We start from the raw sequence: 144,179 nt of genomic DNA, 5'->3' as shown, positions 1-144,179 counted from the left end.
TAGTATCCCATGCTTGACTACCGAAAGTCTGCAACTCAACAACAAATACTCGCCATTTTCAGTAACGATTGTTTGCATCACTTCAAAATAGGAAAAGGGGGCTAGACTTTTTATTTTACGAACACGTGTTAAATGTAAAAGAAATCCTACTTCTTAACTCATTGTGGTTTGTGAAATAGTATGATTTCCTTGTTTACAAAAAATAATTCATAGCTACCAACCTGCATTTTCATTCCATCTTTAGCTAACCACAAATAATCTGGAATTCGAGCAAGATGTTTCTGGAAATAACTGCCACTGGGATCCTCAAATCAACAAGCAAGCATACACAATACCTACACCATCCACATGTTACATAAGTGCCAAACGATTGAAGTCGTTAAGAAAATGTAGGTATTTTTTAATCTGTCCAAAATGAATAAGTTGCCATACTTTAACAACACATCCAATAGTGATGTATCGGCTATTCTCGTCTTCATAATGTATATGTTTCATGGTAACTTCAAGAGCTTTATTTCTGAGTTTGTTGAAAGGCCAACGAGTCAATAGAGGCTCGGTACACATGTAGAGACTCTCCCACATCAAATCTTGAACTAATGGATGAGGGTTATAGAGATCCTCCTGCAGCAATAAGTTTGTGTTTGAGTATTTGTAGAAAAAAGTATGATATCTCTACTGAACTTCAACACTAAGGACTCATTTCGTCCTTAGACAAAGTTATAGAGGGATAAATAATGTAGAATTTTATGTCGAGACTATTTTTCTAATCTCGGTAATCAAACGATCCTTGATAGTCATACCTTTGCACATAAATGGGGTACTCTTCTCCAGTTAATTTTATCGTATGGTTTATCATATAACTCTTCCCTCAATTGCAAAATAAGAGGTGTGATTGGACCAACAAATCTCTTCCCATAGAGATAGGACATTGGCAAGTACACCATTCGACTGTAACACCACATTTTTGCTGCATTTAAATTAAGAGTCAAAATACTTGGTAGATCAATATATCGACACTAACAGAGAACGGCGTCAACCTGAAAACATTGCATAACAAATCCTGAAAATTAGTATCTACCATAAAATGAACTGAAAATTTTAGGATGTGTACTAATGCATGTGCAATAAGAAAACACTGACAAACCTGGATGCACGGGAAGAAAAGATGGAAGAATCCAAAACTCAGGTGGCATTGGATTGGTGCCTAACCACTCAAAAACTCCAAGAATCTGAAAGAAAGAAGGAAGACTTCTAAGCAACAGGAAGGAATTATTATGACACTACAAGGTGTAATTGACAATGGAGAATGATATAATTTACCGAATTTAACTTTTATACACTAACCATAAAAAAGAATTTTCATAGAATCAGGTCACCTAAATGATAACTACAATTAATTGTCTGCAATAAGCGCAGTGGAGTATGGAGCATATAACCAATAAGTTCAACTGAGCCTAGCATTTTCGACACACACACGAGACATTACAAGGTTTACTTGACAATGGAGAATGATATAATTTATCGAGTTTAACTTTTATACACTAACCATAAAAAAGAAATTTATAGAATTAGGTGAAGTAAATGATAATGACAGTTAACCATCCACAATGAGTACAGAGGCATATGTAGCATATAACCAATAAGTTCGACCGACCCTAGCATTTGCGACACACATGTTTATGTATATATAATATGTATATGTATGTATGTTTGTATGTAAAAAATCACTAGAATTTAAGAAAACTTATAAACTTTGAACCTATAAATTCAAAATTGTTATGGGTTCAGTGATAAGAACCTAAATGTTGAACCCATAAGATTTAAATCGTGTATCTGCCTCTGAATAAGTGGGTTTAATAACCTAGAAAATAGACACGGTACCTACTCCAATAGGTTAATACACACTTATCATAATAATCTATATATAATATAAAGCTAGGCATAGACAAGGTGATGTGGCACCTCTCTATGACTAGCATTCTCATTTATCTTTTTTCTCAATTTTTTGACATTTTCCTCTCATTTCTCTATTTTACTAAATAAATTGTTAAAGGTTTCATCCCTCTACCCATAATAATGACTCACTCACCATATTTAATAACATTTGCAATCAGATATTTCATATTCCATAACATTTTTTTCTAATGAATCGTGTAGCAGTTTTTTCATTTTTGTAACCTCTACTTACAATTGTATTTAATGTGCATTCATTCCTCACAATTAAGCTGATTATTAATTCTTATATATGCCTCTTAATATTTCTTATGCACTATATAGGATTGCAGTGAATCTTGTGCGTATATACTCTAATTTGTGTTCGTATGCTCTAATTTACTATTCGTTTATTTTTAGCAATATATGTTATTGAAAAACGAGAGGAAGTTGTGGAAAGGGAGGTTAGTCTACAGAGACTTCAAATAAACACACAAGGTATGTGGGGTGTGGTATTATCTTCAATCTGCTTTGCAGCTTTTATGCTTAATTGTACCACCTATTTGCAGAAGTGATATTGCCATTTGACAACACACAATTAAATTACACTTTTTTTTTTGCATCACGACAGGAGAAAACATTTTATGATATGCCTGCTCTCTATGTAATAGTGATTGCGTTCTAAGTTATATGATTACATGCTCCTATGAATTAACCTCCACAGATAGTACTGGAAAAGAAACAATTCAGTAATTCATTAAAAGTTGGGTTGTGCCGAATGAGGTAATTTTCAAGGTTACACCTCAAATATATCTATTAAACAGGAATTCTTTAATTAATGAACCTTGAAATTTATAAGCGGTACAAATTTTTTCCTGTAAATGAGGTGTTATATATATATAATTTCGCATTATAATCTATATTATTAAATGTAAAGCTTATATTATCATCTACAATAATGATTGATAATGCCAAAATTTATAACTCAAACATAAATTTATATATTACATCCTATTAGTTTCACTTTTAAATGGAAATAAATTTTCATCTTATCCTAATGTCTTACCATTTGGTGTCACGGTCCTATTGTTTAATTCACATTGAAATATTCTTAATATCTATTTACATGAATCTACCTTTTTATTATTTTTAATATTCAATATTAGGAAAAGACTATTGAAAATTCAATTATCATCGTGTCTTTTTTTACTGCGCGAAGCGCGGACATATTTACTAGTATTATACTAAAAGTAGGAAGCTACAACCCTCAAAGTTAGTTTACCATTTTACCCATTCACTAAATAGATATCTAATTAAATATCTAATGAAATAGTAATATTTTAATTACATAAATGTGGGATTAGAAGTTCCTATCATTAATTCAAATCAATTTTTGTTTAGTCTAATAAATTAGCTGAAATGTCACTGATTTATCAATTTTTATTCTATAGAATATGTGGAAAATTTGAGGAGTTACATTGGAGAATTAAATGTAGACTTGATTAATTCCATCAATAACCATGTGAATGGAAAGCTCAAGGAACACCAACGGAAAACAACCATACTCTGTATATCCCTTCAATCTTAATGTACAAAAACGTAAAAGCATTTCATAATAAATACTGTAAAAAGTAATAACCATGATAATGTTTTAGCAAATGAAGAGCCTGCTGTTACAATTTTGTCATTTATATTTTAGAATCAGTAGAAATTTGTTGAATCAGTAGCAATTATGAGTCTGAACAAACATTTTTTTTTTTACCACGCACATATTTCATCAAGAAACAGCACCCCTTTGATTCCTATGAGAAATGAGAAACGAGATACTTATTTGCAAGTACCCATATTCTTGATATCAAATTCCACGTAATCTCTCACCAAATCATATGTAGAATCCCAATTTTTGAGGTAAAACAATGGCTTCTTTCTATTCTTGATGATAGTTATCTGTAAGTTCGATATTCTTTTTTGTAATCTTGTAATTACGTACTAGTGCAGACGGTATTTTGGATTAAACAAAGGGAAGGATGGGGGTGGGGTGAGAGAAGGGAACAGATTTGTCCATGGAATTAAGTGGCGTACCCCATCTAAATATTCATCTTATAGCATTTGATTCTAACTGTTATTAAATTCTAAGCATAAATATCTGTTCCTTGATCAGTATATTGTTATCTAACCTATTTTGCTTTCTAATTTTTCTATTTGAAGATGCAATTTATGCACTAAAGGTTGATGGGATTCATGACATAATTGACGCTTACAGTTAGAGTGGTGCTCACATAATTCTGAGAACTGGTTAACATTGGCGGAGGAAGATCAAAAGATTCAAGAGGAGCAAAATGAATTGAGATTAATAGAGCTTGACTCCTTATTCGGGTAAGTATCTTTTTGATATTTGTAAATTATCTTTCCTAAATTGTTCATGGTTTTCAATTCCTACTTAGATTTGGAATTTTAATTATATATCCATCATGAATTCGACGATCTTGATTTATTGTCATCAAAGTCACTATTTTTTCTTGTAGGTTCAAATTTATGTGCATTCACAACATATGCAACAACCATGATAATTGTTCTTCCTATAACTATAACAAACTCTCTCCGACAAAAGAAGCTGGCCTATGACTTCAGTATCTTCTCACAGAAAGGCCAGGAGAATTATATATCCCTCAAAATGTAATGCAAAATTAGCATCAAGGACTTCTATGGGATAACACACTCATTTATTAAGTAAGCTAAATAGGATCAACATTCTGAACTCACACTTCTTTCTTTAATTTTTGTTTATAATTCAAACACATTGTGCTCATTAATACGGGGGACACGCGCAACGCGCGTTCCCAGACACTAGTAGTGTAAAAATATGTAGGTTGTCTATGTACATAACTTAAATCTTACTATAATCAAGGGAGGCTCAATAAGATTAGTGGCTTAAAGCCAGTTTTTACGGGTGGCTTTATTTTTTCTGCCTAATATTTTTTTAAATAAGAATTAACCTATAAATTTATTATTGGTAAAATTTTGGTCTCGTCCTCCCTTAACTAGAGGTCTTGGATTCGAGCCTCTAAATAAAAAAAATCTTGTTAGGAAGCGCTTCCGGCCTCTTTAATCGGCCTTGCGTATCTCGAAATCGAATTACATAATCGGGAAATTCAATACAGGTACCGAACACCAAATGAAAAAAAATATTGGAGCCCTCAAAATATTGGGGCCTAAAGCCCCGGCTTTAGTGGCTTGAGCCTCTGGCCGGCCCTGACTATAATATACAGTCTTCTAGAGAGTCGTTACGTAATAAAACATACAGAGAGCCATGTTTTTCCCCAAGAAGGAATTGCAGTGACACTACCATGATCAAGTATCCATTTCCTTGCTCTAGCACATGCATTGTTTTCACCACCATCTGGTCCTTCTCCAAGGATCCTCATGCATATGTAATTCAGAGCTGTACAAAACATAGTACTGTGACCTTCTATGTGCAAACCCCGTCTGCCATCTTCATTCTGAATAATGCAAAATGCCGTCAGTAATCTAGAAATAAGTTTACTGACAGTGTATTCTGTCTACGATAATCTTAATTTAGTAACATAAAAATGCATCAATTTTTACAAAAATATACAACCCAACATAATATATTACACCTACATAGCCATATTTTCATTTTACATTCGTATAACCAACTTTTTTTCGCAACATTGCTTATACACACGGTATACAACATTATACGACATTATACGAACATTATACAACATGATACACTTACGGTAAACAATGTGTCCACCTTGTATAAAAGTGTATAATAGTGTATACCAGGTGTTTAAGGAATGACTGGACTAAACCAGGTAAATATTCTTTCCCGGTAGACATAGAGCGTAATTTTCCTTAGATTCTTTGTACTGTATGTAAGTTAAATCCTTTTGAAATCTGCAAAGCAAACTTTGGTAGAATAATATACTCACTGTGACATTAAAAGTCATATACCTGGTGACAGTATATATACCGGAGAATTTCCTTACGATGTTCAGCTGGGAAAACAGTATTAAGATGACCGGTGATATACATACACATAACCTGAAACACAAAATTAGCTTTAGCATATCCAAGCTTCAATTTTTGAAAGAAAATGAAGTAGAAAAATTGATTGCATAATTTAAAAAAAGATATTTCAAAACCTTACAGCTTTTGAAAATATTTACGCCACGTAGCCCAATATACATATATAATATTATACAGCATTATACCTCGGGGGAAAGCATTATACATAATGTATCAACCATGTATAAAGTGCATAAATATGTTGAATATCGAAAGCTTATACACAAAATATAGATTACGTGGCATAAATATTTTTAAAAAAAGACATAGAGCGTATTTTCCCTAACACAAGAAAAAAGACTTACCAAAGGTGGAAGGAAGAACAAAGGACCAGCATTTTCTGCAGGCCAATGACCATCATTAGCCTGTAAGGCTGAATAAAAATGAACAGCTCTACGCAATGCAATTGTGGCAACTTCATGGGTTATATCTTCCCCTTCTTCTACTTTTATTGCTGGAATACTCTGTTTGAAATTCTTCTCTCCAAGAAACTGCATTCATAAACGAAAATCCGGTATGGGTTAAGATCACAAACTCCGCTTCAGAAAATTCGCTAGGCAAAACTTCTATTGCCCTTTAGGCACAAGTTGTGGAAATAAATTAGTTTTGCCTATAAGGCTATAGGCAGACTTCATGATATTTCAAGAACGTATGCCTGATAAGTTGACCACAAATTCTGCCTTATAGTCAAAAGTTAAAACTTATGCTTGATGGACAATAGAGACAAAGCTTTTGTTGCTCATAAGGCAAAAAATCTAGCTTTTTCCTATAAGACAGAAGTTCAGGATATGATAGCAGAATCACAGAAATCATTCAATGGAAGAATTCGAGTGAATAGCTCAATTTAATGGAAAAGATAGAAATGATAGAGAAAGTAGAGTTCTCGTATTAAGAATCAAAGTTATATGAAAGTGAATGAATACAATAGTGGAATCTACAACCACTTATAGCTAAATCTGAACAAGCAACTCATAACCACCTCTAACTAACTTTCCCGCCACTGACTAATTCAAAATATCCCTCAACTAACTCAACTAACTGATTGTTGATCTGGACTAAATAATTGCTAACATGTACATTACTAAGTGAGCTAATATTGAATTAATTCTTTAGCTGGTAATATCTTGTATCAGGATATTTCAAGATAATTAACATGCTTAATTGGTCACAAGTTTTGCCATGTAAGCAAAAGCTAGAACTTATGCCTCGTGGGCAACAGAAGTTCTTCCCAATAAATTTTTCAAGTTAAGGTCATTTTTTAAAGATTTTATTAAGAGGGAAAAGAATTTAAGTGTAGACACTTTTCGGGACATCACGCGTCATTTCCTGAATTCTCAAGGCTTAAAGCCCATCAAGGGACAGTCTCGTACCATAGATATTTCTAGTGAATAGGTTAAAATCTCCTTACATTATCACCCTTTTGCGAGTTCGTACTTAAATTGGGTGTTCCTGTTACTTCTTGTATTATTATTCCTTCTAGATTAAAAATCTCATGATTAAATAAGGGGCAAAATATTTAGGATTACTTGATGAGAGTCACGTGAGAGATCAAAAAAATTTTAAAAATCCACTTGGCACAATGAGTTATGGTAGTTATGTAAACACCCAATAGTTCAGGTATGACTTGCAAAACTGTGCTAGTTTATGGGAGGGTTTTAACTTATTCACTAAAAAAAAGCTCCATGCGTACTGTCACTTGGAACTCTTTGAAAGAGCTTTTGAAGTGTAATATTCATGTAGCATGTCATATCCCTCCAGAGTTTATTTTAATATGAGCTCATGGTAGCTTGGAATTTTTTTTTTTATAATGCCAAATAATTTAGGTATGAAACTCGCAAAAACGGTAATAGTTTAGCGGAGTTTTAACCTATTAGCTCTAAAATTTTCATACCTAAAGACTCGAATTCGAGAAATCTGTTAAGGGTAAAGATAGGTAAATATTTATCCAATTCAAAGGACATTGTGATACATTAAACACAACTTTAATTTAGCACCACAAGATTTAAAAATCATTTTTTAAGCATCGTGTCTAGTCAAACTAAGATATATAAAGTAAAACGGAGGAAGTATCATTAATTCTAATATTTCGTATTGTCACGCCCCGAACCATGGCCTGGACGTAACACGGCACTCGGTGCCTGACTGCATGTGACCGAGCGAACCACATGGCCTGCTGAACTATCATGAGGCATACATGAGCGGAAATATAACGTGAATGCATGATGAGCCTTTATAAAATGTAGTAAGTCATAATACTTAATAAAAACACTTGTGTAAACATGAGTGCGGAAATAACACGAATGAGCCAAAAATGGCTATACGATTCCGAATGTCTGACATAGCATAACTGACTTGTCTAGTCTATGAAACCTCTATCATGAGTCTGACTGGAAAACATACTTACTGGGACAAGGCCCCCAGCATACCTTTAGATGCATAATTAATCATAAAGTAAAAGTTGACTAAACCCCGAATGAGATGGGGCTCACCAATAAGCTGATACGAGCAAATCCTAATGATCAGAAGCGTCATCCTGTAAATCCATACCTGCATCGTGAAATACAGGCCCCCGGGCAATAAAAAGGGGACGTCAGCACATTGAATGTACTGGTATGTAAAGCAACCGGAAGAAGCAACATGGGACATGGAATAACATGATAAGAACTGAAACTGAATACTTGGACATGAACATGAGCATGAGCATGAGTACATATATATATATATATATATAACATGAGTAAAACATGATAAGTAGGGAAAGCATTTCATAAACCGACACATGATATCACCACGTGGATACGTGGAGTCTGGTACCTCGCCGGACCAGCAGAGCCCCTATACCTTGCCAGGGTATAAGGTAATAACGTACCTGATGGAACCATTCAGTGTGAAATTAAGGTATCGTCCTAACTGGGCGGAGCGATCCTTGTCCTATGGTGGCTACATAGTTTCAGGCTATCTGAGCCTTCTCGGTAATTCGTGCAACTCCCAAAAACATGAACATAATATAATTGACTAAGAAGCCCATGATTTTCGTGAATTAACTTGTAATCATGATTCCACGAAATAACTTGTAACATGGTTTCGTGAATTAACTTGTACTTGTCTTGTAATCATGATTTCACGAAATAACTTGTAAACATGGTTTCATGCAATAATTTTGTAAACATGGTTTCATGAAATAATCTTGTAAACATGGTTTCATGAAATAACTTGTAAAATAGTTTCATAAGATAACTTGTCATAATCTTGCAAACATGTTCTTGATTCATGAGTAATAAGAATATTTCGAAATCATATATATAATTGACTTGAAAACATGCTTGTAACTCGCTAGATAAAATCATAAAGTTTCATATGAACATAATGAGAACACATGAGGAGGAATTCATGATTCATGGATTAAGCTAGGATTCCTAATATCAATAATGGAAGATTAGGAATACAATAACGAACATAGATACGAAATTCGTGTACATACATACATAATTACGGGCTACCAATATGTTGGATTTAATGCCCTAGGATTTGAACTTCATAGATTTTTACGAAACGGATCATGGGGAAGAACGTAGAGATTCCCACATGTGGATGGAAGTTCTACATACCTTAACTTCCCGCTTTTGAGCGTATCACAATGTCCTTCAATCCCTTCAACTTCAATCTATAGCAATACAAGCCATAGGGATTCTATATTAGCAACAATATTCATGTTTTGTTCATCTAAGCATTTTATCAAACACTTAGTGGGCATGAAGCTCTATAACCCTCATTAATGGTGTTTTCTTCACCCAATCCCCATTCTATTACTCCTAGCTAATTCTACAATCTCAATTAGATATAATTAACATCATTCTTCATCAACCATATGAATACAACAATCCCAAGTCAACAATCCAACAACTCTAACATAGTTCATATAATTCTCTTCATCAAACCCAATTATTATTCTCCCAAGAATTCATCAATTCACAACCATAAATGATTAGGGAGTAGAAACATTACCTTTCAAGAGTAGTAATCACGAAATCAACACCCCCAAGTCCGATCTTTAGCTCAAAATGACGACCACCACTTGTACTACAATTTATCCTTCACGAGCTTTGGGATTCGGGGCCTTAAACTTGGTTGATTTTCTACTTTCTCTCTCTAATTTCCCCTCTCTCTCACTTCCTCTCTCTAAAATCTGAATTTGGAGAAAAAAATGGGCTGCTAGGGTTATATTTCCCTTATATACCAAGGGGAAATGGGTTTGACCCAACTTGAAAATGGGTTGGGACCTTTCTGTCTTAAAACATCCATATCTCCCTATCCCGACATCTCCTGTGAATCCACAACCTATGGTTGGAAAGGTATTTCAATTATCTACAACTTTCGTTCTTTGAGTTTTCCCAAATTCCCAAGTCATGATAGGGTTATGGCCTCCCGAAGTCAGGTGACCCGAAACGTACATACGGACCAAGATACGGTCACTGTTACGGTCCCGTAACACAAAGGACGGACTGTAACTTGGTACCGTACCTTGGTGAAAATTTCCAGTGAGGTTCTGGAAATTTTCGGGACGTTACGGTCCACTGTTACGGCCCGTAACACGTGTTACGGTCCGTAACGTCACCGTTACGCTGGCAGAAATTTCCAGCGAACATGCTTCAGTAAAATGGGCATAACTCTTTGCACCGATGTCCGTTTGACGCCCGTAAGATACCGTTGGAAAGCTATTTCAAAGGGCTACAACTTTCATCAAGGAATTTTTCTCAAATTCCCAACGGAATTTCATGAAATATGACTGGAAGGCAGACGTATCGAAAATTTAGCCGATTCTATAGGATTTCAAGTGCCTTACTATTAGCCATATTGAGACGATCATATCTCCTTGCTCCGATCTCTGATTGGCTTGATCCTTATATCGTTAGAAAGGTATTTCTACATACTACAACCTCATTGGGGTTACTTTCCCAAATTCCAAACCGATCAAGGAGTTATCACTGCCCGAAATAGGCCTATCAACCATTTTCGCAAAACGTTCAAACCTTCCATGTTTCCACTAGAACTCTAATGATATGAGCTTAAACTCAGTCCCAAAATGCGGGGTGTTACACGTATGGAATTTTTACCACAATCAAATCCAAAAATCTTACTTTCTTAAAGTTCGTGTTAGCCATGTTAAGATGCATAAATGAAGCGGAGGGAGTAGCTGTTAACTTCTAATATACTCATATGAAATGTTTAAGATTATTATATCAAAAATTCTTCTTTAGTTTCTTAAACTTCGTGCTCACTCACAATAAAACATTAATTTGAAATAGAGAGAGTACTTAATAAATATAATTCAAAAGAAAAAAAAAAGGCAAGTGCACGAATACCCAATCTTGATGCCATCATTTAAATTGTGCCAACTTTTAAAAAAAATTGCACGTGTGTAAAGTTACATACAGTTGAAGTTCATGCACATATGATTGAAGTTCAGCAAAAACATGCACATAGGACTGAAGTTCAACCAGTTTTTGCTGAACTTCAATCATATGTAGTTGAAGTTCATTCATTTTGGCCTCACTTCAGCCGTCATTTTTGCCCTTACTTCAAATACATATGGCTGAAGTTTAGCCATTTTTTGCCTGACTTCAACTGTTTTTCACATATATAACTGAAGTTCAGTCATTTTTGCCTGACTTCAATCATTTCTATAAAGTTAATGCACGTATGGTTGAAGTTTAAGCAAAAATGGATGAAGTTCAGGAAAAAATGACTAAAGTTCTACTCCCTTAGTTCCAATTTATATGATACATTTTCCTTTTTAGTCTATTCCAATAGGAATGATATATTTCTATAATTAGAAATACTTTAACTTAAAACTCCCCCTTTTACCCTTGAAATAATTTACAGCAACACCAATATCTATAACTTTTTTTGGACCACTGGTTTCAAAAGTCTTCATTTCATTCTTAAACTCTGTGCCTAGTCAAACTATATCACATAAATTGGGACTGAGGGAGTACTATTTTTGCCTGAACTTCAGGTAGAAATGCATGAACTTCACCATTTGTAACTTCATACAACGCATCTCTGAAGTAGGTATATGTAAAAAAAATTAAAAAGATGGTATAGGTTAAATGATGGCGTCAAAAAAGACCTCCTTGTGAAATTTTTACTAAAAAAAAAGAATAAGTTAGTTATAGACCTGCATTCGCCAAAGAAGATCGCTATTGGGCTTGACTTTATATAGGTAGTGTATACTTCAGCCATGTTTATAAACTAATTGGCCGAAGGGTACATTTATGTAAGTTTTCCTAATTAGTATGATTTGGTGTAAACACCGAATACAGGTAAATTTTACCATACTAACATACCTGCATTCGCCAAAGAAGATCGCTACTGGGCTTGACTTTATAAAGATTGTTCCAAAATTGTTGACGGGCCTCTTCAATCTTGGCCCATTCTTCTCTTGTTCCAGCATTTGGGTCGAACTCCCACGTTTGTCGTCCAACATAGCTGTTTGTGCTATACAAATATGGTTCATCTTGTCCTTTTGCAATCTTCAACTTCCACATTGTTAATTTCTTCAAATACAAGGCATATAATTTAGTGGTATATATCAATGAGAACCTGACGCATTTTTCTTGAGCCGATGGTCTATCGAAAACAACATTTCTACCTTCACAAGGTTGTGATAAGGTCTGCGTACAACTTACCCTCCCTAGATCCCACCTGATAAATTATACTTGGTTTGTGTTGTTGTAATGAGAATCTCACGCATAATATAGGTGTGCAAGTTCGATTCTCATTACATAGGAACGAGGTTATAGTCGGCAAAAATTCTCAACTGTCCAATTTCCCCTTCTTTTTCCATGATCTTCTATGTAATATAAAAAAAAAATCTCAAGAGCAAAAAAAAAAAAAAAAAAAAAAAAAATGCTTACTACCCCATGCACCATCCTTTTTCATCAAAACATTAACAGGAGATCATGAAAAAGTTTCTAAAGGTCTCAATAATATTTCATGCAAAGTGAAGATGAAGTGAAAATGGAAAAGAAATTATGAATGTGGGGGGAAAAATGAGAATCTATGCTAGTGATGCTACTATTTATACAGATTGAGGATTGTTAGTCTTTTTTCTTTTTTGGCTTAATCCGTAACAGACCCTTAAAGTTGTTTTGTTTTTTCATTAAGACACTTTAACTGAGTTGGTGATGAATAATGCATTATTCTGGTGAGGTTCCTTGGAAATATGAAAAAAGAAATAACAAAAAAAAAGTTTTTAAAAAATAGTATCACAAATTAAAGGAGTATCTCTCTCACCTGTGGCTTCAAAATGGATGTTCTTGAGATTCTTGTTGTTAATAATTATACTTTTCTTGTGGAAGAATGGAGGAGGAGATAAGCTGCCATTGAAGATTGCTTAGAGTATAGAGAATAAAAGAAGGGGAAAGAAGAACACAAAAACTAAACTAGTTTCTTTTGGTTAAAAAATTGAAATAAATATACTTCTTCTCTTTTTATACTCTCTCCGTGTCAAATTATCTGTTGTTTTTTTTGTTTTACACGTCTCTTAGAAAATATTAATTAGGAGGGGTATTTTACTAACTTTACCCTTATTTATTTCTAAGTTATAATCTCTTTCTATTAAATATTTACGTGTCATCTCCATTAATGACAAAATTCTACTAAGGATGGAAAAAAATTTAATTGTGTCTTCAACTTCTAAAATGACAAATAATTCAAGACAGCTATTTTTAATAACCACGACAGATAATTTAAGACGGCAGAGTACTACTTATTATAAATACACATCTCTTTGTTTCTGACTTATACCTGTTATAAAATGTTTAAAATTATGAAATCTATAGCATATTAGGTGCTGAAAAGAGGTGAAAAGCGCACTCTTGTCTATGTCAGCGGAGACATATAAGTATTAGGAGACAATTGCAATTGAGGTGTGATAGACTATGTAATAAGTCTACGTAAATATTGTAAATATTCTCTTCCTTATGTATAGTAATTACGTCCTATAATTTAGCCTAGCATTATGCTCCTAGTGAGATACCTACTTTGTATATAATGACTTTCATACATCAATACAGATCACGGATTGATTTCCTACATGGTATCAGAATAGGTTTCTCCTAAAAACCCTAGCATCCAAAACCCTAGCCGTCCACCTCCCTCTCTCCTAACCCTAGCCGTAGCCGCCCCCCCCCCCCCCCCCCCCCTCCTTTCTCCTCCCTCTTCTCTCTTCAATGGCTGACAACAAAAAATTTCATTCTGTTTTAACCGTCACGAATGTGAAATCTTTAATCCCAATCACTCTAGACATGGAAACCGGCCATTATCACGAATGGGCGACACTATTCAAAGTTCTAGCCCGTGTCCACTCCGTACTTGAGCACATCATACCACCAACTTACACCACTGAACTCACCGCGTACAACGCAACGAAGGCGACTAATCTTCCGCTCTGGAAACGGCTAGATGCGGTGGTCCTTCAATTGATATACGCCACCGTATCCCATGATATTCTTACCTCTATTCTCGTGGCGGATGATGTTGCGGAGAAGTCTTGGAATCGAGTTGCTCAACTTTTCCAAGACAACAAGCACTCAAGGGCAGCGTACCTTGAAACCGAGTTCACCACCACAAAAATGGCCGACTTTGGCTCAGTTATGGCCTATTATAATAGGCTCAAGTCTCTCGCGGATCAGCTTGCCAACGTGGGGTCGCCGGTGTCCGACCAACGTCTGGTCTTGCGCCTCCTTGCAAGCTTACCGGAGACATATGCACACTTTGTCACCACCATCCAGCAGAAGGATGTGCTGCCCTCTTTCTCTGAAGTGTGCTCCAGACTCAAGCTCGAAAACGCCGCAGCAAAGGAACGTGCCCGCGATTCTAGTCCCGCGGCTCTGCTTGTTGATAATGATACTCCCTCCCCGCCACCTGGCGGCAACACTAATTCAACTAACTGTCGTGATAATAATCGTGACTGGAATTCCAACAGGAACAAGGGAAAGGGAAACAACAACAACACCAACCGCGGGAAAAACGGTCGCGGCGGCGGCGGACAGACCAGTCACGGTCAGTGGCCGACGGGACAGCCACCGGCAGGGGGCTACTATTGGCCAGCCTGGCCGCCCCAGCGGTGGCCACTGCCCCCCTGCCCGTATCCGACCAGACCGTGGCAACAACGTCCCACCACACCGCGGCCTGGCAGCGGCATTCTCGGTGCGGGTCCACGGCCTCAGCAGGCCTATTCTATGCATGGTCCGACGTATTCTGGGTACACTCCAACAGACGTGGAGGCAGCCATGCACACTCTGTCCATGCATCAACCGGATGATAATTGGTACATGGACACCGGAGCGACTTCCCACATGACTGCCAACTCAGGTACTCTCACGTCTTATTTTAATTTGAGCAATAATTCTGGAATCATTGTTGGTAATGGTAGCACTATTCCAATTCGTGGCTATGGTCATACATCTCTACCCCCACCTAATCCCAAATTACGTCTCCAACATGTCTTGCATGCTCCAAAACTCATTAAAAACCTTATTTTCGTACGTAAATTCACTAAGGACAATAATGTTTCTGTTGAGTTTGATCCTCTTGGGTTTTCTGTGAAGGATTTACCGACGGGGAGCTGCCTAATGAGATGTGAGAGCACCGGGGAATTATATCCTATCACTGCCACAAAATGGACCACTCCACCATCCACCTTCATTGCCGTATCACCTAGTTTGTGGCATTCCCGACTCGGCCATCCGGGAAATGTTATCCTTAGTTCTCTTCATAGTAATGCCTTAATTGAATGTAATAGGGCCCGAACTTCTTTTTGTACCTCTTGTCCTTTGTGAAAACATGTTAAATTGCCATTTTATGATTCATTATCATCTACTACTATGCCATTTGATATCATTCATAGTGATTTATGGACATCTCCTGTTTTAAGTTCTAATGGGCACCGCTATTATGTTTTCTTTCTTGATGATTATAGTAATTTTCTTTGGACTTTTCCAATTTCTAACAAGTCCCAAGTCTATTCCACTTTTCTATCTTTTAAGGCATTAATACGGACTCAATTCGAAAGAGACATTAAAAACATTAGATGTGACAATGGGCGGGAGTTCGCCAATGGGCATTTTCAATCTTTTTGCGCCTCCAATGGTTTAAATTTCCTATTTTCTTGCCCCCATACCTCTCCTCAAAACGGCAAAGCGGAAAGAAAAATTAAATCCATTAACAACATAGTGCGCACTCTTCTTGTCCACTCCTCCATGCCCCCCTCATTTTGGCATCATGCTCTCCAAATGGCCACATACCTCCTTAATGTCCTTCCCACCAAAGTCCTTGGGTATAAATCACCAACGCAAGTTCTCTATCAACGAACCCCCTCCTATTCTCATCTCCGGATTTTTGGGTGTCTATGCTATCCACTTTTCCCATCTACAACTATTCATAAGTTGCAAGCAAGATCCACCCCGTGTGTATTTTTGGGTTATCCGTTGATTCATAGAGGATATAAATGTTATGATTTATCCACCAACAAAATCATCATATAAGGCATGTCATCTTTGAGGAAACTCAATTTCCGTTCTCAAAGTTGCACTCCCCAACCCAAACTTCTTATGATTTTTTGGACCATGGGATTTCTCCATACACCCTGCATTTTCTGTCGCAGCCTACTCCACCCATCGTTCCCTCGGTACAACCCGACCCCCCCCCCCCCCCACTGCCCAGCAGCTCCTCCCCCCTCCTGCTCCACCCGTGACTGCTCAGCAGCCCGCCCCCCCCCCCCCCCCCCCCCCCACTGCCCAACAGTCTGCCCCCCCCCCCCCCACTGCCCAACAGTCCACCCGCACGGCCACTGCCCAGCAGCCTCTCCCTACTGCCCCACTCGTGCCTGCCCAGAAGCCCACCCGCATGGTCACTAGAAGCCAACATGGGATTTTCAAGCCCAAACAACCATTTAACTTAAACACTGTCACCATCTCGCCTATCCCACGAAATCCTATAAGTGCTTTAAATGACCACAATTGGAAAGCTTTCATGGTTGATGAATATAATTATCTAATTAAAAATAAGACGTGGGAGTTGGTTCCACGTCCCATTGATGTGAATTTGATTCGTTCTATGTGGATTTTTCGTCATAAAAAGAAATCTGATGGTTCTTTTGAGAGGCACAAAGCCTGTCTTGTCTATGATGGCAGGTCTCAACAGGTTGGAGTTGACTGCGACGAGACTTTCAGTCCGGTTGTCAAATCGACTACTATTCGCGCTGTCTTGAGCATTGCACTCGCACACTCTTGGCCCATTCATCAGTTGGACGTCAAGAATGTCTTCTTACATGGTAATCTTAATGAGACTTTTTATATGCATCAGCCTATTGGGTTTAAGGATCCAAAGCATCCCCATCATGTCTGTCTTTTGAAGAAATCGCTGTACGGACTTAAGCAAGCTCCCCGTGCATGGTTCCAACACTTTGCAGACTATGTCTCTACTATTGGTTTTTCACATAGCCGATCTGATCACTCTCTCTTTATTTATTGTCGAGGTTCTGACACTGCTTACCTTCTGCTATATGTTGATGATATTATTCTCACAACTTCTTCAGATGCCCTCAGAAAATCCATCATGTCTCTGCTTAGTGCCGAATTTGCTATGAAGGATTTGGGTCCTTTAAGCTATTTTCTGGGTATTGCTGTTACCCGGACTTCACACGGCATGTTTCTCTCTCAGAAAAATTATACAGCAGATATTATAGAGCGTGCGGGCATGACTGCCTGTAAGCCGAGTCAGACACCGGTCGACACTAAAGCCAAACTTGGTGCCACGGCCGGACCTTCTTGTGATGATCCCACACAATATCGCAAGTTGGCCGGCGCGTTGCAATACCTTACATTCACAAGACCAGATATCTCCTATGCAGTTCAGCAAGTATGCCTTCACATGCATAATCCAAAGGTTGCATATATGCATGCTCTTAAACGCATAATCCGATACATTCAAGGTACTATTAAGTTTGGTCTCCATCTGTACAAATCCTCCATTGCCTCTCTAGTTTCTTATACATATGCAGATTAGGGTGGTTGTCCGGACACTCGCCGATCCACATCCGGTTACTGTGTTTTCCTTGGCGATAATCTCCTCTCATGGTCATCGAAATGGCAACCTACTATGTCTAAGTCCAGTGCCGAGGCCGAATACCGTGGCGTCGCTAATGTCGTCTCTGAGTCCTGTTGGCTTCGCAACCTTCTGTTGGAGCTCCGTTGTCCCATCCGGACAGCTATATCGGTTTATTGTGATAATGTTAGTGCCATTTACCTATCAGGTAACCCAGTTCAACACCAACGCACTAAACATATTGAGATGGACATACATTTCGTACGTGAGAAAGTTGCCCGTGGAGAAGTCTGTGTTCTTCACGTCCCGTCCCGTTACCAGATCGCAGACATCTTCACTAAAGGTCTTCCGCGCATGCTCTTTGATGATTTCAGGGACAGTCTAAGCGTACGACAACCTCCCGCTTCGACTGCGGGGGTGTGATAGACTATGTAATAAGTCTACGTAAATATTGTAAATATTCTCTTCCTTATGTATAGTAATTAGGTCCTATAATTTAGCCTAGTATTATGCTCCTAATGAGATACCTACTTTGTATATAATGACTTTCATACATCAATACAGATCACAGATTGATTTCCTACAAGGTGAAATGAAAATTCCACCTACTAACATCCATAAGGGTAAATATGTATTTGCAGCTTAATGGTATAATTGATAAGTTTTATAATTAGTAAAGTTTCTTCGTCACACAATTAGATGATTTAAACGAAAAAATTATTTACGAGGAAGAAAGTTGATATCCTACACTACCAGTAGTCTATCTTACTTTATACCAAATTTTCGCCTAAGGATAGACCACGTTACTTTACCTGTTCAAAGCTAATGTTGCGGAATAATAAAAAACAGAAAAGTAAAGACACAGTGATTTTTAAGTGGAAACCACCCAGCTCACAAATGGTGAAAAACACACGGCCTACACCTCTATAGGATTTTTTCCAAATCTCCACTACAACTGTGAGCCTTTGCAAATTCAAGTTACCTAGAAACTAAACTCCACTTCCTATCTCACTAATCTCCCCAGACTAATGAGCCCACTCCAAGTTATCCCAACTTGAAGTTGAATTTGACTAACGTTTATACGTATTAAATTTGCTTCTAAGAAAGATGATAAAGGTACAATCTCGATAAACAATCCTAATACACAAATCTAGACTATAGAACTGTGAAACATAAACTCTGTAGAACATGTTCTTTAATCTTTTTCTTTTTATCGCACTTCTGTAATCATAACTCTCTCAAGTATTGCATTAACCAAGGTTTGCTTAGTTTCTGATTTTCTCTCTATTTGAGTGCATGGACTTCTTCATGGCAGGACTTGGATAAATATAGCGCTAGGTTTGCATCAAGTCAGTTGACCTCAATCCCTACATGGTGAGGCCCATTATTAGAGTTAGGGTTTGAGTTGACTTGGGATTCTTGCTTACACGCGGCTTCAGTATCTGTGTAAGAGTCTAAAGTATCTTGATAATTATGGCAAGAAATCCAGCAACTTGTCCGCCAAGTCTTTAACATACACAAATCCTACTCGTAGTAGGCCTCTGAGCTGAAACACGTTCTTGGACCTGGTTCAAGCACCTGGTTCGTCCATCTCTGAATCGTATCAGTGTCTGAGATGGAACATATATCCATAAACCTGTTTCATTTATCCTTGTCTTGCAACTGTCTCTGGTTTACTTGCTTGTTCATTCGCTTTATTAATCATCAAAACACACACACATGCTTATGCCAACAAAAAGTTAAGTAGAAAAAATAGAAAATCTCAAAAGGACACAGGTGATTTGATATCCTATACTAATATGATAAAGTATGATAATTACAACTTGCGAATATCATAAATAAAATTATTTTCGTATTTGTAAATTTGTGAGCGTGTGATTTTTATTTATAGATAAAACTAGATTTATTTTGATATTTATTAATTTTTCACTCAGTTTTTGTGTCAAATGTTTATGCTAGTTAAGTGTGATTTTTAACCTTTGTTTTAGATGAAATTCAAGAAATAAACAACATTTATTAAAATGAATCTCAAGGATCAATAAAATTTAATTCTTCATATATACTTTATACTTAATAAGATTAATTTTAGTTAACCGAACAAGAGATTTTAAAAATAACTCGATCTTGACTGATAACACTGTCTTCATTTTCAACACTATATGTCATACTTTAATAAATTTTACTTTCTGTATTTATAATAAATCATAGATATTTCAAAGGCGACGTATAAAATTGTCCATAATTTTCTTTATTCAATTAAAATTGCATTCTTGAAATTTTAACTAAAAGGATAATATAACTAAATTACCTATATATTTTTTAATCTCAATTAATATTAATACATTAATCTCTCTCCATATTTATCAGAGTAAGGGTAAAGGTGAAAAAAATAATTAATTATATCTTGATTTTCTAAAATAACAAATAGTTAGATAAAATAGACTGGAAATACTAAATAATTTTTAAAGCTCACACTTAAACTCATTAAAGTATAAATATAAAGTAAAAGAAATGCTATGTAAGTAAAAGAACTTTTAGAAACTCTCAAATTCCATATTACAACTATAAAATAAAAGAAATGCCTACATGTAAGAATCTATAGCAAACAAGTCAATAACAGGAGAAGAAAAAAAGTTGAAGAATAATAAGGAACAAATGAAAAGGGAGAAAATTGAGAGAGCAACAAGAAGCAAGAATATCTAACGAAAAAATGGTTGTTTTTTAGGTTAATAGATAAGATCAATAGAAGAAAGTATCACCTCACCCACCTACCCCTTACCTCCAACCCCCCCCCCCCAAAAAAACACACACACACCACCCTAAGTTGCACTCTCCTTATTCTAGATTAAGTGATAAACTTATGTATAAAAATCGTGTTTCTTATATTCATCGATTTTGTGTAAATATCGAATGCGGAATAGTATACTATTTTATTTTATTTTGTGAAGAAAAAAATTTTTATTAATCTCCACGCAGAACTTACAATATTTAACCCCTCGCCTGTATAGACAGCCTATATCTCTGTAAAATTGAAATTACATGTTTAACTACTAGCTAAGTAAAGTTTCTATCCATGACTTCTCCCTAACACGTTGTTTTCAATAGTATACTAGTTTTGATCTTGATGGATCGCAAAGTGCACTAGAGTAAAATTCTAAAATGGTCACTCAAGGTAAGAAAATTAAGGAAAAACTTCATTTTATTTTATTTTGCATTAATAGTCACTCAACTTAGGTGTTATAACTTATAAAGTCTCTATTGCCGGATATGAATTAGATTCGCTGAAAATCTTTGTTGGTATTTTAGGTTCTAATTTATATTTCATGTAGGACCAACCTAATAACCTAAGTAAAATAATTTACCGAAAACATTTACTTGGAATCATTTGCAATCTTACAAAATTAGAAGTTGCTTGTCCAAGATACTAATTATCAGAAAATGACAACTCAAAACAATGTTGTATTGAAAAACGTAATTGATTTTTACTTTTTTCTCTATTTAACAATGATGTAAAAAGAGGAAGCCACTTAGTTTTTTTTTTTTTCTTTTTTTTTTTAAAAGTAAAATTAGAGGTGTGTGTTGTTAGATTTTAACAAATAATTTACAAAATTGACTTTGTAGATCCATTAAAGTTTATACTGACGGTAGGAAAATCTAGGTTGTCTTTCCTTTCTTTTTTTAGTCCTCTCATGGAAGAATTTCCTTTATAAGAAAATATTGCATCAATGTTAATTCTTAGATATTATTTTAAGTATGATGGGCATTCAATTGTTATTTTGTGCTATTTTTTAGTTGTAATTTTCCTTTTCGATTACCAATTTTGTAAACTTAGTTGAAACATAATAATACAAAAATTCATCCATATCCCACAACACATTCCAACTTCCTAGTAAATTTACACGCTCTTTGGTGGTTTATTTGTTACAATCGAACAACACACGCCTTAAATTCTACGTCTTCTTTTCTTTTTCTTTTTTCTTTTTTCTTTTTTTTTTTTTTTTTTTTTTTGACAAAAAACATGAGTTTTGTCTTTTTACGTCCTTGTCAAATAGAAAAAGAGGAAACTTAGTTACGTTTTCAAATAAAATACTATGTTTTGAATTGTGATTTTCTGATTAGTAGCTTGACCCATGAACAAGCACTTTCTAATTTTTTGATGAGATAAATAAAGATCTCAAAAAAATGTTTTCGGTAAATTTTGTTACTAGGTTACTCGTTGGGTCCCACATGAAATATAAACTATAATTTACAATTTACTAAAAACCTAAAGTTTCTCGCTTTGTAAATGATTTTTCCAAATATCTTGCCAAAGTAACCATTTTTACATCGAACCATTAAATTGCCAACCCCTAAGTAAGTCATACAACTTTCAAGCTAGATTTCCTTAAAAAGGAGGAAAAGAGAGAGAGAGAACAAACAACATGGAACGCACAGCATCATTTAATCCATGGTTCCATGATTCATCTGATCTATGTTAAAAAAACGCAAATAAAGGTAAGGTGAACTCAAGGAACACAAGGGAGCTAAAAAAGCAACTCATTGCACGAAGCATCTTGTGTTCATGAATGTGTTCATGAAGGGTCCGAAGAAGAGCTACACCCCAGGGATGTGATGTAGGCAACTTATCCTGAAACAAGCATCAATGGGATGATTATGCGGTTCCAATACGTGACGTACAGGTCACACGATGACAACTTTACCATTGCTCCAAAGGTGCCCTTGGCAAGGGAGCTAAGAAAGGAAAACATTTGAACATACGATCACATGTCCAAATAAACACAAAATGCTGGCAAGTTTTTGAAGCAAAAACTTCAGATCAACTTTGATCACCAAGTAAAGGAAGATTCAACACTAAATGCAGTGCGGTGCACAAAGCATCCTACGTTAGCTGGGTCCACCTCGTCCTGAGCCATTTGCACGGAAAACTTTAACCAAATCCGAGTGCGTTTGCCAAGGATGAATCCATGCTCTCTCAATACTCACTCCATATGAACCAAAAGATCCAGATGAAAACAATAAACCAACCTAAGAGATCCCAAGTGACCAATCATAAACTAATATAATCTAACTTTTGAGAACTGCGCGACTACCAGAAAGTACTTCCAAAAGTTTTAAGCCAAAGACGCCATCTCAAGCTAGATCATAATTTACACTACCATAACATTCCATTAGAGGAAATATAATGTAAAAGACTGCTTAATGCCTCTCTTTTTTCTTTTAATTAGTACACATTGTGTTTCACACTATATTTTCTCTTCAAATGATGACTTCTATACTGATATTTGTTACAAAAAGCTGTCCAACATGATAAACTTTCAAACATCAAAGGCATTTCAAATGTTCTTAATAAGCTTATCTCCACGACATTACAACTCCCGGTATTTAGGAAATTTCACAACTCCCATTTCACTTTTTACACTAAATCAAGGGCTACAAATTAAGAATCAGTGGTAGTTTACAATGAGTTTTTAGTTGCTCTAATTCCTTTCTGTCCCATCCTCAATCGATCTTCTACTCAGTAACTTTGCTCAACACCAACAACATGAGTAGGGGCTTGTATAGCCATGGGGTTATCAAATTCAAAATGCTAAATACATGATCTAGCATTACCCTTTAAATTGCAGGCATTGAAAATGGATGTGTAATTTGATCCAGAAACTTAGATAGTGCCTGCTAGTGTCACTTTAGAAGCACTGAGAATGGACATGTAATTTGAGCCAGAAACTCATATATTGTGACACTGGCTAAATCCATAGCACGTATTGTCCGCTTTGGCCAAACAGATCTCACGAATTTGTACCTTAAACTACGTCATCATCAAGCCCAAAAGTGTGTGTACCATGTGAATTCAAATTTGTGTTATGCCTTATAAATTTCTTCACTTTCATCTCTCGTTCCAATGTGGGATTCGCCTAAGTTATCATGTGCACCCTTCTTCATAAGCTTGCCAGTCTAAAAGTCTATAAATCTTTCTCTGTGACCTATCCTCGTCGGTCGCCCTCCTTCATGGGTGTCACAGATTGCCTCTTCTTTCTAGTTTCTCAACATATTTCATCTCTGAGCTAATCAATCTGCCATCCTATAGATCTCTTCAAATTGGAGGTATAAGACCCATGATAATTTTCTGAGAAATGTTACTATGTAGAAGATCAGGTTAAGGATCGGACAGAAATGAGTTAGAGCAACTAATAACTCATTATAAACTATCACTGATTCTGAATTTGTGTAAAAAGTGAAAAGGTTGATGACCACGATGAAAGTTGTGAAATTTCTAAATACTGGGAATTGTAATGTCGTGGTGATATGCTTATTAGCAACATTTGAAATGCCTTTGATGTTTGAAAGTCTATCATGTTGGACGGTTTTTTTGTTACAAATACAATATAGAAGTTGTCAGTATGTTGAAGAGAAAATATAGTGTGAAACATGGATTCTGTGTACTAATGAAAAAACAGAAGCATTAAGCAGTCTTCTACATTATATTTCCTCTAATGGAATGTTATAGTAGCGTAAATGACGACCTAGTTGATGGTGTCTTTGGCTTTTTACTTTCTGGTAGTCGCGCAATTCCCAAAAGTTAGATTATATTAGTTTATGATTGGTCACTTGGTATCTCTTAGACTGTGTATTGTCTTCATCTGTGATTTTTTGGTTATATGGGTGAGTGTTGAGAGAGCATGGAGTCAGCCTTGGCAAAAGCACTCGGATTTTGGTTAAATTTTCATGCAAATGGCCCATGACGAGGTAGTACTTGTGATATTTCTGGGTTAGTATTACTTGCCAGCATTTTCTGCTTACTTCACATATTTTGCTTTCTTAGCTCCCTTGTGTTACTTTAGGTTGCGTTACCTTTCGTTGCATTTTTTCCCCCATAGATCAGCTTGAAAGGTGTATGGCTATGTTCTGGGGTTGGTAATTTAACGGTTCGATGTGAAAATCGTCAGTTTTGCTAGGTATTTGGGAAATCATTTACCAATGCAGGTTATGGTACACTCAAGCTTACCACCCAATACTTAGATCAAGTATGTCAGGATAGATATTTCAAAAGGATAGAAATATCCCTGTTGAGTTTAAATGTATCCCTGTGTAGTTGTAATACTTGATAGGATAGCCTAGTCAATAGTTAAGAGTCCATTTAGAACTCTAAAACAGAGATCTAAAGGGGTATGAATGAGAAAATCCAACTTCAATTCTTATCTTTACTCCTTTCAAAGTAGTATGGTCTTAAGTGTAGGTAAATGGTATAGACATTTAATTCTATGCTTAGAGATTATTTAGTTGAACCATCTTCAGAGCACCATGTGGTAGATTTTTGGCCCGGGCAGGCTGGCTATAGGAGGATGAAGATTTCATGGTTTGGATAGGGGGGTAATGAGGCAAAGCTTAGTGGTGCTGGTGCTTTTAGGATATTAAATATTAGACTGAGATGAGCTTAAATATGGAGCGACATGATCAGGGAGGATTTCTATAGTCCAATCACCAACTTGTTGGGATTGAGGTGTAGTTGTTGTAGAGATGCCTTTGAGGGTAGCCAAACTATTAATAGAAACCGACCGATCAGATTCACATAACTTGTCTCAAATACTTTGCAGAGAAGGGCCACTGGGAAAGTTAACAAACGCTAGGAAAAGGTATTAGGAACAGGTGATTGAGAACAGAGATGGAAGAATGCTGGATAGATGTAGGTAGATATTGATAATTCTTTTTTGCATTCATGCCATTTCTCATCACTTCATTACTAGAACTAACTTTCCTAAAATAGTTGGTGCTAAGTCCAGGAATTCAAGCCTATTCTATCACCAACCAAGGAGGCAGACTTTTAGGTGAAAATTTTGAATATTTCAGATGATAAAAGGTAGGTTGAGAAGTTTACTTGCCTTACGGATCGAAATTGGATAAACTGGCAGTCTTAACTTGCATTTACCATCTTTAAGACCACCTTATTTTCTTTCTTCAAGCTAAAATAAACTGACCAAAAGAGTAACCTGGCATCTTTCTAAAGGATTCATTTGAAATGAATAAGAGATGCTGAGAAAGAATTCAATAAAGAAGGAACGTAGGCCCGGTTATCTTGGACTAATATGAAGTATGTCATCTACCAGACAATCGTATATCTTCTACGACTCAAAGAAAACACCACAGAAAACTACATCATCTATCTCCCAACAATCTGGTTTATGCAATAGAGTACAGCAACCAAAACTGGATTTTCCAAATTTCAGGTCAACTATTTGAACATGATCAAGATAACTAACAACATCAGTCATTATATGTCTATCTATATTTTAACATGTTAAGCACTTCAAAGGCAAAGCGTTAAATAACAGCTGCATTTGATCAACTCCTAAAGCCATGTTGTTAAAGATAGGTAAAGGCAAATAAACTATTCCAAGAAAAGCGAAACGAAGATATATAGCGGAGCATGGAGATATGAATCGGTTACTTTCATCGGAAAAAAGCTCTTCTGGTATTACTATTCTGTCAAAATAAACATAATAGTGCCTCGAGTCATGCTCAAGTACATGAACGATCTGGCAATACAAGCAATAAAACTAATTTAAGATCCTCAAAACAGATAATGTAAAACATTTTATACCCAAAACAGAACCTAAAATCATCCGCACAAGGACGCCAATAGTCTGATCTTCAGGTTTACCTCTATTGTCCGAATGTTATCCTACTTACTGATAATATGAAGTAAATCAATAACCAACTTAATTCTGAGATTCATTCTTCTTAGCACCATTATTCTCCCCTTCTCTTTCCTCCAACAATCTTCCAGCCTCCTCATCAGCAGCCTGTGCAGCTTTCTTCTGTGCTTCGTTCGCCTTAAGAGCCTGCAATTTGGCATGGTTGTAATACGCCACGCCTAAGAAAGCCAATCCATATCCAACCAAATTCACAGCGGTAACAGTATCCTTAATCACGGACCAAGAAAATGCGATCAACAACCAATCCTTAACCACACCAGCAACATTCATAGTCAAAGCAGACGTCTTCCCAACGAGCAAAAACACAGCAAGATTCAACGCGAACGCGCAGAACGAATTAGTACCAAAGATCAACCAATCCAAATGGAAACTAGAAGTATCCTTCAACAAAGGGTATTCCACGAAAATCCACGGAATGAACAAGAAAACCAAACAACAAGGCGCGACATAATAGAGCGAAGTAATCGGATTAAACGTTATACCCTTTGATGTTAAAAGAATCTGAATCATAACCAATCTAGTAGCCTCAAAAGCTACAGCACCAAGCTGTAACATAACACCCCATGTATCAAATTTAGCTTCACCATAAGCAGCAATAGCAACACCAATCGAAATCGACACCATATTAGCCATAGTATCAGATTTAAAATTCTCTTTCTTGAACATAACACCAATGGAATAAACAGCAACAGGCATCAAAGCTTTAAGCATTTGAATAAAAGACACAGATAAATAAATATATGCAGAATTTGATAACCATAGTGAAAATGCATATAAAAGACCAATAGGTACAACAGATTTGCAGTAAAGATCCATTGTCATAGTAACAGGTTCAACAACTTTGAACACACGTACAAGAAGATAAGCCAATGATGAACAAAAAGCCATGTGAATTATTGTTAGTGATATTGGATAAGGCCAATTATACAACTTACGATCCAAGATGTACTTGTTGTACACAATCACAGTGAATGAAAGGAAAATCCAAATAGCAACATAAGTATATGAAAGCAAGATTTTTTTCACAACCCCTTCACTCAAGTTACCACCTTTCCCCATATTTTTTGTCTCAAAACTGAGAAAAACAAGAAAATTTTCAAGATTTTGTTGGATCAAAATAATCAAGAAAGAGGTAGTATTTTTTTTTTGGATGAATAACAAGGGAATTTTTGGTGTGAGAAAAAGAGAGAAATTAAGGAGGAAAAAGTGGAGGCGTTACAGGACAAAGAAGAGTGGAGAAATGTGGACACAGTTTATAAGGATATATGTGTGAGATAGTTAGAGGATGTGAAACTGAATCTGATGTTGTTTCTTTGACTTGGTAATTAGTTCATTGTTGGTTTAATAGTATTGGTAAGAAAACAAATTTTTTTGTTGGGCAAATTCATTAATTGGCAAGGGCAGGGAGTCGGCAATTGGGCCGGTCGAAAACGGGTTAAACAAAAATGGATATAATAGTAATCCATCTATATTTAACATCGATAATAAATGGGTTAACCGACTGATAATATGAATATCCACGTTATCAATGGCTTCACGAATAATTAGGTGAGAACACAAGGTAAAAGTCAAAATTAGGATAAACTCTCAGAAAAAAATTATAAAAAAAAAATTAAAATTAAAAATTGACAAAAAAAAAGTTTAAAAATAAAAAGTTTGTAAAAAATAAATAAATAATTAATAAAATAATATTATAAAAGACTAGGCTCCCAGAAACTTTCTAATGTACATACTAATGTACTCTTAAAACATCAATTGAAAATGAACCCAAAAAAATGTGCATTCGGGATCGGGCGAAGGCCGTCGGGATAAATACGACCCCTTCCCCTGTTCCCGACAATGTATAGAATATTTTAAGAAGTGAGCATCCTTCTTAGTAGCAGGGTTATACAGTGAATTAGATGCCGAATTCCAAGAAATATATCCCAACCCAAGAGGTGTATGCATTCAGTAAAGATGAAGTAAGTCCCTTCTTTGGCAAAGACTACTCGCTCGCGGTAGAGCCAACAAGTGGTTCTGAATGACCTTGAGGAGGCCCCGGCGCGGCACCTTTCTCGTTCGAAGGATCAACACCTTTCTCGCTCGAAGGATCTATGAAAGTCCCTTCTAGCTCCTGTCCTCGCAGCCCCTGATGGGCAATGCTCTTGGTACCACAGTTGATGGATACTCATGGGTTATCCATATGCTATGACAGATTATATGGGTTTATTCATATTTGACCCACTTTTAAAATGATCTAAATTCGACCATTTAAAATGAGTTGGATTGGAAGGTGTCACGACCCAACCCCGTGGGCCGCGACTGGTGCCCTACTTAGGCACCCCAAACCAACTCACAACCCGATCATCGTATTCAAACTCAATCAAACTCAGCATGCGTTATCCGAACTGAAAATGAGCAGCAGACGCCAGACACAAACATTTATCGAACACTTATCTTAAGCGGTCGCCCGTTCAGATTAGCCAAATAAAAATCAGAAAGATGGCGGAATATACGTCGCCCAAATGCACACACACACATCAGAAAGGGGCGGAATGTACATCGCCCAAATGCACACACACACATACAAACTCAGAGGCCGACTTGGCCATAGTAGCGTACGGGCCGCTTAAGATCGCAAAACAGACTCACATACAAACACACCGGACCCACGACCCACAAATCTGACTACAGGCCTCTAAACAAAACAGAACATATGAACATATGACGGGACAGGACCCCGCCGTACCCACACATCCACAAATGTACCGAACACACACATACAACAGAAGATATGTACCAAAAGTAGGCTCCGAATCAAGGGGAGCTCTCCAACACAGCAGAATGAGTAGCCTAAACTGGAGGACCACCCAAACGAGCTTCTGTACCTGCGGGCATGAAACACAGCCCCCGAAGAAACGGGGGTCAGTACGGGAGAAGTACTGAGTATGTAAAGCAGAAGGTACAAAAATCACAAACACAGCTGGAGTCAGAAAGAACAAACACATCGCCAACGTAAACAAAGCAAACCTGTGCGGGAGGCGAACGTACAAATGCAATCAAATCATGTATAGGGTTTAGGAACGTGGTCACCCCCCGACGCTGGTGCCACAACACATCATAACTCCAGAAGTTTTCAAATCTCCGTACAGTCTCCAGACACATCATATCACACACACATCACATTATCAGAACATATCAAATGCCATATCACATCATAACTCCATAAACGGTAACCGGCCCTATGGCGAGGCCTCGGAAACCGTAACACATCATAACTCCCGAATATGTTATAGCGCGCACGATCACAAAGTCGGCCCGGGTACCGACGAACGAACTCATAGCAGACAGCACGAACAGAGTAGTGCAGAAACCATATGCATATCAAAAATAATTTACCGGACTCAACATATAGTTTACATATAGGTATATACCGACGCCAGAAGGCTCGGAGTAGGAATCAGATTGAACAAAATTTGTGTATAAAAGTTACGAAGTTCCAAACCGCCAAATCTTTAGAAAAAAGCTGTTTATAGGTCATTTTCCGAAAATCTCACATTATTCAAAGTACAAAACGTTCACTAACGGCATAGGAAGTTTCAAACGCATCATTGAGTCATAAACAAACGATCACTGGTCATAGCGGACGCAAACGAACCAAACAAACCGAATAAGGGGAGCCTCGGGGCTCGTGGGCCCACCTCGAGTCAAATTGAGGCGGCGGACGCAAATCACAGACCTTAGGCTCCCTAGAGCCATCTACGAAAGTTTCGGAGGGTTTCGGGCACAACCACAAAAGTTATGACGATTCGAACATTCCTTTGACCAAATGCCACAAAAGGGTTCAATTGCGCTGGATGAATAGTACCCAAACTTGAACCTAAATTTCCAAGAGCAGAGTTACCCCCGAGATTCCGATATTAACCTAATATGACTAGGACATGCCAAAAGAAGGATAGGTAGGCTTTACATACCTGGTTGGCGCCTTACGCTCGTCAAATCGCGATTCCCGTTTCGTCCGAAAACTGCAAATGGTCACTTTTACCAGTTACTATTCATGAGAGTTAGCATTTTCATCTTTGGGGCTATACTTGGCTACCGAAATTTCGGCAGCATTTCCCCTATAAATCTAACACTCCCGAGACTTGGCTCGGCTCAAAATACAACAACAACAACAATCCCAAACATCATTACACAATACAAACCACAATCAACCACACTAACTTCAAAATTGCACCTTATTACATAAGTTGGTAATTCTATATTCAAACTTCAAAATTCCAAATCTATTTCCACACGAGTCTATTCATTCACAATTATTCAAACACACCACCAACAATTTCCAAACCACATACAAACTTCCCCAAAGTTCATTACTTTCCATATTTCATTCAAAACACCAAAAGTTACGACGAACATTCTAACTTGCGTCGTTTCATTCCGAATTCATTATCATCAACCATAAATCATATTTAAAGTCTTTAGTATCATAAATATACTATGATATACACAAATATACCAAAGGTATACACTTTCCGATAACGTTCCGAAATCATTTTCTAACACCAAATCAATTCTTCAATCAATCATTTACGTTATAAAGGCCATGACGACACAACTAACAACCTTAAACGAAATCAATTCACACTTGTTTTCCCATCTAAGGCACACGGCCAAACACACCCTTTTCACACACACACGCCATGCACAAACACGACCCCATCCCATAATCTTCATGCTAATCCAATCACTAACACATACATATCCATTTCATAACATTAAGAGGACAAAATTCATACCTTTTCTTGAATTTCCGACTTGTCGCAAACGTCGCTCTTTCTCCAAACTACTTGTATCACGTCGGAGAGCGTCTTGAGTACTTCACAACTATGTAGAAATTAAGAATTTTGGATTAACAACAAAGCTTGGAAAATTATTTCTTTCTCCTTTTCTCTATTAGGCCGAACCCCCTTTCTCTTTTGTTCTTGAATTTTTGATTAAGTTCTTGATAATTCTAAGGACCAACATGATATATATCCACTTATAGGTCATGTGCATAGCACATGACCTTAATGAAATGGGCTTGGACTTGCTCCCTTGGCCGGCCACTTCACTCTTTGGGCCTCAATTTTTGTATTCAATTTTCTTGGCCCGATTCATTAAAAGTCCCGTTTTGTAATTCCCGAAACTAATTTCCGAAATTCCAAATTTACCCTCGGCCTTCCCCGAGGTCTTGACATTAATGATTCCATAACCAACATAGTCATATTTACTAAAATCAAGTTATGTCCTTAAAACACACAAGTCGAAATTATTTCTCGATTTCCAATTACACGAAAACACGGGACATAACAGAAGGATAACCATAAACTTTAACCATTTTGTCACACCTAGCAAGGATCGTCTTCTTCTTCTTCTTCTTTTTTCTTTTCGGTCAAGTGTTCGGTATCCAAATTAGGACTCGATAAAATTTGAATTCACATTGAAAAGTCTCGGGCTAATAGTTCTGGTAAGAAAATAATGTTTTTCATAGCAATCTGATTGAATGGCAGGGACCATCTTTTTTTATCATATCGGTGTCCAGTACTCGTATTAGAGCCCATTAAATATAGATTAGTGTCAAAAAATCTCACATATAAAATTAGAGACATCTTATTAAGAATGAAGGAATACTTAATTAATTAGTATTACTCCGCCAGACCACCACAACCTTTGTTGGTGCACATACCATCAGCAAGCAAACTTACTCACATATGATATTTATCATAAAAATAAATTTGAGTTAATTTATCTTCCGTACGAGCTTATATTGATGCTTCCTTCGATCCTTTTAAGTTATTGTTGTAATCAAATAAATTTGTTCCAAAATAGTCATTGGTTTAAGATACTAGCTTCTCTTTTTTGCCAAATCTACTCTTGCTCTAATAAATACTCTATGCAATTACATTAAAGCCTTATCAATATTATCAATTTTTAGAAGAAAAATTTTGAAAAAAGGCGATAAAGGATAATTCAGTCAAATAACTAGTATAATTAATGCTACAAAATCACAAATGGCGAATAAAAATAGATGGAAGGAGAGTTTAAAAATACATATTAATTATTCACAATTAAATCGTAATATTCTAGTTAAGAAACACATACCATACTTTATCTATAGTGTAATTACCAAATATAGATAATTTTTATTTTTCCAAGAGCAACCACAGGCAGCTACAATATGAGGGCTCGTAATTATTACTTTAGATTTGAAATAATGCGTAGCTTAATAATTTTATATCTTTATTATAAACTAAGTTTGCACGAATCACTATGAATAATTTGTCAACGCAATTATAATACGGAAAAGGGTCAAAAATACCTCTAAACTTTCAAATCAAGCCCTCTGTTATACTTTTCGTCTAATCGAGCCCTATTGTTATACTTTGATTCTGATTTACTCTTAATATACACGGTGTAACACGTGTCAGCCTTATAATAATTAACACATTCTCAATTTTAATTAAAACTCACCCTTATTTTGACCCACGACTCGACCCGATTCTCCCCAAAACTTGTTGAAGTCATAATCAAAAACCAAACACATCATGATTGATGTGGGACCCACACCAAATGAGAACAAAGGAGCAAAGGAAAGGTGTGTTGTTGTTACGAAAATTCAGAGGAAGGGTTTGGTGTGGTTCCCACATCTCTCATGATGTGTTTGGTTGTTGTTTATGACTTTAATATAAGTTTTGGGGGCAATCGGGTTGGGTCATGGATCAAAATGATGGGTGAGTTTTAACTTTTAATTAAAATTAGGGATGAGTTATTTTATTCTAAGGCTGGCACTTATTACTTTGTCTAAATGAAGGGCAAATCAGCATCAAAATGTAACAATAGGGACTTAATTAAACGAAAAGTATAACGGAGGATACGAATAAATAATATTTGAAAGTTCAAGGTATTTTTTACCCTTTTCGGTATTATAATGTGGACCGCTAACTTAAAAACTTAAATCCTATTTCTGGTATCAAATCTCAGTTGTGTCTAGGAGTACTTTGTACGTTGTTTGGCATGGCAACTAACAATGTTGACTTTTAATTGGTGTTTATTTTCTATTTATTTATCCTTTATGTTTATGAGTATATTTTGAATATGGATAAATAAATGATTTTTATTCAAAAGATAACGTCTTTTTATTCATAATACATACAAATTACCTTGAATAAAGTGAGAAAGTTCATTCACTTGTGAATCTCGAAATAAAAATCGAACGAATAATAGAAAATTTGACCAAAAGGTTACAAATGTTATGTTCCACAAGATCTTCAGTTATTTTGCAACTTCGACGATTTATTAAAATTGAAGTAATAGTCAAATTTGAGTTTAATACACATAAAGAATTGTTGGGATATCAAAGATAAAAGAGAAAAAGTCATAGACAAAATTATTTTAGAAGCATCTAAAGTTTCACTTTTTATTCTATTACGGTATACAGTTTACAAGAGGAAGAAAAGTGCTCAGAATATATATAATCTGTGGCCATTATAAGAAAAATTACAATTTAAGCAAAGTTAATACTTGAAATACGAGATAGTAATACCTGTATATGCTTAAAAAATTTGCTCAAAAGCAGTTGGTATTTATTTATTTATTTATTATTGTATTGAAATGTTGTGTTTCGATGCAAGACGTTGTAATTTTAATCTAGTTATAGAGTCCCATGCAAGTTGGTTTTCTTTCCCAAAAAAAAGAAAAGAAAAAATAATAAAGATTAATAGAAGTAGCAAAGTAACAATGCTTGTGGAAGGAAAAAACTAAATTTAAGATAAAAATATCACTTAGAGACCTTAATTTCATTGAGATTTTTTTTATTGAAGTAGGAATGTTTAACTATTTACCAAATAAGGACAAATTTCCTTTGCAATTTTCCTGTTGGAAAACAAATTGACCATGCTCTTAACAATCACTTAACATTTCCAAAATTTAAAAATTTAGAAACAAATCAAAAGAAAGACTAAGAAATGAGTTATTTGAAAAACTTATGTTGTCAAAGTGTGTCCAAAAGAAATACCTTGAAATAATTGTAAATTAACAGTGATACTATTTTTGAAAATCAAAATATGTCAAGAACTATTACAAAGGGAAAGTGAGAGATTCTTTTTTCTTTCTTTTTTCCATTTTTTTGGAAGGATGGAGAGGGAAAGAAATGAACCTACAAATAGAGGAGAGGAATGAAAGGGAATTCTTTTTAGTAATTTTTTAATTTTAATGGATCGACGAGTGATATAGAGGGATGTAAGTTGATTTTTCTAACCCCTAGATTGCAACTTTAATTTTAGGTTGGGAACCAGCGCATCTTATAATTTATTTAATATTATCGAGGAAAGTTATGACGTATATCTATTCGTATCAAGTTAGCAGTCGCTTAAAATAATTGTTACTTTAACAATTTGAAATTAAAAATGGCTATTATTACCAACTAGTATATCCTTAAACATACAAAATGTAAGCGGAAGAAATCAATCTACTTTTACTAAATAGGTTAACTTAATTTAACTATATCATGTATCTATTATTTTCTTAATGTAAGTGAGAAGAACTAAAACGACAGTCAAAATGGGATAGAAGGAATATAAGCTTGAATCTTACCATTAAAGTATGTGATAGATGGACGGATCCCTCCATCTTTTATAAGAAGTCTCGAATTCAAAACCTAACAATCAAAATATCTGATAAAAATATTCTTCCCTTAAACTGTATTCAATGATCGGAATTGAGAATAGCCATGCCAGTAAATACCGAATGTTAATTTATTAAAACTAAAAAGAGAGTTCGAATCTCACTATTCAATTTTTCCTTTTTACTTCTCTCTTCTCCAATGTAATAATATAAACTGAAAAGAGTAAAACATAAACATTAAAGACTTATCGTGCCGAATATTTACATCAAATTATATTAATTTTTTATAATTAAATAATTTAAGAGATAGAAATATATAATAATTAACCATATATTATGTGATGTAAACGTCAAATACTCCATGTAAGTTTTTACCAAAAAAGATTGGCATAGTACATAAACAGACATTTAAACTTAGTTTTAGCTGACAACTAAACACTTCAACTTTGAAAATGTACGTCTAGACACCTTAACTCGCCTTCATTGTGTCTGTTGAACACTTCAACTTTGAAAATGCACATCTAGACACCTCCAAAATTTACATACTACGTCAGCATCGGATGTTCATGAGACACAGTGGGGGACAAGTTAAAGTGTCTATATGTACTCAAAATTGAAGTGTTTACTTGCTAGCTAAGGCCAAATTTAAATGTCTGTTTATGTATTATGCTAAAAAAACAATTTTTTTTTTTACAACTAAAAAGATTAGATTAAGTGACGTGGAAGTATAGAGAGTCCACGTGGCTAACTACTATTGCTCGGAGACTTTGGAGGAAGTAAAACTAATTAAGCGTGTTTAACGCGAAACTCCACATGCCTAACGGACCGACTATACTTTCTTTCATATGTTACTGCACATTTTGTGGAGCTTTATTGGTTAACTTTTGCTTCTTCCTTTATACTCCCTTCTATTCAAAATAAATGTCCACGCATAGCAAAAAGAAACTAACTTTATTTTTTAGATTTATCCTTTTTAAGTGTTAAGCCACGAATCTAACGTGTCAATATAATAGTAATATATAAATTTTAATTAAGGGTAATTTAGTTAAAATACTTATTTTTTCTAAAAGTTACTCCCTCCGGATCAAAAAGAGTGTCCACTTAGCTAGTTTCAAACCCATTAAGAAAATACTAATTTCTAGGCAAAAATAGATAATTGACTAAACTACCCTTCATTAAAAAGGTATTGAGATTTAGTCACTTAACACTTAGTAAGGACAAATCTGAAAAAATAAGGTTAATTTTTTCTTGATTTGATAAGTTGACACTCTTTTTGAAGCAAAAAATAAAGGTTAAGCGGACACTTTTTTTTAACCGGAGGGAGTAATATTTTTAGGGGGTGTGTTAAAGGCTAGGTAGACACTTATTTTGAACTGGATGTAGTACTCTTTTTGTCCCAAATTATCTTTCGCTTCTTTAGATTAAAATTATGTGAATTTTGATGAACATTTTAAAATATATTTTTTCAATAAATTGACATGAGAAAAAATGTCAATTATATTAGTACTTTTTCGTATAGTTTTTTAATATTTTAATTTTAAAATATTAAGTTGATCTAACCTAATTTAACTTTGAAGTTAGTCAAATTACAACAATAATAACATACTCAATATAATCCCACAAGGCGGGGTCTGGGAAGGGTAGAGTATATGCAAACTTTACTCCTACCTTGTGACGGGTAAATGGTTGTTTTCGATAGACCCCCGGCTCAAGGAAAGATGAAAAAGCATCAATAATAATAAACAGTAATAACAAGCAGTAATATCAGCAAAATAATTGGATAACGTAGTAAAAGAAACAATCACATATATCTAAGAATAAGTAAACGTAACAAAGATACTATTACTCCTAGTACGAGAAAGAAATCTGTACGCAACCTACTAACCCTCTACCCTGATACTCGATATCCACACCCTCATAACCAGGTTCATGTCCTCAGTAAGTTGAAGCTGCGTCATATCCTGCCTAATCATCTCTTTCCAAGACTTCTTAGGCCTACCTCTCCCTCTTCTCAGCCCAACCACGACCAGCCTCTCATACCTCCTCACCGGAGTATCTGCGGATCTCCTCTGCACGTGTCCGAACCATCTCAACTTCCCTTCCCGCATCTTGTCCACCACAGATTTTATCCTACCTGGTCTCAAATCACTTCATTTATCTCTCCTGGTATGCCCACGCATCCACCTCAGCATTCTTATTTCAACTATCAGTCTTGACGGCACCTTCTTATGACCAAAAATGCTGAAAGCGAGCCTTTATTTCATCCATCCCGCACCAATACGATATGTGACATCCTCGTCAATATCCCCGTTACCTTGAATAACTAACCCTAGGTACTTAAAATTTCCTCTCTTGAAGATGACTTGGGTATCAAGCCTTATGTCCTCATTCGCCTCCGGAGTCATGCCACTGAACTTACACTTGAAGTATTATGTCTCAGTCCTACTCAACTTGAAACCTTTAGACTCCAGGGTTTGTCTCCACACCTCCAGTTTCGTGTTAACACCGCTTCGCATCTCATCAATCAGAACTATGTCATCTACGAATAGCATGCGCCAGGCACCTCCCCCTGAATGTGTCGTGTCAGCGCGTAAGGCAAATAGAACAGGCTAAGCGATGATCCATGATGCAGACCCATCATAACCAGAAAGGGTTCTAAGTCACTTCTCACTGTCCTTACTCGTGTCTTGGCTCCATCATACTCTACAAAAAAAAAGGTGTAATTTGCGAAGGTTGAAAGTTGCAATTCGCAGGGGTTTTAGCCTCCGATAATTGCTTAAGGCTAAAACCCCTGCAAATTACCACTTTCAACCTCCAGAAATTACCTTTTTTTTTTGTAGTGCTTGTCCTTAATCGCTCTAATGTATGCTATAGGGACACCTCTAGCTTTCAAGTATCTCCAAAGAACCTCCCTCAAGACTTTGTCGTATGTCTTTTCTAAGGCAACAAACACCATATGGAGGTCCTTCCTCATTCTTCTCCCTTTATTCGTTTTTTAAACTTGTCCTCGATGGGATAGACCATACATAATAGTCACTCCGATCCAAAGAAAGTGTCATATTAACTAAATTAATTTGATCAACAATAAATGTCACTTTAAAAAATCAATAAGGCGTTTCTTTCTCTCAAATCTACTTGAAAGACATACAATCTGTTTGGAATCTATACAAGCGAAACATAAATTATAATGAAAGAAAAGATTTATACATGTGATATCAATTAGTTGTGATATATTTTAGTCATGATAATATATTTACTTTATCAGTGCTTTTTAAGAGCCTTTAATCTTATTAGAGATTCTTATGCGTAAGAAATATATAGATTTATTTTTATTTTTTTATAATATATTGTCCTAAGGTGCATTTTTAAATGAGAAATATGATAAGTCATCCCATATAATTGATCCCAATTTATTTGGGATTGAGGTGTCTCAATATTATTGTTGTTATTATACCCTTACTTCATAAATGATCTATGCTCTGCAAGTTTCTAAAAAGAAAAATAGAAGAGATAACGAGTAATTTGAGAAGCAATAAAAGATAATTTGTCAAATAATCGTAATGATTAATGTTACTAAATTAGTGTTTTAAAAGGTGTTTTTGGGGTAAGCCCTGGGGCGGGGCGCACCAAAAACATCCTGAGGCGATGGTGGGGCGAAAGTTTCAAAAGGCGTATGTCCGCAATTTGGGGCGTACGCCTGGGCTTTTGGGGTGAGTTTTTAAGCAGTAAAATTTACTTGGTGTAACTACCCCTAAGACTTATTTATGGATAATATATAACCTTTTTAATATTTATGATCCATAAATATATTTTTCAAATTTTACACTTCATAGCTACCCCACTTTTTTTCTAATTAACCGTGCAACACCATATCCCTCTTTTCACGCATAGTTCCCAAATATACTCTCTCTCTCCACCTAAATACACGCAATTAACTCCCAATTCCCCCCATTTCTTCCATAATTCAAATCAGTTTCTTCCACCTCTTCAATTATCAATTCCGTTTTTCACTCTCACATAACACCACATTATTTTTACAGTTTCTAAGCAAAACATTTACCAAAAATAGTTAAGTTTTTTTTTTGTTTTGATTTTGTGTACCGTATTTCAGTATATTTTCTGTGAAGATGCATGCCGTTTGCTATTTTTTTTTATTTTTTTTTGTAAAATTCTCTGTTGCTTTAATTTCATCATTCTCATATATAGAAATCATCCATTCTTAGTGTTGTTTTTCATCAAGATTCACATATTCCATTTCAATGGCTGAAACTGGCTCTCCGGGCACGAGAACTCGAGGTATAGAAAATATAATAGATGCTCCTAGTTTCTCTTTGGGTTTCACTCAACAAGAAAACCCCATTGCAGGAGGGTCATCTTATGCTGAGATGCGTAGCAAAAAAATCAATGATCCAAGAAGGAACAAAAAACATCATGATTCTCATGATGATAAAGAAACAAAGAGGAAACAGTCAGCACCAGATAAAAAAGTATCTCAAGTGCGTGAACAAAAGAAGAGAAAGGTTACAAAGAATGTTCCTCGAGGCAAGGGCAAAAAAGTAGTTCTGAAGAAACCTTCAATTGATGTAGAAGACGTTGGAGAGGTATTTTCCCCTTTTCATGAATGTATTTCAATTCACCAGATCTATATTTCCCATATATTTATGTTTATTTTTTTTTCGTATTTCCTTTTGTTTTGAATTATTTATGTGTTTTTCAATTTGTTATATACATTTTACCAACTGGTAGTTATGTTTTTAAGTTTTGTTATATTTTTGTTTTTAATCTGGGTTGGACATTCTATTAGTATAATTGTTCATTATATTTCAGTGTATTTCAGTCAATGTCAAAAATACAGCATGTTTGTTATAGATTTTAAGACTTTAGCAGTTGTGTTTATTTGTAGTTGTGATTTCTTGTTTTTAAATTTTTGTATCTTAGTTTCGTAGGGAAAATTGACTGTGTTTTACATGTCTTTTGGTCCAGGATTCTAGATTTTTTGTCACGAAGCAGCCTGCTGTGGCCCCATCTATGCAAAGATACACGAACGTCAATGTAATCAGTGACATTAGGGGTAAACTAAAGGGGGTTGGTCAGATGGACAAGTTTGCAGACTCTATTTTTGGGAAATATCTCAGAATGCAGCATATGGATGTACAAGCACAGTTGTTCAGGTGCTTCATGGTTAAAGAGCTTAAGGGAAGTACATACGAGTGCTTTACATTTGAAATAAATGGAAAAGTATTGCGTTTTAGCATTAGAGAATTTGCACTAATCACTGGATTGAATTGTGCCTCAGACGCAAATGAGTTTGTATACGATAAGACGAAAAAAAATAGGCTTATGGATGATTATTTGGGTGGAACATCTGATCACATCAAAAGGGGGCAGCTGATTGAGTGTTTCAACAATACAGATTGGGAGGACAAAGGCGAGGACGCGGTCAAGATGGCCATATTGTATTTTATAAATACATTCGTATTCTGCGGTGAGCCTGTTCGATCGAACATACCTAGGATACATTTTGACGTTGTAGAGGATGGGAGATATGTTGATTATCCTTGGGGCAAAGAGTCCTTCAAAGAGTTGGTTACAAGCATCAGTCAGAAATATGCCGACTTCAAGCAATATTATAGGATTCACGGAATGCCAATTGCCATGCAAGTTTGGCTGTATGAATCTTGTTCAAAAGTCCCATCAAATATTGCAATTAAGTCGGGAATTTAATTCCAAGAATATTGAATTGGCGGAATGTTGAAGAAAGACCGAAATTTGATACTTTGATGGAAGGCATGTTTAGAGATGACATACACCCGGTAAATTTTACGCATGCATTCCTTCTTTTTTTCTAACTGTGTTTGAATCAAAGTTTTATTCATTTGCATCCCATTGCATATCACTTGTGTTTTTCCCTATATATTTATTGTATTTCAGTATATTTCGCACTCTATTTTACTCTAATGTAGATCATCACTTTTTCAGGAGGGTAATCATATGTATTTCACTATATTTTTCATCGACTCAGACCTCTATATCACTGTTTTTCTCATTGTAGCCCCCAAATATCATAAATGTTTCCATATATTATTTTTGAAACCATTATATGTATCTACACAAATATATTTCAGTCAATTTCCTTTGATGTACTTAAATGTATATCACTTGTATTTTCATATACATTTATTGTATTTCACTATATTTTTCATCGACTCAGACCTCTATATCACTGTTTTTCTCATTGTAGGCCCCAAATATCATAAATTTTTCCATATATTATTTTTGAAACCATTATATGTATCTACACAAATATATTTCAGTCAATTTCCTTTGATGTACTTAAATGTATATCACTTGTATTTTCATATACATTTATTGTATTTCAGTATATTTCTCAATCTTTTTTACTGTAATGTAGATCATCACCTTTTCAGAGGGGGTAATCATATGTATTTCACTATATTTTTCATCGACTCTGTCCTCTATATCACTGCTTTTCTCATTACAGCCTCCAAATATCATAAATGTTTCCATATATGATTTTTGACACCATTATATGTATCCATACAAATATATTTCAGTCAATTTCTTTTTATGTACTTAATGTATATCTCACTGTTTCTAATTTTTTTATTCACAGATTTGTACGTTTGATGATGTTGTTCCAGCCACTGCTGAGTTGGAACGACCTAATTTGCCTCCTGTTATTTCACAAGCTATCCCCAACTTAACAGACGGAGTTGAAGTTGCCGAAGGCAACGAGATGGTTGATGATGAATATGATGACTTCAGTATCACACCACCACTCAATGTAAGGGGTAAACAGCAACAGCGGTCTGCCGTATCTGATTCACCGCCTCATAAGAAACGCAGACGGGTTTCAGTTACAGATTCTACTGTTAGGAAACAACCAGCCCGGAACGAACCACTCACAACATCGAAGGACGCTTCGACATCAAGGCATCGTGTTGTCCAAACAGCCACCAAAACTGATGAGGTAAAATTGCTCAGACAGGAGTTTCAAGCTTTTAAGAACGATGTAAGTGTGTTGTTCTCATTTTTTATTTTTTTTTGTAATTTTTTGCTTTGTTAAGGGTTTTGAAAATTTTGACGTATTGTTCTGTCAAAAATACGTAGGTATCTGCTCAGTTTACTGAGCTTAACAAGTCCATGGATGATATTCGCAAGTCCATGGATGATATTCGCAAGTGCATCGATGACAACTTCAAAAAGGTTGTTGAGGCAATAAAGGGAAATCAAACATCAGAAAAGGTAAATCCAAAATAAAATTGAGTTTATTAACATACAGATTTTTGAATGAAAACTGTTCCCATACTTTTACGAATAACATTTAAATATATTTCTAAGGCTGCCGATAGTGAAGCTCCGGTAAATCAATACGAGGTTGGCATACAATACTCGCATGAATTCAATCAAGAACAATAATATACCAAAGAGACATCAACTGTCAAAGATGGTATCGATGAAAATAAGGTAAAAACTACCCTTTAACAATATGTACTTTTTTTAATTTGTTTTGTTATACATATAGGAACTAACAATAATATATATTATTGGAAAAAAAATATGAAGTTGGCAAGCACAATGTTAACTGGCGATGTTTCTGGTGTTGGAATGCGCTGAACTACACAAAGTGGGGATACTTTAAGGGTTTCAACTGAAGAGATTCAAGGTAGCGGTGAAACACCCCCGAAGCCAACACAACCACAGGTACCTAAGAACAAAATTTGCTTTTTTTTTTTTCTTCAGAATCCCATTGTTGGTTCTGTGAAAGGATGTGGTACACACATGTTTTCTTGTATTCACATAACAAGTTTAGTATATCTCACTGTATTTCTATCACTAATTTGTACATTTCACTGTATATCTAATCTTTTTTAGTATATTTGACGATATATTTCACTATATCTCTAATTGTTCTTACTATATTTCAGTGTATAGTTCACTTGTCACAACATTTTTTCTTGTATTCTACTGAATTTCACTGTAACTTTTTTTAGTATATTTCACTGCATCTCTAACACTTTCCAGTGTATTTCACTATATTTCTAACCCGAGTTTTTATACTTCAAATTATATTTCACTGTTTTATAACTCATTCTTGTATTCCAGTGTACTTACTGTGCAATGAACACTACACTGATTTTTTTATTGTATATCCCGGTGATGTTTTTAATTCATTTTGAATTTGTATTTTATTGTTTCACTGAATGTTTATAACTGGTATAGGGCGAGGCAGTCATTGTGCATACACATGTGCCGGTTCCGACAGTGCAACAAAGTGGGGTAAATGATAATGCAGATTTTAGTGCATCAGAGCAAATGATAGCAGAGTTGCTAATCCAGTGTCCTCTTGCCACCGTGATTCCACTTGGTCCCCCTGCGATACAAGTTAATGATGAAGCTGATCCCTACATGTTTACGACCCCTCAGAGCAGCAAAGTTGAGAACGTTGTACCAAATTCTCAATGGTTAATTCCTGATGATGAATTACCCAGCCAACTTGGAGTACAACCAACAACGGGGCAAGGTTCAGCTGCTGAAATAGCACGACCTTCAATCGAAAATACTGAACGCCGAATGATTGTCCACCCAAGCATTGTGCGAGATAGGAAACCTAGCAAATACACTGTGTCCCCTTTCATGCCAAATTACAGCTCAACAGGATCTTCTGCAAGGTCTTTTGTCCCTATCAAAATTGAAAAGAAGCACCCCTTTGTAGAACATTCAATAAATGCCCCTGCGGACACGGCGTATTTTCAAGAATATGAAATTTGGCTCAAGAAGGGTCTGTTATTAAGGCATGATAAAAAGTAAGTTTTTTTAAGATTACATTTCTTTAAAATATGAAAATGTTTTTTATACAAGATTTCTAATCATATGTTTCTTTTTTGTCTGTTGATATATAGAAGAGACAATGAAAACCACTATAGAAAAAATAAGGAATTAGTGGATCCTGAAGACGCCGATATGTCACTCAAGTTAGGCGTCACACTTGTTAAAGACAAAAACTGGTTCTACTTGTTATCAATGGAAGGGAGACTTTGGAATGATGAGGTTCGTTTTTTTTTACAGAATTTCCTTTTTCCATTTGCATGTTTCAATGTTTATTTTACGATCTATTTCGTTAAATCTTCCTAATTTTCACTGTTTTTTCTTCATGTATTTCACTGTCTATATCATATATTTTCGATGTATTCCACATATCGACTTTACTGATTGATCACACTTTCATTTGACTGTGTTTTTGGAAATGTGTATGTCAATGAATCTTATCCTATATTTCACTATATTTTACCATATGTAACTTTCGTACTGTTTTTTTTTTTTTTTTTGTAATAACATTCTGTTATATGCTTCTGTTTTTTTATATTCCTACTGTGATATGCTTCTGTTTTTTTCAGTAGTTTTACTATATTTTTTCAATATATTTCAGTGTATTTTTGATGAAGTAACAACTGAGATTATTGACTGCCCCTATATTTTATTTGCAGCATCTTGATGTTATTTTTTATTACCTCCGTAAGAAAGGCAAATATGAAGATAACAGCACATATAAATATACCACCGTCAGCTGTATACTACATACCGTAATCACAGAGATTTACCATGCTTGAAAAAATCCGGAATCATCCACAAGTGTTGCTAGCAAGGAATCTGACGTATGTGAGTACATAAATGGGTACAGGTTGATAGGTAATGTACCATGGCATACAGTTGACAACGTATTAATCCCTGTCAATGTGAAAGAGGAAAATCACTGGATTTTAGTGGTTATATCATTCATTGACAGGTGTGTATTTGTTATTAAACATACGCTATAGAAATAATGAAATACACTTCTATAATATTTCTTTTTGTTGTTTTCTTATATTTGTTTATGATTTTTGCGCAGATGTCTGTATGTGTACGACTCATATAGAGCTGCAGGGCATGATGCCGTCGTTAGGAGAGAAGTGAACATGATGACTGCCCTTGTGCCACATCATCTACAAATGTCCGGTTTTTATGAAAATAAGAAGGATATAGATTTTCAGAATCACCCCACAACAACCATCTGGAAGCATGTATGTTTTTTTTTGTTTTTTTATCTTTGAAATACAGATTCAATAACATTGTTCTTCTTCTAAAATTTTCCTAAAGCACAAATAATTTTTTGTTCATTTGGTTTCAGGGATTGTGGTGTATATGTGGCAGCTTTTGCTGAATTCTTGAGCGCGGGTGAAGGCATTCCAGTCAATATTGATGCAAAGTTTCACCGTCAGAGATATGGTGCACTTTTTTGCGACTATGCTTGGGGAAAGGCAAACCAGAATGCAGAAAGTGATAACGAGCAACCAGCAAGACCAGTCAGGCCTATAGTTGATTACGATGCAGTGAATATAGTAGATGACGTAGAGTAGATGTTGGGGTAGATTAGATGTTGTTTAGTTCAAGACATTTTTTCATGTATTTTTGATGTTGAACATTAGTGTTTGGATCAGTTAATATTATTTTTAGACAGTATGTTTTTCTTTTAGAATACAACGACTATGGTGTTGTCTTTTGTCTAGTGTTCTTGGATATTATTAAATACACTCGTATGTTGTCTGCAGTCATTTCGTGTTTGTTTGTTATAAGTACGCAATACATTTCCTTATTCATTGTATATCTGGTAAGCTTCTTTTTTGGAAAACCAGAAATGCAACAACCATGTCATATATATTGCAATAAAAGTCATCTGGTTCATAAGTTCACAAGTGTTCTTTAAAATGTATTCCCCAACAATGACACTATGACATACAAGGAAATAAATTGAAATACAATGAAATACAAAGAAATATAAAAAAATTACAAAACTGCTGAATGTTTTCCCTTTGTATAATAATTCGGCCAATTTGTTCTGTATGAATCAAATGTATTCCCACAACTATCATTGCACATATAAAGTCATTTATTGAGGCACAAGTATTGACCAATGTTTTTCAAGTTAATTTCATTGTAATTTTATTATTGAACAAATCAGCTCAATTCTATGACATAACACCAGTGAAATACATCACAGAAAAAAAAATGAATTTAAGATGGAATAGATCTGATTTTTTTTTTAAAACATCATCGGACAACTGTCCTAGAAATAAAACATAAATAAAGACTAGACATTTATTTTCTTCTTCTTAAGTGGCTCATTACCACACGAACGCCTGTTATGACCAAGACGTCCACATGTACTACAAGCATTCCTACGTTTACCAATCATCAACTCCATTAATGGCTTATCCCTTTTCTTTTTTGGCAGAACAACCTCATCCAATATGTGTGTTGGAACATTCCACTCACTCTCGTCGGGAAGTGGATCAATCGGCACATCATACGTATTCACCACTGTATTTGGCTTGAATAATTCTGAGCAATATGCATCAGCCGTTAGATTTTTACTCTTTAATACAGCCCGGGCATGTGAACATGGTATTTCGTCCATTTGAAACATCCTGCAACTGCAAGTTTTCCTCTTCAAATCAATTATGAAACGTCGCGGTCCATCATTAACCGTATAAACATATTCAGTTGATGCTTCAACCTAAGAAACATGCACATTCAACAACAAAATACATTGCATGTCAGTTTCCATAAACTTAAAAGGCAGTTAGCTAAATACAACAAAATATAGAAAAATACACAGAAGTATACACTGAGATATAAACAAACCAGTTTTATCATCAAGAAAAAACTTACCCTCATGCGTAACAATTTATACTCGTTCATTGAGAGCATTTCTTGGTATCGTCTCGAAAGTGATGAGAATGTGTATGTACCATTTTTCCTATTTGTGCAATTCAATCTCCCAAACATCCTCCTAACTTCTTCAAGGAAATCAAATACATGCAACTCTCTAGCCGCTACCAGTTTTCCATTAATACATTCCGCTATATTCGAAGTCATCGTCCAACCTCTATTAATAGGTGAATATAGCCTAGACTATTTCTCCCTTCCAGCATCATTCAAATATTCCTTTACTCGTATATCAACATTCTCAATCTTTTCCATCATTTTATTGAACTCATCCTGTGTGTATGCTTTGGCGAGTGAATAAAACACAGGACTCAATACTTCATCATTCGACTTGTATTTCTTAGTCACATTTTTCCACAAATGCCATATGCAGGCCAAATGAGGAACAGTAGGATACACCCGATACACCGCTTTGATTATGCTTTCGTGTCTGTCGGATACGACACACATGTTATCCCTAATACCATAAGCTTGCTTGAACTGCTCAAAGAACCAAGTCCAGGACTTATCATTTTCCGAATCTATGAAACCATATGCCAGTGGTAGAATATTACCTGTATATACATTTGCATTGTAAAAAGTTAATCCATAAACTGTGTATTTTTAACAGTCTATATTTAAAGTCTAGACAAGAGTAATGTAATCTATATTTCACAGTATATTTCGGTATATATAATGTATTTTCAGTTTATATTATTGAAATTAAACGCACAGGAATACACATACTTGCACCATCCAAAGTACTTGCGGATACAAATGTACCATTATACGTGTTTTTAAGGTGTGCACCATCCACTATCACTATTGATCTACAACACTCGAATCCCTTTATGAATGCTTTGAGTGCAACAAAGAAATACAGGAACTCAGTTTCACATGATTTATGCATTTTAACATATGATCCAGGATATGTTTTATCTAGGATATACACATATGCCGGAAATTTATTGTATGAAGCAGCAGGATCCCCCCTCAAATCATGCATAGCTTTTTCTCTAGCTCTCCAGGCCAGCATGTAAGAAACATCTACGCCGAATTCATTTTTTACGTCGTCCATTATATCCCCAGGGCTGACTTTCCTCTTGTGGTTCGCTATTTTCGGCTTAACAACCGATTCCCCAATAAACCAACTTGTTGCTTGCCTCTGTGAATATACCTTGTCCTTCAAAGGGCATGTCTGTTCGTCATGGAAATACCTAATTCTGAACAGTTCAGATTTTTCAACACTTGACGCTCGTAATTTCCATTCACATTCAGGTGACATACATACGATTGTATAGCTAAAAAAAAAACACATATCATTATGAAGTCATTCTCAGTAACGAGTAGTTTGTAATGCATTTATTATCTCCCGCAGAGTTAGAATATGGAAAGCACATACCTTATAGCATTTGATCTCTCAGTTTTGAAGTTGAATCGTTCTCGGATAGCATAATTCGCCATTACCAATTTCAATGTATCCTTATCCTTGTAAATTTGATTTACAAAAATGTCCTTCTGTTCTGCGTTGGAAATAATCAATTTGTTGTCCTCATCTAAAAATACAACAGCCTTTCCACAATTTGACAGATCAAATTCATTCGAATCATACGCAGCCATATACTCCAAATTATCATCGTATCCAAGTTGAAGCACATCGTCTCTAAAAACACACTCACCAGTTGCAATCTCCTCAACATCATTATCTGTAATACTAACGCACAATGGATACATCCCCAAAACACTTTTTTCCCTCTTAAGCTCAACACACACCCTAACTCCCATATCGTTGTGTATTTCCATTGGTTAAGTATCCCCCTCAACAACATATTTTATTGAGATTTTGTTTCTGCAACTATCCAGACCAAGTTGAGTTGAAATCGTAGCAACCAGTTCATCGTATTTGCACTAATCACTGAATACAACTGCATCTATTTTGTAGTTAACGTAACAATTTTGATCGTTCCAAAAACCATAATGTCGGATCAAAGCGGTTACGGTGGCCATTTATATCATTACAAATACAGCGATACTAGAACAACATATCTCCAATCAGATTGTTGGAAAAAAAAAAAGATTTTGCTGTATTATCGCAAACCAGATTGTTGAAAAACAAAAGAAAGAAAGGAACTATTGTTGTATTATCGCAAAGCAGATTGTCGGAAAAAAAAAAAGGAACTATAGCTATTTTTTGGGAAAGATAAGATGCTGATTTTGTTTTTTGAATTCAAAAAGTATTTGAATGGAGTTAATTTGATTAACAGACGTTAGCTGTAATGGAACCTCATGAGGTTTGCGTGAGTCATGGAACCATAAATACAAATTAACATTTAATTTGGAAAAGATCCTTATTGCCATAAATATAGTCGTTTTTTACTCAACAGTCGTTCTATATATCAGTGTATTTCACTATATTGCAGCCAGCCGAGAATCTTCTGAAATATATCAAAAACCAGCTACGAAAAGTAAATATTCAACTTATAGCTATAACTTGTTAGAGTCTATTAAAAGGTAGCTATTTGTGTAAGTTTCACTTTTAAATATGTGTTGGGCCGTAAGCCCAAAAAACTTCTTTAAATTAAAACGAAATTTGTGAAATAATTTCTTAATATAATGTCAAAATTCTCAAAAGTCAACTAGTATTTACTCAAATGTTTTAAAAAGGAACCGAAACATTAAATATAAAAGTCAAAGACTTTCTCAATACTTTATCTTGTAAGTTGTAACGAACAGTCACTTGTGCTAGTAAGTAGCGTATAATAAATTGTTTTGATTAGTTTTTTTTTTTGTGGGGATGGAGCACATCTATATATATATATATATATATATATATTTCAATTATTTATAGTTTTCTTCAAATCTTTATGCAATTTTATCAATCTAAAAATATTTATTGTAATTATATTATTTTATAAAATACTAGAAATTAAAAACACTCACGGGGCTTACGCCTCACTGAGGCATACGTAAAACGCTTTACCTTACGCCCCCGCCTTTTAAAACACTGTATTAAATTATTACTCCCTCCCGTTCAAAAAGAGTGTTCACCTAGTCATTTGCATACCCTTAAGAAAACACTACTCCAGTTGTAAACAAAAATAAGTAATTTGACTAAACTATCCTTAAGTAAATAGATATTAGGATTTGGTCACTTAATACTTAATAAGGGCAGATCTAGATAAAATTAATTCTTTCTTGATTTGGTAAGTGGATATTTAAATTTTTTTTTTTTTTAAAAAAAGCCTAAGTTGAAGCTATTTTTGGCGGAGGAATATTTTCAGAAGGAAATCTCAAAATCTAGGAGTAAGAAGGGGAAAGGGACACGTACCAGAACAACTGTGATACGTGACATTTTATTATTGGCTAAATTGCGTCAAAACCAGTACGAAGTTTAAGTCAGCAACAACCACGGAAAATTACTTAGGTACCTTTATTAGTTTTTTTTTTTTTTTTTTTTTAAGGTACGTTTATGACCTTTAATTGATAGTATCTTCTTAATTGGTGCCTTGAATAACTTGTTTTTGTGTTACTAAACAAAAGAAGAGGGAGCTGAAAATGTTGAACCATAAAAGATGGCTCCGTTCTTTTTTATAACAACTCTGTATTCGAAATTTACTGTCTTGGCAAATTTAAAATTGCGTGGCAAGCCCATCATGACGTAAAACGTTCCTATAAAAAAATCATTTATGAGATTCAAACACGAAATTTTTGATTAAAAATGAAAAATAAACACATAGTATAAGAAACTGGGATATCGATAGCTTCGTAAACTAATAACTTATATAAACAAGATCATTATCCTTATGTTATGTTATGAACTTGGTACAACGATCGTCACGAAGAGCTTGATAGGATGAAAGACATCATGCTAGACCTCCATTGTCCCATTACATCCCACGTAAAGGCATGTTATTCATAAACAAGTGCTAGATAGATTTTTTTTCCTCCTATTTTCATCGGTCCCTTTATCATAATTAAGTAATTACTGGTACATATTCAATGCGCATTATTCGAGCAGATCACATACATCTTTACTTTATGTAATACTAACATTTTTGGGGCTACTGGTGCATGTATTTCTAATATATTTGAAGAGTGGGCTGAATCGTCGTCCTCCCGTTAAACTAAAAATAAAAATTTAAGATGGGGCCTACTCTTCTATAATGGTAAAAAAAATAAGGTGGGGTCCACGTGAACACCTACGAGACAAGTGCAAAAAAAAAGACATTTAAATAATGGTAATAAGTTGAGAAAATAGTAAAGGTACGCTTAGAGAAAATTTAAAGAAGAGAAATTCATGAAAAAAGAAATAACGATTTAAATTACACAAAAACTGCTAAAGAAGTCATAAAACTAAAAGATTTAAAACTTATACCCCACATACGTGTCACACAAATAATGAGAAATAACATCAAGAAAACGAAATATAAACGGTCAAGAAATGTATACACATATTTTCTTAAAATGATGAAGTTGGTCTATACTTAAAAATTTAAGACCACAACAGATGCTAACACATGAAAGCGTTTTTCAGTGTTGTTGAGTAGAAAGAGATGATGGCATGAAACTCGGTAGGAGAAGGTATATTTCAAATCTTTCAATTGGAGAATCAAACCAGGAAATTCATATATGGGAGAAGCGGACTACGTAAAATAATTTATTGATATTTTTAATTAATTGAATTATAATACTTTCTATAATAAAAATTTCATAATTATATTACTAAAAGGTACTCTCTCTGTCATAATTTATGTGACATAGTTTGAATAGACACGAAGTTTAAAAAAGAAAGAAAAAAAAATCTTTGAAACTTGTGATCTAAAACAAGTCATAGATATTTGTGAGAATTTATATCATTTCATTAAAAGTAAAAAGAAAAATTTCAAGTTAAATAATTTCTAAATATAAAAATATATCATTCTTTTTAAGACAGACTAAAATAAAAATGTGATATTATTTTCTATATTGGCCCCGTACTAACACGGGCTTTCATCATCTAGTTCTACTATATAGAAATGTCGGTTTGGACAGTATCGTCGTCCGTCAGGATGTTCTTATAAATAAAGTTAAAAGTCAGGGCAGCTTGCTAACCCTCCTATGTTTCCACGTGTTGATGTAGGATAGTCGACATAGTATACTAGCACATTTCTTTAACACCAATGGACCCCGCCTATTAATTTGAATCACAATGCATTTGTCTTTTCAATTTGCCTGACAACTTTTTCATAACTTGCTCATTTTAGTTATTCAATCTTTCATATATTTCAATTGTTAATTACTCCACTACTAAGATTATATTTACACAACATATTAAAGATGAAATAAGGAACTCAAAGATTATAATATTGTTGTTGTTCTTAATAGTATTTTTACTAATGTTAAAAATATTTATTCGGTATTAATTTTACGCTTAATAAAATAATTTACTACCACACAAATATATAACGTCTCAAAGCATTTCAAATAATCTGAAAAAATATGCTATAACACAAATTATATAACTCATGCTTCCAAAATCTCTAGCTTTTCACACGTGACTTTCAAAAAACGTCGTCAAATATGTTGAAAATTTCTTAAAATTGCATAGAGATAAAATTGAATTAGTTTTGAAATGTTGATTAATTGTAACAAAGAAATATCGTAGAATATGTTGAAAGATTCTTATAATTACATCGATTAAATTATAAATATATGTTTGGCCCGTGCTGGCACGGGCTTTCATCATCTAGTATACTAGAGAAAAGTGTGTACGTGTAATTGACTTTCAAGTAACGTGATATTAATAACTTGTTATACGGTTAGCTGAACTCCATAATGAAATTGTAGGCATTACAACTTTCTGGACTGAGAATGCAGAAAGTTCGACCTTCACAAATTAAACTTCGGATGTGTATGTTACAAGTTTGACCTTGGCAAGCAAAATTTCTATATGTATTCTGAAATTTGTATGCACAAGTAATATGTCAAATTCAAACAAAATTTATAATTTCAAACGCGAAATTTACAAATTAAATTTGAAATGGCTAAACTTTTAATAATTTATAAACTAAGCCGTGACTTAAATAGGGGTTCCCTATGGGCTATCCGCACCATGACTTACCCTTTTACTAAAAGTTAGTAGAAAACTAGATATCGGAACCCGTGTCAGCACGAGCCTAACATATATTTATAATTTAATCGATATAATTATAAGAATCTTTCAACATATTTTACGATGTTTCTTTGTTACAATTAATCAACATTTCAAAACTAATTCAATTTTAAGAAATTTTCAACATATTTGATGACGTTTTTTGAAAGTCACGTGTGAAAAGCTAGAAGTTTTGGAAGCATGGGTTCTATAATTTGTGTTATAGTATATTTTTTCAGATTATTTGAAATGCTTTGAGATGTTATATATTTGTGTGGTAGTAAATTATTTCATTAAGCGTAAAATTAATACCGAATAAATATTTTTAACATTAGTAAAAATATTATTAAGAACAACAAAGTAAAAATATTATTAAGAACAATAACAATATTATAATCTTTGAGTTCCTTATTTCATCTTAAATATGTTGTGTAAATAAAATCTTAGTAGTGAAATAATTAACAATTGAAATATATGAAAAATGGAAGGCAAATTAAAAAGACAGATGCCTTGTGAACCAAAACTAATAGGTGGGGTCCATTGGTGTTAAAGAAAATCCAAAATCAAAAGGCATGAAAATAGGCCCTACGGCATAGGAAGTTGAAGTGCAGCTTTTTCGGAGGACACAAATGTCAAAAGAAAAATATGGGCTGCTTTTGATTCCAAGAATAAAAAAGTACACATCATAAGGCAGTTAAGTACAATATACTTGAGCCATGAAAATGAGGCAATACCGAAAATGCCCTTTAATTGGCTAGCTCAGATGTCGACCAACACCTATGTTTTCTAGCTTCTTTCTAAATAGTATAATATATACTTTGTCGACGATCCTACATTAGACTCATCTTTCTATACAGTTACTATATTACTAGACGGCCTATAGCACGGGCCAACACTTTAAATTATAGTGCATTTATGTGTATGTAGTTATTTTTGAATAGTGATTATATATATATATATATATATATATATATATATATATATATATATATATATATATATATATATAGTATATATTATGTTCAAAATACGATTAATATAACATTATAGTTTGTGCTCCGTATCTAAAATTTTATTATATTAATGTTTTCTACGAATACAAAATCGGCAATTTTATTAATATTTTTTAAAAGAGAAAACTTGTTTAAAAGGAAACTATTTTCCTCTCTTTGAGATAAAACAATAGCAATATTTAAGCATCAGTTGATACTTTCAATTTTAATTCGATTAATTTAAAGGTGTAAAATACTTATTATTTTTTATCAAATTTTGATTTGGATAATTCTAAGTCAAATTATTAAATTAATTTTACATGTTTAAAATGAAACAAAGTAGAAATTGATTTTCTATTTAAACGAAGAAAAACTATTTTTTAATTTTTGGTAAATATTCTCGGTTTAGCTCATTTTACTTGTCATGTTGTCTTTTGCATGGTTTTTTAAGAAAACGTCGATTAGAATTATAATTTGACTAATTTACCTTATTCATTATTTGATCTCTATTTGATATTTTTTTTTACGAAATTAATTTCTTTTCACATTTATTAGAGTAAGAATAAAAATAAAAAAGTAATTAAATTCTATCTTATTTTAAAATATAAATATTTTAAGTATATTTATTTTAGTGAACATAACAAATAAATGATATGGCAGAATAGCAAATACAACAGTTTAATATTTAGATTAGATCTCAGACTAATATAAAAAAAAAAAGAAAACTGTATGGTTTGACTACTTAACTTTTTGAAGAAAAGCAATTCAATTTGCTCCCACTAATGGATTGATACGCACGTGGCAATGAATCCATCATTACTTACTTAATGAGATACTTTGGAAATTACATGAATATTTTTTTATTTTTTAATATGGAGCACACTTTTTTTTACATTATTAATTTGCACTATTTTTATGCATATATATATATATATATATATATATATATATATATATATATATATATATATATATATATATATATATATATATATATATATATACATACTATGTTCAAACACGATTAATATAATATTGTAGTTTGTACTCTGTATCTAAAACTTTAGTATATTAGTGTTTACTACAAATACAAAGTCTGCACTTTTTTTTTACATTATTGTTTTTTAATATGGGGTTCACTTTTTTTTTTATATTGTTTGATTTTGTTAATATGGGGTCCACTTTTTTTATAGTGACTTTGGAGATGGTGGGTTCCATTTTTTTATTTTTATTTTTTTATATTGCTTGATGTTGTTTAGTATGAGGTCCACCCTTTATGGGGTGCACCTTTTTTTTTGGACATTATTTGTTTGTACTATTTTTATGCATATAATATATATACATATACTATGTTCAAAACACGATTAATATAACATTGTAGTTTGTGCTCCGTATCTAAAACTTTATTATATTAGTGTTTGCTACGAATACAAAGCCAGCATTTTTTTTAACATTATATTTTTTTTAATATGGGGTTCACTTTTTTTTTTTTTGATATTGCTTGATTTTTATAATATAGGGTCCACTTTTTTTTCCCATGAGTTTGGAGATGGTGAGTTCCACTTTTTTTTTTTTCTTTTTTTATTTATTGCTCGGTGTTATTTTGTATGGGCCCATCCTTTTTTTTTAAGGGACAACAGACGATGAAGCATGGGTCTAAACCCATGCTTTATATAGTTTTTTTTTTATATATTGCTTGGTGTTGGTTAGTATGGGGCCCACTCTTTTGGACATTATTAATTTGCACTATTTTTATGCATACAATATATATATATATATATATACTATGTTCAAAACACGATTGATATAACATTGTAATTTGTGTTCCGTATCTAAAACTTTATTATATTAGTGTTTGCTACGAATACAAAGTCTGCACTTTTTTTTTTTGACATTGTTTATTTTTTTAATATGAGATTCACTTTTTTTATATATATATTACTTGATTTTATCAATATGGGATACTATGTTCAAAACAGGATTAATATAATATTGTAATTTGTGCTTCGTATTTAAGACTTTATTATATTAGTGTTTGCTACGAATACGCACGTGGCAATGAGTCCATCATTATTGACTTAATGAGATACTTTGAAAATTACATGAATATTGTTTGATTTTTTAATACAGGGTGCACTTTTTTTTTTTGGACATTATTAGTTTGCACTATTTTTATGCATATATATATTTAATATGGGGTGCACTTTTTTTTACATTATTAATTTGCACTATTTATATATATATATATATTAGAATTATGGGGCCCACAATTTTTTTTTTGCACTTTTTTTTTGACATTGTTTGTTTTTTTAATATGGGATTCACTTTCTTTTATATATATATTACTTGATTTTGTCAATATGGGATACTATGTTCAAAACACGATTAATATAACATTGTAGTTTGTGCTCCGTATTTAAAACTTTATTATATTAGTGTTTGCTACGAATACGCACGTGACAATGAATCCATCATTATTGACTTAATGAGATACTTTGGAAATTACATGAATATTGTTTGATTTTTTAATATGAGGAGCACTTTTTTTTTACATTATTAATTTGCACCATTTTTTTAATATTAGTTGTTGTTTAATATATATGGGGCCCACAATTTTTTTTATTAAATTGGAGCGGATATATATATATATATATATTAGAATTATGGGGCCCACAATTTTTTTTTTAATATTAGTTGTTGTTTAATATATATGGGGCCCATAATTTATTTATTTTTATTAAATTGGGATGGACGACGAGAAAGTGAGCCGAACTCACTCTTCTTAATAGTAGTAATAATTACTTTACTACTATATACTTCTTCGTCAGTCAAAAAAAAATTATAAGGTGGGCCCTATGCTAAAAATACCAAGCAATATAAAAAAACAAATGAAAAAAAAGTAGACCCCACCATCTCCAATCTCATAAAAAAAAGTGGATCTCATATTAAAAAAAAAAAACAATGTCAAAAAAAAAAAGCCATGCACCCTATATTAAAAAATCATACCCCCATTAAGTCAATAATGGTGGATTCATTGCCACATGCGTATCAACCCATTAGTGGGAGCAAATGAAATTATTGTATAACAAAAAACATGGACCTCATATTATTGTTTTTCTTCAAAAGATTAATAGCCTGTTTGGCCAAGCTTCTAAAAACAACTTATTTTAAAAAGTACTTTTTTTCAAAAGTACTTTTCAAAAAAGTATTTTTGGCTAAAAGCAGTTTGTGTTTGGCCAATTAATTTAAAAAGTACTTTTGAGCAGCAATTAGTGTTTGGTCAAGCTTTTAAAAAGTGCTTCTATGTGTAATTTTCTCAAAAGTACTTTTCAAAAAAGTGCTTTTGGGCAAAAGCTATTTTTTTTAGCTTCTGAAAAACTGCTTCTGCTACTCTCCAAAAGTATTTATTTTCTCCCAAAAGCTTGGCCAAACACCTCACATTTTTTAAAATAAGCACTTATTGAAAAAATAAGTACTTTTGGGGGAAAAATAAGCTTGGCCAAACAGGCTATAAGTCGCCAAACCATACAATTTTCTTTCTTTTCTTATATTAGCCTGAGATCTAATCTAGATATACTTAAAATATTTTTGTTTTAAAATAAGATAGAATTTAATTACTTTTTCATTTTTATTCTTACTCTAATAAATATGAAAAGAGATTAATGTCGTAAAAGAAAAAATAATATTAAATGGAGATCAAATAATGAATAAGGTAAATTAGTAAAATTATAATTCAAATTGACGTTTCCTTAAAAAACCATGCAAAAGACAACATGACAAGTAAAATGAGCTAAACCAAGAATATTTACCAAAAATTAAAAAATATTAGTTCTTCGTTTAAATAGAAAATCAAATTTCTACTTTGAATTAGAATTATCCAAATCAAAATTTGATAAAAAATAATAAGTATTGTTTAGCATACATTAACAATAGAATATTTTACACCTTTTAATTAATCGAATTAAAATTCAAAGTATCAACTGATGCTTAAATATTGCTATTGTTTTATCTCAAAGAGAGGAAAATAGTTTCCTTTTAAACAAGTCTTCTCTTTTAAAAAGTATTAATAAATTTTTGAAAACTTTGTATTCGTAGCAAACACTAATATAATAAAGTTTTGGATACGGAGCATAAACTACAATGTTATATTAATCGTGTTTTGAACATAGTGTGTGTATATATATATATATATATATATATATATATATATATATATATATATATATTTGTAGCAAACACTAATATAATAAAGTTTTGGATACAGAGCACAAACTATAATGTTATATTAATCGTGTTTTGAACATAGCGTGTATATATATATATATATAAACAATGCAAACTTATGTATGTTTATTAGCAATATAAAATATATATACTATCAGTACCCAAACACAACTATATATACATAGATACAATATAATCCAAAATATTGGCGCACGGGGCCGTCTAGTTATAATATAATGCTAGGGGTAACTTCTATTTGTCGTTCTTTTCTACAAAAATGTAACTATTATTGAGTCTAATCACTATAAAAAGGACGTGAGTAGTGCAATAATTCGGTGATTTATTAGAATGTTATTGAAGGGGGTGGTTTTGAATTTTTGACACCGCTTACCCCGTGGGATAAAAATTTCAAAATAACAAATTTTGACTTTTGATCTTGAAGGTTTTTCTATGGGACAAGTGGGGGCAAAAACCTGAAGACCACAAATTTTAAAGATTATTGAGTGTAATTTCATGACAATTAGTTGTATCACCATTAATAGTGTGAAGGATGAGTTACAAAAAAGAAAATGACTCGTCTGTTTCTGTTTTTAGTTTGATATTTTATCAGAAATTTCATGTTTACACATGCAATATCTGAGAATAATATGCAAGAGATCTTTATAAAGTCATTTTCTTTGTTTTAAACTGTAAAGGTGTAATTAACTTGTTTTGGCTCGCACTTTACGTGGGGATCATGCATGGAATCGTCTAGCAGTTCTATTTGCGAGAAACCTATGACTTGGGCCTAGCAATATGTGTAGGGTTAATGAGTTTTATATGGGTATACGTAGGGGTGTCAAATGGGCGGATTGGGCTGAAATTGACCCAATAAAAATGGGCTGAGGTAATGAATGAATTGGGCTAACATTGACCCAAAAGCTATTTGGGTTGAATTGGATTGGGCTGAAATGGACTAAAAATGGGCTGGGTCATGACCCGCCCAACTTGACCCATTTTTTTTGAAGGGTCTATTTTCTAGAAAAATATTTTTTTGGAAAATATTTTCTAGAAATACATTTTTCGCGAAAAATATTTTCCTGGAAATTATTTTACGAATTTTTTGTGGAAAATATTTTTTAAGAAAACAATTTTCGTGGTAAATATTTTTCGAGAAAAAAAATTTTCGTAAAAAATATTTCCCTTCATATTGAACACACCACAAACTTATAAGATACATGATACAAGAAAAGTGTATATATTAAACAAATAAACTAAATCTCAAGCAATAAATCTAAATTTAAGTAAATCTTAAAAATGGGCTAGTATTGGGCTAAGTTGGAGATCACTTTAAAATGAGTTATGTTGGGTTAGGCTGAAATCAACCCAATATAAAATTATTTTGAGCCCAATCCATAAAAGTTTGGGCGGGTTGAGCGGGTCATCACCTTTTGGGCCAAATATGACGCCCTTAGGTATACACACGAGGGCCTAACATGCTTTTTTTCGCGGATTGACCTTCTTTTAGGGTGATCTTTAATTTTTGTCCCTCAAATTGGTGGTCTTTAATATTTGCCCTTTGCTTAACACTTAAGAGGTCCTGTGTTCGAACCCAGGCTTAGAAACAAAAAAAAAAAAAAATAGCAAGGCATAAGTTAAGATTTACAGGGCAGAAGTTGAGATTCGCAAGACATAAGTTTGGACCCCAACTTACACCTTAAGGCAAACTTTTACCCAAAATTAGGCCTTATGGCAGCGATTTGCAAAATTCCAGTAAATTTTTTTTTTTTGTTGCCTTAAGGCAGAGTTTGGAACCCAACTTATGCCTTGCTATTTTTTTTTAATTTTTGACTGAGCGGGGGTTCGAACCCGAAACCAAGAGGCTTTTAGCGAAGGATAAAAATTAAAGACCAGTGATTTGAGGGACAAAAATTAAAGACCACCCCCAGCGAAGGCCAATCCTGCAAATTGCCCTATGTTATTTATTGTTGTGTTTTATTGGCCTGTTTCACCTGCTTTGGTTATTTATAATATTGTTATTTACTCAGTTTTGCTTTCATGCATGACTTTCTCCACTGAGTAAGACAAAAGGGTAGGTCGATAATTTTACTGGGCATTGTGTTCCTCATATTCACTTATAGCTTCATACATATCCTTCTCAGTTCGAGGCAGCGTCTCCAAATTTATCCTAAGGTGAGCCAACCACAGTCTATTTGTGGTAGCAGATGCTATTTTTCTTTTATGTTTTATTTTTGGACTGGTCCGTGACATTTGTACTTAAGAGTTTATTTAGGTGCTCCTTCACTCAAATAATAGGTTTTGATTCATTTAGACCACTTGTCACATTCGAGGCTTTTCATTGTATTGAGATTTTCTTAAAATCTATGTTTGGACCTATTTTGAATTATACATTCTCTTGATTGATTTATCAGTACTTGTTCGCCTAAGAGTGGATCGTTACTCGTCGGATGCCAGTTATGACTAGCGAAAATTGATCTTAATATTTAGTAAATTTTCGTTCTAACATTCTCATTTCAATTTTAGTGACATTCGTTACATAGAAATGCCATGAAATGTTGAATATCGCAGTATATATTCAAAGAATACTTTTAATCATTGGTGGAGCTAAAAGTAAGAAAGGGAGTTAATTGATTCCCTTCTTTCGAAGATTATACCGTAGGTAAAAAATAATTTTTGTGCATAGATATAAAGGATAAAGACATAAATGGTCATTCGGGTGAAACTATTGATACCGAATGACCCAAGAAGCTTAATAGACATTTTAGCTTTTTAAAATAATTCTATTTTTTTATCCAGTTAAAACTAATTCCACCATATGTATAGAAACTGTATCATTATTGTAGAGAATATGTATCACTACTGTATATGTATAGAAAATGTATCATACGTATAGAAACTGTATCATTGTTGTATAATTTGTGCATAATAAGTATATAATAAATATATGATCAACGTATAATCAGTGTATAATGTATACAAACTAATGATACACCTATTAAACACTGTTATTATACGCTACTTACACACATGTAAGGATTAAACAACAACATACTCAGTGTAATCACACAAGTGGAATCCGGGGAGGGTAGAGTGTACGCAAACCTTACCCCTTCCTTGGCAACTGAAGAGACTGTTTCCAATAGACTCTCGACTCAAGTAAAGCAGAAATACAACAATTATGAAAACATACACATTATAGTAAGAAAAATGAAGCAGAAGAGACAACAATTAGTAATAGAAAACTAAGAATAAGGAATACTAGAATACTAAAAAATAATTAAAAAAGTCAAAAATAATAATAATCATATTGGTAAGGAAAAGGAAAACACGTATCTACTGACTACTAACATTCTACCCTAATCCTTGACCTCCACACCCTTCTATCTAAGGTCATATCCTTAATAAGCTGAAGACTTGTCATGTCTTGTCTGATCACCTATCCTAATACTTCTTCGGCCTACTCTACCTCTCCTTCAGTCGTCCATCGCTAGCTTCTCACATCTCCTCACTGGCATATCTGTATCTCCCATCTGAACATGGCTGAGATCTGAACTATCTCAGTCTCGCCTCCTGCATCTTGTCCACCATAGAGGCCACTCCCACCTTATCCCGAATATCTTCATTTTTTACCATAACTCTACTAGTAAGCCAACACATCCATCTCAATATCCTCATTTATTCTACTTTCATCTTATGGACCACACAAGCAAGGATTATCGGAGAAGAATGGAGACCAACAGAAAAGTTTTCCTGCCAGATATGTACCAAATGACCATAGATATGATGGTTTCATGGTTTTGACATGAACTCCAGCAAAAGCACGTTCTTCGAAGGAGCAGCAAAACTCAGGCGACACAGATCTGACAGGAGGAGCTCGAAGATCCTGTCCTTCGGCGATCAACTTGTGAGCTAACTAGGGTTTCAAAGGGCCGTTGGTGGTCGGAGAACGTGAACTCCGACGAGGTGAACAGTCATACCACTTTACATGAACTCCAGTGGGTTCGAAGTAGATGAAAATGAAAGCAAACACCGCCTAATAATGGCGTTAAAACATAAAAAATCCAGAAAGAGATTCGTCGAATAAATTTTCCGACAGAGATTCGTCGAATAAATTTTAGTCTAGGAATATTTTAGAATATTTAGTTTCCTTGTAAGTCTAGTCTCTACATTTATTACAGAAATATTTAGCTTCCTTTTAGTTTAGTATCTATACTTTACTTTAAGTCTACGAATATTCTAGTATATTTAGTTTTCTTGTAAGTCTAGTCTCTACATTTATTACAGAATATTTAGCTTCCTTTTAGTTTAATATCTATAAGGAAAATAACATATTTTCTTTTATTTTATTCTCCTTAGTTCTCTACAAAATAGCGATATAGTCTTTTATTTTCAATGCAAGAGACAAAATTAATGCAATAGGTTTTTGTTCAGTCGATTTTTTCTCCCGTTTCTTCCATTCCATAACAAAAATTGGAGAGAGAGAGACAAAAGTGGCTAGGTCTTGACATTAATTTGTTCCTAGAGTCTCGGGTACTTATGACTATTTAGGGCTAAAATTTATCCTATATATTCTCTAAAGGTCACGTGATGTCCTTTTCCCTTTATATAAATAGTTATATCCCAAAGTATAACGAAAACTTCTAAGTTTACTCTTTTTTGTGCATTAATTGAACACGCCTTTTATAATTTCTAACTCCCTCGCTACTTCTGATATGTCATACACACGTTAGTTTAAGTTGGCGATATTCAAAAAAAAAAAAAAAAGTTCGTAAATCTCATATCAGAAACCATTTTTTATCCTTAGAAAAAAAAACGATTTTCTGCTAGAAAAATGATTATTTAACTAGAATATATTCAAAACATCATAGAATAAAAATCTTCCCCCAAAAACAGATAGATTATTCCCTTCATTACGCTTGTGTTGGTGGCGGGACCCACTAACTATATTGACACCATGTTTAGAGAATTAATCAAGAATGAAAAAAAAAAAAAAAAAAAGAAGAAGAGAGAATTAAGCAAGATTTCTTATACAGTACAACCAACGCAAAAAATGCATTTTTACAACTCTCCAAACTTTCCGTGAACAGTCACAATAATTTCAACTCATATGAGAACAAAGGAACAAAGCTCAACTATGGTATTTTCCAAGAACATATAGAAGCCAAAGAGAAAATAGATAAAAATAATTTATTCTATGTTAAATTAAATCCCTTAACATAAGGGAACCTTCTATTCTTTTTTCTTAAAATTCATAACTCCATGACGACTCATATCCAATTTGGTCATACATTTTAACTAGTTTTTTAACTCTAACTTGAAGTTGAGTTTTTTAAGTTTAAAAACTAATCCTAAATACTTTTTAGTTCTCTCACAAAACTAAGATTTAACTTTAATTTTCAAATAACTTTTTCTAACTTAACTTCACTACTACTCTTTTTTTCCCAATAAGAATTAACTCAATGTCCAAACACCTACATGACTCTTTTTCTACAGATAAAACATGATTCTTGAACTATAGAATATATTCAGAACATCATAAAACAAACATCTTCACTCAAAAAAGAGACAGATTATTCACTTCATTATAACACTTGTGTTGTTGGTGGACCCCACTACCCGCATTTGACACAATAGATAGAATTAATCAAGATTTGTGCACAAAAAAAAAAAAAAAAAAAAACTTTTTACAACTCTCCAAACTTTCTGTGAACAGTCACAAAAGATTTTCATCAACTCATAGGAGAGAACAAAAAAGAGCAATAAGCTCAAAGAATGGTAGTACTATTTTCCAAGAACATATAGAAACCAAAAGAAAAAAAAAGAATCTTGAAAATAGCAGATCAAGAAAATATGGAACTTACCATAAAGAAAACAAAATGGATGGTACCTCTAGCTTTTGCTCTTTTAATCTCTTTTTCCTTAATCATTTTCACACTTTCTACTAAAAATCCATTTCAAAACTCACCAATTAAAGCTAAAGTTCCAATCTTTGTTGAATCTAAACTACATATATCATCTACTAGACCAATTTCAACAATACCAAGATTAGCATATTTGATATCTGGTTCAAGTGGAGATGGTGAGACCTTAAAAAGGACATTAAAGTCATTATACCATCCATTAAATCAATATGTTGTACATTTAGACCTTGAAGCACCAGCTGATGAGAGATTAGAGTTGGTTAATTTTGTAAAAAGGGAACCTTTGTTTGTTAAAGTTGGGAATGTTAGAGTTGTTGTGAGATCTAATTTGGTTACTTATAGAGGGCCAACTATGGTTAGTAATACACTTCATGCTGCTGCTATTTTGCTTAAGGAAGGTGGTGAGTGGGATTGGTTTATCAATCTTAGTGCTTCTGATTATCCTTTGGTTACACAAGATGGTATGTTGTTAAAACTATTTGTTGCAATCTTTTTATATATCTTTGCCTTTTTTCTGTGTGTTTACTTGTGGAGTATCATTTGCTTTATTTGCTGAGATTCCTGGTTTTTCAGATTGAATAAATCTGGTTACTTGCTTGTTATTGCTTCCTTTCTTTTATTTTTAATATAGGTGATGCCAACTAGTTTTGATTAAGGGCGTGTTTGGTATGAAGGAAAATGTCTTCTTGGAAAATAATTGGTTTTCTTACTTTTTTTTTTTTCCAGTTTTTGGTAAGTAAGCAAAAAAAAAAAAAATCGTCCCAAGAGCATTTGTATGTAATGTAGGAAAACACTATGGCGGTGGAAGTAGGGTGGAGGTGAGGGCGGGGACTGGCGGTTGGGGGTGTGTGTGTTGGTCAATGGGTGGGGTTTGGGGGTGGAGAGGAGATGATGAGCTTGGAATGTCACTTGTGGACTTGTTTTCGTTACTTCTACTAAGTACAATAACATACCCAGCGTGGTTCCACAAGTGGAGTGTACATAGACTTCTATTAAGGAGGGTGGGTCAAGTGGAGATGGGGAGAGCTTAAAGAGGACATTAAAGTCATTATACCATCCATTGAATCATATGTTGTACATTTAGACCTTGAAGCACCAGCTGATGAGAGATTAGAGTTGGTTAATTTTGTAAAAAGGGAACCTTTGTTTGTTAAAGTTGGGAATGTTAAGAGTTGTTGTGAGATCTAATTTGGTTACTTATAGAGGGCCAACTATGGTTAGTAATACACTTCATGCTGCTGCTATTTTGCTTAAGGAAGGTGGTGAGTGGGATTGGTTTATCAATCTTAGTGCTTCTGATTATCCTTTGGTTACACAAGATGGTATGTTGTTAAAACTATTTGTTGCAATCTTTTTATATATCTTTGCCTTTTTTCTGTGTGTTTACTTGTGGAGTATCATTTGCTTTATTTGCTGAGATTCCTGGTTTTTCAGATTGAATAAATGTGGTTACTTGCTTGTTATTGCTTCCTTTCTTTTATTTTTAATATAGGTGATGCCAACTAGTTTTGATTAAGGGCGTGTTTGGTATGAAGGAAAATGTCTTCTTGGAAAATAATTGGTTTTCTTACTTTTTTTTCCGGTTTTTGGTAAGTAAGCAAAAAAAAAAAAATCGTCCCAAGAGCATTTGTATGTAATGTAGGAAAACACTATGGCGGTGGAAGTAGGGTGGAGGTGAGGGCGGGGACTGGCGGTTGGGTGTGTGTGTGTTGGTCAATGGGTGGGGTTTGGGGGTGGAGAGGAGATGATGAGCTTGGAATGTCACTTGTGGACTTGTTTTCATTACTTCTACTAAGTACAATAACATACCCAGCGTGGTCCCACAAGTGGAGTGTACATAGACTTCTATTAAGGAGGGTGGGTCAAGTGGAGATGGGGAGAGCTTAAAGAGGACATTAAAGTCATTATACCATCCATTGAATCATATGTTGTACATTTAGACCTTGAAGCACCAGCTGATGAGAGATTAGAGTTGGTTAATTTTGTAAAAAGGGAACCTTTGTTTGTTAAAGTTGGGAATGTTAAGAGTTGTTGTGAGATCTAATTTGGTTACTTATAGAGGGCTAACTATGGTTAGTAATACACTTCATGCTGCTACTATTTTGCTCAAGGAAGGTGGTGAGTGGATTGGTTTATCAATCTTAGTGCTTCTGATTATCCTTTGGTTACACAAGATGGTATGTAGTTCAAAACTATTTCTTGCTATATTTTTATATATCTTTGCTCTTTTTCTGTGTGTTTGCTTGTGGAGTATTCTTTGTTTTATTTGCTGAGATTCTTGGTTTTTCAGATTGAATAAATGTGGTTACTTGCTTATTATTGCTTCCTTTCTTTTATTTTTAATATAGGTGATGCCAACTAGTTTTGATTAAGGGTGTGTTTGGTATGAAGGAAAATGTCTTCTTGGAAAATGTTATAAACAGTGCTCCACCAAACAGTATATGGAGAGACCTGGTTGTCTACCAGTTCTTACAGACAGTGCAGAATGTAAATAACACAAGATTTTACCGTGGAAAACTTCTTGCTCAAGGGATTAAAAACTACGACCTACCACGTAGGATTTCAACTCCACTATCACCTAGCAACTTCAGATTACAACCTCTTGCAATCTAGGAATTTAACTCACATAAATCCCTCACCCTTACATACACCTATTGTAAGCCACACCTCTTGACTACCCTTAGCCAAGCTCACAACCACGTTTGACTAACTCTAGCCAAACCAACTAATACACTTGACTAACTCTAGCCAAAGATACCACTCAATAGATTGAATAGGTAAACTGCCTAACAACTACTGAGAATTTATGATACCTACAACAGCTTCTTGCAAGAAGAGTAGGTTTACAATTTAAAGAGCATGTGAACAAAGACTCACAACAACCTAAAGAACTTAAACATAATCTGGTGTCTGGATCAGGTTCTTCAGCTTGCAAGTGACTTTGTTCTTGAGAGCACTTGAGAACTTGTGGCAGCAAGAATTTGCACGAGCTGGTTTAGGTTTTCAATTGATACCTAGTATGTTGGAATAAGTTGTATATATATTGGGGAGCATGTGGGTGAGATAGAGACCACTCATCTCATGTTTGACTTAAAGCATGGGCCGCAGCACTGTTGTATAGTCGTGCAGTTGGCAGTGCAGCGTTACAGTTGTTGTTGCTGACTATACAACATATAGAGAGAGCAGATCGCGAACCAGGTCTCTCTCCCTTTCTCCAGCAGTTTGACAATCATCAAAACATAGAATGTACTTTGTCTTATCAGAAAATAATTGGTTTTCTTACTTTTTTTGGGTTTTGGTAAGTAAGAAAAAAAAAAAAGTAATGTAGGAATACACTATGGCAGTGGAAGTAGGGTGGAGGTGGGGGTGGGGACTGGTGGGGAGGGGGTGTGTGTTGGTCAATGAGTGGGGGTTGGGGGTGGAGAGGAGACGATGAGCTTGGAATGTCACTTGTTTTCGCTACTTCTACTACGTGCAATAACATACCCAGCGTGGTCCCACAAGTGTACATAGACTTCTATTAAGGAGGGTGGGTCAAGTGGAGATGGGGAGAGCTTAAAGAGGACATTAAAGTCATTATACCATCAATTGAATATGTTGTACATTTAGACCTTGAAGCACCAGCTGATGAGAGATTAGAGTTGGTTAATTTTGTAAAAAGGGAACCTTTGTTTGTTAAAGTTGGAATGTTGGAGTTGTTGTGAGATCTAATTTGGTTACTTATAGAGGGCCAACTATGGTTAGTAATACACTTCATGCTGCTGCTATATTGCTTAAGGAAGGTGGTGAGTGGGATTGGTTTATCAATCTTAGTGCTTCTGATTATCCTTTGGTGACACAAGATGGTATGTAGTTAAAACTATTTGTTGCAATCTTTTTTATATATCTTTGCCCTTTTGTGTGTCTTTGCTAGTGAGTTTCCTTTTCTGAACTAGTTGTCATAGTTTGTTCAGTATTTCAATTTCACTTTCATTTGCTGACATTCTTGGTTTTCAGTTTGGACAAATGTGGTACTTGCTTGCTATTGTTTCCTTTCTATTATTTTTAATATAGGTGATGCCAACTAGTTTCTTCAATCTCAAATCTGTATAAATACTTCCATTGTAAGAGTGAGAATAACGGTGACAATTACATTTATAGGGCCATTTGTGGTGGTGGAAGTCGAAATAAGAAAGTCCCCCATTAGGAAAGTCATTTTCCTAGAGAAAATGTTATCCAAAATATTTTGATCAACCAAACCCTAGAAAATATTTTCCTCCATACCAAACAGACCGTGAGACTTATAGTTGTTATTGTTGTTACTTCATGCCTGATACTTGTCAAGAGTGTTTTTAATTTGAAAAAAGGACTTGTATTTTTGTGTAAATATAAGTGTGGGATTTAAGATAACCCTAATTTAGCTTCAACAACAAATCTTTTATTCAAATGAGATGAGCCTAAATAGAACGTGATGGGTACAGAATATTCGTATAGTGACCCGACTAGTTTGGGATCTAATCTTGACATTGATCCGAAGTTGTTTTAAGCCGCTTGCATTTAATATAAGTGCAGGAACTGGTTCATTGAGAAAAGATTTGTATGTTGTGCAAATATAAATGTGAGATTTTAGAGAATCCTAATTTGCCTTAAAAACAACAATTTTTTAGTAGCCACCGAACCGCTTGAACTAAAAATAGACGGCGGACGTATAATATATGTATACAATATAGTCCATATTTAATGTGTGTATAACCGTTTAGTATATATGTATACTGGCTTGGAAAAGTAAACAGTGAATCCGGCCGGCTATTTGTGTAAAGATCAAAATAGAAAATTAACCTAAGCAGATCCCTACAAAATATTTATGTACTTGATTGCTACACTGGTTTGAATTCCTTTTTTTTTTTTTTTTTTTTTTGCTTTTTTTTTTCGCGGGAGGGAAGGCGCTTTTGTGTGCAGCGGATTGTTGTTGGAACACTTTTAGCCTTACTCTTATGCTAATCCTATCATCTGACAAGTTAATTAATAAATTTATTTGATCCAAATTAGACATTGGTTCGAAATTGTTCTAAGCAGCCCATGTAATATAAGTGCAAAAATTGGTTTGTTGACTGTCTTCCTTTTGATCCTGTGCTTTGATGTTGTGTGTGGCAGATTTACTTCATACTTTTTCAACCGTGCCGAGAGAACTTAATTTTATTGAGCATACAAGTGACCTTGGATGGAAGGAGTATGTGAATCACTTTTCATTTGATCAATCAACTTATTTTTGGTGATTAGATTTAATGAGATTGAGTCAGTATGTTTAGCGTACTAAGATTTTATATTTCTGCTTGTAGATACCACAGAGCCAGGCCTGTATTAATCGATTCAGGGTTATACAGCCTGAATAAATCAGATCTATTCTGGATACCACAGAAAAGGAGTATTCCTACAGCATTTAAACTATTCACAGGTGAGAATTTTGTGCATTTGTGTGTTAATTGTGGTTGATGGAAAAAGAGTCAATCAAGCTCTTTTGGCTTTTTTGCTGCTTTGCTTTCTTAATTGCGATTCTCAGCTTTCAAAGCTATATTAACTTGTCTAAAATCTCCAATAAAGCACCTCTAAATTGTTCTTTGGGCTGGTTTTAGGGCTGTTTTCAGCCAATTCTGCCGTAAGATCTCCACAAGTTAGCCGTGTGTATTTGGCTGTCAAAACCTGCTACAGTTAACAACTTAGGGGTTGTTTTGTAGGGTGTATAAGAATAATACTGAATAAGGTGTATTAGTTCAGCTGGCATTATCTTTTATCGACTGTTTGGTTTGTTGTTGTTGTAGGGTGTATTTATATAGGAATAATACCGGTTTTGTTAATGCCATGGTTTACTATGTATAAAAATATTACTAAATAGGGTGTATTATACCAAAGCTACTACCAATATTATTTTCTCTAATACCTCCTACCAAACGACCCCTTAGTATCATATATACTTCAAGAATTTTCGTTTGCATCCTTTCAGGTTTATGCATAGCGAATCTATTGGAACTTCCACTTGGTGACTGTTTTCTTCCTCTTTCGTTCGTAAACTTCTTCTTCAAACACCAAATGAGTTAAAGGGTAAAACTCCCTGTGGAGTTCATGATAGCCAGAGGCCTATTCTCAAGAAGGTTACACAAAAGTATAGATTTTAGGGAAAATATGCTTTTTAGAGAAAAACTTGGGTTTTTGTGTGGCGAAGAAATGGTTGGTTTGGAAACAGAACAATGTAAAATTTAAAGTGAGAAATATCACACAGATGACTTTATTGAAAGGGCCTATAGTATGAGACAACCTGTTGAGAAAATAATTTTATTAATAAATGTGTGCTCTCTCTAACGACTTAAGCTTTTAGATAAGATGGTCACACACTTCAATATGATATCAGAGCAGGCAGAGGTCGTGGGTTCGAATCTCACTGCTACATTTTATCAAAAAGAAATTCCACGTGCTTGGATCATTTAAAAAAAAAAAAAATCGAGCTGGCACGTGAGGGGGCGTGTTGAGAATATGATCAAATTAAAAAATGTGCGCTCTCTCTAATTGCTTAAAACTCCAAACCCTGGTGCACCTTATCTTCCTACTGTTGCCTGAGAATCAGCTGCCCTTTTTAATTGTCTACTATGCAATTAAACTGTTACTTTTCGCTTTGTTCAAGTGTGGTTGTCCCATACTACGATACAATCCAACACATTCTATAGTGAACTATGTTTTGTTATAACGTAAAGCATGATTGTTTGAGTGTCTGAGTCGTCAAATTGTATGAAACCGGGAAGGATATCAGACCTGACCTGATTACACAAACTTCTGGCAAAACTATACAAAGATGACTGAACAGAAAATTTGTACGAATTGAAAAGGAGATCTTGATATGCAGAAATTCTCAATGTTTGCCTCTATTTCCTTGTACTTGGGCTCCTTCTCAAGGGTTTGTGAGGAGGAGTTCTGCAAAATAGAAAGACGAAAGCAAAGACACTTCAAACTGCCATTTTTTTCCGTCTTGAATATCAAAGTGAATACTTTATCAATGTGGCAGTGATAGACCAACTCATGTCAAGCAAGCACTATTCTATTGGACTAGGGGTGTCAAATGGCGGGTTGGGCTGAATTTGGGCGTGTCAAAATGGTCAGAATTAATAAATGGGCTGCTCATGTTTGGGCTGGGCGGGTCATGTTTTCAGGGCTAATTTTGCCACCCCTATTAATTGCACCTATATAAAGTTTCTTACATGGAATAAGTTCTCATAGGTCAAGTTCCCTCTTTTTTTGTTCCTGTGTGATCAGTGTTTCAATTCTGCAGTCTGTCACTCGGCTACAAAATTAGCAATATAAATTTTTTCTTCTGTACAATCATATATCATTATCCATAACCTATAAAGATTCTGAAAATGCTCCGTTATTGTATTTCCTCAGGCTCTGCATGGATGATGCTCTCTCGCCCCTTTATGGAGTACCTTTTATGGGGATGGGATAACCTCCCGAGGATAGTCTTAATGTACTACGCCAACTTCCTTTCAACACCCGAAGGATATTTCCACACTGTCATATGCAATGCAGAAGAGTTCAAGAACACCACAGTGAATCACGACCTTCATTTTATATCCTGGGACAACCCTCCAAAGCAACATCCACATGTTCTAACACTTAATGATTACCAGAACATGGTCAACAGCAATGCATCATTTGCAAGAAAATTCGGAAGGAACGAACCCGTGCTTGACAAGATTGATTCCGAGCTCTTGGGACGGAAAATCGATGGTTTTGTCCCTGGTAGTTGGTTTGATGGTGGGGATGCAAATGCTAGCATCTCACAGTATATTTTAAAAAACATAACTTCACTGAGACCTGGACCAGGTGCACAGAGAATAAAAAGTCTTATTTCTGGTTTGTTGTCGGATAAAGATTTCAACTCAAAGCACTGCCTTTAGTTCCTTACTGGTTGCAAATGGTGTACTAAATGGAAGTCTCGCGGTTGAATGACGGATTAGTTGATTGTTGCTTACTGCCCTCAAATGGTGTAATAAGTGGGGGATGGAGCAGCTATACTACATACTGCTATAAGGTTTAAGACAGGTAGAATTGTATGGTTTATAGGATGTTTTGTTTCCCCCCTTCTTTCTAGCAATTGCTTGTAAATTTTTGTTCGCCAAATGGCTGATCGGATGTTACTATTAGTGAATGAGGCACATTATTGAAAGGCATGATTAATGCTATGCTACAATACATTTATTTTAAACAAGAGTTCATAATTATTCTTCTAAATAACTGGTATATGTGCTGGTGGTAGATAATACCAAGTGTCCCATGAAATTAGTTGAGGTATGTGCAAACTAGTCCAGACATCACGTTTATAAAAAATAAAAATAAAAACTCTTCTAGAACTTGGGTGCGCCTGGAAATCATACTTCTTCTCAAAGTGAAAGCTAGGAATTGAAGGGTTTTACACCTTCAATAGGATGTGTATAACAAATTCTTTTAAGTAACCTGCATCTTACTCGGAAAGAATGTTGGGATAAAGATTTGAAATCTTGATGTCAAAGTGTGAAACAAATAACTTTAATCATGATTGCACGAGATGGCCTTAGTTTGGTTAATTCAAAGTTGGTCTTCGGTGTAATAGAACTCCCTATTACTACTCGCGATTGTATACAATGATCCGGCTAGTTGTTAGAACTACACAAGCCGGGTCATGTCTCCATTCACAAAGATGAAGGGCGCAAATGTCTAAATAGAAGTTAAAAATTCCACGTCTTATTTAGGGTGTTCATATCTTTGTATATACATATACTTGAGGAACACCTTACTCTAAGGTGCCTCTGTCCATCGTCGTTGATTAATTTAGGTCCTAATAGTTTTTGGTGTGCGAAGAAAGACATGATTTTTCTGATGATGGTGGTTCCCGATCCTCCTATACTTTCCTCGACTATTGCACTGTGTGTGTACTTTCTCCTACCAGAAGTAGGGGGTACTCAACCACCAAAGTTTAGACATATAAGAAGAAATCAACTAATTTTTTTTTGTCTCTATTGAAATTTGAACCTAACACCTCATGGAACGTTACAATTTTGACACACATCCTTTAGTAGTAATATTCCGTATGGCTCTCACAACTCTCAAGCATGAAAATTTATTTAAATGTCAGATTTCAAATGTTTTCTATATCAAAACTAATTATGCAGTTATTATTTCAATATTTTTATTCATTACTAATAACACAATATATAAGATAAGTTGACATTTTAAGTCGGTCTATAATCTAACAAATCAATTAAAAATGGAACAATAACTAATATTGTAGTTGGTTCATTTTATGGCCACCATAAAACTTAAAAAAGAAATAGATTCTTCTGCAACTTCCGAGCCAAACATTGTCATAGTATTTATGTGACTATAAAATCATGCTATTACTAGTAAAATAAGGATTTTTGGAATAATTACACCCCAATAGCTTTGGGTGAGCTAGTTTACATAATTATATGTTTTATATATTTATGCATATAATATACGAATACTGTACATATAATATACGAATAGTATACATATAAGTGCACAGATTTTGTATATTCGGACTACTGCCGGTAATTAAATTTGGTCGAAGGGACATAAACGAAAAAATTCCGTAACATATATACGAGTAATAGCTTGTTTAGCCAAGCTTTTAAAATCAACTTATTTTGAAAAGTGTTTTTCATAAAAATACTTTTGGCGAAAAATAGTGTATATTTGGATAATTAATTAAAAAAACACTTTTAAGCAACAATTAGTGTATCAAAACCATTTTTTGCGCGGATTGCCCTTCTTTTGGGGTGGCCTTTAATTTTTGCCCTTCAAATTTGTGGTCTTTAAATTTTACCCCTCATATTTGTGGTCTTTAAGTTTTGCCCTTTGCTTGAAAAGGTGGGCGAATACATGAAGTTCTGGGTTCGAACCCCCGCTCAGGCATAAAATAAAAAAATAACTTCGCCAGGCAGGACTGGGGGAGTGTATACCGGATCCAGCATACAATCTTTAAGGAAAAGTTAAAGTTATGCCGGATCCGGCATAACTAAAAGTCTGCCCCATAAGGCAGAATTTTTCCTAAGACATAGTTTAGTTATGCCTTATGGGGCAGAATTTTAGTTAAGGCATAACAAAATTATGCCCCATAAGGCAAGAACTTTTCTTAAGGCATAGACTTTGCCTTATAAGACAAAGTTTAAGTTAAGCCTTAAGGAAAAGTTCCGCCTTATGGGCATACTTTTAGTTATGTCTTTGGGGCACACTTTTTAGTTAAGGCATAACTAAAAGTTTACCTTGAAAAGTAAAAAAAAAAAAAATATATATATATATATATATATATATATATATATGTATGTATATATATATGCTTCAAGGCAAAGTCTGCCGGAGGGGGCAGACTTTTAGTTAAACACAACTAAAAGTCTGCCGGAGGGGGCAGACTTTTAGTTAAACACAACTAAAAGTCTGCCCCCTCCGGCAGACTTCTAGTTAAACACAACTAAAAGTCTGCCGGAGGGGGCATAGCAAAATTTAAACTTTGTCTTATAAGACAAACTTTTAGTTATGCCTTAAGGCAAACTTACGCCTTATGGGGCATACTTTTAGTTATGTTTTATGGGGCACACTTTTAGTTAAGGCATTACTAAAAGTTTACCTTGAAAAATTAAAAAAAAATACGTATATATGCTTCAAGGCAAAGTCTGCCCCTCCGGCAGACTTTTAGTTAAACATAACTAAAAGTCTGCCGGAGGGGGCATAGCGAAATTTAAACTCTGCTTTGCAATTTGTTTTTAAATTTTTGACTGAGCGGGGGTTCGAACCCGAAACCTATGGGTTTTAGCCGAAGGGCAAAACTTAAAGACCACAAATATGAAGGGCAAAATTTAAATACCACCCTAAAAAAAGGGCGAATTGCCCTATCAAAACTACTTTTTTAAAAAAAATACTTTTGGATAAAAGCTATTTTTTTAGCTTCTGAAAAATAACTTATGCTACCCTAGAAACGGTTATTTTCTTCCAAAAACTTGACCAACTACTTCACTTTTTAAAAATAAGCACTTATAAAAAAAAAAAAAAACATTTTTCAGAAAAAATAAACTTGGCCAAACAGGCTATAATATAGAATATAGAATAGGTATAAAAATTAGGCTAAATACCTAGATTGACCCTTTAACTTGACACAATTTTTAAGTTAGACACTTTAACTTAGTTGGTGACCAGATAGACACCTCAACTTGATAGAAATGTATCTTTTAAACACACAAGTCAGTAAAACCAAGTGCGTGTGCATCACTTGCTGATGATGTGTCAAAGAACGAATAAGATAGAGACACGTGGAATAAAAAAATCTCCAACACAACCCCCTTTGATCTTCTTCTTCGTTCCAAAAGAAGCAATCAAACTTTGCCTTCATTCTCCATTATTTGCTTCTGCAAATTCACATGTAAGTTATAGCAATCAATTATTATACTCTTCTTCTCCAATGGTTCCCTTCATCTCTCTTTCTTCTCCCTTACCACCGCCCATGTCCCACTCTCACTTAACCCAGAGACAAGTATAGGTTTTCTTTAACTGATAGATGAAGGCCTAAAAGTAAAGAGGTTACGTTTTGTCTAATTTTTCTAGTTTTATGAACCTGCATTTTTTTTTTTTACTAAGTAGGAAATCAATGCAAATTTTCAAGATTAATGGTATTGTCTTGATTGAAACGTTAAAAAGGGAATTTACAAAATCCTTCTAAGCCTGAAGTTTGAGTCTTTTAACATTTTAAACCTGACTCTGTTTATTAAACTGTCAAAGCTTCCTAATAATAATTTGGCCTTTATTTGCTTCATTTTGTTTCAAACGAGTATGAAGATCATGGGATAAAAGAGAATGTGTGAAAAAAATAATATAAAAACAGGAATTAGTATGGAACTTTAGTTGTAGTTGTGCTTTTTAGAGATGGAGAAGAGAGGTTTATGCCGCCAGGGCTTTTCTTTTAACAATGGTGAAGATGAATTTGAGGAAGATGAGGGTAATTTGGGTTATAAAAAAATTTTGTTGATAGAAGAGCTGACTCAGCAGTTCTCTAACTTTGACTCACGCGCCTACATTGAACAAAAGAGTACGTGATATGCCATGTAGGACTAGTGTGTTTAAGTGATGCATTTCTACCAAGTTGAGGTGTCTATCTGGTCACCAACTAAGTTAAAGTGTCTAACTTAAAAATTATGTCAAGTTAAAGGGCCTATCTAGGTATTTAGCCTAAAAATTAAGATCGTTACCCTTCAAATGGAGTTGAAAAAATAAAATAATACTCCTTCCAGTTCAAAATAATTGAGATTTTAAGCATGACTCATGAATTAAGAAATTTACTAATTCCTAAAAACTAAAAGGAGTTTTGAGTAGTTATGTGTCAAGGGCAAATTAAAATAACCCTAATTATGCGTCAAGGGCAATTTTGAAAAAGAGAGCTAATAAATACTTTCATTTTGTGAAATGTCAATTGTTTTAGACCAACTTTTAGAAAATACTTTCACTGCAATTTATTAACAAAAGCTAATTTTTCTCATGAAAAAGGATCAAAAATGCCTATCTACTTTAAAAAAAAGAGCTAAAAATACCTCCAAATTAATTTTGAGTAAAAAATAACTCTCCATCATTAAAATTTTCTAATATATCAAATTCATAACGTCACTTCGTTTAAAACCGACCTAACTAAATAAAAATCTCGTGCCAAAACTACCCTCAACTAAAGCCTTCTAACTTCTTCTTCTTCTTCTTCTTCCATAGAAAAACCCTAAAACTAGGGTTCTTTTTTTCCCGCCTTGTTCCTCCTCATCATCTCTTCACTGTATCATTGAAAACTAGGTTTTTTTTTGAGCAACAATGGTGTCCGCGAAGATTTTGTTATCGTTAATTGAATCTACATTATTGGGACCCACACCTCCTTCACCATCACAGAGGATTGAGTTGCTTCACGCTATTCGTCACTCTCTTCCTTCTTTCCAATCACTCCTTACATATCCGGTAAACTTACATTTTTATTTTGTATTGTGTTACTGTAGCTATTCAACTATAAAAGCATAGGCTTAGGTAGATTTTGGATCAAATTCAGAATATTTCCAAGTGAAATGCATGTCCAAACACAACTTCAAGTTTTAACTTCAAAATCTATGGCCAAAACGGGAAAGTGAAACTTGAGAAAAAGAGAGTTTTTGAAGTTGTGTTGAAAAATAGTTTATGGAACTGAAGTTGTGTTTGGACATGCATTTTACAACAACAACAACAACATACTCAGTGTGTGGGGTCTGTGGAGGGTAGTGTGTTACGCAAACCGTACCCCTATGTAGTAGAGATAGAGAGGCTTTTTTCGATAGACAATACGGAAATGAAAGCAGTAGCAACAACGAAGTAGTGCGACAAGTGAGTGACAACTGAAACATTTTACTTGGAAAAAATTTGAAGTTTTGTGAGTGAAAGAAAAATTTCACCCAAAAACTGATTTGGAAATTTTCTTCAATTTTTTTTTTTCAAAAACTGATCAAATTCCTTGGACAAAGAGTGTTTTCATTTTTTTTTTTTTTTGAAAAAAAGCTTTCAAACCCGCATGGGGCTTTCATAATGGAGGTCTCAGGTTTGAAACCCCCTGCCTACGACAGCAGGGGATTTGCCTTCTGGGTCGAGCTCATCGCACCGGGCTTGCCTAGTGCGGGTTACCTCTCCTATGTGGTTTGCGAGCTATTGCACAGGAGCTGGGTTTACCCTGTGCGCACCCGAAGGGTAGCGGCTGTGGGTTCCCATGTCATCAAAAACAAAAAAGAGCTTTCAAAATCTATGGCCAAATAGGAGCTTAGTTATCCATAGAGTTTCAAAGTGAAAACAGCGGATTTCTCAATCATACAAAAATATGGGAGATATAAAGAACCATAACTTTAATTTGACTTAGATAATTTATTGTTGGAAGAGCAGAGTCCTTATTCAAAAGGAAAAGAGGTGGTCTCTAATATTGCTGAATGGATATAGAAGATTCATATAGCCTAGCCGACCTCAATTAGGTTTGGGTAGCAGTTGATTGTTTGGTTGTATTATGCGGTTGTTATCGATTTTTAATTTGAAAATTTGTAAAAGTGTTATTTTTGAAATACATAAGCATGTATATCAATGCGTAAGTAGGTTATTGTTTGTGTTACCAATAAAGAAAAAGTAGGTTATTGTTTGTGTCTATTGGTAGATCTCATTTTCTTGGAATGGTTGGTTCGTTGGTTGATTTTTCTGTAAGAATTTTTTTTTTGAGCCTGTGAAATGTTTTGGTTAAAATGACTGTCTTATATTTTCAATGGACAGTGATGTGGAAGAATTACTGTGAAAGAATGACGTTATTAGTGACCAAACTCACATTTTTTCCCCTTAATATGTAGCCCCCCAAGCCCTCGGACCGAGTTCAAGTCCAGTCCAAAGAAGTGAGACTTCCAGATTCTGGCCCAATTTCGCTGGATGATCAGGATGTTCAAATTGTGAGTTCCATCCCATGTTGTATTTTCTGTATCCTGTGTAACTTAATTCATGATCTTTCTTAAGGATTCTCTTTTCATTTCTATCAAAATGCATCATAATCCCTTGGGGTGTGGCTCTTCCCCGGACCTTGCTACCGTGGGATGCTTTATGCACTGGGCTGCCCTTTTTCATCATAATCACTTGGAAATTAGAACTGTATAACAGAAACTTTTTCACGCTAAGCTATCTGATTAGGAACAGTTTGCAATTATCAAGACGCTAAACCTTGGGAGCTGTAGCTCTATATGAGCTAGAAATCTCTTCTATGCAATAATAATGTCCTTTAAATTAATTTACATATCAGAACCAGTTCAACATCTTAATAGAAACACACTCTGTTAGCATAAGTTGTCGCACTTTTCTGTCTACACTGGGAGCTCTGCAAGAGCATATTCATAGCGTCCGATAACGAGGCGTTCTTGGATGTGTCCTAAGATACCAAATATGCCTGAAATTATGGCCCAAAAACACACACACACACACACACATACACACAAAAAAAGGGAAAAATATTAAACACTCTCGGTTACCATAAGTTATTGTACTTTGCTGTTTACACTCAGAGATGTAGTAGTGCATATTCACATATTCACAGCGGCCACTAATGAGATGTTCTTGGATGTAAACTATACTCCCTCTCCAAAATACATGTCATGTTTGGCTTGTCGAGAGTCAAACTACATCAAGTTTGACCAACATTTTAAGAAGTATCTTTTACTATATTGATATGAGCGGAATTGCAACTTATAGGATTTTCTTATAGTTTTTGAATGTCTAATTTTTAATTTTAAAATATTAAATTAATCTAATCCAATCTAGCTCTAAATATTAGTCAAATTGACTCTCGATAAGTGAAATGTAATAAGTATTTCATGACAGAGGGAGTGATAAATAGTGTTAATTACTGTTTTCCTCAAAATGAATGAAACTATCTCAAATATGCTAGATTTGTTAATGGAAGAAATACTAAGGGTTTTGATGAGAACATTATCCCCTAAGGGAGAAATACTAAGTGTTCTGGTGAGAACACTATCCCGTAAGTTCATCATTTCTATGAAGGTATAACCTTCTTTTCTCTCTCTTTAGTTTTTTTTTCTTTTTCTACCCCCTTTTCCTTTCTTTTAGGTTTTCCTGCCTCCCATATGTCTTAAGGCAGGCTATAATTTTTCAAGAAGTAAAGAGTATTTAAAAATTCAAGAAGTTTTCTATTATTACAAAATTTTCAATTTCTTTCACTTTCTACCCCTTTCGTTCTTTTTAAACATTTCAGGCACCTTTATTTTTCAAGTCTGGCTATTATTTTTTACAAGTAGGGCTAATTACTTAGCACATGCAAGGAGGTGTTGAGATCACAGTAAGTGCAAAGGCTTAAGTCCCTGTTCAAAAGTGTAGGGAGCTAACATCTTGTCTGGTTTTTGAAGTCACTCAAATAATGTAAAAGTTCTAAACTAGTATTTTGCGATACGAAGTGGTAATATTGTTTAATTAAGGAGATAAATGCTATAATAGTTCATTTGCTTATTTGCCCATTTTTACCCCTGCTATCTATCACTTCCATTCATTTCAAAATTATGCTATTTGGTGCTTAATATTCGGTTGTTCAACTAAGTCTCAACTAAAATGAATGCAAAGAGCACTTTTCCATGTTCACTCGATAATGAATATATTATGACCGTACCAGTAAAAAAGAACTACACTTGTACAAGATAAGTTGGGATGGCGATAAGGTCAGGCAGGATGAAGCCTTAGGTGAAGGTTGCAGAAACTTTTAGGTGGGCCAGGGAAGATATTCCACTGTGCTGAGTTGTAAGGTGCATGTGGTGATTTTTATGCACACAACTTATTCCTTCTGACTCAATTCAACATAAAAAATTTTGCAGGGCAAAACTTTGGATTATAGAACTCTTTACTCACCTCGCCTGACCGCATTTTGACCTATTGCAATCTCTTGTGTCAAGTAAAGTCAATGTAGGTATTAGAGGAATTCAAGCAACATTTACTGATATAACTACTGGATATTGTGATTGGAAAATATTAGCGGAAGAGATTAGAGGAAGAGAGAGACAAGAATCACTTAGAATGAACTAAATAAATAATTGTGACACAAGTGAGAGGTAGCAGGTATCTTGTTGAATTAGTAGCAAGCCGGCCCGAACATCACGTTAATCAAAAGATTTGTGGTAACACGTTCACGTAATGGTGGGAGATTAAGGCCTCATATGTTTGCACTTAATGGAGGTCTTAATCTGAATGATTCAGACCTTAGGCCATTAAGCCTTTTTTTTAATTTTTTTTTTTAAAGATTTTACCTCTTATTAGATCTGAACAGATCTGATTCCGTCAGATTTATGATCAAGTCTTAAAACTGTTCAGACCATTCCAAACTATAAACGCTTTAAGCCCTGCTTTCTTCGACAAACCTCGTACCATTGATTCTCCTTGTATGCTATTATTATTATTATTATTATTATTATCACAGATTCATATAGCTTTGGTCAGACCTTATGATTTCTATTTCTTCCCCTGTAGAGGCTTTTTTTCTTTATGTGAGTTAACACTGCAATTAAAAATAAATTACCATGAAAAATATACTTTATCTAATACCAAAGGACTACTAGATGAAAGTCATAGCAGATTTTGATTGCTTCACCTTCAATGATTTTGGTTCCTACTATTTGGTCTCTTATTTCATGAAAAAGTGCGATGGAACTTTTTTTTTTTGTGCAATTGCTGGTCTTTATGAACACCACATAAGAGGGGAAGAAGGGGACGAAAGCCCAAATGGGGCGAGATGGAGAAGCGATAACACATAATGTCAACCATGGTGTTGTCGTTTGTTCATATGAAGATCGTTCTCCACTTTTCTTTTACTCTAAAATAAATCTTGCTGGAATATGTGTACTGTTTGCACCTTAGGCAGTTAAATTTTAAGTATTAAATACAAAATATTCATTGATATCTTACAATTTTATAAAATAATAATTTTAATGTTGTTAGATTAATGTTTTTTTTTCTTTTCTAATACCTCATTGTTATTGTATTTAATTAATATTCTATTTGAATTGTATATTTATTAAGTTTATATAAATAAAATATACACCTTCAGATGTTAAAAATAAACAGTTTAATCAGATCTAAAACACCTTAATCATTCAGATGTGCATTCAGATTGACATGTTTTAATCTTAATGTAAACAAATGGCCCCTAAACAAATTATATCTACGTTTTCTTTGAACAGAGCGCTTCATTTTTTTCTATGTGCATTGGGTGAATTTTACTCTTCCACATTTGTTTTGGTGTTGCAAACCATTTGCATTGTCTAATTTGTTATGTGATATTTAGGCCCTAAAGTTGAGTGATGATCTACATCTTAATGAAGTAGACTCTGTTGGGTTGCTTGTTTCAGCCAATCAGGAGGTAAGTCATTCTCCTTTTTTGTTTCTCTTGTAGATTTTTGAAACTTCTTATGTAATCAGTTTGCTCATTACGAAGAGTAATATACAATTTATAGGGTCCAAGTTTCTTAACTGATGAATTCAATTTAAGAAGTTTGATGATAGAAAAACTACAAAATCAAAAGTTAAGCTTCTCCTGTTTGATAATATTTTTTTTTCTCTCTTATGGAATAGGCTCACTTTCTAACTCTCTTTCATACGGTTAATTCCGACGAGCTACTACTTCAATGACCATTTCTTTCCGTTTTAGCTATGGTGAAGAAAGGCTTCCTCATTTCTGGCGATAAATCCTTTGAGCTATTAGATATTAGTGATGATCTATGTTGCTCGGACTCGGGTGCGGGTGTCGGATACGGGTATGGATCTAGAGGTCGGACTCGGCATGATCTAAATTTTAAGATTCGTGGGTACGGATCCGGGTACGGATACGGGTGCGGGGATTCGGCAAAAATAATTCAAAATTCTAATAATATAGCTACAAGAATATGCCTAGATTATGAGAGCTTTTTGTGGAAGCACCTACATGTAGTTTGTACCAAACATGTGATTCAATCTTCCATTCTACTAGGTGCTAGACTGCGTGCTCCGAGAAACTAGTTAAATTTTCTACATAATATTGAAGGTATGCCATCTCATGTCTTCAAATCTCTACCTTTTGCTATCTTGAGAAATCACAATCTCAAAATTTTTCTTTAATTTGGTCATGAATTTCGGTCAAAGTATCCGATCTCTATTGACCGGATCCGACATGAATTCCGTACCCAAACCCGTGTCGTGTCGTGTCGGACACGGGTACGGCGGCAAAAGTGAAGGGTCCGAGCAACATAGGTGATGATGATAACTAAATGGGTTTTAGTAATAGAATGTTGCAGGAGATTTTCAAGCACAGTCAAAATCGACAACAAAACTTGCGATGGGTATGCTACATTCTTTTCTTTTACACTTGCCAAAAGAGTTCCACACAACCTTTTAGGTTCTTTTCTTTTTGTCTGCATGGAATTACCCATGCTCCTTTCTCTTTGTTCTTTGTCAGTCAAGAATCTGACAATAGGGGGTGATGAAAACAGGTGCCTCAAGTCACATACTCGAGGAAAATATTGCTCTTGAGTATCGGTATGTGCCTGTGGTATATGCCGTGCTGGACGATGAACAGAAGTTGTGTGATTTGGTTTTTATGGAGTTAGGTGGTCTTGGGAAAGATTGGCTACATATGGAGTGTGGTTTTGGATGTTTTGCGGGTTAGTCAGAGTAGAGGCAGGTGGAGAATTCGTGGTGCGCAGAGGAATCCGGTACTTGTAGCATGGTGGTGGTTGGAAAGTGCTCCAGCACAGGAGATTCCAGAGATGGAAATGAGGAGGGCGTGGTAAAGGTATCACTGCTAGATGAGTGACGTCTCAAACTTGGTTCAACTTCCCTCGTAGGGCTTCAAGTTGTTCCAGATAGGCGATTTTTTCTTCGTTATGCGTGTCATCCCTTCTTCCGGGTGTGTTCGTTAAAGCCGGAATAGTCCTCATTAGGTCAGTGTTTTGCAGATTGGTCATCCTTCTCTTGGATCTGAAGTTGTAACTTGATTCAACCAGTTTCGTTTAATCGACACAAATCAACCTCTGTTGGGGTAAGTATAAGAATGATGTAATCGTAAAAAAGAAAAGAAAAAAGAAAAGAAAAAGAGAAGTTAGTTCGGGAGTTAAGGAAGATAAAACACATAATTGTGCCAAATTGGTGAAGGTTTCAAAGAAAATGTGTCCTAATACACGCATAGCCCCTTTTTGCCGAAGGTAGGCCTACGTTGCATACAAAACTGATGATAAATGATCCATTTTTGACGCATTTCAGATTCAGAATAAACTTAACTTTCCATTTAGAAAAAAGTATCTTCGGGAGCTTATAAGAGATTGGCCGATGGAAGCCTGAAATGAAAGCACAGGGGATGGCCACAAGGGCGTACAATTGGCCGTGTGGCGCTCTTTTGGGAAGTGTTATAGAATAGAACCTAAGGCTATCATTCCTAATTTCGTCTTGGTGGGCTTGTTCTAGGGTCGTAGTCTGGTCCTTGATCATACTCGAGGTCTTTCACGGGATCCTCTTGTATTTCCCAACTTTCTCCAGGGTGTACTCGAGTTCTTCTTCCATGACTCATCGTCCTCCATGTCGTACTCGGCAAGGTAGTATTCCGGTTCTTCCTCTGAATATGTCTCAATTACCCCTCCGTCTTCCAGGTCATAATCTTTGGAGTTATACTCCGGTTCACCCATATCTTCCCCTTCTTTGCCTAGTTGTATCATGTCATTTACGGAACCACGAACTTCTTGCCTAAACATGGTGATAGTGAGGTCTATGTGGGGTAGTATCTCGAGGTTAATCTAAGCGACTAACCTAGTGTCTGCGATTCCTCCAAATCTATCTCCACTTGGCTGGACCACGGAGCCTCTGTTGGTCAACCAAGTGTAATACTCGGGTGTAAACCACGTTGCCTCCCTTATGTCGATCACGATTATCTCTCCCCACTCGTCTTGCATGTCTCTTACTCATGCCGTGGGAACTAAGATATCATAACCATCCTTGTATGGTGCCATGTGGGATCATAAGGGGTATTTTGGGCAAAAACCGAACTGTCGCAACACTCTGAGCGGGGTGTATGAATGTATCCCTTCTAATCCGATCAACTCAGTGAAATACAAATGCATGGTCCTTACCAAGGTTCTTCCCGCCAGCCAAGGGTACTTTCACAAAATGAGATCTCCTATGAGGTTAATTAGAAACGTGCTCCATTTTTCTTCTCTTAAGGAAGCATCCCTGAACCGCATTCGTGTTTTTTTTTTTTTTTGAAAAGTAAGAAATGACCTCATTCTTTTTTCAGGATTTTGAATTCAACTGCGGGTGTCTATGCAGTAGTCAACATTCGAGAGATGCCTATAGAGTATTCTACGACACAAAGCTGTAACAACATATTGCAACCCTCAAAAAGTTATGTCCGTCCGAGCATGCTGGCATAGCTCGAAGCATTTTCGCGAGGACCATAGGAACCAGTGTTGATCTCTCCGGCCCTGTGAAAATACTCATGACTAATGGCAAGATATTGGTGTTGACTTTGCAAATTTTCTTCGAAAAACTAAGGCTCTTAAAAGGGCTACTGCGAAGACTCGGCATCACATTTGTTCCCACCTTCCTCGAGTGCATGCGAACTCATTCTGGTATTGGTCATTACTCTCCCGACGACCAAATCTCAGGAAGAGATAATCAAATTTTACCCAACCTTCTTCCACATTCCTTTTTTTTTTTTTTTGATAAGGTAGTATTTTTATTAACAATTGGGGGAAAAGACCTCGTATATAAGCCAAGCCGTATACCAAAAAGACAGAACCTACATCAAAACATGATTCTAAAAAAAAGAGACCCAATCTTCATACAAACAGGGGTCTCATGGGAACACCAAAAGCAAACTAGAAACAAAAGACTATTTTGCAACTTTACAATATCTAGTTCCACCGCTTCGAACGCTCTCCTATTTCGCTCTTGCCAAATAACTCACGTCAGTGCTAGCGGGGCAACTTTCCAAGCCTTAGAACTCCTCTTCCCCCTTCTATAACCCCAACCATACAAACAATGCCTCCTTCACCGTTCTCGGCATCACCCATCGCACCCCAAACCAATCAAGAACCACTCTCTACACTCCAAGTCGGTTAGCCACTTGACAATGCAACAAGAGATGATCCATAGCTTCACCTGTACTCTTGCACATGAAACGCCAACTTACATGGTTGATCTTCTTCTTTCTCAGGTTTTCTGCTGTTAATATCACACCCCTTGCTGCTAACCACGCAAAAAAACACACCTTCCTCGGAACCTTGGGAACCCAAATAGCATGATGAGGGAAAATACATTCATCTCTCCTTAATAACCTTCGTAAAATGATTTAACAGTGAATAAGACAACTCTACTCTCTCGCCATCTCCAAATATCCGATCTATCGATAAGAATTTCATGTCCATACAGTAACTCAACCAAACTATAAAATTCTTCCAGCTCCCAGTCCTGAAAATTCCTCCTGAACCTCAGATCCCAATCAGTGTTATCAAAAGCGAAAAGCGCAAAAAAGCTCTAAGGTTAGCTGGGGCTTTAAGCGCCAAAGCGCAAATAAAGTGTGGGCTTTAGTGAAAAAAGCGCAATGGTGCAAAATTACAAATATATATATGTTTAGTCCAAGACTAATAATAGTAAGCATGAATAACAAATATATGGACAAAGAAATTGTAAAAACATCACGATAAAGTGAAATATCAATCATCTAGTGTCATCTTTTCAAGGGAGGCATACATTCCAAGGAAAGTATGTCTTAGAGCCTTGATGACGACACTGAAGCGCACATAGCGAGGCGAAGCGCTCAATATGTTTTGAGCCTCGCTTCAGGGCTTAAAGCGCGCCTTTAACAACACTGATCCCAATGAACTTCCCCCTCGTGAGGCCTCGCAATTTGTTGGGCTGTCATCTCTCTTTGGCCGGACACTCTATATAATATAGAAAACTACCCTCAACTCATTCTCCCTACACCACTTGTGTGTCCAAAAACTAACTTTGCTACCATCTCCAACTTTGAAAGAAACATGTCTACTAAAATCTTCCCGCCCCTTCATAATACCCCTCCATAAGCCACATCCAAATGGTGTTGTGATGTCTCTAGTCCTCCACCCGTCTTCTATAACGCTTGGATGTCATATTTAGTAATAATGCATCACAAGCAACTCCATCCTTTTTCAAATTTCTCAATCGTGCTTACAAATCAACCACCTAGTGATGAGTCCTAGGTCTGGTATTATCCAGACTCTCTGCCCTGCCCTGACGGAGCTTTCACCCTCACACAACTGCCAATAGAGTTGAAGTGCTGTATCAACTGATATTCATTAAGTTAAAGGTGTTATGTTCTGATGCTGGTAGATTACTCTCCCTTCTTCAACGCTTGCTTTGATGTATCACAACCCCATCAAAAGTTTTAACTATTGAGAGATTCTGTTGACTAAGCCACGTCTATGTGCGAGATTTCAAACCATGATGTGGACAGCTCAATAATCTTAAACGTTTCAAAGAATGAAGTTTCTCTCTCTCTGGACATATCCCTGATTGAAGTACATTTTGTTTTAGAAGTTGAATTTGTTTTTCAGTCACCACGTCTAAGTTCCTTTCAATACAAAAATTTTCTTATCTCACTTGGTTTTTTGACCAATTTTCACTCTCTTTCCAATTATTGCTGTATGCAGTGGGGATTATTGGGACGTGAGCCATTTGAGATATTCCGCCTTGCAGCTGGACTGTGGTATACTGAGAGAAGAGATCTTATAACAGCACTGTACACACTGTTGAGGGTATTACTTCATTCGTAGTTTCAAGGGATAGAGAAATTTATGTCTAGTTAGCTGCTTGTTAGATATGACTAAGTGATTTTGCAGGCTGTTGTCCTTGACCAAGGACTTGAACCTGATCTTGTGGCAGATATTCAGAGATTTTTGGACGATCTCATTAATGCTGGAGTTAGAAAGCGGTTGATTTCACTCATAAAGGTTGTTAGATTAACTTAATTGTCTTTCATGTCAATCCCTTTTGGTTACATCTATTCATTTTTTACCATCTTTATTGACAGAGCAAAGATAGACAGTCCGATGGGTGTTTTGTTTGTGTAGGTTTTCCTTCAAGTCAATCGTCGTTCAAAATTTTCATTTGTATGTCCTTAAGTACAAACAAAGTCATATTTTTTTTTGGATCAAGTACGAACAGAGTCATATTTTTGCTGTAAAGTATCTTCCAGTGTCATCTAAATTAAATTTCAGGTTATTTCAAAATTTAAGACTGTTGTCCTCCTCCCGATGATACTGAGAATGTGCTTTCAGTGCGTGTGATCATGTGAAACATGAGTATATAAATTTGTTCGTTGTTCATTTTGGCAGAAATGAGGTGAATGATTATATGCTGATGGTTTCTTGATATTATATTTTGAGTATACTTTTAGGAACTCAATCGAGAAGAGCCAGCTGGTTTGGGCGGGCCTAACTGTGAACGCTATATTCTTGATTCAAGAGGAGCTTTGGTGGAAAGGAGAGCTGTTGTTTCTAGGGAAAGACTCATTTTGGCTCATTGCCTTGTCCTTTCTGTTTTGGTTGTGCGTGCAAGTAAGTTATGGATGGTTATATGTTGATCTTCTCTTTGTTCACTTCCATAATTTTCTAGAGAAGCTGTTTTTTTTAGGACATACTTATTGTAGCATTATTCTTTTTATTTTGATTGCACGGGTTAGTAAGTTTTGAGTGGCTTAAGTGGACTCCCAAAAAGGATATAGTTATGCAAGGGCATTTTTGTTGATTAGAAGTTACTCTTGCAGCTCCTTGTTTTTGTGTTAAGTCTGTTTGGCCGTGCCTTTCTATTTCTAGGCTTCTTTCTTTCGCGTGCATCATCAAATAGAAGAAATGGTAGTTGAATTATGGGGAGGACTTATATTTTCGTCGTTCTATTTGGGCATGCATGGTTTCAGGGAAAGATTTCTGTGCCGTAGATGATTTCCTGTAAATCCAGCAATGGACCACTGGGAGGGTTAATCATTCATATATTTTGTTTTAGTTCTTCTTGACGATGACTGGTACATCTTGTTTGTGCATAACCAAGAGTAATTTTCATGTTTAAGTGGCCTGGTATTTTATAAAACCAGCACTAAGCTAACCTAGCTTCGTCACATTGTTGTAGAAGATTGCATGCTCATAATATCAGTTTTATGTTTCTGAAGTTATGGGCTGTATGCTCAAAAATGTTATTTATTTGAAGTTATGTATGTTGGAGTTCAATCATTCCTTATCTGGTACATCTGCGTGTCTCTGGCCTTATTTTCCTGCATATGACTCCAACATTGAAGTAAAAAAACACCCTCAATGTGCTTTTGACTGACATAGAAGAGACTGTATTCATTTGATTCTTAAATTAATATCTTGGTTCTCCCCTTTCCATTTGCCTAAGCCTTGGGGGGCGGAGTTAATCGATATTTGTGATGGTGGGAGGTAACCGGTACTCGATGGAATAGTCAAGGCGCCCACAAGCTGGTCCAGCTACCACCGTTATAAAAAGATGTTGTGGTTCTCCCTGTTGGATTCTCTGTATGACTGTCCCCTGAGTGGGTGTACTTTTAAAATGAAGCTTCCAATGCGCTTTGAACAGCACAAAAGGAAGCAATGTTCCTTAGCCAGTGTTTCAAGTTTGCAGTGTAGTCAGGAATAGCATATATGCCTGGACTGCTTCACATCTCGTTTAGTCTCCTTTAAAAGCGATTTTTTTTTTTAATTTGTAATTACTTATCTCTTTTACCACTGAAAAAGTAATTACTATTTTTCTCGTTGTAGGCCCTAAAGATGTGACGGATGTCTTTTCCGCTCTAAAGGATAGTGCAGCAGGGCTTACCGGTAGCATTGACACTTTAAGCCATCAGGTTTTTGCAGTTTTTAACCATGGTTCTTTCAAGCTTAATGATGCATAACTGATTATGAAATCAGAAGTAATAATTTAGTGGTTTGGCTGAGAACTTAAAGCATCACTCTTAGGCATTTAACAGATGGGTCTTTTTGCAGCTGTATCTTTTCAAATAAGAACTTTGTAACTTCTCCAAGTGATACTTTATGCTCAATCATCATTTGTTAACTGTTTTGATGTAGATCAAACTACATGAAGTTCATTTTTTCATTATTCGCCAGAATTAAATTTTAAAGCTCAGCCTCTGTCTCTATATACCATTTCAACTTTTGTCCCAGAATTGAGATTTAACGCTCAGCTTCAGTCTCTACATAGCATTTCACTTTTTGTGCCTTTTAAGAGTTCCAGTCTTCTGATTTTGTGGTTTTGCCTCCAGAATTATCCTGCTTTAGATTTTCTCTACATTCTCTTTTTCTTTTTCAAATGCCGAATAGAGGAGAGAATGAAAGTATTTTCCATCTTAAACTGCATGCCATGTGTACCCTCTGGCTATCCCTTTTTCCTGTTCTTTAGTATTTTGCTCTATACTTCTATCTGATCCTCCTTTGAAAAAACTGCAGATAACATATAGTCTTCTCTTCTCTCTTGTGGTGGCTCTCATATCAGATGCATTGAGTGCAGTACCTGATAAAACATCGGTCTTGTCTCGTGATGCATCCTTTAGGCATGAGTTCCAGGAATCTGTAAGCAGACAACCATCTTTAAATGTTTGACAACTAGTGGTTTGTCATTTTCTAAACCCTCTATTACTTTTTTTTCTAGGTAATGGTCGCTGGAAATGATCCTGTTGTTGAGGGCTATGTTGATTGCTTACGGAGTGCATGGGTTGTACATCTAATGTTAATACATGACGGGCTTGATGCAAAAGACACATCTGCAAGTGCTTCATCAAATAATGATATAAGGAGCATCTATTCATGCTTGGAAGTTATATTCTCCAATAATGTCTTCCTGTCTTGGCTGGATAAGATCCTCCTAACTCCTGCCTATCAGGTGAGAATTGACTTACATCTGATTATCAACTACTGACGTTTTATCTTAGAAATTCTCCTTACCCTTCTCAACTTTTTTGTGCACTGCCTCGTGATGACTCACCTGCCTCGTGATATTTTATTCCTGTAGTTGTCATGGATAATTAGCATATTTTTTTGAGCTGTATAACAAAAACATGGTCCTGGTAGCATATTATGCTTGTGGGTTTGACCGTATTTTCGTAGTTGTCTAGTCCCTCCATTTTTTAATTATCTCAAGTTTCTTTTCTATCTCTCATGGGCAGAATGATGATGAGGATATGATCTACATGTACAATGCCTATTTGCACAAGATGATAACTTGCCTTTTGTCCCATCCACTGGCCAAGGACAAGGTTTGTTTGGTTTCTTTTCTGCAATGATTCTAATTTCTTTTGAGGGTAAATGGTTGTAATTGCCTCTAAAAAAGAAGTTATGCTTGTTATTTCCACCCATTTGTGTAATTTCTTTCTTTTTAAGGCACTTGTAATTAAAGGAGTCTGAGTTTATGTCCTATAAAGCAAATGCATAAATTACACATTCACTATTGTAGATGCTCATGTATAGTTGGGTACTCTAGATTGTATTGATTTTTCATTTTGATACGTGGGATTCTGGGGTGGACTAGGATTCATGTTGGGTTTCTGATTGGATTCATTGCTTGAATATTGGCAACACATATCTTTATTTTCTTTAGTCATCTTGTTCTTTATATTGCTGACTTGAATCCCTTACAAGTCCTAAAATATGTTGCTTGAGTCTTTGCTTCCTCTATCACATGTGCTATCAGTGATGGAGAGGAGAGCTTTTGATAAATTAGAGAATGATTTTGGTGCACTGCATGGATGTGCTCTTTGTTGTTCTATTCAGTCTTTGCTCTTAGTCGGAAAGATTATTTTCTTGAATGAGCTGAAGAACTGGGATTATTGTTCATTGTTTGCTTAAAATATTCAGATGGTTTGAACATACCATCATGATATAGGCTGTGGCTTGTTGGTTTTTTGAAAAGAAGCTTTAAATTGGTATCAAGTAATCTTCTTTTGAGATTATCTTGTGGTGGGGGTTTTGGCTTTTCTATGAGATGTTTGTCATTTACTGAGTGGGAACATAAAGATTGGTTTCCTGTTCATTTATTTTTAATTTCTTAGTCACTTTTTTATTACAGGTTAAAGAAGCCAAAGAGAAGGCTATGACGGCGCTTAGTCCGTACCGCGTGTCTACTTCACATGATTATGGTGTGGATGGAATTGGGCATTTTCAAAAGGCCGATGAAACTGCACCACAAACTTTTGTCTCTCTCTTGGAGTTTGTGAGTGAAATTTACCAGGTTAGTGCCTTTTCCTGCTGCCTTTTTTCGTCTTTTTGGGATGGTTGGTGGGTGGGAAGGTTTTGTCGTTTTCTATCTTATGCTGATGTTCTCTTTGTATTGGGGTCTTCTGTTACATAGTGGGCCTTTTGGCAATGTTATCAAAAGCGAAAAGCGCAAAAAGCTCTAAGGTCCGTTAGGGGTTTAAGCGCAAAGTGCAAATAAAGCGTGGGCTTTAATGGAAAAAGGCACAAATAATAATAAGCATGAGTAACAAATATATGAACGAAGAAATTGAAGAAAAAATCCGATAAAGTGAAATATCTATTATTTAGAGTCACCTCTTCAGGAGATGCTCATTGGTACGGAATATGTCGTAGAGCCACAATGACAACATGAAGAGATTGACCCATTATGGTAGATGTTTTTATGTGATTTTTGAAGCCCGTTAATGATTGTTTTATCGACATTGTTTGGGTATTTCTTGTTCGGATTGACAAAGTTCATTGTACATAGTATGCATTGCCTTGAGGTTGTTTTAGTGAATTCTCGTTAAGCATGAGTTTGTAGAGATGAACCTAAAGTTGTGATATAGCAGTCAAGGAGTTGGAATGAAAGCCATGGAAGTCCAGGACCTAGGGGTGTGGCTAATGGTCAAAAAGTTGGTTCAATCATGATGGATAAGGGTTCAAATCCAGTAGAGACATAAAACAGGTTATTTCTTCTCCTAAGCCTTTGTAGGTAGAGTTACGCGATACGTATATTGGTGAGAGGTAGCTGGTACTTGGTGGAATAATCGAGGTGCGCACAAGGTTGCCTCTACACCACTGTTATTAAAATACAAGAAAAGAAAGCCATGGAAGACCATTATTCTAATTCTAGTAGAGACAAATTGCTCGGTATTATTTTCCCATCTGCCTAACCTTGGTGCGGCCTTGGTTTTCTTGTACTAACTAATGGGAGGATGCATGTAATCGATGGAATAGTTGCGGTGCATGCAAGCCGGCCATGACACCATTATATTAAAAAAAGTTAGAAAAGGATGAAGTTGTGGAGACAAAACTTACGAACTGCTTTTGTTTTTCCCAGTGTCGTCAAAGGCTCATTAAGGCGCGCTTAAGCCCTGAAGCTCAGAAAAGCTCAGGGAGGGCGCTTTGCCTCGCATAAGCTGCACTTCAGTGTAGGTAAGGGCATTAAGTCATACGCCTTATTGTCCATGAGTTCCTTGAATTGAGTGGTAATAAACAACCAAATCATGTATTCTTGTAGGATTTTCTACTTTTTGGTATACTTCTTGTATGCGTGCTAGTTAATGCCGTTTTTGTTAATAATATTCTTATTCATCAGAAAAAATCGGCATATAAGTGTATTAGTTGTTAAGAAAAAGATTATGATTGAATTCATTACGTTTTTTCCGGGACACATATATTTTTATTTTTTTCAATCATTGCGCCTTTTTTTAACTCAAGCCCTCATTTAAGTTGCGCTTTGTGCTTAAATTCCTAATAGTCCTGGGGCGTATTTTAGAGCTTTTCACCATTGACAACACTGGCTTTTCCCATTTTTGTTCTGTTGTCTTTTCCCCGTATTGTCTGTCGTCTTACTTTGACTTCATTGTTTGTGATCGTTTATTAGAAAGAACCTGAGCTTCTTTCTGGTAATGATGTTTTGTGGACTTTTGTCAACTTTGCCGGAGAGGATCACACTAACTTTCAGACACTTGTAGCATTTTTAAGAATGCTGAGTACCTTGGTATGTAAGTTCGGCTATATTGCCAAGTTGGTGAATGTTTCATCTCTTCTAATGATAAACTAGTTTCAACAAAGTTTGTGATTGTAATGCATTGAATCCAGGCTTCTAGTGCTGAAGGTGCTTCCAAAGTTTTTGAGTTACTTCAGGGAAATACATTCCGTTCTATCGGATGGAGCACTTTATTTGATTGTCTATCAATTTATGAGGAAAAGTTCAAGCAAGCCCTGCAAAGTCCTAGGGCACTTCTGCCAGAGATACAGGAAGGAGATGCCAAAGCACTTGTTGCTTACTTGAATGTTCTGCAAAAGGTAAGTCATAAGTGTTATCACTGGCCTGCCTCATTTTTATCTTGTTCTTTACAGTTTTTTACATTATAGACTAGAACACAATGTGGTTGAAACATTATCTCAACAAATTTTATTTCTTGTTTTGGGGAACTTTGTATGGGAACATATCTTCATAGATATATTCATAATTAACTGGGTCTTTAGTCGCCACGAAGTCTGAAACTTCCTGTATTTTGGAGAGCCCTGGTTGATTGTAATGAATTTTGGATAAACTGCAAAGCTGGTGGTTAGATTATATCATAGAGAATAGGATAACATAATAGGCTTCATTTATCTCCCAGCTTGTGTTGTCTTGTCTTATTCAGGAACGATTATATTAGGAACTTTGTCTCTCTTTAGGAACTTCTAGGATATATTATATACCAAAATTTGTCGAATCTAATGCTTCATTCACACTGTTCTCTGACTTAGTGGTTTCTCTTCATCGCCCCACAGTCCGCCCCACACCAAAGGGAAAAAAGGCCTCTCTGCTGTTCCCTGTTTTCACATAGATTGAAATCCTTTTGTCATATCATAGGAAACTTGAGTTTCCAGGGTCAGGATTTTACTTTTTTCTATGTCTTAAAGAAGTGAAGATATTCCAGTAACTCTCAGCTCCAAGAAAGTAATTATGAGAAAGCACAAGGGCATTACAGGAAAAGATATTCCATTGACTTTCAGTCCCAAGAAGGTGCTTATCAGGAAAGACACGTATATCCTTTTCCGTTGTAGATGGAACTGACAAAGTCTGATATCTGATCTATATCATTTATAACCACATGGTTACACCATTTAAACATAAATCCAGAAGGTACTTGAGCTGATTACTGGTCTTTGTTCACCATTAAAACACCTGCTGTTCTTTTCCTGTAGCGCCCATATCATGCAAAAGGGGGGAAGCATACCATAAATTCATTTTGCTTTTCTGCGCCCTTACCCCTTTCTTTCTGTGGAATGTCTGAGTTAAAATTTTAGGGTTACACACTTAAAAGATTAAAAGTATAGGAAACAATTCCGCATCATTTGGAAACCAAGAAATCTGCTGTTTTCAGCTTCAGAACCTGGCTATAATGGGTTCGTCCTTCTACCATTCTCCATAGATACAAGACTTGGTTCACCAGCTAGGATTCAAGAATAAATTTCAACATCTCCCTTGCTACTGAACAACTAAGGCAATGATGATTTACATATCCAGTCTAGCATGACATAAGTGGCATTTAGTGAAAAGCCAATGCTAAAAAGTTTAACCGCTGTCATACTTTTTTTGTTCAAAAGAATCCATCCAGAACAAGCTAGCCTTGGAATGTTCTTGGTTTTCCGGATAAAGCTTTCATGGCCATATTTCATGGTTGGCAGAGTACTATATTGCTTTTTGATAAGGTAAATAATTTTATTAATGATGGGAAAATCTTCCATGTACAAGCAGTATACCAACACAGAGGACATTGTTGTGTATTTGGATTTAACTGAGTAGATTCCTTCACCATGTTTTGTCTATGACAGAGCATCTCTGCCCTTATTTACCGATTTCTTCTTTTCCTACTTACCTAATAGCTCAAGTAGACACTCTGTTTCCCATTCTTTCTAGAGCCTCACAAGAATGATAATTCAGTTTCTACCTTCTCTGCCATTGACCCCCAGTTGCATCAGTTTGCAAAGCCAAACTCTATATTTGTTTTCGGGGTGGGGTTTCATCTTCCATGGGGCTATGCAAATCATCCAGAATTTAACCTTTTAACCTTCTAACCTTCTAGACACTCCGGTGCCGAATTTTTTATGACTTTGGTTATCTGGATTCTGGCCATTTTCCTTAATATGCATCCACAGTATGCAACCATATGTGTATATTTTGTACTTCCACTAAACCCTATAATAAACTATGGCAGAAATGAATATTTTATTCTTTTCTCAAATTATCAATCGAGAGATCATTCAACATCTAATTTGAACCATTTTCAAGACATTATAGAGGAAATTCTGTCTACATATATTTTCTGCTCTGGTGAGTAGATATAACAGGCTTGAGATGGTTTTGGTGTGCTGCAGGTAGTTGAAAATGCGAATCCCATAGAAAGGAAGAATTGGTTCCCTGATATTGAGCCATTGTTCAAGCTCCTTGGTTATGAAAATGTCCCTCCTTATCTTAAGGTAGGTCATCTGTTTTTCATGCAGACTCTCTTGGTTTAGTTGCGATTTCAGTTTCATGGTTAGATCCTGCCACTGAGTTCTGCTACTAATTTTTTTTTTGTACCTGTGATTATTAGGGTGCATTAAGAAATGCCATAGCTACTTTTGTTCAAGTATCACCAGTCCTGAAAGATACAACTTGGAGGTATTTAGAGCAATATGATCTACCTGTAGTCGTGGGAAACACAACACAGTCCTTGACAACACAGGTCGGTGGTGTCTGTGTTATTTACTCTACCTTGCACGCTATTTGATTCTTTTTTTATATAACAAAGTAATAATCATTTAATATAATTGGGGAAGTCTTGTGTACATACAGTTGAGCTGTTCAATTAATTAAGAGCTTGATTGAGATGATCTGTAGTGCCGAACTGCTGTCGGAATGGGTGGGTTGGGCGGGAAATAAAGGAAAAGATAAGACCGTTAATCTGTCTGGAATGAAGTTGCAATTTTGGGTTTTCTAGTACGGTGACTGTTTTTCATGGTCTAATGCATTGGCAGTGCCTTCCCAGGACAATTTCTTATTCTCTCCATCTTCCTTCTATTTCGTCTATTTTAAGGGGAAACTATCTCATCTAAAACTTTTTTCATGCAGGTTTATGATATGCGATTTGAGCTGAATGAAATAGAAGCTAGAAGGGAGCAATACCCTTCAACTATATCATTCATAAACTTGTTGAATACACTAATTGCCGCGGAAAAGGATGTCAGTGATAGAGGGCATAGGTATTGGGCATTTGGTGATTGCACGTTTAATATTCTTTGGCAACTGTATTCTTTCTCATTCCGAGTTACCTCTTTGCAGATTCATTGGCATCTTCAAATTCATTTATGATCATGTCTTTGGACCATTCCCGCAGAGAGCCTATGCTGATCCTTGTGAGAAGTGGCAACTTGTCATAGCTTGCCTCAAACATTTCCAGATGCAAGTCTTATCTCAATTTTCTCTATGGCCTTCTCTACATTTTTGTCTTTTCCCTCTTGGGCCTTGTCTGTGGGGCTTTGATCATTGCTTATAGACTTTATGGAAGAAGTTGCTAACTTTCGTGTCCAATAATGTTATTTGCAGGATGCTGAGTATGTATAGTATCAGAGATGAGGATATTGACAGTGTTGTGGACCAATCTCAACTGTCTGAAGCAGGGCAATGTGCTCCACTGCAGATGCAGCTGCCTGTAATAGAGTTGATGAAAGTATTAATTCCTCACACTATTCTGTTATTTAGTGCGTCTTTGTCCTGTTGATGCTATCTGATTTTGTTTTAACTTTAAATCTTTTTTCTTTTTAAATTTGATATATAATACTTCTTCCATCCCAGTTTATGTGTCACTGTTTGAATGGGCACTAGGCACAGATTTTAAGAAAGAAAGACTTCTGAAACTTGTGGTCTAAAATAAGCCATAAACATTTGTGTGACTAAATAATCTAATCAAGGGTGAAATGGTAAGTATAAAGTTAAATAGTTTCTAAATTTAGAAAGATGTTCTTTTTCGGGGTACCACATAAAATGTGACAGTGGGAGTAAGTATTTGCTAGTATTGGTATGCATTAAGTTACTATTGCCATGCTTATCTTTTGCGACTCAGTTATGTAAAGTCTTTTTGCTATTATGCAGGATTTTATGAGTGGTAAAACTGTGTTCCGGAATATCATGAGTATTCTATCACCAGGAGTCAATTATCTAATTTCTGAAAGAACAAGACAAATTTACGGGCAACTTCTCGAAAAAGCTGTCCTGCTTTCTCTGGAAATTGTAAATCTCATATTGGAGAAAGATTTAGCTGTGTCTGAGTATTGGCGTCCTTTGTATCAGGTAAGCATCCAAAACCTCTTCGTGAGTTGCTGCTTTATCTTTTCGCCTAATATCCACTGGAAGAAGCTGCTAACTTGATTGAATATAATCTTTTACTAATTTATTTGTAATCACTGTTTGCTGATTACACCCTATTACAATTGTAAAAGTGTCGTAAGTTGTTTATTTACAATTAGTTAAAACGATCTTAGGTTTTTGGTGATTGGGCATAAGAAAGGAGTTTAGTATAAGAAAACAAGTTACGATAACTTATTACTTTATCGTACATTCATAAATCAAAGTAAATAGATTTTTGAACTTTATTGACATTATTTTTGTTGAAATCAATCAAGTCTCTTATAGTCATGATTTTTACTTCATATATGCTTTTCTTAATCATAAGTTTTTTCATTTTTTTTTTGTCCAAATAATTATTAAATTCTGCATTTATGCTATTCTTTTTGTGTGTTACATTTGTGTGTGTGTGTATATTTTTTCATCTGCGCCATGATTTGTAAGAGCACTTTGCACTTCAAACTCTAGCATACCAGGGTGTTGTTTTACCCTTTTCATCTTTGACATCTCTGTTAGCTACGGGGAAAGAATATGTGTTAAAAGTATTTAGAATTCGGTTTCTTGAATGCCTTGATTAGGGTTTGTAAGTATCTATTCTGGGTCTCTTACACTCCTTATTGGCTGCCACCCTCTTTTGCTGTATTTTCGGCTAGTACAACTTATTTTCCCATAGAAACATTTTGCAAGACATTATTTGTCAATAAAAGTTTACCCCGGCATGTTTAATTTGTGAACCTCTTTCGAGTGGAAAGTGGTTCCATAGTGGCCAGAACATACAGGAATAGTTCTAGCCATGCTTTTAGTTTTTCTTACTATGCATGCCACTTTACAAGGTAGCATTGTTTTGTCGTCGCCACTAGAAGCATTATTAAATGTTTAATTTCTCGAGCGAGTTACCGGTGGTTCAGGGAAGAATAACAAGGGAAACATTTTCGTGGATGGAGAGTAATGACATTAAATGAATCAAAGTTACTGCAAAATATTTTCTAACTTATTCTGCTTTGCTGCATGTGAGCATGTTTACGCACTACTCAAACTTATATAATTTGGTTGGAGTTGTTTGGCTGCATGTGGTTGCCTTTTCCTTCGATGTCAGCTCATTATCTAACTGTTGCTTCTTGTCTATGCAGCCTCTGGATGTCATTCTCTCACAAGATCAGAACCAAGTTGTGGCTTTATTGGAGTATGTTAGATATGATTTGCAGCCCCGTATTCAGCAATCGTCTATCAAAATAATGAACATCCTAAGGTAATCCTTTCATCCTCTTTTTTTTTTTCTTTTTTTTTTTCTTTTCTTCATTTCTACTCCCTAAGCCGCAAATCTTTGTCATTCTCCAAGTCCTTATTGTTCAAACAACATGATTAAATGTTCTACTCCTTCACGTCAGCACTATATCTTTTACCTTTCCAAATAAGGGCATTTAACTTTTACTATACTTTTTATAACATTTATTATACTATTTTGCATCTTCTTGATGCCATCTATGAAGCTACTTATTTCATAAAAAAGGGGCATTTACCTTTTACAGTTTTCCACTTTTTCTCTTCCCTTATAATTATTTTTTATGGATAGCAACTATTCTAGGACAACCCAAATAAGAAATGTGGCATCCAGTGTTGTCAAAGGCGTGGCTCAAAACGTGTTGAGCGCTTCGCCTCGCTTAATGTGCGCTTCAGTGTTGTCATCAAGGCTCTAAGACATAGTTTTCCTTGCCAATGAGCGTCTCCTGAGGGGGTGAAACTAAGCAATTGAACAATTGATATTTCACTTTATCGTAACTTTTTTTTTTCCTTCAACTTCTCTGTCCATATATTTATTATTGATGCTTATAATTATTAGTCTTGGACTAAACCTATAAATTTGTATCTTTCCTCCAGTTGCACCTTTTTCCATTAAAGTCCACGCGTTATCTGCGCTTAAAGCCCCAATGGACCTTAGAGCTTTTTTGTGCTTTTCGCTTTTGATAACATTGGTGGCATCTCATTTAGTACTCAGAAAAGATTGCATTTTCTATTTTACTGTACCGTTTTCTAATATCGATGATGCTTTTACGTGGATGGCAGTTCTCGCATGGTTGGGCTTGTTCAGTTGCTCTTAAAATCCAATGCTGCAGGGTGCTTGGTTGAGGATTATGCTGCCTGCTTAGAGCTGCGATCTGAAGAATGTCAAATCATAGAGGATTGCCGTGAAGATTCAGGTGTTCTTATACTACAAGTAAGTTACCTGGATCTAAGACTTCAGAACTGGATGATGATAGATTTTACTCTCTAGCAATAAGTCTTGATCCTGTATTCTTTAGCCAAGTTTAACTGGAATGATCGGAATGGCGGAGAAGGATGTTTAACTGAAAACTTTGAATGAGGTGGAGTCTGTCTTCTTTATTAGTTGGTATTGTACTGTGTTATGATAAGCTGTAACACTAATCTACTTGGACAACGTGCTATTAGGGGAACTTGAATCTTCTAGTTTTACTTTGAAAAATAGGTCTTCCAATAACATTTTAAGAAGGCACTGCATTGCTATATGCAAATAATATAAGTTTTAATTGAGAAATCTATAAGTAAAAACAATTGATAGAATCTATTGCCAGAACTTGCTATGTTAATTGGATATGTTGATGGAATAGAACTTCAAAAACTCTTTATAAACAAAGATATAGTAATACTGTGTTTGCCCTTGGAATGTCAAGATAAGTGTCTCCCCAGTATGGTGTGTTGTGAATTTCCGCCTTTAGCTTTTATAACTATTTTCTGCTTTCAATTTCACATATTTCGGCATTTTATATTTGTGGAGGGCACATTTAATTTTCCTTATTTAACGTAATACGCTGTTTTCCTTCTTCATGAGTTTCTCAAGTCCCGATCCTTAATTAAAATATTAAGCTTCCCTGTTTCTTGTTTGTTACTTTGAAGTTCTCTGTCTCTTTTTTTTGGCTATGAATTTGAAGTTCTCTTTTTTCTCTTTAGGTAATCATAGTCTGCGGGTTCCTAAACATGGGACATTAAGAAGAAATTAAGTTGTACCTTTTCCCAAAGCTTCTGATTCCTCAAATGAGTTTGCCTAGTCTATTTGAATGGAAAGCGATGCTCTTACTTAGGTGTCGGTGTAGCATCCTGAAAAGAATCTGTAACTATAGTCAAATACAGATGCATCTCTTCACGTCTTTTTGTGGCAATATGTCTTCATATGTAGAAACCATGTTTAATCTTTTGAGCACATATGACATGTAATGGTGCTAATCATATATCACATAACATGACATGTAATGGTGCTAATCGTACATACCCACCAGCATTCACTTGATGCTGGATGTCAATAAAATCATCCTTTTCTGATAATCTTTTTTGGTGAATATTATTACTTATGAGAGAACGAATTTGGTCAAAGCTGGTGCTCCTTTCCTTTAAAATTTTGGTAGCAGTCATTACTGATTCTCTGGTTCTTCAATTGCAGCTGCTTATTGATAATATTAGCCGGCCTGCCCCAAATATCACGCATCTATTACTCAAATTTGATGTCGATGGTGCTGTTGAGAGGACCGTGCTTCAGCCAAAATTTCACTATAGGTTCTATTTCAATCGATATATGTTTTTTTAACTATGTGCTCCTTTGTTTTATTGACTTGAAATTCGTTCTTTCTACTGCAGTTGCTTGAAGATCATTCTTGATGTGTTGGAAAAACTTCTGAAACCCGATGTCAATGCTTTGCTCCATGAATTTGCATTTCAGGTTGGAATTGTTTGATCATTGTATCGGGGTGTATGTTCTTGTTTATTTGCCTTTTTCATGTGAAAAGTCTATTGACTTTAAACTGCAGAGTTTTGTCATTCTATGTTCTTGGAAACTGTTATGACTCCTTGTACTTTGGTGAGCTTATAATTGGTTACTGTATGCAGCTTCTTTATGAGTTATGTACCGATCCCCTGACTTGTAATCCTATGATGGATTTGTTGAGCACCAAAAAGTATTTGTTCTTTGTACAGGTGCGACTGCATAGATTGAAATTATTTTAAATAGTACTCCACATTTAAGAAAAAAAAATTCTTCTTCTGATCAATATTTTTCTCAATTATTTGTTTAAATTTATCTTTACAGCATCTGGATATAATTGGTATTGCTCCACTTCCCAAAAGGAACAGTAGTCAGGCACTTCGTATCAGTTCCCTTCATCAGGTCTGTTTTTGAGCTAGTTGTTCTTTGTTCGTTCGTCTATTTTACTAGGTGAATATGCTTTAATTTTTCTCTAATTTTACTTAGTTGATCTAATTAATTGGTTTCACATGTCCCCTGCTTCTTCAGAGAGCATGGCTGTTGAAGCTGCTAACAATAGAATTGCATGCGGCTGATATGTCTACTTCCACTCATCGAGAAGCTTGTCAAAGTATTCTATCTCAACTATTTGGAGAGGGAATTTTTGAACACGATGTTGATCTCGGTGTATCTTCTCCGTATCGTCAAATCATTCCTGGAGTTGATGGAGCCAGAATGATTAGTAAAGCTAAGGTAAAGTTTTTACTGCTCAGTGTGTCATGAGTATATTTGGAATATGATTACATCCTGTCGTGTTTGCACTGTTCTCATTGTTACTAATGACACATTCCAAGCATTTTATTTCATGCTTCTGTTTGCTGTATTTGCATTGTCCTCTTGTCCCTCTCTCTGGCCATCTTTTACTATCACTTCTCAACATTCTTTTTAACATGCCAACAATTTATTTGCCTTTTGTTCATACGAAGCTCAAGCATTTGCTCAAAATCATTGAAACATTTCTTTTCAAGTCTGAACTTTTACGTTTTCTTGTGTCTTCATATTTATATGCACCTTGCTCTGATTCTTCCACTTATGTTAAGTGGTGACATAACCCAGATTGTTCATTACATATACCCGAATCTCTGTTCAATGTGTTCTTAACTTCTGCCGCCTCCATTATCTATATCTCGATCATTTCTTCCTCCTCTTCGTCTGCAACAGTTATGAGATATCTCCCGAACCGTTTAGAGCAACTTTCGCCATAGTTTCTCCCTTTTGATGTTGATTCCCTTTTATAGTATGTAGAAGGTGTCATGTATAAGTTGCTTCCAAACCTGTGCATACTGCTATCAAAATATTTCTAATGCTTCTGTTGTTGCTATTTCAAACCCCTTGATAGTCGTTGCTTTGTTTACAAAATTATGCTGGGATCATAATGCAGGATTAATAATCGTTGGATTGTTTAGTACTTATTGTTTCGTTCAGTGGAATAAAAATGGATATATAGTGTATAATCCAAGTTGGTTTGATTTTAAACTGGATAAACTTGGATAGATTTTTGTTTCTAATTTTAACCTTACAACAACAACAACAACAGCCACCCAGTGTAATCCCACAACGTGGGGTCTGGGGAGGGTAGAGTGTACGCAGACCTGATTCCTACCAAGGTAGGATAGCTGTTTCCGAAAGACCCTTGGCTCAATAGAAAGCATAAAAAGAGGTCAGATAAGGCCAAGAAATTCAAAGCGATATGGAAATGAAAATAACGAAAGCGACTAAGCCATGATGGAGTAGTTTGCAAAGGGGCAGTAGCTATCACAGACAAAATAAGATAATCAAAGTACAGAATAACAAATAGTAGCAGAAATCAAAGCACAAGAACTTATATCGCGATAATGTGACTACTAATTTGAAAGGATAAACGATATTATCTACTAGCCTTCTACCCTAATCTGAGTCCTCCATACCCTCCTATCTAAGGTCATGTCCTCGGTAAGCTGTAATTGTGCCATGTCCTGTCTAATCACCTCTCCCCAATACTTCTTTGGCCTACCCCTCTCTCTTCTGAAACCATCCATGGCCAACCTCTCACACCTCTGCACTGGGGCATCTGTGTCTCTCCTCTTCACATGTCCAAACCATCTCAATCTCGCTTCTCGCATCTTGTCTTCCACCGAGGCCACTCCCACCTTGTCCCGGATAGCCTTATTCCTAATCCTGTCACTCTTGGTGTGTCCACACATCCATTTCAACATTCTCATCTCGGCAACTTTCATCTTTTGAACGTGAGAGATCTTTACTGGCCAACACTCCGCTCATACAACATAGTCGATCTAACCACCACTTTGTAGAACTTGCCCTTAAGTTGTGGTGGCACCTTCTTATCACATAGCACTCCGGAAGCGAGCCTCCATTTCATCCACCCTGCCCCAATACGATGTGTGACATCTTCGTCACTCTCCCCACTGCCTTGTTTAATAGACCCAAGATACTTGAAACTACTTTTCTTCTGGATGACCTGGGTACCAAGCCTCACTTCCACGCCAGCCTCTTGAGGGTGCTTCACTGAACTTTCACTCCAAGTACTCTGTCTTGGTCCTACTCAGCTTGAACCCTTTAGACTCTAGAGACTGTCGCCAACCCTCCAGCTTAGCATTAACTCCGCTACGAGTCTCGTCGATCGGGATTATGTCATCCGCGAAAATCATACACCATGGCACCTCACCTTGAATATGCCGCGTCAATTCATCCATCACCAAGGCAAATAAAAACGGACTAAGAGCTGATCCTTGATGCAACCCCATCACAACTGGGAAGTGCTCTGAGTCTCCTCCTACTGTCCTTACCCTGGTCTTGGCTCCCTCATACATGTCCTTGATCACCCTAATGTACGCCACAGGTACACCTTTAGCCTTCAAGCATCTCCATAGGATCTCCCTTAGAACTTTGTCGTAGCCTTTTCTAATTTTAACCTTGACCTTCATAATATAGCATTTTGAAAAGGGCTTTGGCAGAAGTATACTTCATAATGTTATTTGTTTTATCATCTCTAGTTAATCCTTGGATTGTTATCCCACATTGGATGTGGTATAAAACTATACCAAGATCCCGATATAAAATTATACAGGTATTGTCTTTACAGAATGTTGAAGCGTGTGACCATCTCATCAAAAGGTTTAGTAGAGAGGGCTCGCTTTTATTTACTTATTTATATCTTCAACACGGTTCATAATCTAAGTTTGATTTTAAGCTGGATAAATTTGGATAGTATTTTGTTTCTAATTTTAACCTTAAGCTTCATAATATAACATTTTGACAAGGGCTTTGGCAAAAGAGTGATTTGCCTTGTTATTTGTTTTGTCCACGTCTGGCTCCGTGGATTGTGTCCTACATTGGATGTGGTATAAAAGCTTAAGCTATAGGAAAAGCACACTTTCATTTACTTAATTATGTCTTCAACACGTTCCCTCATATGCGGCTTGATTCTTTTTCATGATGGTTTTTAATAATGGTTGGTGATGAAACTCGAACCCATGATTTCTGCTTGTTCCGTGTACCATTTTGTAGTGTCTGGCTATCTCATTTGAAAGCTCAATCAGTTAGAGAGAGCACACTTCTATTGATTTATGTCTTCAACATCGAAATTAAAAATTCAACCAAACAAAGTATAGAACAATATCAAATTTTATACTGGGATTATTTTGTTATCCTGGTAACCAAATGAGCCCTTATTGTGGTATTCCTTCCTTGTCACTTGTGTTTTCTTCATAACTTTGATTTTATTATTAATATTTTTTGGATAAGATCTTTCTTTTCTTTTGGATAAGTAAGATAAGTATCTTCTATTTTCATTATTAAAGAAAGTTAGAACAACTTCCATTTGCATTTATGTATAGGTATTGGAGTTGCTTGAAGTTGTCCAGTTTAAATCTCCTGATACTGTGTTGAAATCTTCACAAGCAGTTTCAAGCGCGAAATATGGGTTTCTGGTAGGAACCTTGTTCGGTTTTGGATCAGTTTTTCCTTGCTTTTATTTTTTGGGGGAGTAGTCTTTTCATTCTCTGGAATTTGCAGGCTGAAGATATACTTACCAATCCCACTACTTCTGAAAATGGTGGTATTTACTATTACTCAGAACGTGGAGACCGTTTAATTGATCTAGCTGCATTTCGTGACAATTTATGGCAGGTGCACTATTTCTCAGCACTCCAACTTTTCCTTTCTTTTGTCCCTTTATTTTATTTATAAGATCCCTTTAGCCATGTGAGATTATTTTCACCCACTGGAGGTGCTACATAACTTTTCTTTTTAAATTTTTATCCCTCTTTCAGAAATACAACTTGCTTAATCCCCAGAATGCCTCGTTCAATACTGAAGTTGAGCTAAATGAAATTCGAGATACGATCCAACAGCTGTTACGATGGGGTTGGAAATACAACAAAAATCTTGAAGAACAAGCAGCTCAGCTTCATATGTTAACTGGCTGGTCTCAAATTGTTGAGGTCACATTTCTTCTCCTTTGTCTCTTGGTTCTGAATTTGTCGGTACACTTTGCTGTATGTGAGTGTGTAGGGCTAACATTTCCTGTTTATGCAATTTTTCTTCTAGGTCTCTGCCTCCAGAAAAATATCCGCTCTTCCCAACCGTTCTGAAATATTATTTCAGTGAGTGACATGCCTTTTTTTTTTCCCCGTTTTGTTGCTAATCTGTTATCCCATCTCACTTTTTACTTCCATGCATAGGTTGCTTGATGCCTCTCTCGGTGCTTCTGGTTCTCCCGACTGTTCACTGAAGATGGCACTGATACTGACGCAGGTTGTACTTCTTTCATTTTCTTGGTTTGTTGAAGTGGCGACACCATGTATTATCAGGTACCTTTATTATTATTCTTAGTTTTATAAGATATTTGTGTAGGTTGGTGTCACATGCATGGCCAAGCTACGTGATGAAAAATTCTTATGCCCTAGTGGTTTAAACTCTGATACTGTCACTTGTCTTGACATCATGATGACAAAACAATTATCTAATGGAGCATGCCATTCCATTCTATTCAAGCTGATACTGGCAATTCTTAGAAACGAATCATCAGAAGCATTGAGGCGGCGGTATCATGCTTCATATTTGATTAATCTATTCTTTTGGTTTTGCTGTAGAGACAAAAAGAAGTCTCTGACTTCTTTTGTTTGTTTCTTGACTACAGCCAATATGCTTTGCTCCTTAGCTATATCCAGTACTGTCAGCATATGCTTGATCCTGATCTTCCAACCACAGTTATGCAATTATTGACAATGGATGAACAGGAAAATGATCTGGATCTTGAAAAGGTTTTACAATCTTAGTGGGGAAACAGCCCATTGCACCTCCCTCTTGTTATATTCTTACTGGATCAATTTAACACAATGATGTAGTGAGTTATTGTTTCATTTTTTCATTCTGTTCTATCTTGAACAGATTGTCAAAGATCAGACTGAAATGGCACATGCAAATTTTTCAATAATAAGGAAGGAAGCTCAATCACTTCTAGATCTGGTGGGTAACACAGATGAAATGAATTCTTAATTTTATTTGTTGTTTCTTCTGATGCTAATCTGTATCCGGGCTTGGAACCGGCAATGTGAGCAAGCTCACATAGGCGGATTTACCTTCTCTCACTAGATGCGCAATTTATTTTCTTTAGCGTGTATCATCGTTACTCTATCGCTCCACTTTCTATGATTATCATAATTCATCTACTTTGTACTCGATCAAAGTCTAAAAGATTGATTTCCTGTTCCTTTTCCACCGTATCTAACACATTATTGCTCCATATTTCCCTTTTACATTTTGAAGTGTAAATGTATCACAATTGCTTTCCTGCTGCACTAGCTTACCATGTTTTTTTTTTTTTTGGTCAAATTCTAAAAACAGATCATAAAAGATGCAACTCATGGCAGTGAATCTGGAAAGACTATCTCTTTCTATGTTTTGGATGCTTTAATTTGCATTGATCATGAAAAGTATTTCTTGAGCCAAATGCAAAGCAGAGGCTTTTTGAGGTCTTGCCTTATGAACATCAATAACTTTTCTCAGGTATATGATATATTACTCCCATAAGATCTCTGTTGATATCTAAGCGTTCTTGCCTTTACTTCAAGTATTACTGTTATACATCTTTGTTTTCCTGTCTGTTGGAGCATCTGATCACGTCGCCTCCAAATTCTTTTTTTGGATGTAAAATCTCTTCAACTAAATTTCATTTACAGGTTTTCATTGTTTCCTTCTAGTTTCACATTTTATTCCTGTCAGCACTTTTTTCTGTCAATATTTATTAGTAATTATTAATACTCGTATTTGTAGTAGGTTCACTTGAGTATCCTTGCTATTTTATGTGTCTACTTTGTATTTGTTTCCTTGGTTGTGCAGCATATTTTAACTGTAATGTAATTGAAGTGTATGCAAAAACCTCTTATTATGACATGCTGTTGCTAATTGAAAAATCCTAGTAAACCAGCTTAATTTTCTCTTAAAATTCCTCTGCTTTGGTAGTAATTCAAGCCGTGACTTCTAATATAAAAATATGGAATCAATGAATCATATGAGTTTTTGGTATCAACTTCAGTAGATCAATGTCAACCACAAATAAAAATGTTGCGTTTCTTTTTGTTGTTGTTGATGACTTTTAAATTTATTTTGGATCATTATTCAAAACATTTTGTATTCTTTTTCTTGTTTAAATGAATCTTTGTTTGTGAAGTGCGCTAAAGAGTACAAAGATGAAATCAAAGGAAAATCATGATTATGTTAAAGCTCATGCAGCCTCGTTAGGGGGTGTATTTCTCCTTTGAAATGTGTATTAACTTTCCAACCTGATGGAAACCCTCAGTATTTTGTGTCTGTTGTTACAGAAATTCAATTCTATGCATTAACTTGTATGCAATATGTTGCGTAGTTCTTTTTTTTCTTTCTTCTAAATCTACTTTTCGTGGGTTTTAAAAGTTCGATTGGCATCTCCCATCAGGATGGTGGGCTATCTTTGGAGTCAATGCAGCGTGTATGCACTCTTGAAGCTGAACTTGCTCTTCTTCTGAGAATTAGCCACAAGTATGGGAAATCTGGGGCCCAGGTGCTTTTTTCAATGGGTGCATTTGAGCACATATCTGCCTGTAAGGCACTGAGTATGCAATTGAAGGTATTTGTTCTTCTCTTCATGTGATTTGCTTCGCAGTGTCCTTTTTGATTAAATTGTTACAATCTTTTACTAGGGAAGCTACCGACGCATGGATGGCAAATTTGGAAGAGAATTGTCAGTTGATGTTGATAAACAACGAATGATCATAGCTCCAATCTTGAGATTGGTGTTTTCCCTTACTTCATTGGTCGATGTATCTGAATTTTTTGAGGTTTGCTTCGTTTCTTCAATATAATATAATATAATGCGGTATAATGTAATAAAGACATGGATGAGATCTCTGAACGCACTTCTCACAATTTGGCACTTATGCACATGATGTAATCATTTAAAAAAAAAAAAAGAAACTTTGTTTTTTGGATGGAGTGGGCTCATGCAAATGAGGAAAAGGGGAAAATAGAACTGGAAAACCCTTTTACTGTGACTGAAATCCTGTATCACTTATGTGAACAACTAGGTTCAACCACAATTCCGATGTAGTCATCAACTCCCTCCCTAAATTTTTTGGTGGAATTTGATTGGACGTGGAGTGGAAGAAAGAAACGAATGGCTTTTGTATTTGCATCCATTGGGCCTATAAGATGTCATGGTAATTCCTACAAGAGATGTTAGTAAGGGAAAAATGGGATGTAAAAAAGTTTCAAATCTAGAAAGGTCCCAATCTTTTCAGGATGGACGTAAAAGGAAAAAAGACCCAAACAATTTGGGAGATAGGTATACTATCTTAAAGTAATTGAGCGAGCAATAGGATTGAATATAAATGTCATGAAGAAGCTACTATGCCTTATTCCAATTAAATAGTTTAAGCAATTTCCTTAAAGCTTATTTCTTTCGCTGGTTTTTCCTCATTTGACCTCACTTTTCTGTGTGTATTTAGTCCTTATCACACGGAAACGCTATCACTCCCTAGGTCAAGTGCCAGTGGAATCTAGCCAGCTAAGTAACATTTTCTAGCACTATGTCAGAGTGTGATATAAAAAGGACCAAGAAGGAGTAGAGCCAAGTATTTAGGTTGTTCTTGGTTAGGAGAAGCTCAACCTTCTGTAGTTATTTTTCATGCACCAGATTTTTATATTTTCCGGAGCAACTAATAGATCTCTCTCCCTTGGCTCCAATTAGCATCCCTAATTCTGCAGTATCTCTTTTTCTTATTAATCTAGTTTATAGAAAATGATTAATATCGAAGATTTTTACTGTTTAATTTGCTTTTGTTCTAGGCACACAAAGGAATGACTCTTTATTTCCTCTTTGTTTCTGCTTCTCCTTACTGCGCTCGTCCTTCTCATTCCTGTTGAGTTTTTGAATTTTCTACTCTTCTTAAAATCTGTCATTTTAATTACGTGGGTGACTAGCAGGTTAAGAATAAAGTTGTGCGTGAAGTGATTGAATTTGTAAGAAGTCATCAATTCCTTTTTGATCAAATCCTTCGAGAGGATCTTTCTGATGCTGATGACTTGACAATGGAACAAATAAATCTGGTTGTTGGCATACTCACAAAGGTACACATATGCACTCTCTTTTAGGTGGATTTCAATCCCATTGATGGGTATATTACTGATGTTTTAGCCATCTAAATTGCCACTTGCTAATCTTGTCTCTATTCTTACACTTTTTCTTACTTCTAAACTGTAAAACTGTGTAGATTTGGCCATATGAAGAGGCTGATGAATATGGTTTCGTTCAAGGGCTTTTTGTGATGATGCGTTTTCTTTTCTCTCGTGAGCCAGACTCTTTCATTACAAACCAATCCATATGTTTTCTCGAGGTAATAAGAGTTTCTAGGTTTAGCTTGATTGTGTATTCTGGAGGCAAGATATATATAGCGGTGAAGCTTGTATAGTCATAGACCTTCTCAGTTGTGTTTCCATTTTTTTATGTATTATCAGGAACAGCGGAAGGCAGACGTGAATGCATCTCGTATTTGCTTTAGCCTGAGCTCTTATCTCTGTTTTCTTGTAACGAAGAAGTCTTTAAGATTGCCGGTACATCAAATTGACTTGTTTAATTATTTTCCTGTGTATTAACTTTTAAATTAATGGTTGGGCATGGGATGCTTATGTCTTTTTCTCCTGCTGGTGCCTTGAGGATACGAAAAGGCATGTGTCACAATTTTGTTCACTGTATTTGGATCAGGTCTCTGATGGTCCAATGGACTATCGCACTTCTGCTGGTCAGCAACAGCCAACCTTGAATTTACTTGGTTTTCTTCTCAATTCTCTGACCACAGCATTGGAAAGAGCTACTGAGGACAGATATTTACTGCTTAGCAAGGTGAAAGATATGTGTTTTGGCTACTGAATAAAGAATTAGTATTGATTATCTGAGCTCTAAATCTTTTTATTATCCCAGATTCAAGACATAAATGAACTATCAAGACAGGAAGTGGATGAAATCATTAATATGTGTGTTCCCAAGGGCTGTATTTCGCCGTCCGAAAACATCCAAACAAGGTACGTGCAGCTTCATGTAATACAATTGGAGGGTGGTGGGTACTAACTAGGAGAACATAGTTTAGATTTTGTTCTCTCATGTTTCTCCTGTACCTCTGAGAGATTCGAGGGGAGTGTTAAAATAAGTATCTTGAGTTCATTGTACAGTGTATTTGTTGAGAATATAAGAAAAAAAAAAATGTGCTCGCTCTATAAGCTTAAGCTTTTAGATGAGATGGTCACACATTTCAACACGGTATCAGAGCATGCCTCCTGGCATCAAATCTCACCGCCACCTATTAACAAAAAGAATTTCCTTGTGCTTGACTCATGAAAAAAGAATCAGGACCATATGTGAGGGGCATATTGAGAATATAATTAAGAAAATAAAATTGTGCTCTCCAATAGCTTAAACTTTTAGATGAGATGATCACACATTTCAACATTGTTGTTTTAACTAGAAGAGTAGTTAGTTCTGTTAGAAAGATAGATATTAATACTAGTGATTAACTGTTAGTAGGGTCGGTTAGTTACAGGTTATATAGCCTGCATTATACTGCTCATTTTGGATAATTCAGTTAGAGTGAGATGATTTTCACTTTCTCCTCCTCTCTAGAATATCTTCTTCCTATCTTCATAAGCTTGTTACTGGCGGACCTAGGTTATATTTTAACAGTGTATAGTTCTATTGGTGGAGGACTAGATGATCCAACACTGTCTGTGCTAAGGAACAGTTTTATGGCGCAGTGATGACAGCTCCAAAAGAATAACTACTAAACTGTATCAGGAACTACTAAACTGTATCAGGACATAATATATCCTTGAAATTCCATTAATCTCTAAGGCACAAAAGAGGTACTATTTGGAGGTCAAACCGTAGGAAGTACACTTAATTTTTATTTATTAATCTCTATTGCAAAATGTAGATTTTGTTGACCATCACATGTAGGATGTACAGTCATATGCTTAGTCTAACAATTATTGTGCTGACTAGATGATCCAACATTGCTTATCCCTTTAGTATGCTAATCAGCCTAGTTTTCTGATTGGTTATATTCCAGGAGATATGTCGCAATGTTTGAGATGTGCCAGATTGTTGGAGAGAGGAATCAACTTATGACACTATTACTTCTACTGGCGGAAAACGTGATGAATATTATCCTTGTTCATTTTCAGGACAGGTATGATTATTATTAAAATTTTCTTCCTTTTATGGTTGCACATATTCTGCTTGGCTAACTTCAATTGGGCATTACAGTTCTTTCGAATGTGGTACCAAACCCTACTCGAAAGATGACTTGAATTTGCTATGTGGAAAGTTAATTTCGGCTTTGGAGAGGCTTGAATTGCTAAGCGAGGTATGCTAACAAAAACGCCTTTCCTTCTCAGTGCGGCTTCTTAATTTTTACTCTTTTGCATAGTCTTAAGTTAGCTTCTCAGGTTACTAATCCTCTTAAAGTCGTGAATTCATGATTCTTAGTTTGTTCTGCCAGTAGTCATATGCATTTCAGCAATATGTATACTTTCTATACCTGCATGCCAATGCTCTTAATAATTCTCGCCCTCGGTGCTTTGATCTAGTGGTAAGAGCGCAACTTATAATGTGTGGGTTAGCTGAGGTCACGGGTTCGAATCCTGCCATAGATAAAAGCTTCGTATTCAAGTGGATAAGGATAGAGGGATGAGCCCATTATTCACTGAGTTTTGCACCGTTCACTATTGGCCCTCTGGGATTCCTCAATTATAAAAAAACAAAAGCTAACAATATTTCTCTTGTTCAGCCTTATTTAGCAATATGTAATTTTTTTATACCTGCATAGCAATGCTTGTTATATTTCTTCTTTTCTGTACTTTTGGGAATTAGCATTTCATTTTCATATTTTATTTGTTCTGCAGGATAAAACAGGTCATGACCTTAAGGTGTTCCGGAGATTAGCTAGTTCTCTGAAAGAAATATCAATTCAGAAGTCACCTGTTTGAGTGGCCATCTCAATCCTTTTCTTTTTCTTACTAAATTTCTAGCATAGGGTGTATGATGAATTTTGATGGCTTATAATGTAATGTAATTATATATTATCTTTTATATGTAATCTGTTCTATATATATATTTCCTCCGATCTATTGTACATATTGTATATCACACAACAGGCTCTAGTGTGCAATTTAGATATCCCATTTCCATGGATTTTTGTTTAGTTTGCTCCTAAATGTTTGTAGGCTGGAATTGGATTTATCCATTAAGAATTAACAAGAAAAAACAGCGGAAGTGAAAAAATAAAATCAAAATGTCCACGAAGTTTATATAAAGTGAGGAAAAGATCTATGATCAATTCTATTTGAACAAAAGATACTGACCCTACAGACTTGTGTTTTATTTTTATTGATCGTCTGTGCTATCTTTTATCAATCTCATTCGAAAAGGATAATATAACTAAAGAACATCTGCAATGAGGCGTACACAATATCTTCCAAAATTAAAGATACATCCTTGACAGGTGACCATGCAGTTTCAACATTCTGTATTCTTAGGTTGATTCTTTAGTTAAATGGCCATGTGAAATAAAAATTGTCTGAACGATGGGTTTTGGATAAGGCACTACAATTTGGTAAACTAATTTTATGTTGCACCTTCTTTAAAAAGATTAGGGTAGGTTGATGATTACCAAATATAGTATTATTATGAATTATTTAAAATAACATGAATATTGAGCGGAAAAATAGATTTCTATAGTTGATTTTAACTTGAAAAGGTCAATAGTGTTGTACTGTTGTTCATGTATGTAATTATGTATATGCGTACCTACAATAGACAATCAAAAAGAAATTGAGGTCTCTCGTCCTATTGTTTAAGTTTGTCAAAAAGATGGCGGAAAAAGTTCATTTTATGCCTCACACAACGAATTGAAAGTGATGTGAGACTTATTATTGGACATGTTGATTTTCACGATGTCGCTTATTAACTCGCCAAAGTTTGCTCTATTTCCTTCCTCCAACTCTTCTTTCATCTTTGAATTTAAAAAATAAAGAAAGACTTTTGAAATTAGTGATTTAAAATAAATAATAATATTTGTACAGTTGAAAATAATCTTATTTGAGAAAAAAATTATAAGCTTAAAGTTAGTTTATTTTTAAATATAAAAAAATGTCATTCTTTTACGATAAACAATATGGAGTCCAAAGTCCTAGCTATTCCCATTTCCACCTTATGGAGAAGGATTAGAGTTTTAATTTGGGTTTTGGAAAAGGAAACTCACCCCAACACTCAAATAAGGACAATGAGGGTATTTTAATAGCTCAGTTGGTTGACTACTTGAACTTGAACTTTCACCTTGTTGGTGAGGGTTCGATTCCAGTTTGTAATTCCCTTCCCCTATCCCTATGTAATAATATATATATATATATATATTTTTTTTTATTATTTATTTATTTTTTTTTAAAAAAAATAAAAAATAAAAAATCTAAGGACTATGACTGATATTGTTGCTGTCTATTTTTGTTTTTTCTACTTACTAGGGACTGTATTTTTTAGTGGAGCTGGGAGTCTATGCTAGAATACTTAATGAAGCTTAGAGGGAAAAAAAGTTCTTTCTGTGTTTATGCTGTTCTGAAAATGAAAATTCCTGCCTCTATTAGAGGTGCTTTATCCCCAATGTGCGTTTTTCGGTGCGAATCCAGATTTAGTTCGGCCCCAGTGCGGTCGGAAAACAACAAAAAAGAAATAAGAAAAAGTTCCAATCTAATGTTTACACCAGAACATGTCAACTTACTATGCTTAAGTGATTTAATGTGACAGAATATATATTATTTAACAATAGTCATGTGAAAGAAACATATGTACAAACACATGATATGTATCTATGGATTTGATCCTAGAGCTGAATTTTGTGTGAGTTAATTAGTGGATTCTTGATTTCATTTTTCCTCCTTTGTCGAAAACTTTGGTTCTCTTGTTCATTCTCGGCTTGACAGTACTTTGTAATACTAGTGAATTTTCTTACTCTGCTTGTATCAAATATTGGAAGCTTAGGGCAAAGTGGTAATTTAGCTTAAGTAGAAAACATTCATGTGAATCTTATTTTATTTGGTATGATGATGACATGAGTTGAGTTTAAATGAAACAGTGATGATTTATAAAGTCGACTCCAACTTGTTTAGAACTGAGGTGTAGTTGTCGTAGAAAAAAATCATGTGAGCAATGCTTTCTTCTATGCAAGGAAACTATCTTGCTCGGGCTCTTCAAAAATATCGACGGGTGCGTGTCAAATTCTTCAAAAGTAGTGCATTTTGGAGGATTTAATATGGGTGCGGCAACATTTTAGGAGAATCTGAGGACCATAGCAAGGAAATGATAATACAAGTTAACATTGCTTTAAATAGATATCGAGCTGAATGAATTATACAGAGGTGAATAACTTACATTACCCCAACGTTATTTACCAGAACATTTTTGGAACATCAAGCATAGATATTTGTCAATGTTGTAGCATAGTAGATGCATTTTATAATTTTTATATTAGGAATTATTTTATTAGTAATTTGGTTAGTGGGCATTTAGGATCAGATACTGATCACAAATCTTTGTCCTTTTCCCTGTTAGCCATTCATCTTTCCATTTGTTTATTTGAGAGATTAGCAAAGTTAGGTTAGTGGACACTTTTAAAGTGTGATAATGATCACTAATCTTCTCATTTTCTATGTTAACAACCAGTACTTTTGATAAAGTTCAAAAAAGAAGAGGTGGGAATTTTGCTTTTTCAGTTTTTTTTATTTGAGAAATACGGACTTTTGGAAATTCATCAAGTGAAACAAGCCATAAAACAAAGACATACACGAGAACAAATGAAGCATCCGTGTCTGACGGATAAATTAAAGAAATACGTTTTCCTTTTTCTGTTTTAAATTTGAGAGGATACGAGCTATGAAGATGCATCCACCATCATACTAAGAGACTCTTCCTTGTTTATGCACAAAACTCTGCCTATTGTTAATTATCGCACACATAAAAGAGAAAATAAGAGAGAAATAGTGATATGGCTTATGCTGCTATTACTTGTCTTATGAGAACCATAAACCAATCAATGGAACTTACTGGATGTGATTTGCAACCGTTGTATGACAAGCTTGAATCCTTGAGAGCTATTCTGGAGAAACCATGGAAAGCAACAGACGATCTCGAGGCATTAACAATCTTGGAAGCTGAAATCGTAGAACTAGCATACTGTGCAGAAGATATGGTTGACTCAGAATCAAGAAAGGTTTTTTTAGCACAAAAAGTGGAGGACAGAAGCAGAGCTATGTGGGAGCTCTTTTTCAACTTGGAACAATTACTAGATTGCATTGACTCCACCATAAGACAGTTGATGGCAACATGGGACAGGTGCAACAGCATGGAAGATCTAAAAGCACAAAATTACTCTCTTGGCAGTTTACCTGAGCATGTTGTAGAGCGGCCAGAGAATATAATGGTTGGCCATGGCAATGCATTCAATATCATGCAGGATCAACTCGCCGGAGGAGAAAGGGAACTAGAAGTTGTCTCAATGGTAGGGATGGGTGGCATAGGCAAGACAACTTTGGCTACAAAACTCTGCAGCGATCCATGCATTATGTCTCACTTTGATATTCGTGCAATAGCTACTGTTTCACAAGAGTATTGTGGGAGAAATGTACTCCTAGGCGGGACTCTTGGTTAAAAGGCCCATTTAAGTCTTCTATTTAATTAAAAAGGTTTCAAGTTTTTTTTATTAGTGAAATGACCCACTTTTTAGATTAGGTAAAAAACTCTAATTTAGTTGTGATTTAGATTTTAATTATTATGTCAGATTAGTACCCATCTTTTATGAACTACAAATTGGTCCAAAATCAACAATAAAAACGCTCCAAAATCTCTTTCAACATCTTTTTTTCTTCTTTCTTCTATTGCTCTTCTTCCACTCTCAATCTACCCTCTATGCATATGATTGTGTGTTATTGAGGTCCTAAAACTCTTCTCTTTTTGGTGAAGTTGGTTTCAACAAGCTATATTTGGAGAAAGATAGTGTTAAAGTTTTAAAGAAATAGTCAAGCTCAATTTAAATCCGATTAAAGACTGTTTTGGAGTAGCATTAGCCTGGGCTTTTTAACATTGTATCAAGACCTCAGTTTGAAGGTACACAAATGAATTTTATATATTTGTAAAGTTATTATGCAGATGGAATCTGGTCTGCAATGGACCGATTGACCATCGATCTGACCAATTATATAGCAGTCCTCTATGTTATTCAATAGCTGACCGATCATAGTAATTAGTCCGACAGATTCATTATAGATTTTTTTTATTTTTTATTTCCATGTTTGCAATAATGTTTCATTTTACTAGTTTCTAATAACGTTACATTATTTATTGTAGGTAGGTACAAAATCATGACAGGAGTTGTCTTACTTGTTGATTATTTTGGAAAGTGGGTAGATGACAAGAAATCGTGGAGATGGAATTCTCAAAATGATACAGTTCGAACAATGCTTGTGAGCAGTGATGTTACCTTTGATAAATTCATGGAAACTATCATTAGAAGAGGTGAATTGAGTTGCGAACATGATCCTGTTTGTGTCAAGTATATGACTAATGCAGGTGCTTTTTCGAGGGACAAAGCACCGCCAGTTGAACTAAAGAATGATGAAGATGTCCAAATTTATTTGAATGATATAAATGGTGAAGGTGGCAGGCCAATGTTACGGGTTTCCTTGATTGAAATTTTTTTGGAAAGCGGCTGTGGTTTGAACCAGCAATTTGAGAATGAAAATGTCTGCACGCACAATGATGATTTTCATGGGGGAGGAGAGACAAATACTTTTATTGAAACTAATGAGCATGTAATAGAAGATGTTCTCCCTTGTGAAGTGGAGAAATTTATGGAAACTAATGAGGGTATAATAGAAGATGTTCTCCCTTGCCAAGTTGAGAAATTTATGGAAGCTAATAAGTATATAATAGAAGACGTTCTCCCTTGCCAAGTTGAGAAAGAGGTTCCACTGGATAGCGAAGATGATGATGTTCAGTTGCCTGAACAATTAGAGGATGCAATGATTGGAACACATCATAGCTATATTTTTTCTGATGGCTCGGGTTTTCATAAAGGATATAGATTTCTGAACAAAGAAGTCGTAGTGAACAAACTGAAACTTGTCGCAATCAGAAAGGGTTTCGAGTTTGCTACAAAGAAGTCTAACAAATCATTGGTAAGTGTTGCATGTGTTGAAAAAAGCTGCAAGTGGAGGGTTCGGGTTGTTAAGTATATTAGCTCAAATGTTAAGACTACAAGTGTTAAATTTTCTTATTCCTTATTGTTTTAACTCACACAGATCATGTATCTGTCGGATAAATCAACAATTTGTCAGTGAACATACTCGAACGATCATGCTAAGTATTTTTTGAATTTTTCATTAGTTTTACTCCTTATTCATCAACTCTCAAGTCAATACGAAATATCAACATAAAACTAATAAGGAGTAAGACGATAAAGAGCGATCGATACCACATCTGTCGGACCAAAGCATCTGCTGTAACAGACATATCATGTATCTGTCGGACAGATGCTCAATTTATCAGCATTTATATGAGAGAAAATTTGATGTTACATTCTCTTTTTTTTTTGTGAAAAAGAAAGGAACAATATTGCAAACTAAAGCTTAACTTGGACGTACAAGTAAGAAAACAAATATCGGAACTCTATATGCACCAGATGGTGCCTTCACAAAAACAAATAGTCAGTCTTCTTGTAAATCCTCTTATTGTTTCAACTCGAACGATCATGCTAAGTATTTTTTGAATTTTTCATTAGTTTTACTCCTTATTCATCAACTCTCAAGTCAATACGAAATATCAACATAAAACTAATAAGGAATAAGACGATAAAGAGCGATCGATACCACATCTGTCGGACCAAAGCATCTGCTGTAACAGACAGATCATGTATCTGTCGGACAGATGCTCAATTTATCAGCATTTATACGAGAGAAAATTTGATGTTACATTCTCTTTTTTTGTGAAAAAGAAAGGAGCAATATTGCAAACTAAAGCTTAACTTGGACGTACAAGTAAGAAAACAAATATCGGAACTCTATATGCACCAGATGGTGCCTTCACAAAAACAAATAGTCAGTCTTCTTGTAAATCCTCTTATTGTTTCAACTCGAACGATCATGCTAAGTATTTTTTGAATTTTTCATTAGTTTTACTCCTTATTCATCAACTCTCAAGTCAATACGAAATATCAACATAAAACTAATAAGGAATAAGACGATAAAGAGCGATCGATACCACATCTGTCGGACCAAAGCATCTGTTGTAACAGACAGATCATGTATCTGTCGGACAGATGCTCAATTTATCAGCATTTATACAAGAGAAATTTGATGTTACATTCTCTTTGTAAATAAAACTACAATAATAAAAACTTCTAAAATGAAATATTGCACCAAACAAACTTAAGTATTCACCTCTTTATTTTGCATTGTTAATAACACTGTTTTATAATCTGGGGGTGTCTTCTTTTTATCGTACCATCGGAGCAATCTTGGAAGTGGCAAGGGAGATTCTATCAATGGCTGTCCAAAAGCCTCTCCTAGTATAGGAATTGCTTCGAAAGCCCACACCTATATTGAAAACAAAAAAAGTACTAAATAATATTAGTATATAAATTTCAGATCGATACATAACTTGTCATGACCAATTAAATTTCAGATCGATACATAATCTGTCATGACCAATTCAATATCTATCTCACCATAAAATTATTTAAGCTTACCATAAAAGCCCAAGGGAATCCTTGCAAGCTATAACCTTTAGATGTGGAATTATTTTCCTTCCATTCTGCAGACTTTTTCTTTAAGTTGACATTTAGAAGGAACTCAATTGTCATCTCAAAAGAACGCCTACCCCAAGGATATGCATTAAAGTAATCCAAGTTTGTCACCATTTTCATATTCTTTATATCAACAGTTCGCTTTTGATCACCAGCCCATAAAAAAGACTCAACAAACCACACCATAGCGATCTTCAACTTTGTTTGCGCATCAAATCTGTCACTCTTTAATATTTCCTTTAAATCATTTCCCGTTAGACTACTCTTTTTGTTCAACACTAGATCTAAAAAATCTTTTGCCTTCCCTTCATCATATAAAGCCTTACCAGTGGGAATTTTTCCACAATTCAGTCCGGTAATCATAGCAAACTCCTTCATACCAAATCGAATTGGCTTACCATCAATTATGAACCAAACCTCCTTTTTCTTTAAGCTTACAACACGTCGTTGTAGAAGATAGTGTACGATTTGGCCACAATAATTTTTGTTCCAATTCTCTAGGTTCACTTTTAATAAGCAGCCAAAACAACTATTCATAAATTGGTTGTACACTTTTTCCTTCTCCAAGTAATATTGTATAATTTTAACAACATCCCACCTTGATAAAATGCTCACAAGTCCATCAAAGTGATCCCCGTCCTCCAATTCCTTACGCAAACTATATTGGGAGAGGTCTACTGAGGTTTCACGTTTTGGTATCAATAATATATCATTCTCCTCAGCAGATTTATCCCCATTACAAGATGTCTCAGAAGACTCATTCCCATCACTAACTGTTTTAGAAGCATTATCCCCATCACTAACGGTTTTAGAAGACTCATCCCCCTCGCTAGATATATCATGTTCCTGAAGATATTGTAACAAATGTAATATCAATTAGACAAATAACGAAAACTAAAGATTGGTGTCAATATTTTAAAGGACTGATTGTAAATCGATCCGACCAACTATTAGTCGGTCTATTATATATTTAGAAAATCAGCTTGATTTTTAGATTGTTCAGATTAATGTACTATCAATCGCCTAATTTGGTAAACAAAATATTTTAGCCTTTTGGATGATTTTATAAAGCAGATCGATGGTTGATTGAGTAGACCAATTAATAATTGGTCACGTAAATTGTGACAGATTTTTACTTGGTCGGATTGATTTATTATCTGTCACTTAATTTATAAAAGTTGTGATTCCTTTCTCACTGATATGAGAAATTTAAGTTGAAAAGCTAAAAAATGAAGGTGCACCTGATTCTCCTCTAGCTCGCGGCCAACATTTTTAGGAACGACTCGCACCATGAATTCTTCAAAAAACAAGTAAAAGTTATGATCAAGAAACAACACCCAAATCCCTATAATCGACAATATAATTTACTGTGAATTTCCTGGGGTAATTTGGCTTACTCTACTACAGCAATCTAAATATTCAAACAGATTCAAAAGGAACAGTTGAAATCGACGGTCTAACTGAGGTGGAAATCTCTAATGTTACTAAAGCAAAATGGTGGGATGTACGTTGATAGCAGAGGGATTGAATTGGAGAAACAAAATATTAGGTTTATATATTTAATTTATTTACAAATAGGTCCCTAGCTTTTTTAATATTTTAATTATAGTCTAATTATTCATTAAGTGCCTTTTCTGATTTATTTTGATATATTTTGAATTGAATAAATAATAGAAGGCCATTTTGTTAATTGAGGACTTGAATGAGTCTCTCAGCCAAATTTTCTCCTCCTAGGCCTTCTTTCTTCTACAAGTGATGAACCTTATGATCAACTAGCAGATCGACTGCAAAAGCTTCTAAAAGGCAAGAGATACTTGGTAGTCATTGATGACATATGGACTACAAAAGCTTGGGATAATATAAAACTATGTTTCCAAGACTATAATAATGGAAGCCGAATACTCTTGACTACTCGGAATGTGGAAGTGGCTGAATATGCTAGCACAGGTAAGCCTCCTTATCACATGCGCCTGATGAATTTTGACGAAAGTTGGAGTTTATTGTATGGAAAAGTCTTTGTGAATCAATGTTTTTCCCCTGAATTTTAGCAACTTGGAAAACAAATCACATTAGAATGCAGAGGATTGCCTCTAGCAATTGTTGTGATTACTGGAGTTCTCTCCAAAAGTGGTAAAACATTGAATGTGTGGAGAAGTGTTGCTGAGAATGTAAGTTCAGTAGTTAGCACAGATCTGGAAGCCCAATGCATGAGAGTGTTGGCTTTGAGTTATCATCACTTGCCTTCTCACCTAAAATCTTGCTTTCTATATTTTGCAATTTTCGCCGAGGATGAACTGATTGCTGTAGATAAACTTGTGGAGTTATGGGCTGTAGAGGGATTTTTGAAGGTAGAAGAGATGAGAAGCATAGCAGAAGTGACAGAAAGATATCTAAAAGATCTTATCGATGGAAGTTTAATTTCCATCCACAGTTTGAGTTTTGATGGAAAAATAGAGAGTTGTGGAATGCATGATGTGACCCGTGAACTCTGTTTAAGGGAAGCTCGAAACATGAATTTTGTGAATGTTCTCGAAGGAAAGAGTGATCAAAATCCATATGCACAATCCATGCAGTGCACCTCTAAGAGTCGAGGTCGGATCAGTATCCATAATGAGGAAGAATTGGCTAGGTATCGTAACAATGAGGCTCATTCCATTATCATGTTTGGTAGATTCTCATGGTTCACCGCGGTTTTGCATTTCAAGCTAGTAAAAGTACTAGATCTTGCCTTATTAGCTTTTCAATTTTTCCCAGTGGAATACTTTCTTTAATTCACTTGAGATACCTAGCTTTGCGTCTTTATCCTCTCTTAGAGCATTATCTAGGATTCGGAGAAGAGGTTCTAGACATTCCTCCATCGATATCAAGCCTATGTTATCTGCAAAATTTTATACTTACCCTTCCATTTTCCCGTGAATGTTACGAATATCCTTTAATATTACCATCGGAAATTTTGACGATGCCCCTGGAATTACTTGCGATATCATGAGCTTAAAGAGAAAAGTTTGGGTTTGAGAAATTTGCAATGTCTCTCTGGATTGAGTCCTTCGTGTTGTAGGGGGTCTGTCTTTGGACTATTTCCCAATTTAAAGAAGTTGCAAATATGTGACGTCCCAGAAGACTTTCGTAGTCAGAAGTACCTGTATGATTTTTGCTACTTAGATCAGCTCGAAGAATTGGAATTTCATCTTAGTTATCCATATGCTGCTTGCTTTCAAGAAAGCATTATACCTTCAGGTTCTACTCCCCAAAATCCTCCAAGCTTTCGGATGAGAATGCGAGGGCCACCTCCTGCAGATGCTTTTTCTCCTCTGCTCCTACCTCCTCCAGATGCTTTTCCACAAAACCTTAACAAGTTAGCTTTTAAGGGGACTTCTTTGCGGTGGAAGGATTTGAGCATTGTTGGTAAATTTCCCAAACTCGAGTCCCTTAAAGTATCATATGATGCCTGCCTAGGCGATGAGTGGGAAGTAGTTGAGGAAGGCTTCCCTCACTTGAAGTTCTTGCAACTTGAAAATTCATACATTCGGTATTGGAGAGCCAGTAGCGATCATTTTCCATGCCTCGAACGACTATTTCTTGAAAACTGCAGGTTTCTGGATTCAATCCCTCTAGATTTTGCAGACATAACCACAGTTGCACTAATTGATATACGTTACTGTGCACAAGCTGTTGAGAATTCGGCCAAGCAGATTCAGCAGGACTTGGAAGACAACTATGCAGGTTCTATTGAGCTCCATATCCATAAGGCTTGTAAGACATCTTCGTTGTTGATTTTACTTCTTATGATTGTTTCTTGCATTTGTGCTTCCAGATTATGTATACTAAGGCTTGTTTTGTCAAGAACATTTTACTTGAATTAGTCTATCTTCAGTTTGATTAGGACTGTTGTGCAGAATACAAGCTTCCAAATTATATACTAAGGGTAAGGCTTGTTGGTCAAGTATATTTTACTGATTTTATCTATTTTCAGTTTGATTAGAGAATTATTATACAGGGTATGGACTTTTAGAGCACGGTACAATCAATTATACTGTAATATTCTTTTGTATAAATAGAAGACAGTTTTCCTAATGCAAACTAGATATTTCTAAATTAAAAGTTTTATTTTTTTCAAAAGATCTTTTTCCTGTGAAATTCTGGTCCAATAGTAAAATGCGGGGTCCCCATACGTTTGAGGTCAAGTGTTCAACTATTTATAGACAGAGTAATTAATTTGTAACTATTTATGCTCTTCCACAATTTGGGTATCTTATCTGAGTTTAGTAGATTGCCTTTGTAATTTTCTGCAATAGTGGGTAGAATCCGTAAAGGGAGCCTTGGCGCAACGGGTAAAGTTGCTGCCGTGTGACCAGGAGGTCATGGGTTCGAGCCGTGGAAACAATCTCTTGCAGAAATGCAAGGTAAGGCTGAGTACAATAGACCCTTGTGGTCTGGCCCTTCCCCGAACCCTGCGCATAGTGGGAGCTTAGTGGACCCGCTGCCCTTTTCTTTTAGTGGGTAGTATCCGCGCCATTTCTATGAAAAAAAAGAAGTTTTGAAGATTAGATTTTTTTACATTTGACAAACTTGATCTCTCTTCTGTTTCTTTAACTTTTACTGATCCGCCATCTGTTACATATGGTCTTTAGTCAGATTTCTTTTGTTCTCCTTATTCTTTTCTTTTTATGGAAATAAATAGTAGCATACTTTCACAAGCAGGCATGTCAAGTAAGGGTTTAAGTTTTTTGCACTGGTGTACAACACTTTTATAACATCAGGTAAAGTTGAGCTACAACAACATATCTCTTCATAATAAGCTTGATATAGTAACTTAAATAATAGAATAATAACTTGCTATAACAAGCTGCATTGATAGTGTAAAAATTGTTACACTATCATTGCGTGTAACTTAAATCCGTCCAATAATGTGTTAACTTGTTATACCTGCATGCTCATTCTTGCTATAGTTTTCTCCTGTTCCTAAGTTTTGGGAATATAACATTTCATTTTTCATCTCACGTGGCTGTTTTTTCCTGGCATAGGTGTCGAAGACCTTTAGGTGTTTCGCAGATTAGCCCGTTCTCCGAAAGTGATGCAATCCGAATCGCCTCAAGGACTTTTCTACAACCTTCTCGGGAATTCCAAGTGTGGATGACTGCATGGGAGGATGAAGTGGAGAAAGGGGAGCATCAAAATGGCCAAATGAATGAAGAGGATGGCTATGCGTGCAAAGAGAGACTATTACTTAAATGCAAAGCTATCATTTCCAAAGAAAGACCAAACAAACAAGACCCTTACTTCATTTAGGGTAGAATTGTAATAGCTAGCTAGTCTTCCTTTCTATCCTAGTATAAATAGTATACTTATAGTTTTCATTAGACTTAGACTATTTTGATGAATGATATTTTGCTACTCTATTGAGAGTTTGAGTGTTTGAGGGCTTGTTGAAGCCATTGATTGTGTGTTTGTTGAGAGGATTGGTTGCTTGGGAACTTAGATTCCCTTTAGGTCATCCTAAGAGGATTGGTGCTTGTTTGTATGCTAATTGGAGGTCTTAGTTATTATAGAACTTTGGTTGCCAATTAGACTCTCTCATTGTGTCATCCTATTTATCTTTACTTTCTTGTCAAATTCCTTGTTTTCCCATATCCATTATTGTATCAGAAAGAGATGTCAATTCAGAAGTCAAATGTGTGAGTGGTTGTTTTTGTTCCTTTTCATTTTCATTCAACAATTTTAGTATGGGGGCAAGATGAGTGCAGATGGCTTGTAACTTTATTGTATATCATCTTTAGTATACCGTTTGTATTGTTAGAGTACTAAAATTTTATATACATATTTAATGTGGAAGGGCAGACTCTAAAGTGTACAAGTTAGCAATTCAGATTTCAAGTAAGGAGATTGAGAACTTCTCATTCGGATCTACAAATTTCTATTGCTACTATACAGAAACTTTGAAAGACCACTAAATAGCACAGGATAGTTACATGTTACTTATCTCATAAATAGGATGTGAATATAAGCCTAACTAATTTTGCATAGTTGTCTTTAATATCCTATTGAATCTGCTTAGCGGAAATTTCAAAACGTAATTCAGATAGGACTTTTGGAAATTCGTAAACTATCGAATTCAGATTTCTGCTTCTTAGTTATTGTGGGAAATTAGCCTTTGGATTATGCTGCTATTTACTTCCCTTTATGAGCAATCAATGCAATTTCCTAGACTTAAGTTGGAAGTGTTCTATGAAAATATTGATTCCGCGATTTTGAGGCATTTACAAGCTTAGAAGCTGAAATTGCAGAGCTAACATCCAGCAAGCACAAAGTATTATAGTTGACTTGGAATCATGAGAAGTTCTCTCAGCAAAAATCCCAATTTCACAAAGAATAAGACATGCTTTTTCAAAACTCAAATTTGTATAACTAAGTTAGTGCAAAAATTTATAATTTGCATGTGTACTAAATAAATTGTGTTAGTGTTCTGAACTAAGTTAGGATTTAGCAGAACTTGTTTGCCATCTTAATTGCTATGAAAAAATTTAGACATTAGGTACTGCAGAACCGGAAGTGATCACTTTCCATGCCTCGAACGACTTTTTCTTAAAGGTTGCTTGTTCTTGGTAACTTTAAATTACACATGGTATTTTTTAATTACTAGTCCGATTTTCTAAATCTGAAAAAATTGGATTTTTATAAAATCTGGAATAACTATTTTTTTTTTAAAATGTGGTAAGCCCCTTTTAAAAAAAATAAAAAAGAAAAAAGAAAAAATCAGGATTGGATTTTATTAAGAAATGTGGAATTTTATTAGATATGGAAAACTGTTTTTTTTTTATATAAAAAAATATGGAAAATTGAATTTTTTAAGCAAAATGTGCAAAACTAATACTCCATAATTTTCTTCTAGATTAAAAAAAAAATGGTTTTTTGGTTTTTTTCCTAAACACGGGGTTTTCCACAGTTTTGTAAAAAAAAAAAATCATTTTTCCAATTTTTTTTAAAAATCCAGTTTTTCACATTTTGAAAAAAGTCCACTTTTTCCTTCTTCTTTTTAAAAGTGTACTGAAAATAAAATCATGAAAATCTAAATTTTTTAGGACAAAAAAAAAAATCAATTTTCCTGATTTAAAAAAATATTTTTCCAGATATTTTGGTTAAAAAAATCCAGTTTTCCATTTCTTTTATTTTAAAAAACGGGTTCTAAAAAATCATTTTTCCTGATTCTAAAAAAAAACTTTTTCCATATTTCATTAAAAAAAAACAATTTCAAGTAATAATATGCCATGTGTAATTTAAAGAATTTCTAGTGTTGACCGTTAATCAAGGTCATAAATGGGCCAAAAAGTTTAATTGAGGGGTAATTTTAGAAAAATAGATGAATGAAGGGTATTTTTAGACCTTTTCTAATATATTAAGGGCGTTTTTGCTCCTTTTCGTTAAATTTTTAACAAAAATATTTGGGAGTTGACTAAAAGTGCACCACTTACGCAAACATAATGGACTATTAATGCTCCATATAAAAAACATATATGGCTTTAGGTCCAAACCCCAATATAATGTACTATTTTAGTCCTTTTCTCGAATATATATATATATATATATATATATATATATATATTAACAGGCCTAAAGGATAACAGATAGAAGCCATTTATAGAGTATATTTTTAGATATGATTTGATTTTATCGAATATACTAGTGAATTTGTCCGCGCTTTGCACGGATTAATTTTATGAAATAATCTTTTTTTAATATATGAATAAAATAAATATCATAAAAATTCTTTTTAAACATCAACATAGGTTAACTGTTAAATCTGATCGAACCCGTTTTATTGTTAAAGTCTTATAATTTTTCGTCACTTGGTACACAAATGAAACTATATTTTTTTATTTTCTTAGAAAACTATTTAAAGAAAGTAAAGGATTCCAAAAAATTAATCTTTTTATGTGCATATGTTGAACAGATTTTACATGGTTTTTTACGTGTACATAAATATCTAGCATATCCTTTTCTTTCATTAGGGTCTAGGGAGTTTAAATTTAATTTTCTTCTTGTTTTATTTATATAACTGAGATAAGCTTAAATAGAGAGACATGGACATTGAGAATTTATATAATCAATTGTAGTGGGACCGATTTTCCACTTGGCAGATTTTAAAAAGCTCTCATACAAATTGTGTTTGTCATGTAACTTATAAAGTAAAATAAGGTGTTTTTCAAGTTGAATTAGGTTTTGCCGCAATCTATATCTATATATTATTAAAAAGAGGATAGTTTTAGGACAAAAATTAGTTAATTAGTTGTTGTTTGAGTTTGAATTTAAAAATAATTGAATTGAGAAGTTACCAGTTTAATTTAAAATAGAAAATTGAAAAAACAAAAACTGCCGATCAAGTGGTTATAATTTCCAAGGTGAAGTTGCAAAAAATTGTAATTCATTTTCTTTATATTCTACTTCGGAAAGGAAAAATGAAGGGGGGGGGGGGGGAATAGAAGGTGGTTTACTAATGAAATAAGAAAGAAAGAGGGAGCAAGGCACATTGCACTCTCCTTTTTTCTTTTTTGTAAAAAAAAAAAAAAAAAGACAAAAAAGGGAATTTACGAAAAGGAAGTAGCGTTTCCTTGATAAAAGGATAGTTATATATATCTTCAAAACTCCTATTTTTTCTCTTACATAATTCTGCACATTCCAGATTCCTAAACTTTAGCAGAAAAAAGATCCCTCAAAGAAAAAAGAACTACCGTAAAAGTCAAATTTAGAATATAACTTCTCAGCTCTATCCTAAACTCATTTCCCATTTTCCTCCCATGTCTTACATACCAAGCACACACAGTGCACTTTCCCCCCATGATCTGCACATTGCACGTCCCACAACACAACACTATATATAAGAGAGCATATCCTCACACCGAGCATTACACAAAAAAATTACTGGTACCATTCTTTTTTTTTTTTTTTTTTTTAACGAGACAGTGCACAATTCAAGGCCTGACAATTCTAGCTTCACATCGCACTAACAAGATTGTCTATGAAGTGTGAACTAACATAGAACAAATTGTGAAAAGAAGAATTTCTCACTGAAAAGGTAAATTCTGTTATTGATTTCGTCAAAGAAGTTTCGGTTAACATATTCGTCGCATATTTTTAATTTATTTAGAAGTTCTAAGGGTAATTCACAAAAATATATGAGAAGCTTCTGATGCTTGATAACGTCCAAATCCACTCCTCAAAGAGAAAGTGTACACGGTCGTATGCAATATAATTTACCCTGCTATGAGTCGGGGTCAATCTCACATGGAACAATATATTAGGAGATTTTAAACAAGTACGGAATTATCACTTTCTACGCTAAGCCATACACTTGATAATATTTTGGTTTTTGCGAAAATTATAACTAATGCGAAAATATAAACTAATCTAGAAAGCAAGTAAAATGATCAATGGCCACAAGCATGGATACAAGGAACTCTCAAGTAATGATCCGACATATTTTATGATTTTACAACTAAGAGCGAGCTTATGTTAATAGATAATGGTTTCTAAAATCTCATTGAAAGTCTTCCAACCATATCAATGAATTTCACTCTAAGCTTTTCCAAGCCTTAAAGTGTGATATCAAACGCAACCAATTGAATCTCAAGTAACTTTCCTATTCCTAGCTCAAGTTATTAGATGAGGGTTATGCCCCAAATTCTTGTTAATTAATCTTTCCCAACTAGATTTCCTCTTCCGAGCTCCATCAAAGTAAATGGGCGAGTCTTAGGGTTAGCTACTCCCTTAAGAATCATTCAAAACGAGATTAATTAAAGAAATAATGACCCACTTCATTAGATATAAATATCATTCGATACATAAGCATAATAAGAGTTTGATCCAAAACTTTAACAATGTATATTTTCATAAACAAGTTTCAAGTAATGGAATAAAATACAACACAATTAATTAAGCAATACAAAGCTAGGAGTTGAAGAAAGGGTTAAGAAATTTATCATTAAAGAGCTTCAATCTTCTCCTCCAAAGGTGTGGTGTAAAACCCTAGCTCCAAAGCTTATAAAAAATGGCCAAAGATATGAATAAGTTCACCAAGTCATGCTTTTATAGTAGCCCAATTTTTCCAAGTCCAAAAATGACAAAATATGCTCCAGATTTCAGTTTTTGCAGTTGTGTCCCGTTTTCGCAAAACTGTCCAAGTTGGCCTCTTTTTTACTTTATTTTCACTTGGTTTCTTCCGATCACTTCTAAATCACATAAAACCTGTAAAATAGATGTAAACGATATTAAATGCACTATTTTCTCAATCAAACATAGCAAAAATATAAGATTAAAGAAGAGATAAGTTGGCAAAATACCAACTTATCAAACCCCCAAACTTAAACTATTGCTTATCCTCAAGCAATTCAAAACATACAATCTCCTTCTAAAGAATCGACTCAATAGTGCACCAACATCATACCAAGTCAAAAAGTCTACTTTAAGCACAAACACGACTTTGATTGGTACCACCAATTAATCCAAAACATATGAATCACCAACTTCTTTCTCAAAATCTTCATTTTCATTTCAAGTGCTCAAACACCAAGTTAATCAAAGTAGCAATCAAGTCATGACACTAAAGCTTCAAAATTTGCCTCATTATCACAAAACAACCTTCTTTTGTTCATTCCTCTCAATTGGAAAATGGAACAAATTCACAACTTAAATTTTCATATGCCTTCACACTCAAGAGAGAATCCCACACTTAGAAAATGTAATTCAAAACACAAATGAGATATCAAATAGAAAGAATTAACTCTCTCTCTCACACAAAGATGTTCAAATGCACAAGTAGTATCATAAGCTTGCCCTTCATGTATTTCTCCACTAATGTAGACACAGTTGGTTCAAAATCAATTAGGACTTAAAGGGTTGTAATGTAGGTTTTTGGTTAAGGTAGGGGCATAATTTGGAAATAGTGACTCAAAAACCTCCCTAAGCACTACAATTTTCAACAATCAAAGCACACTTCTTTTAAAACTTTTTCACCATTTTCTTCATCTTTTCATTTCACCACCTAGTCTTCCCATTATTCACAACCCTTTATTCTTCCTTCATTTTTCTTCATTCTTTTTGTTGTTGTTTGTTTTTTTTTTTTTTTTTTTGTTTTTCAAAATTTCAAGGAAGACCACTGTTTTTTTTTTAACCTTTCAAGCAACTTCCACATCACACTTTACCAACCATCGCCCCCAAACTTAGTCTTTTAGCCTATGTTTGAACTTTCAACGCACTTAAAAAGGTAGGGTACCAAAAGATGGATCAATGAAGAACAGGTAAAGCTTGTAACATGATTGTCAAAGAAAAGGTTAAAGGCTCAAAAGGGGTTGACTAGGGAAAATATGCAAGGGTAGGAAATTTAAGGCAAAAACAATCTAAAGAAGGCCTAACATCATTTTTCAAATCAAGTGTAACCTGGAATTTCACCTTGAAACACATTCCGGGCAAGTTGTAGACCACAAGTAATGCAAAAGAACTCACAAAAACCTCACCACACATGGCACATGATAATCCAAGAAGAATATGTATCCAAAACCCAATTGAAACAAATGAACTCAAAGAAAGTCACGTATAGTCTAAAGAGACTAATTAGTGAAAGCAAGAGCAAAAATTGAGTCTAAAAGTCACAACAAGAATCCTTACTTCAATCGTTTTGCTTTTTCAAAAATCAAGAATTCATATGTCAAGGTTTAAATGTGTTGGTACCAAGCAAGCCAAAATTGGCCAAGGAGCAAAAATCACATCCCAACATAAGCCTGTCAATTGGGCCGCGTCGGCCCGGGACCGGCCCACCTAACCCAGCCCATAACCGGCCCGGCCCCCTAACCCGGTAAGAGAGTGGTGGGCTGGGCTAGTGGAAAAAATTAGGGGGCTGGGCCGGACATGCCATTTAGCCCGGTAGCCCGGCCCACCAACAGTCCGGGTCCTGGCCCACCGGGGGCCGGCCCGGCCCATTTCAAATTAATTTTTTTTTAAAATAATAATAATATTTAAGTGGTATATTTGTGTATATCTTGTATATGTTAATGGTATATTTGTGTATATCTTGAATATGTTGTTGGAATGAAGACTCCCAACGGCTATTTCAGTGCTAAAAATTATAAAAAGTTGAGAATGTGATACAAGACTATATAAGTAATTTAAAGTAAAACTTCAAACTTAAATTGATAACATTGCAAATTCAAAACATACAAACTTGAACGGTTGACTTATTACAAATGAAAAGTTCAAAACGCTAGCATCGATGGAGAAATTTAAAGAAGAGATAAACTTCAAAGTTCAATTTTGTGCCTTTTGTCCAAGTTCCTACGTATCGGACCGGTACCCCCCAAAACCGGTTCGGACTTATGGAGATATATTTGACCACAATGTTTACATTTAACATGTTCCTCGTCTACTCGCTCAAAATGCAATCACACCGGACTTGAAATTGATCTTCAGACTGGAGGAGGAGGTGGAGGATTATCATTATCCATTAAATTTGAACTTGGAAGTTGGAAGAGAGAGAGAGAGAGAGAGAGAGAGATGAGTAGGAAATTTAGGGAAAGAGGAGAGTAGGGAATTGTGAGACAATATGGAGAAGAATGAATTGTATTTATAGATTGACAATAGGGCCAAAGTATAACTTAAGGAACTTCATGGTTAAAATAAAGTTGACAACACTAGATTTTAAAGTATAAAACTTAATAAATTTTAGTATTAGAATTTTTTTTAAAAAATAATTAAAATTCGGCCCGGCCCACTAAGCCCACTTGTACCCCTACCTGGGTAAGGGGCTGGGTCGGACACCCCTTTCCCTCCTCCAACCCGGCCCCCAACCCGACCCACTAACTATGGTCCGGCCCGGCCCCCGGCCCCATGTGACCCCTATTTATATGGCCCGGCCCGACCCACTTGACAAGCTTACCCAACACCATTCCTACAACTAAACTACAAAAAATTAAAGAAGATAGTAATTAAAAAAAAATAAAAAAAAGTCATACTAATATAAATGTCATTAAAAAAATACAAAAATAACATCAATCTACCAAATTATCATTCATCATGACATATCACACCCCATCACAAAAATATCTTCAAAATAAAGCCTCCCTCAACATAAAATGTTGCATTGTCCTCAATGTAACTCTATGACTAAAGCAAAAGTTAGGAGAGACTCCCTGAAAAGATGGTGTCACGAAACTCGAGCATAAGAGTGAGGAATCTCTTCCACTTCTGAAAAAAGAATTGAAACACATTGTAGGATTTCATTTAAACAAGAGTTCAAGCAAGTATAACAATCATAACTGAACAAAATACTTTTAAACCAACCCGGACTAACCCACACGCACTTCCACGTATCTCCTAATATCGCTCGGCTACTCAGACTTCACCATCGAATTAATTTTTCTCTCAAATAATTTGTCGAGCAGGTTGTGTGCATCACTTTCACCAAGCCTTTTGTCACAATTAAGAGGTTCAATTACCCTCCCAAAAACATGAGAATTATAGTTCAATCAACCACCATTACATATCAATCAACCAACAACACTAGCTCAACACCAAACTAACCACATGAGAAAGAAAAGAAAACAGTTTTTGTTTTTGTTTTTTTTTTAAAAAAAAAACAGAGAAGCAGCGAGGGAGAGAGAAAGAAAAGAGAGGAGAGAAGAACTTACCTAAATGCCAAGACGGACATGCTGCTTTTGTTTTGAAAGAAGAGGAAAATAAGGGAATGGTTATTTTTAACTGCAAAAGTGAAACACTTACCTGGGGCTGGGGCTTCAAGTTCTCAGCAGAACCATTGCCTTCAATATTTGCACAAGGCTTAGGGGCTCTTTTATAATTAGACAAAATCTCCAGCAGTTTTATCACACACTATGCACTACAAAATCTTCCACATCTGAAACTTAAAAATCATGGCACCAAAATGAAGGGTTGCACCACTCTTAACTTATTTGAACCGTGCACATTGTGGAATTGTAGCAAAATTTATGCTACCAAAAGAGAATTGGACCCTACACTTTGTGGAATTGGAGCATGTGTATTTTAAGAGAATGTTTGTACTCTGGTAACATAAAGTGTGCTACCACTCGAACACCACAACTCATGTCCAAATTAATTTCAAAACTTGGGAAACTTGATAGATTGACTAAAAATAATAAAAGAAAATTATCTAACAATTGAAATTGTAAAATAAAATTAAAAATAAAGGAAATATGGGTTGCCTCCCATAGAGCGCCGTATTTAACGTCGTGGCACGACGTATGTTAACTTTACCACTTTTTTCTCCACTTTGAGGATATGAATTGTCGCCCAACTTTGAATCAAGATTATGATGACACTCATGGGACAGTGGTAGGAAAGCAAAGAGGCCAAGTCTCGGGTATTGCATTTTGCACTTTTTGGCCTTTAAGTGAGGGATGTCATTTTGTCTTCATGGCATGGCAAACATCAAAATGAAAAAGCTTGGTTCTTCATCTCCAAAATCCGCCATAGGCTCGATTAATTCAACTTTCATGTCATCAACCAAGCACAATGTTGAAAATTGGTTAGAATGTGGTCCAATGCGCCCAAATTCAAAATTTGCGTCATCTTTGACATCCTCACCCAAAAATGAACTAGAGTCTTCCAAAACCATTTCATGAACTTTTTTATGCAACTCTAGTATCATTTCTTATTTTTGGGTTGGTCGGTTGACAATTTACCATTAGCTCTTGAAAAGCAATCTTGACTTCTTCTTCATTGAAAATCAACTCAAAACTACTATTCATGGCCCTTTGATATTGAGCATCACATACTTCAATTTTTGCATTCAATTCGGCCTCCAATTTCTGGATAGCAATTTCAAGTAGCTCCATTTCTTGACTTGGCTCAACATGCAATTTAAGAAATTCTTCCATCATCCATGAAATGCCTTCACGGTGATTCCCATAGACTCCAAGTTGTTGAACTTGATTCATTAGCCAATCTTGGCTCAAAATTTCCATTTTGTCAAGTTTTTCTTCATTGTGAGAGTCGTCCAAAGCTTGTAAAAATCCATCCATGGTGAGGTACACCTTTTGGATAGTTTCATAATCTCCATGTTGAACTTCTTCCCACAATTTGGTCAAGACTTGCCCATATTTTTCATTCCTCCCCATTATGCTTTTCAAAATTTCCTCAACTTCTTCTTTTTGAGAATTGGAGATTTCTCCTTCAAGATTTTGCTCTTCTTCAAGTTGAACCACTTCTTCACTTTCACAACTTTCATTGTAGTCACAAGAATTTTCGGGCTCATCTTTTAAACTTGAAATCTCTTCTTCAACCAATTCATTTTGAGGAGTCGACACTTCCATGACAATTGAGGAATTGACATCCTCAAATGAATCGTTCATACTTTTTGTAGCTTTTCCATTTTCTAAAATGGATTGTGGGCAAGTTTTCGCTCTTCCTCCATTTTAGCTTTTCGATCTAAGTATGTTTGGAGCATTGCCATGATGCCTTCAAAGCCGACACTTTGTCCTTCACTTGCCATGTCATTGTTCCTATCAAACTCAAAAGCACAACTTGCATTTTCGTTAGAACAACTTGGGGGAGGGGGAGCAAAATAATTGGGACAATCACCCCAATGTCCACCTTGCTGACCACATATATTACAAATATTCCCATCATAGGATTGAGACAGTGCACACATCTCTCTCCCGGGAGCATTTTCACAATCTTACCAAAAATGGGGTCCTCCACAATATGGACATGAGTCATCAAAATATGGGTTGCAACCATCAAACCCATTTTCATTCCAAGATACTATTGTGACACAAATACAAAAATAAATAACAAAAATAAAAAAAACTAACACAAAGAAAACACGAAAAATCACAGACACATATTCACAAGTTTGGACCAAAGCAAGCAAGCTTAAAATCCCAAACTAACCCAAATACGCCAAATTGTTCCCCGGCAACAACGCCAAAATTGATAACGTCCAAATCCACTCCTCAAAGAGAAAGTGTACACGGTCGTATGCAATATAATTTACCCAACTATGAGTCGGGGTCGATCCCACAGGGAACAATATACTAGGCGATTTAAACAAGTAAGGAATTATCAGTACTTTCTACGCTAAGCCAAACACTTGATAATATTTTGGTTTTTGCGAAAAATATAACTAATGCGAAAATATAAACTAATCTAGAAAGCAAGTAAAATGATCAATGACCACAAGCATGGATACAAGGAACTCTCAAGTAATGATCCAACATATTTTATGATTTTACAACTAAGAGGGAGCTTATGTTAATAGATAATGGTTTCTAAAATCTCATTGAAAGTCTTCCAACCAAATTAATGAATTTCACTCTAAGCTTTTCCAAGCCTTAAAGTATGATATCAAGCGCAACCAATTGAATCTCAAGTAACTTTCCTATTCCTAGCTCAAGTTATTAGATGAGGGTTATGCCCCAAATAATTAATCTTTCCCAACTAGATTTCCTCTTCCGAGCTCAATCAAAGTAAATGGGCGAGTCTTAGGGTTAGCTACTCCCTTAAGAATCATTGAAAACGAGATTAATTAAAGAAACAATGACTCACTTCATTAGATATAAATATCATTCAATACATAAGCATAACAAGAGTTTGATCCAAAACTTTAACAATGTATATTTTCATAAACAAGTTTCAAGTAATAGAATAAAATACAACACAATTAAATAAGCAATACAAAGCAAGGAGTTGAAGAAAGGGTTAAGAAATTTATCATTGAAGAGCTCCAATCTTCTCCTCCAAAGGTGTGGTGTAAAACCCTAGCTCCAAAGCTTGTAAAAAATGGCCAAAGATATGAATAATTTCACCAAGTGATGCTTTTATAGTTGTCCAATTTTTCCAAGTCCAAAAATGACAAAATATGCCCCAGATTTCAGTTTTTGCAGTTCTGTCCCGTTTTTGTAAAACTGTCCAGTTTTGACAGTTTTGCAAAACTGTCCAATTTGGCCTCTTTTTGACTTTATTTTCACTTGGTTTCTTCCGATCACTTCTAAATCACATAAAACCTGTAAAATAGATGTAAACGATATTAAATGCACTATTTTCTCAATCAAACATAGCAAAAATATGAGATTAAAGAAGAGATAAGTACCAACTTATCAATGCTCGATCTCTCAAATTGTCTTCTCTACTTTTAATTTTATTATTTATGCATCAAATATTGACATGTTTTATATGATTAAACTAAAATTGAAATTGAAATTTTAAAAATTATTATTATTCAATATGTGAATCGAATAAAAGATATATATTAGAAAGAAACTAAAAAAAGATAATCAAAATAAAAAGAGGGGGAAAACGTATAAGAAAAAGTATTAAAAAAAACGATTAAAGTGGATTTATAATTTAATTTAATAATTATAATTTTAATCTCATAGGATAAAGAAAAAATACGTGCGTATTTACTGGGAAATCAATGGGCGGTAGATATATGTTATTTATATACATATTTATCACTTCAGAGGTACATGTTTACTTGAACAATGTTTATGAGTATGTGATTATAATGATTATAATTTCCGTATGCTTATATCCTAATATAGAATTTCTTTTTATCCACGGATTTTCTACAATGGATAAAAAAGTTATAGGTTATGCACATCAAACTTCTCTAAATAATTGTCAAGGTATAACATTATGCTTGGTTTAACTTTATTATTATTATTTTGATTTTTTTTTTACACTTAACATTACATTTATCTTTTATTACAGATGTTCCTAAAGATTCTGAAGTTTCCATAAACATGATATTCACAAATATTTCACAAATGCGTAATGAATATTTGAAAAATAAACAAGCACAATGGAGAACCGAAATATATAAAGGAGTTTTACCAAATTGTTAAAGTATATTTTCATAGTTGATTATTATTATTATTATTATTATTATTATTATTATTAAGTATATTATTATTATTATTATTATTAAGTATATTATTATCATTACTACTACTACTATTATTACTATTACTATTATTATTATTATTATTATTATTATTATTATTATTATTTTACACATTTATCTTTTGTACATATGTTGCTAAAGATTCTGAAGTTTCCATAAACATGATACACACAAATATTTCACAAATGCATAATGAATATTTGAAAAATAAACAAGCACAATGGAGAACCCAAATATATAAAGGAGTTTTACCAAATTGTCGAGGTATATTTTCATGGTTTATTATTATTACTATTATTATTATTATTATTATTATTATTATTATTATTATTATTATTATTATTATTATTATTATTATTTAAAACTAACATTACACATTTATCTTTGTCACATACGTACTTAAGATATGATATATACAAATATCTCACAAATGTAAAATGGGTATTTGAAAATGAACAAATACGGCGAGTAACCAAAATACGTAAAAGCGTTTTATCAAATCATTCGTGCAATGAATGACTGAATGTATTATGAATGTACAAGATATTTGTTTTTTGCCATTATTCACTATTTTAGGAGCACTCCACAAATAATAGCTTATTTTGTATTATTATTCTGTTTGCTTTTATTATGTTATTATGTGTTTTACGATTGTGAATGCTTAATTTTCTTTCAAAATTACAATGATAGCAAATGGCTTTACTTTTCTCCACTTAAGAAAAAAATTACTTTTTATTTGAAAAAAGATAGAGGGGTTTCGAAAGAAAAAATGCTTTTAAATAGCAGTTAAAGTAACTTTTTTGTTATTAGAGACAAGCTAAAATTTATAGATTTCCCTATAAGAATAAATTAATTTTATTCTAAAATGTAGTTGGATTTATCATTTTTGTGTTTGGACAAATTATTTGATAATAATTTTTGTTAATACTAAAATAATAATTTGTGCTTGATCGTTATTTTTCCAAAAGTACATTAGTATTCTCGAAGCTTGGCCAAATAATCCATAAGTTAATTGCTAGCTAATAAAAAGTTAATATTAAAAAGAGAATATGATATATCTAAATACAACAACAACAAGCCCAGTATAATCCCACTATGTGGGGTCTGGGGAGGGTAGAGTGTACGCAGACCTAACCCCCACCTTGAAAGGTAGGGCGGCTGTTTCCGAAAGACCCTCGGCTCAAGAGAGGAGACAAAGAGAGGAAAAGACAAAAGGTTAGATATGATCAAGCGTATCGAAAACAATATGAAAGCATGGAATAACAAAACAAGAAAGTCATGGTAAAAGGAGAATTAACTGCTATAGATAACTATGAAAATGAAAACAATGAAAGTAAATAAGTCATTATAAACCAACATATACTCGCAGAAATCAAGAGACAAGAAACTATAGAACAACATAACTACTCTTAAGGGAGGATAGACGCGACTACCTACTATCCTTCTACCCTAATATGAGTCCTCCATACCCTCCTATCAACGGTCATGTCCTCCGTAAGCAGGAAATGTGTCATGTCCTGTCTAATCACTTCCCCCCAATACTTCTTCGGCCTACCTCTACCTCTTCTGAAACCGTCGCTGGCCAACCTCTCGCACCTCCGCACCGGGGCATTTTCATCTCTCCGCATCATATGCCCAAACCATCTCAGCCTCGCTTCCCACATCTTGTCTTCCACTGAGGCTATTCCAACCTTGTCTCGGATGACTTCATTCTTAATCCTATCACTCCTAGTGTGCCCACACATCCATCGCAGCATTCTCATTTCCGCCACTTTCATCTTCTGAACATGAGATTTCTTGACTGGCCAACACTCCGCCCCATACAACATAGCTGGTCTAACCACCACTTTCTAGAACTTGCCTTTAAGTTTCGGTGGCACCTTTATGTCACACAACACTCCGGAGGCAAGCCTCCATTTCATCTATCCTGCACCAATACAATGTGTGACGTCATCATCAATCTCCCCATTTCCTTGTATAATAGACCCAAGATACTTGAAACTATCTTTCTTCTTCTGTATGACCTGGGTGTCAAGCTTCACTTCCACGTCAGCCTCATGTACTATATCACTGAACTTGCACTCCAAGTACTCTGTCTTGGTCCTACTCAACTTGAACCCCTTAGACTCCAGAGTTTGTCTCCAAACCTCCAGCTTAGCGTTAACCCCGCTGCGATACTCGTTAATCAGGACTATGTCATCCCCAAATAACATACACCATGGCACCTCACCTTGAATTTGCCGCGTCAATCCATCGATCACCAAGGAGAATAAAAATGGGCTAAGAGCTGATCCCTGATGCAGCCCCATCACCACTGGGAAGTTCTCTGAGTCTCCTCCCAAAGTCCTTACCCTGGTCTTGGCCCCATCATACATGTCTTTGATCGCCATAATGTACGCCACATGTACACCTCTAGCCTCCAAGCATCTCCATAGAACCTCTCTCGGCACTTTGTCGTATGCCTTTTCTAGGTCGATGAATACCATGTGCAAGTCCCTCTTCCTCTCTCTATATTGCTCCACCAGTCTCCGTACAAGATGAATAGCTTCTATAGTTAAACGCCCCGGCATGAATCCGAACTGGTTCTCTGAGATAGGCACGCCTCTCCTCACCCTCATCTCCACCACCCTTTCCCACACTTTCATAGTGTGGCTTAGCAGCTTGATCCCTCTGTAGTTGTTGCAACTTTGAATGTCGCCCTTGTTCTTGTACAATGGAATCATTGTACTTCATCGCCATTCTTCGGGAATCTTAGTCGTCTTAAAGATGACATTAAAGAGTCGCGTCAACCATTCTAAACCTGCCATTCCTGCAGTCTTCCAAAATTCCCCCGGAATCTCATCGGGCCCGGTCGCTCTTCCCCTACTCATCCTACGAACAGTACCCTTGACTTCTTCAACCTTTATATTCCTACAATATCCAAAATCACGACACCTTTCGGAGTACTCCAAATCTCCCAACACAATATCTCTGTTCCCTTCATCGTTCAAGAGTTTGTGGAAGTATGACTGCCATCTCCGTCTAATGAGGGCGTCCTCCACTAGTACCCTACCATCCTCGTCCTTGATGCACTTCACCTGATCCAAGTCACGCGCCTTCCTCTCCCTCGCCTTGGCTAGTCTGTACAACTTCTTATCCCCGCCTTTGTCCTCTAGTTCTGCATACAGGCGTTCAAAAGCTGCTGTCTTTGCCGCCGTAACCGCTAACTTTGCCTCCCTCCTCGCCATCTTGTACAATTCCCTATTCGTTCGCCTCTCTTCATCATCCTTGCTGTCTACCAACTTCGCATACACCACCTTTTTTGCTTCCACCTTCTCTTGAACTCCTCCATTCCACCACCAGTCCCCTCGGTGCCGATCACGGCTACCCTTCGAGACCCCCAACACCTCTCTAGCTACTTCCCTAATGCAACTGGCCGTCCTATCCCACATATTGGTCGCCTCCCCACTACTCTCCCAGGCTCCCATAGATCTCAGCTTCTCCTCCATCTCCAGGGCACCCGTCATGGTCAAACTCCCTCATTTGATCCTAGGCCTGTCGTCCACGACCCTCTTTCTCTTCCTCATCTTGATTTCCAAATCCATCACCAAGAGCTTATGCTGGGTCGTTAGATTCTCACTCGGGATCACCTTGCAGTCTTTACAAAGACCTTTATCATCCTTCATAAGGAGTAAAAAGTCTATCTGCGTCTTAGCCACCGAACTACGAAAGGTTACCAAGTGCTCCTCCTTCTTCGGGAAACTCGAATTGGCCACCATCAGCTCAAAGGCTTTTGCAAAATCCAACAGTGCAACTCCTCCTCCGTTCCTGTCCCCGAAACCCCAACCTCCATGCACATCGTCATATCCCTCTGAAATTGACCCAATGTGCCCATTGAAATCTCCTCCGATGAATAGCTTCTCAGTGGACGGTATACTTCCCATCATCTCGTCCAAATCCTCCCAAAAACGTCTTTTCTCCTCCTCGCCCAAGCCCGCTTGTGGCGCGTAAGCACTAATAATGTGCAAAATAAACCCTCCCACAACCAGCTTAATCGTCATCAACCTATCGCTGACTCTCTTAACCCCTACCACATGTTCTCGTAAGTCATTATCTACTATTATGCCTACCCCATTCCTATCCCTCGACCTACCTGAGAACCATAACTTATACTCATCCATATCTTCAGCCCTGGATCCTACCCATTTAGTCTCCTGGACACAAGCTATATTGATCCTCCTCTTCTTAAGAATCTTAACTAGTTCGATGGACTTCCCCGTTAGAGTCCCAATATTCCAAGACCCTACTCGTAGACTAGAGACTCTCTTAACCCACCTACCCCCTCTAACCCTCACCCCTATCCGAGAACATGACCCTAGTCCACCATCGTCTACCAAAGCCAGTAAAGCAAATATAAACTACTCGACCATGCAGTAATCAATACTAAAACACAAGTTAGTATTAATCTAGATGAAAGTGTAACTACTACGACAAGAACGAAACAAGTAATGCAAGAATGAAAATTAGCAGTAAGGATAAAATACAAAGAATTAACAAATAAAATTAAAAAACCGGAGGTACCAACTCCAGTTAGATAGAACCTGCTGACGCCGGAATCACTGTTCACGCCGGAAACATTGTTCACGGCGAAAACACTGTTCACGGCGGGAAGCTTGAATCTGTCGGACCAGAGAGAAGGAGAGGAGAGAAGAGAAAAGAAGAAAAGGAAGATAGGAGAAGAAGAGGAGTGGGGGTGGGTATAGGGCTGTCACAAACCCTAGGAGAGAGAAAGAGAAAGAGAAAACTTACCTGGGGAGGCCACCGGGGGGTTGCTGGCCGGAGTTGGGGGGTAGGGGTGGGGGTAGGTGAGGGAGTTGGAGATGGGGAGAAGACCGTTAGTTCTCCTAGAGAGAGCAGGAGAGAGAGATTCTTGCATATAACCAAGGAAAAAAGACAATTGAAAAGAAAGAAAAGGGTATGATATATCTAAATATTTTGTTAAAACATTATGATGATATATACTCAAAAATTAGAACTAAAAATATGATCTCCAAAAGAAATCAGTTGTCAATAACTTTTTACGTTGGTTAGATGAATTCCAGCATTATGGATCTACCAATATTTTTGATATCTATCTGAATTGATGTTTTATTTCCTTAAATAAATTGATGTAAGAAGTGTTAGAAGCTTAAGAGTTTATGTAAGCAACTTTTTTTTTTTTGAATATATATATATATATATATATAAGCTACCTACTCTGATGCTTCCATTCTATCTTCTTTGATGTGAGTCCTTTTTTCCGTATCCGAATCTTGCCAAAAGGGTACCATCTTTGTACTTCAGGATTCGCGTTTCTTTATTTCCTTTTTTACTCCTCACATAATATAATTTTTGGGTTTTTGCATACTTTGTTTTGTAGACGTTGGTACATGAAGTAATCCACATTTATCCTAATTTTATTCGAAAAGTTTTATAATATATATGTATGCTAAAGATGTAACCATTGATAATATTAGTTGTGTTTGGCACCCAAATGCCGAACCTACATATGCAAACCATATTCAGGATGAGGGTTTATGGAGATGGAGTTTTATTGACTTTATTGCATGATAGAGTTCTATG

The 144,179-nt window shown here is 35.2% G+C and overlaps 8 protein-coding genes and 2 pseudogenes across 9 annotated transcripts; 4 read left to right on the top strand and 6 right to left on the bottom strand.

Annotated features, from left to right (window-relative positions):
• Positions 1-12,572, bottom strand: part of LOC132638751 (beta-amyrin synthase-like) — a 15,150-nt pseudogene extending 2,578 nt beyond the window's left edge.
• Positions 12,573-26,578: 14,006 nt separating this feature from the next.
• Positions 26,579-28,154, bottom strand: LOC132636725 (probable sugar phosphate/phosphate translocator At5g25400). The gene has a single exon (XM_060353727.1). It carries the CDS (start codon positions 27,903-27,905, stop codon positions 26,850-26,852), a length of 1,056 nt encoding a protein of 351 aa, XP_060209710.1. The 5' UTR covers positions 27,906-28,154; the 3' UTR covers positions 26,579-26,849.
• An 18,484-nt stretch (positions 28,155-46,638) lies between these two features.
• LOC132637947 (uncharacterized) lies at positions 46,639-47,426 on the bottom strand. Its single transcript, XM_060354955.1, has 2 exons — positions 47,220-47,426; positions 46,639-47,064 (listed from the first exon to the last, which is right to left on the bottom strand). Exons 1-2 carry the CDS (start codon positions 47,424-47,426, stop codon positions 46,639-46,641), a joined length of 633 nt encoding a protein of 210 aa, XP_060210938.1.
• A 36-nt stretch (positions 47,427-47,462) lies between these two features.
• Positions 47,463-49,040, bottom strand: LOC132637946 (uncharacterized). Its single transcript, XM_060354954.1, has 3 exons — positions 48,658-49,040; positions 48,003-48,556; positions 47,463-47,830 (listed from the first exon to the last, which is right to left on the bottom strand). The coding sequence occupies exons 1-3, from the start codon at positions 49,038-49,040 to the stop codon at positions 47,463-47,465; spliced, it is 1,305 nt and encodes a 434-aa protein (XP_060210937.1).
• A 15,206-nt stretch (positions 49,041-64,246) lies between these two features.
• On the top strand, positions 64,247-65,099 carry LOC132636724 (beta-glucuronosyltransferase GlcAT14B-like). Its single transcript, XM_060353726.1, has one exon. It carries the CDS (start codon positions 64,452-64,454, stop codon positions 65,076-65,078), a length of 627 nt encoding a protein of 208 aa, XP_060209709.1. The 5' UTR covers positions 64,247-64,451; the 3' UTR covers positions 65,079-65,099.
• Positions 65,100-65,392: 293 nt separating this feature from the next.
• LOC132636723 (beta-glucuronosyltransferase GlcAT14B-like) lies at positions 65,393-72,758 on the top strand. Of its 2 annotated transcripts, none has more exons than XM_060353724.1 (4): positions 65,393-65,844; positions 69,656-69,731; positions 69,841-69,956; positions 71,933-72,758. In XM_060353724.1, exons 1-4 carry the CDS (start codon positions 65,685-65,687, stop codon positions 72,445-72,447), a joined length of 867 nt encoding a protein of 288 aa, XP_060209707.1. In that variant the 5' UTR covers positions 65,393-65,684; the 3' UTR covers positions 72,448-72,758. The 2 variants fall into 2 exon arrangements, with proteins under 2 accessions (XP_060209707.1, XP_060209708.1); XM_060353725.1 differs by lacking the exon at positions 65,393-65,844 and adding an exon at positions 67,939-68,367.
• A 4,464-nt stretch (positions 72,759-77,222) lies between these two features.
• Positions 77,223-113,993, top strand: LOC132636722 (nuclear pore complex protein NUP205). The gene is made up of 45 exons (XM_060353723.1): positions 77,223-77,530; positions 78,922-79,017; positions 82,401-82,475; positions 87,769-87,873; positions 87,958-88,068; positions 88,515-88,674; positions 89,890-89,975; positions 90,577-90,699; positions 90,779-91,009; positions 91,293-91,382; positions 92,192-92,353; positions 93,968-94,084; positions 94,186-94,392; positions 96,457-96,558; positions 96,675-96,806; positions 97,193-97,323; positions 97,403-97,522; positions 97,667-97,790; positions 98,213-98,410; positions 99,595-99,713; positions 100,529-100,679; positions 101,919-102,031; positions 102,113-102,194; positions 102,362-102,448; positions 102,561-102,638; positions 102,765-102,968; positions 106,112-106,204; positions 106,290-106,403; positions 106,547-106,717; positions 106,824-106,879; positions 106,958-107,030; positions 107,130-107,320; positions 107,416-107,539; positions 107,667-107,744; positions 108,123-108,284; positions 109,213-109,383; positions 109,457-109,594; positions 110,739-110,882; positions 111,026-111,148; positions 111,270-111,365; positions 111,517-111,654; positions 111,733-111,833; positions 112,874-112,993; positions 113,071-113,170; positions 113,709-113,993. Exons 1-45 carry the CDS (start codon positions 77,390-77,392, stop codon positions 113,790-113,792), a joined length of 5,622 nt encoding a protein of 1,873 aa, XP_060209706.1. The 5' UTR covers positions 77,223-77,389; the 3' UTR covers positions 113,793-113,993.
• Positions 113,994-116,627: 2,634 nt separating this feature from the next.
• LOC132637945 (late blight resistance protein R1-A-like) lies at positions 116,628-124,518 on the top strand (annotated as a pseudogene).
• On the bottom strand, positions 120,110-122,175 carry LOC132638750 (uncharacterized). Its single transcript, XM_060355527.1, has 3 exons — positions 121,897-122,175; positions 120,599-121,501; positions 120,110-120,446 (listed from the first exon to the last, which is right to left on the bottom strand). Exons 1-3 carry the CDS (start codon positions 121,945-121,947, stop codon positions 120,279-120,281), a joined length of 1,122 nt encoding a protein of 373 aa, XP_060211510.1. The 5' UTR covers positions 121,948-122,175; the 3' UTR covers positions 120,110-120,278.
• A 9,298-nt stretch (positions 124,519-133,816) lies between the features above and the next one.
• On the bottom strand, positions 133,817-142,618 carry LOC132637944 (uncharacterized). The gene is made up of 3 exons (XM_060354953.1): positions 142,334-142,618; positions 134,420-134,527; positions 133,817-133,885 (listed from the first exon to the last, which is right to left on the bottom strand). The coding sequence occupies exons 1-3, from the start codon at positions 142,616-142,618 to the stop codon at positions 133,817-133,819; spliced, it is 462 nt and encodes a 153-aa protein (XP_060210936.1).
• Positions 142,619-144,179: the final 1,561 nt, after the last annotated feature.

The sequence above is a fragment of the Lycium barbarum genome, chromosome 4 (genome assembly GCF_019175385.1).
Source record: "Lycium barbarum isolate Lr01 chromosome 4, ASM1917538v2, whole genome shotgun sequence".
Lineage (NCBI taxonomy): Eukaryota > Viridiplantae > Streptophyta > Magnoliopsida > Solanales > Solanaceae > Lycium > Lycium barbarum.
Note: the sequence above shows the minus strand (reverse complement) of the source record. Positions and strands in the feature narration are given on the sequence as shown.

Coding starts and splice junctions, on each gene's coding strand:
- LOC132636724 (XM_060353726.1), top strand. CDS start 64,452: ATGGAACTTACCATAAAGAAAACAAAATGGATGGTACCTCTAGCTTTT.
- LOC132638750 (XM_060355527.1), bottom strand. CDS start 121,947: ATGGTGCGAGTCGTTCCTAAAAATGTTGGCCGCGAGCTAGAGGAGAAT. Junction 121,502..121,896: donor GCGAGCTAGAGGAGAATCAG/GTGCACCTTCAT, acceptor CAATATCTTCAG/GAACATGATATATCTAGCGA. Junction 120,447..120,598: donor GATTCCCTTGGGCTTTTATG/GTAAGCTTAAAT, acceptor TTTTCAATATAG/GTGTGGGCTTTCGAAGCAAT.
- LOC132637946 (XM_060354954.1), bottom strand. CDS start 49,040: ATGGGAGTTAGGGTGTGTGTTGAGCTTAAGAGGGAAAAAAGTGTTTTG. Junction 48,557..48,657: donor GAGAGATCAAATGCTATAAG/GTATGTGCTTTC, acceptor TTTTTTTTTTAG/CTATACAATCGTATGTATGT. Junction 47,831..48,002: donor AAGTACTTTGGATGGTGCAA/GTATGTGTATTC, acceptor ATGTATATACAG/GTAATATTCTACCACTGGCA.
- LOC132636725 (XM_060353727.1), bottom strand. CDS start 27,905: ATGGGGAAAGGTGGTAACTTGAGTGAAGGGGTTGTGAAAAAAATCTTG.
- LOC132636723 (XM_060353724.1), top strand. CDS start 65,685: ATGTTAAGAGTTGTTGTGAGATCTAATTTGGTTACTTATAGAGGGCCA. Junction 69,732..69,840: donor AGTGACCTTGGATGGAAGGA/GTATGTGAATCA, acceptor TTCTGCTTGTAG/ATACCACAGAGCCAGGCCTG. Junction 69,957..71,932: donor AGCATTTAAACTATTCACAG/GTGAGAATTTTG, acceptor GTATTTCCTCAG/GCTCTGCATGGATGATGCTC.
- LOC132637944 (XM_060354953.1), bottom strand. CDS start 142,618: ATGACGATTAAGCTGGTTGTGGGAGGGTTTATTTTGCACATTATTAGT. Junction 134,528..142,333: donor CAAAAGCCTTTGAGCTGATG/GTGGCCAATTCG, acceptor TGTAGTGCATAG/TGTGTGATAAAACTGCTGGA. Junction 133,886..134,419: donor ACTTGAAGCCCCAGCCCCAG/GTAAGTGTTTCA, acceptor TTCTTTTTTCAG/AAGTGGAAGAGATTCCTCAC.
- LOC132636722 (XM_060353723.1), top strand. CDS start 77,390: ATGGTGTCCGCGAAGATTTTGTTATCGTTAATTGAATCTACATTATTG. Junction 102,032..102,112: donor CAGCCAAAATTTCACTATAG/GTTCTATTTCAA, acceptor TTTCTACTGCAG/TTGCTTGAAGATCATTCTTG. Junction 102,449..102,560: donor AGTATTTGTTCTTTGTACAG/GTGCGACTGCAT, acceptor TTATCTTTACAG/CATCTGGATATAATTGGTAT.
- LOC132637947 (XM_060354955.1), bottom strand. CDS start 47,426: ATGACTTCGAATATAGCGGAATGTATTAATGGAAAACTGGTAGCGGCT. Junction 47,065..47,219: donor ATAAATTGTTACGCATGAGG/GTAAGTTTTTTC, acceptor CATGTTTCTTAG/GTTGAAGCATCAACTGAATA.